This window comes from Arachis ipaensis, chromosome B3, assembly GCF_059453495.1.
Source record: "Arachis ipaensis isolate K30076 ecotype BB chromosome B3, ASM5945349v1, whole genome shotgun sequence".
Lineage (NCBI taxonomy): Eukaryota > Viridiplantae > Streptophyta > Magnoliopsida > Fabales > Fabaceae > Arachis > Arachis ipaensis.
The window spans coordinates 4504396-4639435 of record NC_142438.1 but is presented as its reverse complement, the minus strand read 5'-3'; the positions used below and the strand labels follow the sequence as shown (position 1 = coordinate 4639435).

At 33.1% G+C, this 135040-nt stretch overlaps 19 protein-coding genes across 31 annotated transcripts; 10 read left to right on the top strand and 9 right to left on the bottom strand.

The window, feature by feature from the left end:
• Positions 1-8060: 8060 nt before the first annotated feature.
• On the bottom strand, positions 8061-11405 carry LOC107629108 (putative E3 ubiquitin-protein ligase XBAT31). The gene is made up of 8 exons (XM_016331808.3): positions 10889-11405; positions 10722-10781; positions 10511-10582; positions 10297-10418; positions 10041-10181; positions 9824-9931; positions 9311-9566; positions 8061-8825 (listed from the first exon to the last, which is right to left on the bottom strand). The coding sequence occupies exons 1-8, from the start codon at positions 11069-11071 to the stop codon at positions 8412-8414; spliced, it is 1356 nt and encodes a 451-aa protein (XP_016187294.1). The 5' UTR covers positions 11072-11405; the 3' UTR covers positions 8061-8411.
• A 6358-nt stretch (positions 11406-17763) lies between these two features.
• On the top strand, positions 17764-20866 carry LOC107629109 (U-box domain-containing protein 13). Its single transcript, XM_088510160.1, has 4 exons — positions 17764-18177; positions 18273-18389; positions 18486-18941; positions 19543-20866. Exons 1-4 carry the CDS (start codon positions 17899-17901, stop codon positions 20656-20658), a joined length of 1968 nt encoding a protein of 655 aa, XP_088366286.1. The 5' UTR covers positions 17764-17898; the 3' UTR covers positions 20659-20866.
• Positions 20867-25681: 4815 nt separating this feature from the next.
• On the bottom strand, positions 25682-27555 carry LOC107629110 (dof zinc finger protein DOF3.6). The gene is made up of 2 exons (XM_016331810.3): positions 27251-27555; positions 25682-26987 (listed from the first exon to the last, which is right to left on the bottom strand). Exons 1-2 carry the CDS (start codon positions 27299-27301, stop codon positions 26007-26009), a joined length of 1032 nt encoding a protein of 343 aa, XP_016187296.1. The 5' UTR covers positions 27302-27555; the 3' UTR covers positions 25682-26006.
• A 13667-nt stretch (positions 27556-41222) lies between these two features.
• Positions 41223-42731, bottom strand: LOC107629111 (uncharacterized). The gene has a single exon (XM_016331812.3). It carries the CDS (start codon positions 42452-42454, stop codon positions 41504-41506), a length of 951 nt encoding a protein of 316 aa, XP_016187298.1. The 5' UTR covers positions 42455-42731; the 3' UTR covers positions 41223-41503.
• Positions 42732-49286: 6555 nt separating this feature from the next.
• Positions 49287-50322, bottom strand: WOX2 (WUSCHEL related homeobox 2). 2 transcript variants are annotated; one of them, XM_016337682.3, is made up of 2 exons: positions 49938-50322; positions 49287-49854 (listed from the first exon to the last, which is right to left on the bottom strand). In XM_016337682.3, exons 1-2 carry the CDS (start codon positions 50203-50205, stop codon positions 49508-49510), a joined length of 615 nt encoding a protein of 204 aa, XP_016193168.1. In that variant the 5' UTR covers positions 50206-50322; the 3' UTR covers positions 49287-49507. The 2 variants fall into 2 exon arrangements, with proteins under 2 accessions (XP_016193168.1, XP_016193169.1); XM_016337683.3 differs by having other exon boundaries at positions 49287-49827.
• A 5462-nt stretch (positions 50323-55784) lies between these two features.
• On the bottom strand, positions 55785-58831 carry LOC107629112 (heat shock cognate 70 kDa protein 2). The gene is made up of 2 exons (XM_016331813.3): positions 58317-58831; positions 55785-57700 (listed from the first exon to the last, which is right to left on the bottom strand). The coding sequence occupies exons 1-2, from the start codon at positions 58528-58530 to the stop codon at positions 55965-55967; spliced, it is 1950 nt and encodes a 649-aa protein (XP_016187299.1). The 5' UTR covers positions 58531-58831; the 3' UTR covers positions 55785-55964.
• Positions 58832-61414: 2583 nt separating this feature from the next.
• Positions 61415-66732, top strand: ALB3 (63 kDa inner membrane family protein). Of its 2 annotated transcripts, XR_015907474.1 has the most exons (13): positions 61415-61903; positions 62528-62638; positions 62891-62965; positions 63097-63157; positions 63410-63483; positions 63590-63694; positions 63981-64088; positions 64172-64275; positions 64615-64764; positions 64892-65015; positions 65752-65864; positions 66050-66200; positions 66358-66732. XR_015907474.1 is itself a non-coding variant. In XM_016331814.3 (11 exons), the coding sequence occupies exons 1-11, from the start codon at positions 61571-61573 to the stop codon at positions 65848-65850; spliced, it is 1344 nt and encodes a 447-aa protein (XP_016187300.2). In that variant the 5' UTR covers positions 61438-61570; the 3' UTR covers positions 65851-66128. The 2 variants fall into 2 exon arrangements, 1 of the variants encoding a protein (XP_016187300.2); XM_016331814.3 differs by lacking the exon at positions 66358-66732 and having other exon boundaries at positions 61438-61903; positions 65752-66128.
• A 38-nt stretch (positions 66733-66770) lies between these two features.
• On the bottom strand, positions 66771-67314 carry LOC107629115 (CLAVATA 3/ESR (CLE)-like protein). The gene is made up of 3 exons (XM_088509310.1): positions 67162-67314; positions 66999-67057; positions 66771-66909 (listed from the first exon to the last, which is right to left on the bottom strand). The coding sequence occupies exons 1-3, from the start codon at positions 67268-67270 to the stop codon at positions 66829-66831; spliced, it is 249 nt and encodes an 82-aa protein (XP_088365436.1). The 5' UTR covers positions 67271-67314; the 3' UTR covers positions 66771-66828.
• Positions 67315-70375: 3061 nt separating this feature from the next.
• Positions 70376-71395, top strand: LOC107629116 (Pathogenesis-related thaumatin superfamily protein). Its single transcript, XM_016331815.3, has one exon. It carries the CDS (start codon positions 70471-70473, stop codon positions 71236-71238), a length of 768 nt encoding a protein of 255 aa, XP_016187301.1. The 5' UTR covers positions 70376-70470; the 3' UTR covers positions 71239-71395.
• Positions 71396-78670: 7275 nt separating this feature from the next.
• On the top strand, positions 78671-82200 carry UBC7 (ubiquitin-conjugating enzyme E2). Its single transcript, XM_016331816.3, has 6 exons — positions 78671-78874; positions 79015-79117; positions 79642-79739; positions 79809-79909; positions 81037-81114; positions 81704-82200. Exons 1-6 carry the CDS (start codon positions 78832-78834, stop codon positions 81779-81781), a joined length of 501 nt encoding a protein of 166 aa, XP_016187302.1. The 5' UTR covers positions 78671-78831; the 3' UTR covers positions 81782-82200.
• Positions 82201-82566: 366 nt separating this feature from the next.
• DSI-1VOC (dessication-induced 1VOC superfamily protein) lies at positions 82567-83415 on the bottom strand. The gene is made up of 3 exons (XM_016337684.3): positions 83219-83415; positions 82972-83134; positions 82567-82838 (listed from the first exon to the last, which is right to left on the bottom strand). The coding sequence occupies exons 1-3, from the start codon at positions 83341-83343 to the stop codon at positions 82701-82703; spliced, it is 426 nt and encodes a 141-aa protein (XP_016193170.1). The 5' UTR covers positions 83344-83415; the 3' UTR covers positions 82567-82700.
• A 167-nt stretch (positions 83416-83582) lies between these two features.
• LOC107629118 (uncharacterized) lies at positions 83583-87875 on the top strand. Of its 2 annotated transcripts, none has more exons than XM_088508300.1 (7): positions 83583-83949; positions 84571-84934; positions 85385-85536; positions 85958-86053; positions 86561-86817; positions 86964-87184; positions 87328-87875. In XM_088508300.1, exons 2-7 carry the CDS (start codon positions 84596-84598, stop codon positions 87694-87696), a joined length of 1434 nt encoding a protein of 477 aa, XP_088364426.1. In that variant the 5' UTR covers positions 83583-83949; positions 84571-84595; the 3' UTR covers positions 87697-87875. The 2 variants fall into 2 exon arrangements, with proteins under 2 accessions (XP_088364426.1, XP_088364427.1); XM_088508301.1 differs by lacking the exon at positions 83583-83949 and adding an exon at positions 84018-84215.
• A 5531-nt stretch (positions 87876-93406) lies between these two features.
• LOC148569682 (uncharacterized) lies at positions 93407-93853 on the top strand. The gene has a single exon (XM_088506584.1). It carries the CDS (start codon positions 93407-93409, stop codon positions 93851-93853), a length of 447 nt encoding a protein of 148 aa, XP_088362710.1.
• Positions 93854-95686: 1833 nt separating this feature from the next.
• LOC148569681 (serine/threonine-protein phosphatase 7 long form homolog) lies at positions 95687-98548 on the bottom strand. Its single transcript, XM_088506583.1, has 4 exons — positions 98471-98548; positions 96368-97107; positions 96227-96317; positions 95687-96139 (listed from the first exon to the last, which is right to left on the bottom strand). Exons 1-4 carry the CDS (start codon positions 98546-98548, stop codon positions 95687-95689), a joined length of 1362 nt encoding a protein of 453 aa, XP_088362709.1.
• Positions 98549-106344: 7796 nt separating this feature from the next.
• Positions 106345-109763, top strand: LOC107629119 (uncharacterized). Its single transcript, XM_016331820.3, has 3 exons — positions 106345-106999; positions 107262-107423; positions 107950-109763. Exons 1-3 carry the CDS (start codon positions 106457-106459, stop codon positions 109705-109707), a joined length of 2463 nt encoding a protein of 820 aa, XP_016187306.1. The 5' UTR covers positions 106345-106456; the 3' UTR covers positions 109708-109763.
• A 432-nt stretch (positions 109764-110195) lies between these two features.
• On the top strand, positions 110196-114183 carry LOC107629120 (UDP-glucuronic acid decarboxylase 6). 8 transcript variants are annotated; one of them, XM_088508197.1, is made up of 14 exons: positions 110196-110451; positions 110864-110915; positions 111085-111187; positions 111680-111766; positions 111884-111971; positions 112081-112172; positions 112304-112368; positions 112454-112542; positions 112731-112808; positions 112922-113015; positions 113189-113255; positions 113354-113417; positions 113498-113538; positions 113809-114183. In XM_088508197.1, exons 3-14 carry the CDS (start codon positions 111110-111112, stop codon positions 113992-113994), a joined length of 1029 nt encoding a protein of 342 aa, XP_088364323.1. In that variant the 5' UTR covers positions 110196-110451; positions 110864-110915; positions 111085-111109; the 3' UTR covers positions 113995-114183. The 8 variants fall into 8 exon arrangements, with proteins under 8 accessions (XP_088364323.1, XP_088364328.1, XP_088364326.1 ...); XM_088508202.1 differs by having other exon boundaries at positions 111680-111770; positions 111891-111971; XM_088508200.1 differs by having other exon boundaries at positions 110213-110451; positions 110851-110915.
• Positions 114184-116148: 1965 nt separating this feature from the next.
• On the top strand, positions 116149-119459 carry LOC107634110 (UDP-glucuronic acid decarboxylase 5-like). 3 transcript variants are annotated; one of them, XM_021117834.2, is made up of 14 exons: positions 116177-116284; positions 116534-116586; positions 116702-116813; positions 117205-117291; positions 117373-117460; positions 117596-117687; positions 117798-117862; positions 117942-118030; positions 118123-118200; positions 118291-118384; positions 118583-118649; positions 118740-118803; positions 118890-118930; positions 119036-119459. In XM_021117834.2, exons 3-14 carry the CDS (start codon positions 116727-116729, stop codon positions 119219-119221), a joined length of 1038 nt encoding a protein of 345 aa, XP_020973493.1. In that variant the 5' UTR covers positions 116177-116284; positions 116534-116586; positions 116702-116726; the 3' UTR covers positions 119222-119459. The 3 variants fall into 3 exon arrangements, with proteins under 3 accessions (XP_016193171.1, XP_020973493.1, XP_020973492.1); XM_016337685.3 differs by lacking the exon at positions 116534-116586 and having other exon boundaries at positions 116149-116284; XM_021117833.2 differs by lacking the exon at positions 116177-116284 and having other exon boundaries at positions 116401-116586.
• Positions 119460-128101: 8642 nt separating this feature from the next.
• LOC107629121 (uncharacterized) lies at positions 128102-133285 on the top strand. The gene is made up of 11 exons (XM_016331822.3): positions 128102-128681; positions 128845-128929; positions 129736-129932; positions 131446-131528; positions 131708-131753; positions 131871-131927; positions 132038-132092; positions 132169-132269; positions 132394-132457; positions 132548-132681; positions 132785-133285. Exons 1-11 carry the CDS (start codon positions 128598-128600, stop codon positions 132956-132958), a joined length of 1080 nt encoding a protein of 359 aa, XP_016187308.1. The 5' UTR covers positions 128102-128597; the 3' UTR covers positions 132959-133285.
• Positions 133286-134326: 1041 nt separating this feature from the next.
• LOC148569680 (uncharacterized) lies at positions 134327-134770 on the bottom strand. Its single transcript, XM_088506582.1, has one exon. The coding sequence runs from the start codon at positions 134768-134770 to the stop codon at positions 134456-134458; it is 315 nt and encodes a 104-aa protein (XP_088362708.1). The 3' UTR covers positions 134327-134455.
• Between the last annotated feature and the right edge of the window lie 270 nt (positions 134771-135040).

The following is a 135040-nucleotide window of genomic DNA, read 5'->3' as shown; positions in this document are numbered from 1 at the left end:
ATGTAATCAGAGAAGCATATTCTTCAGTTAATCCATGAAGAATAGTATTTACATGATCGCTTTCACGAACAGGTTCTCCCACTGACGCTAGCGCATCTATCGTACTCTTGATTGCTAGTACATAGTCACTTACGGAGGATCCAATTTGAATATTGCTCAATCTATTTCTCAATTGCATCACCTTAGCCTTTATCTATGATGTGAAATAATTCTCGAGTCTCTGCCATACTTCATGAGTAAACACACATCCAACCATCCTTGTGGTGAACAGTTTTGACATAGACGTAAGGAGCCATGACTTCAATAATGCATCCTGCTTTTTCCACGTCTTGTACTCAGGATTTATTGATCTTGTAGCTGCATCCGCTGTTGTGAAGTATTTTTTTCGAAAAATTTTCACCCATAAGTTGATTCAGCAAATCATTGCCTTCAATGGTTGATTCAGCTTGATCCTTGTATTGTAGATCATTCTCATCGTCAAGTTTCATTGAGATTGGAGTAGACATGAAGCTTGATTGCATTTGAGCTGCAAAACCTAGATCATTGAACCAAAGCTCTGATAGCATGAAAGGTATCAGATCCAGGTTCTAATTAAAGAAGAAGAAAGGAACTAGGAGAAGAAGAGAACGAAAAATGAATGAGAGTAGAAAGAGAGATTTGAAGGCATTGTATTCATCATTGTCAAAATCACACCCTACATGAGCTTCTTTTATGCTATTTATAGACCTTACTAACATGCCATATCACACTCTCTAACAAAAATGTGCTAACCCATGTGCTAACCCACTTGCAACTAACTTCTCTGCCGACTCAACTCAGCTCCTCTAGAACTTGATGGTCTTCTGGATTTTTCTGATGATCTTTTGGACTCTTCTCACATAATATACCAGCCACACTATAAATAGCTACACTATCAGTCACTACATACATAAACTTTTTCCAATATATTACATGCCTATAGCATGTGTAGCTATGGTGTGTTCTATTAATTCTCAACATACCATGATATATTTGAAAGGTTTTTTCATGCTTCTTCTATGGACAAGGACACCCTATATCCATCGCTAATTAACTAATTAGTCTCATAATAATAAGTAATAAGAATAATACTATACATCCAAGTCCAACTAAATTAAACAATAAGATTTAGAATAATGATAGCTGTAACTGATTTTTGTTATGCTATATCAATTTGGTTGGACTTGATTAACAAAAAGACTTAGATATATAGTATTATTCAATTAAAAAATATCAGGAAGTCGTCACTTTTAATAAAAAAAAAATTAGTAAGTGTTAACTTAAATGTGAGAAAAAATATTAATTATCTAACATTTGTGATGATAATATCTTAAATAATCATCAATTTTGCTATTCCATTTTTTTAAAATGCTAAAAGTAAATAGGGTGTAGGTCTAAATTACTATGGCCATTTTGAAAAAAAAAAAAACGTTTTTTTTTTCTTTTTGTGTTCCTCTATCAGAGGTTGATCATTTTTCTTTTAATTACTATCTTTTTATGTAGTATCATTTGAGATCTTATATTCCCTCAATATTCAACATTACATTGATGCACCCAAATTTTTAAAGTTAGTAAAAATAAATATTAAATAGCAACATTAAATTTCAATACTATCCTTCTGAAAGAAATGTACAATAAGGGTATCCAAAAATTGTAAGATTCAATAAAAAAATAAATTAATAAATTTATTCGACCCAAAATGTAAAGATAGTACTGTACTAATTAAAAGAAAAAATTCTATACATCTTGGTATAAACTCTACTTTTCATTCTCGATCCAAACATATTGATGTGAGGTATTATTGGATACGTGATGTTTTGGATGCTGAATTGTTGAAACTTAAAAAGGTTCATAATGATAAGAATAGTTCTGATATGATGACTAAGGCATTACCAAGATGGAAGTTTGAAGTTTGTTGCTTAATCGCCAGATTGGCGGTTACCTCCACATAGTCGTGAGGGGAAGATTTGTTGGGTTTTTTTTTGGCTCCCTTCCTATGTGGAGAAAAAGTCCAAATATTAGTATCCAATCCCATGAATAGTTGAAGTGGCTGAGGTGAGTTAGGGTTGAGTTAGAGAGGTCTCATTTTGCAAGAAGAACACCAAACAATAGAGAGAAGAGAGAAAGTCATTTTTGCACCTATACAAATCTATCTCTGTAAATTGGTCGCTGCAAATTCGTTAACCGTTGGATCGATCTCAAATTTAGATAGTGTGTTCTACACACCTGATTCTTTGTTTTTACTGTTCGGATCTTCAGTTAGATGTCTGTAATTGGAGATATTGACCACGCACAACAACTCTATTTTGTGGTATTTTTCATCTTTTTGTTCTTGTTTTGTAAGTTTTGAAGCTTGGATTATTTGGCTTGTTGTATGCACGTTTTGTGCAGTAATTTGTGACTCTCTTGTACCCTATTTTCATCATAGTGAAGCTATTTTCTGATCTTGGTGACTCGTGATTTTTACTTCTCTCATTGAGAAAATTTTCCACGTTAAAAATATTGGTGTGTTAACTTGACTCTAATTTCTGGTTTATGTGATTTTTTCGTTGCTATTGGGTATTATTGTGCTGGTGTTAATACTTGTTGTGAGTGGATATTGTTGCTCCTCTAATTCTTGCAAGTAGAAAATTGTGTATTTTATTCCTATCAATTGGTATCAGAGCTCAGTTTTGGGTATTTGGTTATAACTTATTTGAAAGATGGAGACAAATAATTCTACTAGGATGATAAGTTTGAATAGCACTAATTATCATCTATGGAAGGGCAAAATGAAAGATTTGTTGTTTGTCAAAAATTTACATTTACTTGTATTTTCTACACAAAAATTAGAATCTAAAACAGATGAAGAATGAGAATTTAAACACCAACAAATTTGTGGTTTTATTAGGCAATGAATGGATGATAATGTTTACAATCACATTGCTAATGAGACTCACGCTAGGGCTTTGTGGAATCAAATTGAATCCTTGTATACTTTCAAGTCTAACAATAATAAATTGTACTTGTTGAATATGTTGATGAATTTGAGATACAAGAAGGGGTCACAAGTATTAGATCACTTGAATGAATTTTAAGGGGTTCTGGATCAGTTGTTAAGCATGGGAATCAAGTTTGAAGATGAGGTTCAAAGATTGTGGTTGCTAAATACTCTACCAAATTTTTGGAAGACATTTCGTATCTCTCTTACTAATTCTGCTCCGAATGGTAAAGTGAGCATGCAACTTGTCAAAGGTGGCATTTTAAATGAAGAGATGAGAAGAAAGATGTAAAATTCTTCGTCACACTCTGAAATGTTAGTCATTGAAAACAGGAGAAAAAATCATAACAGAGTTCAAAAGAATAGAGGTAAAAGCAGGAGTAAATCCAAGTCAAGAAACAAGAATGTTGAGTGTCATTATTGTCACATAATAGGTCACAAAGGTTAAGGGCTTTTTTATTGAAATAAATAATCAAAAAACATTATTTCCCTAAATACGCATCCCTGAAAATTATTATCTAAATACGCAGCACCACCTCTTGATCATCAGCCACAAAATGGGTTTAGCCTCCATTTCATAAATGCCATCCACGAAATGAAACCAAGACTCACATGAGAAGCATTGACCACCATCTCAATTCTGTCACCCACGAAATGGAGAACTGCACATCATTGGAGGCAGCAGCGAAATGGCGACATCAAGGGCGGCGCATGCGAAATGGAGCATCGAAATGGCGACATCAAGGGCGGCGCATGCGAAATGGAGCATCCCGCTCCTGACATACTCGAGTTGGTGTAGTTCTACCATTACCGTAGCATATTATATCATTTTAGGAAAATGCTAATTGTAGAACAAAATTTAGTGTTTGGTCAGTCTTTAATATTATTTAATTAAAACATATTCCTATTTTTTAGGATACACATTTATAATTAAAATTAATTTAAATTTTAAAAATTAAAATTTCTCTAACTTCTTACCTACTTCATAATTAGTTATTATTTTCTTTTTTTACGTTTTTTCTTTCGTCTGTTCTGCTACAATATTCTAATTTGTATCTGCAGAAAAAAAGAATTCAAAGTCAGTGCATTTAGAAAAAAAATTAATCCCTTACTTATTGTACCTTTGATAAAATGCAGGATCTGTTTTACGATTTTGTAGTGATGAATGATCGAATACAATTATTTATACAAACTAAAATATTTTCAATTGTAATTTTTTTTTAATTGTAACACATCTAAAATTATTAAATTATACAAAAAATATTTTTAAAACACATCCAAAATCATAAATCTAAAATTATGAAGTTATATAGAAATTATTTTTAAAACACATCCAAAATCATAAATCTAAAATTTAAACTTAAACATTAAAAAATAATTGTAACACATCTAAAATTATAAAGTTATACAAAAAATATTTTTGAAACACTTCCAAAATATAGAAATTACACAGTAAATTTAAAATTTCAGTTTTAAATCTGAAATAGAAATTTAAAATTTAAATTTTAAATTTCAGTTTTATTTAGTTTGTATTTTGAATGTGTATTAATTTTAAAAAGATAGTAAATCTATTCATAATTTTTCGATGTGTTTATTTTAATTTTTTTAATTATTGTAATAAAAGGCTGAATATTGTGTCATTTTTAAAGGATACCTAGTTGAAAAAACATATTATTTTTTAAAAAAATATCTATTAACAAAAGTTTTATTTTTCTTCATTAAATTTTGCTTACTAAAATACTTCTTAATAAATTATCCTTTTATTGATTAAATTATATTTTTAAAAAAATTTAATAATTATATTATTTTTTTTCTAAAATATCCTTCTATAATGTTTTAATTATTAAATTATAATTTTACTAAAATACCCTTTAAAATTTTTTTTATATTTTACTATTAACTTTTGATATCTATATATATTATTTTAACATTAAATAAAAAATTTTAATAAGATTATTTTTTAATATCAATATATATTAATTGTTATACATATTAATAATAATAAAAAAACTTTTATTTAATGTTAAAATAATATATATTGATATCGAAAATTAATAGTAAAATATAAAAATAATTATTAACAAAAATTTTAGTAAAATCATAATTTAATAATTAAAAAATTATTAAAAAATAGGTATTTTAAAAAAAATAATTTAATTATTAATTTTTTAAAAATATTTTATTATGAAGTCTGGTGATAAAAATATTTATGTGCAAGGGGGTAAAATGGTGAAACTAAATGGAATGGGAGTGAAAAAATAATTGTGTGGTGGGAGAAAAAGGACACTTGGCTCATGTCAGCTTTGGCTCCATTTCGCGGGTTGCAGGATTGAGATGGTGGTCAACACTTCTTATATCAGTTTTGGCTCCATTTCGTGGGTGGCATATATGAAATAGAGACTAAATTCATTTCGTGGGTGGTGACCAAGAAATGGTAGTGCTTATTTAAGTAATAATTTTCAGAGGTGCGTATTTAGAGAAATAATATTTTTTGTTTATTTATTTCAATAAAAAAGCCAAGGTTAAGCATGCAACATACCATGATATATTTCAAAGGGTTTTTCATGCTTCTTTTATGGACAAGGACAACCTATATAACCGTCGCTAATTAACTGATTAGTCTCATATATAATAGTAATTAAAAAGAATAATACTACACATCTAAGTCCAACAAAGTTAAACAATAAAATTTAGAATAATATTAGTTGTAACTGAATTTTGTTATGTTATATCAATTTAATTGGACTTGATTAAAAACAAAAAAAAACTTAAATATATAGTATTATTCAATTAAAAAATATCAGGAAGTTGACACTTTTAATAAAAAAAAAATAGTAAGTATTAACTTAAATACGAAGTGAAAATATTAATTATCTAACATTTGTGATGATAATATCTTAAATAATCATCGGTTTTGCTACTCCAACTTTTTTAAAAGCTAAAAGTAAATATAGTTTAAATCTAAATTACTATGACCATCTTGAAAAGAAAAAGATTTTTTTTTTCTATTAGAAATTGATCTTATTTTTTAATTATTATCTTTTTAGGTAGTATCACTTAAGATCTTATATTCTCTCAATATTTAACATTACATTGATGCACTCAAATTTTTTAAGTTAGTAAAATAAATATTAAATAATAACATTAAATTTGGAAACTATCTTTCTGAAAGAAATGTATAATAAGAGTATTCAGAAATTTTAAGATTCAGTAAAGAAAATAAATTAATAAATTTATTCGACCTAAAATGTAAAGATAGTACTGTACTAATCAAAAGGAAAAAAAAAATGATGCTGCGTGACAATTATAATACAGGCATTGACATTTTATTGTGTACTACTCCTACCAGTCCACTATTCATTCTCAAAATGTCACCATGCATGATAAACTAAGAAGCATGGGCAGCGACACAGACTTAATTTTTTATAAAACAAGAAGACAAAGCATATATATATAATATAAAATATTTTTTAAATAAATTATAATAATATTTAATATTTTTTAATTATATAAAATATCTAAAATAATTTTATGTATTAATAAATAATAATATATATGATCTTTAAATTAATTTCAAAAATATAGATTACCAATAAAATTAGACACAACAATTAATTTATAATAGTATTTAAATATGGTCAAACATATTTTAAAAAATATTTTGTATTTTTTATTAAGATCAGTTGAACACAAAAAATATAAATATTAGATAAATAATGAATAAATATTGTGTTTAAAATATATTAGATACATGCCAATGAGTTATAACTCAAATGACATAGTCTCTCCATACTCAATTAAGAGGTTGCGAGTTTGAATCTCCTATCTTTGGTAAAAAAAAATATATATATATATTAGATACACAGATATAATAATTCAACAAAGTATTGGTGTTTCATATACGGTAAAGCTTGTAATATTTAAAAAATAAAAAACAAAAATAAAAATTTACAGTATGGGAAGCAGATAAATAAATAAATAGTACTGTTGTACTATGTATAAATAAATAAAGTAACCTGATCTCATGTGTTGGCTAGTGTGACGCTCGCTTACTCAAAATTTTCCAAATCTGTGAAAGTTGAAAACGTCAATGTTCAGGGACAAGAGAAAACGATGCTTTTATTTTTCAGACCCTTTTTTCTTTTTCTTTTTTTTATCTTGTAAAATTTCGAGAAAAAGAAATTGATTGATTTGATGGATATTCATATCCACTGACTTCTGAATTCGTTTAATCATCATACATACATATATACATACAAAGATACACGTATGCACCTTTTTTCTTTTCTTTTTAGTGTTTAGCATTATTGCATTATATCGTACATTGTACGCTCCTACTTTGATTTTTGAATATACAACCACTTTGATTTGGATTCTAATGGCTAGATTACCAAATTCTTAATTATTTCATCTGTGACAAGGTCCCATGTGTGACCCACTTATCTAGATATTTTTGCATCTTACTAGTAATATATCTTGATTTGAGTGTGCAAATTCATTCATATTTTATGTATGCAGCAGACACATAGACAAAGACCAATGCAACTAAGTAAAACCCATTTTATATTATATTGATTGATGTTGGTTTGAACTGAAAACTGAAAACTGAAAAGTACTAGTAGAATATTAGTTATTCTCTCAGCTTCAATTTATTGGTTAATTAGACATTAACTTTTGATATTTTGAGTGAGAAAAAGAAAAGTGTGATCTTGAATAGGCAAGGCCCTGGATGACAGAAGTGAGTATGTATTATCCTTTTCAGTTTTCAGATTATTGATGTCTGATAGGAACAGTGTCACTTGGCATTCAACCCAAAATTATTATTGATCCTATTCTGTATTCTGTTCATTCATTCATTCATTCATTCATTCAGTATTGACAGTTATGGGATCAATGATGCTAGTTGTGCATGTATATCAACATGCATGTTAGATCAGATGACTTTTTCTCTGCCACCTGACACATTAACTTGTCCTCATTCTTTCTCTGTTAATTCAATTCATCACATCACACCCAGCCCCTTTTCTGCTTTTCCTCTCAAAATTGTATTGAAGGAAAACAATAAAACAATTGCCACGTGATATTATTGAATATTTTGATACACAGAAACAAATAAGAAGCAAATACAATACATTTTCATATGATCTTAGACTTTCTGGCTACTTTGCCGAGAAAAAGAATTTCTCACTTCACTTGAATACTTAATTATACACAATATCCATTTGATTTGATCATGCCCAAAATCATCGATGCAGTTGATGCTTCTTCATTCTCAAGTAACTTTGCTTACTTCCCAATATATTACATTATACAGTATATCATTCTTTCCATGCTTTTCATTTTTTCTTCTTCATCAAGCAACTTGTTACTTCAACATTTATCAATTTGGTGAAATATTGATATCAACAATGCATCACTGTTGCTTGTTATCAACCCACTCGTTTTCAGCAACAACCCTTCCGGAGCTTCGGCTGCCCACCTTTCCGAATGAACCGACTGCAGCAGCAGGTAATCCCTTGTTGAAGCTGCTGCTACTGCACTCATTGAAGTTCCAGGACTTCCTTGACTTGCTGTGCTTGGAACAACTGATTTCGACACTGTCTGGATCAAAGTCGTCGTAGCAATCTATCTTGATAACTGCCAGCCTGGCTATGGTGCTTCGGCAGAAGGGACAAACTGGCGCGGTAAGGGAAGCCGTGACAGGGTTCGGCTTATTGTGGCAGCAGAGTGCTAGTGTGCATTGTGCACACATTTGGTGGCAACAATCTTGGACTTCAATTGTGCAAACTTGCTCAAAGCAGATGCAGCACAATTCTGTCTCACTCATCTGAAAAACATTACAATATCCCACAAGAGTGGTTCAAACCAAAAGCTATAACAAGTTTCTCTCTCACTAGAGTGTAAAAAATGATTGTTGCTGTTAGAAAAGTGTGTCGACTTGGTATACGAGGTAAAATGCATACACAAAAACATTTGCTTTATTTGAATTTCATAATTGGGACATTAAATAGGACATCTAAGTGTAGATGCAGAGTATAATGGTGTGGGACAGCACAAAACACAATGTCTAGAAAGGCTTTGATTTTTCTAAGGTGTCTCCTTTGGTTTGTTTTTATGGTCAAAAAGCAAATCTCACATTGAAAATCCCCCATAATGGCCTTATGCATGATTGAACAACTTAGTAAAGAAATAAAACTTAAACCTTAAATATTTGGTGTATTTGCAAACTATCCATATCATTAGCTACCTGGTTTGACTCAATTCAAATGAATATCTAAGAACTTGACATAGATTTAAAGGGTGTAAAGTTACCTCTGAGATATTATCATCTGCTCCATCAGAGTCCGAAGGAGATGGAAGAGAGTACTCACTTCCCTTCAAGATGTTTTTCTCCCTTTCTCTGTTTGCATCCATCAGTGCCTGCTCTAATAGCGCTTTGGCCTCCGGATTAAGCTCACTTATTACCTTCAAGGGTGATGGCCAAACTAGAGGCTCTGCAGATGCAGGGTTTAACAATGCTGCACATGCACCATGTTTGTGTTTCAGAGCAACCACATGAGGTATTCGCCTGCATCAACATGCCGTACCGCATGAAAATATGAAGGCAATTCTATTCACTTTGAGAAGAACTAAAACTTATAAGAACATGGACCGTTAGATTATGAATCCATTCTAGTAGTCTATTTATGAATGCCAACATTTTTTAAATGAAAGTATAAGTTTAATTGGGCAAACCCGTCAAAATAAACAACATTCGCTTTGACGAGACATTTTCACACACACATCTCTAATAGTAACATTTATGTTAAAGAAATGAAAAAGTACCCAGATGCATCGCGCTGAAGACGATCTGCACCCCATGCCAAGAGTTTCCGGACACAATCAAGGGACCCTGCTCTAGCTGCCAGATGAAGAGGAGTGCTACCAGGACAGCTGCAAGTATAGCAAACGCCAATTCATCATCGATTTCTTGCGAAACAAGCGAATTGATCGAATTCAAGCCAATAATCACAAAAAAAACTTTGTGAACACCAAGTCATACCTATATCTTCCAGTTGCAGCACAAACAAGAGCTCCACTATTCAATAGAATATGTACACATTCAGCTCGTCTTTGACGTGCTGCTAAGTGCAATGGTGTTGCACCTCTACCATCTCTAATATTCACAAACCGTGCAAACCCCCTACAAAGTTAAATGAAATTAGTGTCAACTTTTCGATTTCAAATTCTTTGAAGCATCATGAGAAGTTCCCAATTGAGGAAGAAATTGATGCCTAATAGAGGAAAAAGAGACCAACCAAGATGCAGCCACTGGACTTGTTTGAGCAGCAGAAAGAATTGCCTTGAGGCAAGAAGAATGACCATAGTAAGCAGCATAGTGCAAGCATGTTCTGCCATAATGAGTATCAAACAATAACACCTGAAATTCAAAAATTACCATTTAGTTTTTTCCTTTTCATCATAATTAAAAAAAAAATCAAAATCAAGAGAAATTTGGGAAATTTCACACACATTAGCACCAGCTTCAAGGAGCTTTTCCACACAGGCGATCTTGCCGTGCATCGCTGCCAACATAAGTGGAGTCTGAAGCGGAGTTCAAATGCACAATGCAACAAAAAACAAGTAAGACAACATTAAAAAAAAAAAAAGAAAAACCTACATGATGAGAGAACCAAAAATAAATAAATAAATAAAATTGAGAATAGCATTTATAGAAAGGTACCTGCTTTTGGCGATTCAACACATCTGGATTCACAGATCCATCTAAAAGCCTAGACAAAATCTGAAACTCAAAAACAGAAACGAAACATTGTGAGCAGAAACTTAGAAAAGGAGGAATTTTGAGAGAGAGGCAGAAAAGAAGATCGAAAAGGGTAGGTGAATCTAGACCTGAAAGTGGCCATTGGCAGCAGCAATGTGAAGGGGAGAGTGGCGGTCATAGACAGTGGTGTGGTGCATGAGAGTAGGGTGTGTTTGAAGCAGAGAAGAAACGGTTCCAATGTCACCATGCTGAACTGCACGGAAGAGACCATGTTCATTGCCACTAGCTCTGCAACTCATCCCCTGACCCATGGCAGAGAAGAGAAGGTGGTGGGTGGGTGGTGGAGTTGGGTTTAAATCTAAGAGGTGGAAGAAAGTTTTCACATTTATGGAGGTTGGGGGTTGTGAGTGAGTTTGAGTTTGAGTTAGAGTTGGAGACAAGAGAGAGAGAAAGAGGGGTAAGTGTGTCAGAGCAGTGAGTTGGCTTTGGAGATCCCTCAGAAATTATTACATCCTCGTAGCTCTTAGCTCACTCATAGGGTAAGCTCTTTCTTCCTATCTCAAAATATCACTACTAACTTACCACTCCGATCATTGCCCAATCAAACTCATCATATTTTTCTACTCTCTTCAAATATTATTTTACAATCAATTATTCTCAGTAGAAATTTAAATATAGTTGCCAATGAATTATAGTTCAAATAATATAGTCTTTTTATATTCATTTAAGAAATTATAGGTTCGCCAATGAATAATAACTCAAATGATATAGTCTCACCATATTCAATTAAGAGATTGCGGATTCGAGTCTCCTATCTTTAGTAAATAAAAAAAAATGATGGGTTCAAGTCTCCCTATCTTTAATAAAAAAAATTTAAATACACTTATCTTCACCTGAATTTCTATAAGATAATTTGATATATTAATAAATTTTAACTATTAATTTTAATAAAAATAATTAAAGCATACTTAATAAGACTTTTGTATACTTTGTTTTTTTTTTTGAATTTGTTGTTTTTAAATTTAAGTTTTATATATATGAAAAAAATAAAAGTAATGTTAAGAGGATTAATTTTTAAAATTGGCTGTACCTCAATTTTTATCTAAATTTATTAATAAATAATTTTTTATACACTTAATTTTGACGTTAAAAAGAGGGGTTATGGTTAATTAGAGTATGTAATAAGATCTGAGTTATAATAATCAAGTAGAAGGTTAATCAAGTACTTATAAAAATAGATAGAAAATGACATAAGCATTATTATGTAATAGATTAAAAGGGTGAAACATAAAGCAAGTGAACATGTAAAAAAGGAGACCCAAAAATGGGGTTTGAACTTAAAATTCAAAATACGCGTCTTTCATTTAGTTATTTTGAATGGGTCTTGGTATTTCTTTCAATTTGTAATAGTCTTGGAAAATTCTTGAGTATCCATTCAAGTTGTAGTCAAAACAGCAACCTTCGTTGATGGATCACATCATATTACGAATGTCTTCCGTAGACCATTGAATTCAATTATACTATTAATCCCTTTCTTGGATATATAAATAGAAAATGAAAAAATAATTCATTCATTTTATAATAATTCTACCAGCCATTAGCCACTTGAAGTGTTCAATTGAGCCCATATTCATTAGTTTTAGTGTTCTGTACGATGTTACATGTCGCATACACATCAAATTATGCAAATTTCTTAATAATAATAATACAAAAAAAAAAAAAGACTTTTGTTCAGCTTTTTAGTTAACCTAAAGCGTTACTATATCAAACAATAATTAGTTTATATTGTATACTAACTATAATTACAATGAGTAATGCTATAGGTACACTAAAATCAGTTACCAAAATCAGCCATCAGTATAAAATATATGTTAAAATATAAATACACATTAAAAATAAATTAAATCACACATATATTTATACATAAATATATTGATGACTGATTTTAGTGACTAATTTAATATACAAATAGTATTTTTGTTACAATAATATAACATTATTATTTCTGAACTGAGATTTCAACTTTATGTCAAAGTTATTGCTTCAAGGTACAAATTAAGTGCCCTTGAAATCAATTATCTTCTTGAAGAAAGCTTATTAGCTAGTTAATTACTCACCCTACTATCACCTCATGAGAGAAATCATTTTTATGCTTCAAGAAACAGTAGTTTGCTTGATAATAGATCAGATCATCGAATAACTAAAAAAGAGAAAAGGATAAATAGGTGCTTGACTTTTTGTCTTGTGGACATTTTTGTCTTTGACCATTGAAAAATACTTTTAAGTCTCTGACCTTCATAAAATTTGGACGGATCAGTCCCTTCGTCTAAGTGCCTCCGTCAGGGACTGATCCGTCCAAATGTCTCCGTCAGGAACTGATCTGTCCAAATTTTGTGAAGGTTAGGAATTTAAAAGTATTTTTCAATGATTAAAGATAAAAAAGTCCGCAGAACAAAAGGTCATAAACCTATTTATCCTTTTCTCAAAAAACAATTAACTAATAGGCTTAAAATGTAATATATTTAAGCTATGAATTTCTTTCGATCCATCCAATATAACCGACCCCACTCTCTCATTCGATCGATCGACAAAGCTACTATCTCTAATTCTCTATATGTCTTTAACTTTCTTTTCCTTTTTCTCTTTGTATGTGTATGTTTTCTATCTATCATATTCATATGCTTGCGTTCCATAACTTTCACTGTTGTATAACAAGAGGCAACTGTGGATAATGGAACACAAAGATGTGCAAGCAATGTCATTCATGTTTCTATGCTTCGCAATCCATTACAACAGTTCTAATGCTTCATTGGTTGGTCAAATTTATAATTGCTTCATCACTGAGCTGTCTACGTTGGGAAAACAGAATGTTCTAAACACATATACATACAGGCATATCCACATTATTGTTTCTTAATAATTTTAGTTCAACCGGTTTGGTTTAGTGATCCGTCCGGTTCAATTGTGGAACCGAACAAGTAGCACAAGTTAGGCACCAACATTTAAGATTACACACTTTTTCCTAACCGGCTATATTTTCGGATATTCCAACTTGTATCTTTATCTTTGCAGAAAATCAAGCTGCTTACCGCTCGTCCAACATCTTATTGGTATTAAGGCTTGGTACAAAGTTGGTTAGTTGGATTCCAATAATATATATTTCTCTTAACTAATAATTAATTTCAGTTATTATTATTGTTTAGTTGAAAAATACAATGCACATATATGGAGTGTGTTCTGAAATATTTCTATAAATTCAATGCTAAAAACGGTTCGAGTCTGAAATTTTTTATGGAGTGTGTTCCAAAGAGTATACTAACTCCTCATAACTCATTCTAATGCTTAATAACTCAATTTTATGAGATTAATTATTATATTGTAACTGTCATTCTACTATTAACAGAAAATGTTATAATATTTACTATATATACTAAGAGCCATCATATGAGAAGAAATTACAATAAAGCATCAAGCATGATAAAGAAATAAATGATAAACAAGAAGATAAGAATTCAAACTTAATAAAAAAATTATTTGAATTCTCTAAATTTTAAATTTTACTTTAAAAAGTAAAGTGTGATCTCTCACCATCTATTTTATAAGTGGGACCAAGAGTAAATATGAGAGAAAAATTATTCAATGGTAGAAGATTACACTTTACCATCTAAAGTAAAAATTCACAATTTAAAGGATCCAAATTCTAAAAAAATACATTAAAATTGAAATAAAAACAAAAAGGATAAGTTGAAATTAATATAAAGAGAATCACTCTACTTTCTATCTAATCTCTTAACGCACCAAGAAATGGACTCTTCAACCTAACTTATCGACGCCATAGTTTGGGAATTGAATCGAAGGGACTCCTCAACCTTCTACTCAATTCCCCAATGCAATGAGAGAGGGACTCCTCAACCTCAATTGTACGCATCATGGTTTCATCACGAAACCAAAAAAGGGGTTTTCAAAACTTCTAAATAATTCTATGCTACAACTACAATAACTAAGGAGGTATTTATAACCTCTTATTAGGTTAAAACAAAGAAAACCCTAAAGCACATACACATAAGGCCCAATCTAGTAATTAAATAAACAAAATCAAAATACATTAAATTAAAACATTCTAAAAATGTAAACTAATATCTTCTAAATAACATTTGAACTTTTCATATCACGAACATTTGAAGCGTGTATCATTCTCCTCCTCTTTAAAAAATATTCGTCCTCGAATCTTGTAGGTAAATAAAATAATATATAAAAAGGACAATAATTACAAAGAAGATAATTTTTTATTTTTTTTTGTTTTTTTTTCTTTTTTTGTAAATTTTTTTTTTTTTTTTTGCATTTTATGCTTTTTTTTTTATTTTTTTAAACAATAATGGAATGCAAACAAAAAATAAGAACACAATAACTTAAAGAAGGACTAGACAAATATTGGACTCTTTTTTTATGATAAAAAAAGAACAAATATAGATTAATAAAAATTAAGCTAATACTTGAACTCTGATACCAAATGATAAAGAAATAAATGATAAATAAGAAGATAAGGATTCAAACTTAATAAAAAATACATTAAAATTGAAATAAAAATAAAAAAGGATAAGTTGAAATTGAGTACAAAGAGAATCACTCTACTTTCTACTCAATTCCCCAATGCAATAAGAGAGTGACTCCTCAACCTCAATTGTACGCATCATGGTTTCATCACGAAACCAAAAAAGGGGTTTTCAAAACCTTTAAATAATTCTATGCTACAACTACAATAACTAAGGAGGTATTTATAACCTCTTATTAGGTTAAAACAAAGAAAACCCTAAAGCACATACACATAAGACCCAATCTAGTAATTAAATAAACAAAATCAAAATACATTAAATTAAAACATTCTAAAAATGTAAACTAATATCTTCTAAATAACACTTGAACTTTTCATATCACGAACATTTTAAGCGTGTATCATTCTCCTCATCTTCAAAAAATATTCGTCCTCGAATCTTGTAGGTAAAAAAAATAATATATAAAAAGGACAATAATTACAAAGAAGATAATTTTTTGTTTTTTTTGTTTTTTTTTTTTGTATTTTTTTCTTTTTCTTTTTTTTTGTATTTTATACTTTTTTTTTTTTAATTTTTTTAAACAATAATGGAATGCAAACAAAAAATAAGAACACAATAACTTAAAGAAGGACTAGACAAATATTGGACTCTTTTTTTATGATAAAAAAAGAACAAATATAGATTAATAAAAATTAAGCTAACACTTGAGCTCTAATACCAAATGATAAAGAAATAAATGATAAACAAGAAGATAAGGATTTAAACTTAATAAAAAAATACATTAAAATTGAAATAAAAATAAAAAAGGATAAGTTGAAATTGAGTACAAAGAGAATCACTCTACTTTCTACCCAATATCTTGACGCACCAAGAAAGGGACTCCTCAACCTAACTTATCAACACCATAGTTTGGGAATTGAATCGAAGGGACTTCTCAACCTTCTACCCAATTCCCCGATGCAACAAGAGAGGGACTCCTCAACCTCAATTGTCCACATCATGGTTTCATCACGAAACCAAAAAAAGGGTTTTTAAATCTCTAAATCATTCTATACTACGACTACAATAATTAATGAGGTATTTATAACCTTTTATTAGGTTAAAACAAAGAAAATCCTAAAGCACATACACATAAGGCCCAATCTAGTAATTAAATAAATAAAATTAAAATATATTAAATTAAAACATTCTAAAAATGTAAACTAATATATTTTAAATAATACTTAAATTCTTCCTATCACGAACATTTGAAACGCGTGTCAAAGCATCTTATAGTAAAAGTAGCTTATGAAAAGAGCAACGCACGTAGGAAAAACTTGCAATATCATCACCTCATAATATATACACTGTTTTAAATACGTGCACCTAGGTATGATTTCTATCAAAGTTTCTCTTGCAACTCATGCTAACTTGAGCGTTAAAGTCCTTGCAGGTATACCTCGTTATTGGAAATGATGAATTCGGGACATTAAAAACTTGAAATAGGAGAATGACAGCAATATAGCAACATCGTATTTCTAATTTATTCTCTGAAATTTTGTTCAAGTAACTTCTAAACTTGAACGAGCAAAAATATTCTTGAATCGAATGGCAGTACTTAACTATTTATGTTCTTTTTATTTTCTTTCTTTTTTTGGCTGTTACCTGCTAAGGATTTTTGTTACAAGCCCAATGGGATAATCCACAATGAATTTCAAAAAACGTCTTATTTATCCTGGTTCCTAGAAATATCTATTTTTGTTTCAGCCCAATAGTAATCCAGAACCCAAGAGTGAATTCAAAGTTCAAAATTAAAACATTTGATGATTTCACTTATTGCAATACCCCAAAAATAAGATCATAGGCCCGAAGTTAAGTTTCATACGAGTTGTCCGATTCCAAGACAGAAGGAAGAAAAAGAAAATTTGTGGAGACCTAAAACAGAAAAGAAAAAGAAAAATTGTTGATACAAATTAGTTGTGGATGAGGATGAGGCATAGTGTTAAAACTTGAAAGTTTTCAACTTTTCATATCCTATGGAATATTTTGAATTAAATATTTCAATTGCATTAGTAGTGCAAAAGAGGTTTTAACCAAAAAGTTATATGCTACTATTTCATTAAGCATATACTACTCATGATAGTGTGTGTTGTGTGGATGTGTGAAACATGGATGTACTGCTTAAGATTGGACTGTCTAATCCGCTTGACAAAAAAAAAAAAAAAAGCCATTTCCACAGGCTTCACTAAGCAGCGATGAATGAAAAACGGTGGAGGGTGGTTTCACATGGAGACTAAATGAGTGTGGTTCAGTCTCCTCTTTTACATTTGCAATTAGTGCGGGCCCCACAAACTTGCTTGGTCTATTTCTGTCCTACTAAACTACTTTCACTACTACTCATCTCAATGCCTTATTGTTTGTTATTATTAGGCACACTATGTGGAATTTCACATTTCTTCCATTATTAAAGATAACAAATAAATTAATATTTTATTCTTTTAATAATTTGGAAAAAGTCATTGAGCATGTTTTGTTTTTCCTTTTCCAATTTGCACTAATTCTTATTATTAAGCAAACTTAATCATCATCATCATCATCAGAACGCCATGGGGGAGGGGCAGCAAGACGATGGAGTAGTCGACAGCTTGATTGACTTGGTCAACGAGATTCGTTCCATCTCTGATTTCAGGCCTATGCTCAAGAAGCACTTGTGCAACTTAGCCAGAAGGCTCAATCTTCTCACCCCTTTCTTCCAAGAAATCAGGGACTTCAACCCTGCTCTTCTCCCTCCCAACACTTTCAAAGCCATGCTTAGCTTAAGGGACGCTCTTCAAGCCGCCAGGGATTTCCTCACCTTCGCTGCTCATTGCAGTAAGATTTTCATGGTTTGTTATTCTCATCTCCCCTTTTATTCAATTCTTTATTTTTATTTTTTTCCAATAATCCAGCAATTTTGAGAAAAAGGTTTAATCTTTTGCAGGTTCTTGAGAGGGACCAAATTATGACTAAGTTCTATGAGGTCTCGGCTAGGTTGGAGCAGTCTTTGGCGGCGGTTTCATGTGATCAACTCGACATTTCAGATGAAGTTAAGGAGCAGGTTTGTTTATATTTGCATCATACTGATCTTACTCATTATTCAACTCAATCAATGCCACTTTTTGCTCATGTTGTTTAATTCTACCTATGAATCAAGGTTGAGCTAGTTCTTGCTCAGTTCAGAAGAGCAAAAGGGAGGGTTGATGAACCTGATACCAAGTTGTATGAGGATGTGTTGTCCCTCTATAACAATAACACTGATGTAGCTACCAATCCAGATGTTTTTCGGCAGTTAGCAGAGAAGTTGGAATTGATGGGAATAACTGATCTCACACAAGAGTCACTTGCGCTGCACGAGATGGTGGCCGCAAGTGGTGGCGATCCGGCCGGACGCATTGAGAAGATGTCCATGCTATTGAAGAAGATAAAAGATTTTGTTCAAACTGAAAATCTAGTTGTGTATGATACTGTAGGAGGAAAGGACCATTCTTCAAAAACCAGCAAACAAGTCACAAATGAAAGGAATCATCAGACGCCTGTTATCCCTGATGATTTTCGATGTCCTGTTTCTCTTGAATTGATGAAGGATCCTGTCATTGTTTCAACAGGACAGGTATGTCTGTATTCTATCATTCTCTGTAGGGATATTTATAGTTTGTTTCTGAAATCTGAACTGTGCCTATGATGTGCTTTATTGTTAGATACACAATGCCAGCTTGGTCCCTAAAAGATCAAAATGATGAGAAATTAGTTTTTATAAGATATTTTTTTTCCAGCTTGTGGTACCTAAATGATGAATTCTATACTTGCCACTGAGATCTTGTAGTGTTAACAAAAGATGTATTAGGAACTAATCTGTCAGTGCAATGATTATTGGGATATCTTAAGAGAATATAATATCTTTTGGAGGCTTGTTACCATTTTAATCTTTCGGGAATCAAATTGGTGGTTTTCTTGTAAAGCTTATTGGGATTCGTAGTTATTTGCAGATGAGGATACTCTTGTTTTACTCAGTACTCACTACCATTTGAGCATCATGTTATCAGCAAAATTGTTGGATATTACCTTGCTTCCTTTGTTTTCTAAAATCAAATGCTATTGAGCTTCATATGTTTTGAAGTTTGCAAGTTATGCATAATGGATTTCTGTAATTTTGAATACTTTAGAAACCAGTCCTTAATGCAATACAATTGGCATTTTATGATTGTGTGCAGACTTATGACCGTTCTTCTATTGAGAAGTGGTTAGAAGCAGGGCATGGTACATGCCCAAAAACACAGCAGAGCCTCACTAGTACCGTCCTCACACCCAACTATGTCTTGCGAAGCCTCATAGAACAATGGTGCGAAGCAAATGGCATGGAACCACCGAGACGACCAAGCAATTCCGAACCTAGTAAATCAGTGTCGGCTTATGCCCCGGCCGAGCGAAGCAAGATTGAAACTCTTCTCCAAAGGCTGACTTGTGGCAGTCCAGAAGAGCGAAGAACAGCTGCAGGGGAGATCCGGCTTCTTGCAAAGCGCAATGCAGATAACCGTGTAGCCATTGCAGAAGCCGGTGCAATACCTCTCCTTGTTGGTCTCCTCTCTGTGCCTGATTCCCGCACTCAAGAGAATGCTGTTACCGCACTTCTGAATCTTTCCATATATGAAAACAACAAAGGAAGCATTGTATCTTCAGGGGCAATTCCAGGCATAGTTCATGTGCTCAAGAAGGGAAGCATGGAAGCTCGAGAAAATGCAGCAGCAACACTTTTCAGCCTATCAGTTATTGATGAAAACAAGGTTACAATTGGTGCTTCAGGAGCCATACCTCCATTAGTAACACTTCTAAGTGAGGGTACTCAGAGGGGTAAGAAAGATGCTGCAACAGCACTCTTTAATCTATGCATTTATCAAGGGAACAAGGGAAAGGCAATCAGGGCCGGTGCCATTCCCACATTGATGAAACTTGTAACAGAACCCAATGGAAGCATGGTGGATGAAGCGTTGGCCATTTTGGCAATATTGTCTAGCCATCCAGATGGAAAAGCTGCCATTGGTGCTGCAGAGGCAGTGCCCTTTTTGGTACAGTTTATTGCAAATGGTTCACCCAGGAACAAAGAAAATGCGGCTGCTGTCTTGGTTCATCTTTCTTCTGGAGATCAACAATATCTGGCTCAGGCCCGAGAGCTCGGTGTGATGGATCCTTTGTTGGATTTGGCTCAAAATGGCACAGATAGAGGAAAAAGGAAGGCAGCACAATTGCTAGAACGCATGAGCAGGTTCCTTGAGCAGCAGACTCAAACTGAACTGCACCATGTTGCACATACCAGCATTGATAATACCTGATATGTTTTTGTTCTATGCTTTTTGATCATTTGACATTTTGTCCCCTTTCTTTTTAAGTGTTAGAGGAAAGGGTGGAAGATCACCAAGCTACTCCATTAATTCATTTGTTTTGTGTAATATAATACCGAAAATAACAATGGCAACAACTCTGAAAAGGGAGAAGAAACATATATACAAGAAATGGACCAGGTGTGCCTGACCTATAAGAGTGTCAAATTATAACATATATTATCCTCATCATCCTCAATGTTCATGTAAATAGGCCTTTGAACTTGCAATCAGATTTATGGATGCTTTTAATTAGAAGCAACGCCATATTAAAAAATAAAATAAAAAGTGGTCAAACATTGACCACTTTTAAATATTGTTGAGTATGAACAAGTATAGTCTTTTTATATACCTGGATTTTATTATAGCTGCTCCAATTGACTTCTGGTTCCCATATGATTTATCTAAATCTAAAAGATGTGACACTTCAATTTGGTGTTACACATAAAAATGTGTTTCCTATCAAAACACCCAAATCGGCTTTCTTGAGTTTTATGTTTTAACCTACTTGTCGTTTTCCTATAACTGACATTTATAGTCCTTTCTAATTTTGAGGTGTTTGGCCTGCATCATTCATGGTGGTTGTTTCTCCCAAATGGTGATGTATGCTATTCTAATATAATTAACTTTCATATCTTTGTAGCTTACAAGTGTTTATATTGTAGAACTCCCATATTTGATATTATACAGCTCAAGATCTCCATCATGCATTAAGAATGTATAGTATTAATCTTGATTAATTAGTCTTGTCATCCTTGTAGACAATTATTTTTACTAATCTTATTCCATATATTGTAAAATGAAACCACAAATTAAATAATTTACTTCAGATATTTTTTCTTTAATTTTGGTACATATAACTCTACTAGGAACTTTTTTTTTTTTTTTTGGTTGCTCACGGTATCCTTCAGCCCGACAGACTAAGGACTAATCCGTTGCGGATCGGAGCTCCATTTAAGGGTCTGCCCCTGGCCAATGGGTTGCTGCTTGCACAAAGCGAGATTCGAACCCCCGACACTTATTTAAGCGGACGAGTGAGCTGATCACTCGGCCAACCCAAGTTGGTTCTCTACTGGGAACTTTATTAGAAGAAGTACATTCATATATATTTGCATGCATGTACCTTATTATTGTTGGTAACGGCCTGCGCCATTGACGGGTGGATTAGGTCCCCAACCTACTATGGAAAAAGAAAAAGAACAAGAACATGCATGCAAATAAAAGAGGGCAGCGAAGAAGGGTAAAGCAAAATATATAAGACAAACCAAGCATATTACTGTGTGTGTTACAAGATTGAAAAATCTAATATTTATTTTATGTTTGTTGTAATAACTTTTATTAACAAATACTAAGAGTAGTAATAACCAATGTCTTTGAAAATCCTTTTATATTTGGAGAATAAAAAAAAAAGAGAGACTAATGATTAGAGGCACTAATGTTTTGTGGATTAATCATGGTTGAAATCAGTGTCCAAATACAGACAGTCACAAAAGCGAAGTTCATGAAGCATGCATGAGTTTCTGAGCCCTCTTTCATTTCTTTCATTCATTCGTACCATGCCACTAGTAACTGCACATTTACTCATCACACTTTTCTTTTTCTGTACTCTATTTTCATTACTACAATCTAAATTAAATCTTATGCTTATTAGTCCTAACCTAACTAAATCAATTCCAAGTTTGTGAGGGTATGTCTTTTTAAACACAATTTTCTCATTATGAATCTAAAAAAATAAAATAAAAATAAGACGTCAATTAAAATTTGATTAGTTACTACGACTCTTAATCTTATCGTTGCATTTTATTTTTATTTATATAATTATTTTGAAAACTTTGAACAAACTATTAAAAAAATTAATTGTTTATTGTTTATATATATATATATGAAGTAATTTTTCACTCAACAAATTAAGAATTATTTTATCATGAATTTAAATTTTATTTAAAAATATCGTTAATCAATAAATTACAGTATACACAATATAAAATTCGAATTCTCAATCTTACTTAAGCGAATGAACAAATTTACCACTTATCAATTCACTATCAACTCAAGTTAGTTATCAAATCTTTGTTTTTTTTTTTTAAAACTAGTGTCTTGAATATTTGTTGTTTGAGACCCACAGGAACCGACATTTTAGGAATCTTGGTGCCCATTATAGTGCCTACGTCCAAAGACACAGAGAGAAAGAGCTTTATTCGTTCTTCAAAGGCAGCATTGGTCCTTACAAAAGTTATCATCTTCTCAATCATCACTATTCTTTTCCATGACATAATAAATTCATAATAATAATTCTTCAATTCCCCTACTGTACCTTTAGATTATTACAATGACTACTTAATAAAGTTTCTAATTATTATTGTAATTTAATATTTAATTTGAACGGCACTATCACTCGCTTCAACCTACAAATAATAGGCTAATAGAGATAATGAGAAATGACCACATGCATATATGTTTAAGAGAGAAAAAAAAAAACATAACAAAAGGTTGCTTATTTTGACCACTGAACCTTTTTCTTTCCCATTCAAAATTCAAGTGCGCAGTTAATAATATACATATGGTCCAAAAGGATTTATATTATATTATATTATATTAATTAAGTAATATTTTTTATTTGTTCTGCTGAATAACTTCTAGAAACACTTTCACACGCAGCAGTAGTTTTTGGTCCAACATAGAATTGCATGATTTCGAGTGGGATTTTGGCGTCTTCTTAGAATTGGTTACACTTTGTTTCTCCACTTTCATTCTCATATCCAACAAACACTAACGTCCCATCTTTTGAATCTAATATCATAATAATAATAATATAACTACAACATCGTAAGTTTGACCACTCTTGACTGATGATGTATGTCCAATATATTTATATATCAAAATCTCTCACCTTTATTTGTTGTCAAAATTTTGTTTGTGAAACATTTCTTTTCAAAGTATGTATAAACTTTTTAAGTAATGACAATTAAAATATATCCAACATGGATAATGTTCATATCCCTTGCATATTTTATACTAAAATAAATTGATTATTAAAATGTTCTTAATTTGGGGGTAATATAATTAAGAAGGAAATTATAGTAAATCACAATAATAGAAACTCACTTTAGGTCTTTATTTTCTTTAAAGTAATAACCAACTCTTTCTAGGTCTTTACCATATTTTTACCCTGCTGATGATTTAGAGATTCCAACAATTACCTTCTTCAGAATTTAAATCTTGTTACTTTTTTTTGGGACTACAACTCGCTTACCAATATTGCATCCAACTTTACATGGTCATATCATAGTCACTTTAATAATATTTTAGCAACTCTTTTTCTCATTAAAATTTGAAGCTACTAATTAGTAGTCAAAACCATGAATGCATGATATATTAAATGTCTCCCAAGAGTTTTGGATGGCGGAAACTCAATTGCAGATATAACTTTACGTGAAGTTGATAGGTGAGAGTCGTTAAATGATTTGACAAATTTAACTAAATTGTCGTCAAACAACTCTCAACTATCAACTTCACACGAATTAACTGAAGAATGAGTTTTTACCGTTTTGGACACTAGTTTGCAATATGTTATTATCATCACTATAAGTTCTTTTTATGGAAACTACGAATGTGTTGCGCTTGGTTATGGATTCCTGGGATGTTAGACCAATGTGTGAGGCAGTTTTTTTTAACTGCAATGTGAAGAACTCGGATCATGCGAGTTGTGTGTATAGAAAAGGTGATGATCAAGTCGGAAGGTCCGAGTTGTAAGTAGAGAAATTTTGAATCTTCGACAAAGTAAATCGGACCGTCCGTGTTTTATGTATAGTTAATTTTTTTTAGAAATCCGTGTTGTTGGAGCAAATCGGACCGTCCGACAAGGCCCCTCCCACTTGCACTGTCCGATTTCTCTTCTGCTGACACCACATGCATATAAAGTACACCTAAACTCCATAACGGAGTCCCACCCCATCCTCACCTCCATAATAAAATTAAAAAGTGCTAATATTCCTATGTAAAAGTACTATATATATGAGCCAATGAGTTATAACTCAAATGGCATAGTCTCTCCATACTCAATTAAGAGGTTGTGGGTTCGAGTCTCCGGTAAAAAAAAAAAAGTACTATATATATGAAATCAAGGAGCTTCCTTGGAATGCAAAATTTTCCAAACATTATTCAATTAAGTTTCCAAGAAATTGATGACATTATTATGGTAAAGAAAATAAAGGTTGGAGGCAAAGCTTATTTAACTCCAGCTTCTAGGTCTCAAAGCAAAGGCTGGTGAAAATTGAAGTACTCATCACAGTGACTGAAGTGAAAGAGAAAGATCCGCAGAAAAAGAAAAAGTACATGTATAATTATAGATAGAAGATAATAACGAAGAAGAAGATGGAAGGAGTGAGTTACAACAAGTTAAGGCTTCTTTGGCCTCCGAAAAATGTGTGTCAGATTTGTCACCTCCTTTACCTTCAAATTTGTCCAACTTGTGTATCATCCTATCGTACTAATAATTTATAACTGTCTATCATAGATTCATTATTAATTTAATTTTAATTATTTATTTATAATTAACAATAGCATTTGTATCACATGCAAACCAAATTCATGCCATGCATGCATTATAATAAGATGAAGTAATTTAAGAGGGTGTCACAAACTAATAAAATTAAGATGATTTAAACTTAATTAAAGTAGAGAAGCTAAGGTTGAGGTAGATCTATCTAAACAAAAAATGAAACATGTTATTTCCGACAAACACACTGGCTTGTTCAAAAGCTAACGTGGAGTGGCACATTCTTTAGTACCATATCAATGTCACTTTTCTTCTTTCCTAGTAACCCTGCTTTATCGTGTTATAGCAGAATCTCTTAATCTCATGTGAGCCAAAAAAAGAAAAAAAAAAAAAAACGGTGCAAGCAGTAGACAATAGTGTGATCTAGCTAGCATGAATTGAAGAAGATATATCATCAGAGTGTGAATGAAACTAAACTTAGAAATTAAGAAATGAGAGACAATAATATATATATATATAGCATACACACAAAATATTACATGCACACACACACACACAAACAGAGTTAATAATAATAATAATTATACAAAATAAAAACACATCAAGCCCCATATATATGTAGTACAGAAATTACTCGACTGAATTAAATTAAAAAGAGAAAAAAAAAAACATAAAATAAACAAAATGAATAATGCCCAGAATATGGAGTTCTACCATTTGTTTGCATTAATTTTCTTGGTTGATTCATCAGCATTTTGGCGAATTAAGGGTGAAGAGGTAGGTTTACATATGAAATCCAAAGTTATAAGAGATTATGAGGAGTGGAAGAAGAAGCAGCTAGAGCTGACATATCAGTGTTCCAAGAATAGTATTGATGATTTTGATGATGATGAGAGACATTCAAGTTGGTTGTTGTTGTTCTTGATGACAAATTCATGGCTCCGTTTTCTTCCATTTTCACTGGTGGTTGCATCTGATTATTATTAACCCTAGAATTTCCAGCTATGTCAACACCAACAACCAAGCCTGAAGAACCTACTGCTTCACCACCACCAATACCTTGATGATGATCATTTTCATGATGAAAAGTGTTAGGGTATGATATCGACGATGCTACTGCAGCTGAAGAAGAATTCGAATCAAAACCGTTTAAGAACGGAAACTGCTGCAGCCGCCACTGATCCACTACTCCTCCATTACCAACAAACCCCATGTGAGGATGATGATCCGTTAAGCTCAGACCCATGTTTGAAGCAACTCCTCCTCCCCCACCATAGCGGCTAAGATGATTCTGGAGAGAAGCCATGAAAGGAAGGTTTGGTGGTGGTTGATGAGATAACTGATGATGACCAATCAGCTCATGAGGAGGGATGTTGTTTGAAGGAATTGCACTCGATGATTGTTGCTTTTCATTGTTATTGTTTGGTGGAGATTTCGACCGGCTACTACTCCTCTTGTTCTTCTTGTTACGGCGGCAACCACCGCCCACCGGAACGTTCCTCAGAGTGCCACCTTTTGTCCAGTAGCGCCTACAGGCCTTGCAGAAGTGGCGGGGCTGAGACAGGCTGTAATTGTTGAAGTAACAGAACTTGGTGTTCGTGGAATCGCAACGAGGACACTTGAGGGCAGCCTCTGGAGGTGGTATCTTTGCTAGCCTGGCTCGATCAGCCATTGACCCAGGTCTGATCGAGCCAGCAATTGCGCCGCCTCCTCCCACAGGTCCTGCCTGAACCTGTGGGGGTAGCGGCGGAAGTAGGTGAGGGTTATCATTGACATTCCCTTGCTGAAAATCAATAAATCAAAGAGAAAAAAGAAAGGTGAAAAATAAAGAAGAAATTATCATTGAGTTATATATACATGATCTTGGTATATTCAAGAAGATATTACAAAGTTAGGAATAGGAATAATTTTTATCTTTTGCATAAAATTAAAGAAGGAAAAAAAAAAGGAAAAATTGCTTTATTTATCTTTAGGGTTGAGAAGCTGTGGCTGAAAATAGAGGAAAATAATAATAAAAATTAAAAAAAAAATGGTTGAATTACTTACCTGCTGCCAATTGGGAGGATCTACATAGACTGGAATAGAAGAGAAAACCATGGTGGTTGAAATCCTTTTTATGATATTTCTTTTTATAAAGTTTGATGGTGGAGAATCACACTAAGGGAATACCAGAGGCAAGAAAGAAAGAAAGGGAAAAAGGAGCATTGAATTGAAGAGAGAGGGAGAGAAGCTTAGGAGGAATGAAGAGATGAGGTCTTCTTTGCTTTAATTTCTTTTACTTTGTGCTTATATTCCCTTATTCATTCTCATCTCTTTTTGTTTTATTATATTTTTAGGGTTTTTGGGTGGACGAAGTTTCTTAACCTATAAGCTTCTTTATTTTATATATGCCTTCTTATAATTATTATTTAAATTTCATCCATCCATCCATCACCATATCATATATCATACCTAAGCTTGCTAGTGGCTCCCATGCATGGAATAATAATAATACACACAAAATTAAAATTAAAGCAGATTATGATTACACTGTATTTGTCTACCTACAATTACTAATTAATTATCACTGTCTATTCAAACATGTTGGTGGAATGAGCTCACGTAATCAAAAAGATTTATGCTTAACCATGTAGCTGATAGAATCACCTGCTTTGTAGGGTTACAAACGTACTTATATAGTATTTGGTTTTTATCCATACCTTCATAAATGCTTAATTAATTAATTAAAGTGTGTACCACCTCACATGTATATATGGGAGTGGGATAGAATAAAATGATCTCTTCTATTCTTATTCTTGTTTATGCTGTATTTTTGTTTTCTTACTTTCTCAATTTGACAAATTTTGGGTCTTTTGATTTGATTTTTTTTTTTTGATAATTATGTATGAACGTTTAACTTCTTAAATCAAATATTATATATATACATAGTGTTTAATTTATTTTTAATATGTATTTTATATTTTATATAAGAATAATTTATTTAGTAACTGATTTATAATATAAGCATAGTATAATTGTAAAAAAAATATTAAAAATTATATTGCCCTTAATGTAAGGTAAAGATATATACTTTAAAGCTAAATAAAATAAACGCACAAACCATCCAAATTTTTAAAGGTTTAATATTGTTAGTAATATAACTATTTATATACTTTTTTTATTAATTTAAATTTAAAAAAAAATCATAACATAATATTAGAATTTCTACGTCTAAAAGATCTAGACTCCAAAAGAAAAAAAATCAATATAAGACAAATAAAAAAAAAGTTAATACAAAAATTTAATTAAATCTAAAGGAAACTCTTGTTAGAGAAATAATTATTTACGCGTGTCTCTTTAATTTATATTAGTTTAAATTTTTGGAAGAATTAATTTTATGATAAAAATATAAAATAGTAAAATGATGATAACATATCTAAAAAATGGAACTAATTTGATTTTTAAGAAATTTTAATTGATTTTTAATTTCTAAAACTTTTATTGAAGACTACTAAACAGCATATAAATTATGTCTCTCAGGTAAATATTGACAATTATATAAAAAGTTATCCTTTTTTTAATCTTAAAAGAGAGCATAATTTATTTTCTAGTTGTCAGTTTATTTTCCTAAATTGCAAACATAATTATTTAAAAAAAGGACGAGGAAGGACCATTAATACTACTATTATTGACTAGAGACTACTGCTACTTGAGAAGGAAAAGATAAAGGTTAAAATTAATTACCCGACCCATTTAAGAAAAAAAAGCATAGGCAAAATGGAAATGCGTTCAAATTTTCAAGCACATGACACAAATGTTGGTCTTCTTCCAATTATTGAAACAATGTTGACAGTGTCTTTCAAACTTTGTAAGTTTATGCTTCCTGAACGTGAAATCCTTCTTTAACCTTTTCCATTTGTTTTTTCCTTCCAATTTTCCATTTACGTAGTCTATATGAAAAGCACCCAGGTAGTGGTCACCATGCAATAATTAAAAATAATAATAATTATTATTATACATAAGATTTATTTTGAAGAAAAAAAATTCTTCAAGGATGCGGCAAGTTGAGCCAGAAATTATAGAAAAGATCATGAGACAAGTAATCCAGGAGGAAAAACATTAAAGGGAAAAGGAAAGTTTGCAAAATTGTCATATATCATATGTATTATATATTAATAATAATAATTGGTACTATAGTCTTTAATTGCCTTACCTTTATTATTTTATTATTATTTATTATAGTGATGAAGACTAGTAAATATTGAAGGCCTAAAGTTATGGTCAGATCCTTTTTGGGCACAACACCATCACTTGTGACATGAGTGCATGAAATTGCTATGTTTATCTAACTTTATCATGAGTATCTTTTTAAGTAGCTAGACAAAATCTTCTAGTTGCCTCTTAACTTTAATGGCTCAATAATTAATATACTTCAACATTGAGGGCGCCATATTAAATAACTTGTTTCTTTTGTCTATTTTTGCTTTCCCTTTTTCTTTAAATGTGGTAGAGAGAAAAACAAATAATTAACACATATATTAACATTAAAATTAACATATTCTTTTTGTTAGTGGGTCGGAGTCACACTCAGGCTTCATTCTATTGGGGTGAGTAGTAAATGGAGGGAATGATATGATATAAGCTAAGCTAGCATCGTCATTTGATTGAGATCAATCTTCTCATTTCTTCATGGATAAGTAATTTTGGTCTTCTACATTATTATGTGCCACATCTATGCACTTTTTGTGTATATACATAATTAGCTTTGCAATGTTAGAAAACTCTTTCTTTTTTTGTGATTTCACTTCATCAACGTGTAAATTGTATTTATGTTTTCAAAGAGAACTGTTATATATATATATATATATATATATATATATATATATATATATATATATATATAAAAGATGAATGCTATTTTACCCTCTCTAAAGTAACATGTAAGTTATCTTCTCTGACGTGTCATATTTTAATTGGATGTTTATTTTAACCTGAGTTACTTTAATTTCATGAAAATTAATAATATATTGGAAGACGGTGACGGCCTGATAAAAGAAGAAAATTGAACACCCAATAAGACAGTGATACTTAGAAAGCACAAGACGACGACAAAGGAGTGGGGTGGAGTAAACGCAATTAGAGAGAGCTTGAGTACCTTTTCTAAAAGAATGATTTAAAAAGAGAAAACAAGACACCAATGAGACGGTGATGCTTGGGAGGCGTAATGACGACGAAGGAGTGAGGATGAGTAAATGCAATTAGAGAGAGTTGGAGTACATTTTCTAGAAGAATGATTTAGGAAGAGAAAACAAAATACCAATGAGACAGTGATGTTTGAGAGGCGCAACAACGACGAAAGAGCGGAGAAAGTAACTCATGTTAAAATAAATACCCAATTAAGATATGAGGATAACTTATATGTTACTTTAGAGAATGTAGGATAGCATTCACCATATTATAAACATGACTTATTTTTCTATATACATGTGTTTGATCTCAATGTCTCCTTAATCCTATTTTCAGAGTTACTTACGAAAAATAAAATTGAAATTAAAACAAAATACAGCATGTTATTTATTAGATATTGACGCATTTTTAATCGGTGATAAATTTTCTCCAAAAATTTCAAACGTTACCAACAAAATTATTGACAAATTTTCGTGTCCATCGATAAATTTCGTGAAAGTATATTTTCACTCCCATAGTATAGAATATAGTTTCTATTTTTTATTCAGATTTGCACTTTATTTTATGAGTTCAAAATGAGTATATAAAAAATAATGATCCTATCGCTACTCCATAACAAATAATTATTTTGAGACTCTGTGTCTGTAACTATTTATTACTTGCTTTTTGACTTAATTGCTTTTGTGTCTATTGTAAAGTAGGGAGTAAGATTTGATAAATAGAAACAGACAACATGGGGGGAGCTCCTGACATTATATATATATTAGTTTCTACTGCCAACGAAATTATTCTTCTCATTTTCATTTTTATATATTTGTCTTAAAGTAAGATAATTATTGTATGAATCTTTATTTATTAGTTTAAATTTTGAGATAAAAATAGTTTTATATAATATTGTAATTTTTATAATCTAAACTTCTAAAATTTAATTATTATTGGTTCTGGAAAAAAATCAGTGTAAAATAAATTAAAAGAGAAAAATAGTTATATAAAAAATTTTACATAAACCTTAAAAAAAATATTTGTATAAAAAAAATAGGTTAAAAATATAATTAATGTATAAAAAGTATATTTTGAAAATTTATATTTAAAAAAAGAAAGGTAAATATAGTATTATTATTTGGTGTCATTCCAATTTTATTTTGGACCCTCATCCAAACCAACAATTTCAAAACAAGTAGAATTTAATTAACAAAACAACGAAAACAAAAGAATCTAAACCTGGGAAAATGATGAGGATATATATAGGAAAAAACATCAGAAGTGGAGAATGGAGGAGCTGGTCATGATAATGATGCAGAGCAAATAGAAGCTTAGAAGTGTGGCCATCGACAAATTAAATTCATAAAATAAAGGAAGGGTTATGCTTCTTCTGCATGGGAGTGGAGTCGTGGGGCCCAAGTCAAACATTGTCATCTAATTAATGTACCTTAATATCTCACACTTATATATATATTACCCTTCAAAATTAAAATATGAATCTATTATTGATATGTTATGTTGGAGTCACAGATTTGTTTTTTATTTTGCTAATAACTCGTCTTAATTAAATTCGTGTCGTAGCTACGTGTAAGAAATATCGGGGTTAAAACAACTTATTATTGTTCCCCTTTCCTCAAAATTTAAATACATGAAAAAGCATCACTTATAAAAATTAAAAATGAGTTTGGTTAATTGCTTCTATAATAATTTTTTAAAAAACGAATCTTAAAAATAAAACTATATTTTATAATATTTTTCCTTAAATATCTTAATAAGTGTACTTAAAAAATTAGAAATTTTATGATTTTCGTATTTTTAAAATTAATGTATTTCTATTTTAAATTATGAATGAAAAAATCATTTTAATACATTATCACTATAAAATAAATTTATATATATATTTAGTTATGTAATGTCATGTTAATAAAATATAGTTAATAATTTTAATAGCTAATAAGTTATTATAACTCAAATGATATAATTTTTTTATGTTTATCTAAAAATTGTGAGTTTGAATTTTTCTATCTTAAAAAAACAATAATTAAAAAATTATATAAAATATTTTATATTATCAGTGTTTAAAATTAAATTCTTATAAATATACTAAAATTTTAACATTACAAATATTTTGAATAGAAAATATATTTTGCTCATTATTGAGAATACAAACTAAAAATATATATATATAAAAAACAATACTTTTAAAATATTATATTATTAATTAGTGTAGTCATAATGAAGAAATTTCAAATGAAGAAAGGAAGGAAAAAAAAAAAGGCATAGCTAGAGGGAGGGAATCAAAGGCAATGATTTTTGGGATGAGATGCTTGCGGTCGACAATGGAATCCTGGGTGCCAACTCACCACTTTGTGGGTCCCACGAATGCACCACTTTCCTTACATTTGCCTGCTTCGGAATATATGCCCTATTTTAGTGGATATCATGGAAATTTAAATTTTTTTTGGAAATAAAGATAACTATGCCATTGCTATATTGCTATTGCTACAAATCCAACACCAATTAATACTTCTCAATCCCCACTATCTCATCATTTCATTTCCATGCATCTTCCTTACATACTTCTCTCTATCTTCTTCCTCTTTTCTTTTCTTTCTTTCCCCATTCCTATCAAGTTTGTTCTATCATTTTCTAGCTTTTAAATTCCAAAATATTTTTTTTAAATCTAATTTTGATACACTAATAACATAAAATATTTTATACAATCATATAATTATAATTATCTTTTTAATAATTATTCATGCGGTTAATGTAAAAAATTATTATTATTGCTAATGTGAAATTATATAATTAGACTAATGGAGCAGAATTAATTTTTTTTAATTCTTATATTTTAACTTGATTATTATTAGGTAAAAAGGATGATATATATGGTTTTATTCGAAATAAGGGAACCGGGGAAGTACATAAAATGAGGACTAGTTATTATATGGAAAATGAAAATAAATATATAAATAAATGGGCCAACTTTTGTTCTTTTCAAGAAAAATCCGTTCATGTCCTTTTTTCTTTCTTTAGTTCCGTTGATATAAGTTATTTTTTAGCAGTGAATAAATATTAAAAAGAGCGTATAAATTAATTTTTAATTAGTTAATATTAATTAATTTTTTCTTAGAAAATTTAACATTTACGATTATAATTTAAAATAAAAAATTAATTAAAATGACCGAATTGAACTCAATATTAAAATATTTCGGATTATGGTATGTCATCCAATCCGTAGAGTTTGCTTGGTTTATTGGTATCTATTGTAGAAAAATCCGTAAACGTACTGTTTTTTTTTTTTTTTTTTTGCATGAAGTTTACTTGAATCACGAGTCTCTTTCAAATCAAAATGTCTTAAAGTGGTTTAAAAATATTGCGACTAAAAGAGAATTAAACTATAGCATAGGATACCCTTACAAATATTATTACTCGCGTATATATCAAGATATACTATAGTTACAAATACACGTTATTTTTCTTTAATTTATTCCTATGCTATTTTTTATCAATAAAAATTGAACTTTAATTATATTTTTTTATCATAAAAATTATGATACTAACTCATAATAAGATTTTTCTTAATAAAAACTTTAAGTTAATAGAAAAAAATATATAAATAATTATGTTTATAAATTACACATTTAAAATAACATTATTATGCGTATTGTTTAACTTTTAGTAATAAACTCTACTGATCGAATTTTGTTACCGGAACTATGAGCAAGGGAAAAAAAGATTAGAAAATAAAATCCAAACCCTAGTAGAATGGATAATATTGCTATAATAATTATAAAATTCAATCGTGCAATAATCACTTTAGACGCAACTCATCACTGATTAGAAATTCCGTCCACTCAATTTCTCCCCTAAAATGTCAAGTAGACGTAATTACGTAAAGCATTTAAATTGTCATTCTTTTGCAAAGGTAGTGTGCTTAATTATAATAACTTTTGTGCAAAACAAACTCTTACATCATTATTTAAAAATTATGAAATCGATATATGTTGACCATGCATGAATATCTATCTATGTATAATTAAAATTGTTATTTATATATTAAAATCAGTTATCGTAAATTCGTGTATGAATATATATATTATCTAATTTATTTTTAGTATATATTTTATATTTTAATATATATTTTATACCCATAATATAATTGATATATAATTGAAGATGCAACTCCACCCCACGATTAATTTGAAAACAAAAGCTAACAATATTTTCCCGGGCAATATATATATGCACACACCTACACACAACACACGATGGAAATTCGTTCACATAAAATTAAGGAAATATATTGATCAGTTAATAATCCTAAAAATAAAAAAATAAAAAGAAAAAGGAGAAGAAGAAAGAAATCAGCTAATAATTGCTTGAAATGAGCCTTCTAAGGGAGCAAAAAAAAAAAAAACGCTACACCGATCGAGGCATCTAATATATTTTCTCGTTAATATAATTATTCAATTCGTTAGTTTGTTAAACATATATATTATATAATTTTTAATTAATATTGTCACGTCTCAAAATTATTTAGCATTCTCAATATCTCTTCATGTATACAGCTTAAATTTATTAGTCATTTCTCATTTGATCCTAAATTAGGTTTAGACAGGGTGGACACGTTTAATTTGTGATGTGTTAGGCCTAATGGTGTAGTGTAAACATCACTTAAGAGTTAAATGTAGATATTAAATAAGAGTAGGTGCCACTAATTACGTTCAAAATTTTAGTAGTTCAAATAGAAAGATATTTCTATTATCTTTCTATTTTGAGTGCAGATTTTTGTCAATAAAATGTTTGTCTTTTGAAAAAAAAAGACAGTCTTAATAAGTTAGACCTATATTTCGAGTTATTTTATGCTACAAATAAATTCTAACACTTAAGAAATTTGTAGGACATAACAGATTTACACTTCTTACAACTGACAAATCCTTTGTTTTTTGGGTAGAAGTTATTTGTTTAGTTTTACACCCATCCCAAAATATCATTTATAATATTCAAGTAATTCGATTAAGTAAGTATTGAGAGATTGAAATTTTACTTTCTGCATACATTAATCTATTGGCTAACAACAGGCCGATAATTTTTTAAATGAAACTCCGATAATTATTGACTTGTTAAGTTGAGAAATACAATAGAAATAAAATTTAAAAAATATATATGTGATATAAGTTTTAGTTTTGGCCACACATTTTATTATGAATTGATTTAGTAGATAAAAAAAGGATTATCTCACCAAAAGTGGAAGTGTATGCAACTTTTATTAACGGTTGAAGAAGAAGATTGGGTGAGAGAGGGGTTGGTGGTGTTGGAATCTAATTCCCTATCTGTTTTTGACAGGTTCCTGCTTTTTTGCTCATTTTTCCTGGAAGAAAAAGAGAAAAAGCTTACCACTTATTAATTAATTTAGCGAAATTATAGTTGTAAAGCCACCAAAATTGCAGCCTTAATCCTGAGTCCATTTGTCCTCTCTCAGTCTCTTGCAATTTAGAAGTGTAAGAGAGAAATGGAAAGTTAGAAACTAGAAAGAGAGCCATGCACGTGCATGAGATATACAGATCAGAGTGTATGGGACCAACCTCTCTTCTCTACTTGCATCAACCAAAGTGGGGGCGTCAAAAAGCATTCCCCTACCTACTTTATTTTTGTCTCCTCCCTTAATTATATTAGTGTTAATTATTCCCATCATTTGTGTAATGTCACATTTATATAGTATAAATTACACACTTTTGTGCTTACTACATTCCAAGCCATCTAATTATTTGAGTTGGATTACAATTATTTATTTTTGACGTTAATAATTCTTTTTCAATAGTATTTTTCAGTTGCTAACTATAAATAGAATTTAAACCCCTAACCCTTCATTATTTAAACAAAAGAATAAGTTGAATATTCGATCAATTTAAATTTATTTTTAAAAAAAAATTATATTTTAATTTTAAGACTCAATTTAAAATTTTATTTTTAAAATATATATATAAAATGAATTAAATTTGAAGTTATGTATTAAATATTTGTCATAAATTAAAACTATTTAATCCAAAAGTTTAAAAAGATAAATAAAGGGGCCATGTATATGAACGCTTTTTAATTTGATTATGGAGGTAAAGATGGTGCTGGACTTGGATATGGGGAGGAGTGGTGCTTAACATTGGTGTGGTGTCAGGTACAACTTGCACCCAGCGACTTTTTGAACTTAATTCAAAAAGCAAATTAACAGAGAAAACGGACCATCCGATTTCATATAAATTGTCAAAAAAAATTTTGATCATGGAAAAATCGCAGAGTCCGATTTACTTTATGTAAATTTCAGATCCTCCCTCCATACAAAACGGACCCTCCGATTTACTTCCAAAAACTTAAAAACAATGAACTCGGAGGGTCTGATTTCTTAACACCAAATCTGAACAAAAAATTGTCCCACAAATTAGTATAGCACCTCCATCATCCATAACCCGGCACAACACCTTCACCTCTTCCATAACAAAAAAAATCAACCGTATATGAATGGCCCCTCAATATTTTTGAATTTGTCGTGTGAATTCTATATATAGATAATTTTTTTATGTTGTAATTTTTGTTTTTCTGCCAAGATAAAAAGATGGAATTCTAAATTTTTGATTACTTAATCTACAAATTTAAATCAATACATAAAAATACATAAATATATCTTTAAGAATATTGTAAGGATAATATATAAGTGGATTACTTTCCGAGACGGAGACTGAAAAATGGAAAAGGGGTATTACGTAGCAGTGTTCCATGAATTGAATTTGCCACAATATGTGGCCTCATGGGCTGCAATCACTTGAATTGTATATCTAATTAAATATAATAAATAATGCAGCAATCACACATCCACCACACTCCACTCTCCATTCTCAACCATACATACATATTTCATATTTCCTTCCCATACCTCTCCACCACCGTATGTATAATTGCACATTATTCATATTTCACGTTAATATAATTAGATTCCCTTATATCTATCTATCTATCACTACCTTCAACCTTTATTTTTTCAAAAAGAATATTCATGATGTATACAACGTAACACTTAGCTTATAGAGGAGAAGTTGAACAACTTTCTTCGGTTTCTGAGTTCATTTTGGATGAGCATAATAATTCTCTCTCTAATCAAGTCTTAACTTCATAAAATACAAGAAGACAAGTCAACCAGTCACGTTGTGTAGAGCCCAAATTGGGCCCAAGATTTATATTTTTAAAATTCAACGATGATGAAAGGCTAACCAACACGTATTTACAAGCAGGTCCGGGTCGTTCTGTCTTATCAAGCGTGAATATATGGGCCACCAATCCAACATCTGAGCCCATTTTAAAAGAAAGCAATTGGACAGGCCCATACATGTACTTACCGAGGGATCAAATCAAAATAAAAATAAAACAGTGCCCGACCAAAAAAATAAAAAATAAAAAATAAAACAGTGCTGCTATACACGATTGATTTAGGAACAGAATCATATGTATTTCCATTGGCGTGACATGATCATTTTGCTTTGAAATCATGCAAGATATCATCATCACATGCGTGCTTACTTCATTATATATATATATATATTTGTGGAATAGCACGTAAGATATATAGTTACATACACCTCAAGTGTCATCAAGAGAGCATGAAATGCATGCGTTTAGTGACTTGTTTGTGTTTTCTAATTAATAGATAAAGAGTTGAGAAGTTATAGGTTGTTGGGAATTTAATAATCCCGAAAAGGGGTAGTGGCAATGTGTAGTAGGGCAAGAGAATATTAATGAGGATGCAGAGTAAGGTGCATGGAATGGGAATGGAGGTTGAGAGTAGGTATTATTAATGATGAAACTATATATCCTGCAAGCAATGCAAGAAGTTGAATAGATGAACAACTAACACATATTGATGCATGGTAGTAGACATTAAATTTAGCTGCTACTCATAGTTAGTAGTTACTAGTTAGTATCAAGGAAGAGCCTGACATCATGCACATGCCTACTTTATAGTCTATGCAAAAGAGACCTCTAAATAATTAAGTATCCCAACCTATTCAAAGTAAGTCTTAACTATATATAGTTGATAGAACCGAACCGATAATTAAATCGGTTAGATTATTAGTTTATTAATTTATTAATTCAATCGGTAAATTACTAGTTGAATTATTTAAATAATATATAATTAATAAATATAAATTTAAAAAAATATAATATAATTGATATATTATATATTTTTAAAAAAATAACAAACGCAATGAAAAGCAACTTGATCTAGTGGTAGTCGCACATGATGCAAGAGCATCCAAGTTTGAATATAAAGAAGGGCTTTCTTTCGTTAATTGTTGATATGCAATTCTAATCAATTCTATCCCATTTTAATTCTTTTTTATTTGAATGGTCAAAATATTAGACTGAATCGATTTATAGTTCAAATTATTGATTTTCCAGTTAAACCGGTCAGTCTAATCAATTTTAACAACTATGGCTCTAGCATTCTTCTTTTCTTTCCCCTTTGACACATGCAAGTTTAATAAGACTGAGATGTAGCAACATTTTTAAATTAAACCTATTATCATGATATCCTTATTTTATCAATTTTCAATCATTAATTCACACCCGAAATAATCTCCCAAAAAAATAATAAATGAATCAATTTGGATTTTAAAAGATACATAGTGAATTATATATATTGGTCCTTTTTGTCATTTCGAACGTTACTGATAAAAAAAGTTGTTAATAGGGATTATCATGCATCAAATTGACTCACAAGTTACATTGTCAATAACGTTATGTGTATACCATAAAGTGTTCATTAACAAATTACATTAGTATATATACACAAATTATTTGTTAAGTAGAAAAGTTAAAAAAGAATATTTTTGTTACATCTATAAATATTTTGAAAATTTGTTTACCGTTTATACTTTCTCGAATTATTTTTATCAGTAACGTGAACTTTTAGATACCATTTTATGGTTTACTCAATCGAAATTAATACATTATATGTAAAATTTTTATACAAAGCAATTCAGTGTAATATTTATGTGGATGAACATTAGAACGGATAACACGGAACATGTAAAATATATAATAAGACAAGATTGAAGTGGACCATTCTACATTTCTACTAGCTATTAGTTATTACATCTCAAAAGTACAACATGTGGGGAAACAAAGAATAAATGGGAAAATTACAAGAGAATAACATACAACAAAATACCTGGCCCAGCAAATTTGTTATTTCTAATGTCGTTTGGTTTTTGTGGTTCCTTGAACCCAAAATAGCCAGTTTGAATCCCAAGCCAAGTTAATACAGTGGACCCAATAAAAATTGACTCCAATATACAGGACCACATGGAATCATGCTCAATTTCTCAATTTAGTGCTATCTTTAATTTGTTTTTGTTGAAAATCTTAAGAACGTTATGCTAGCACTCACTTAGAAAATCAACTTCATTTTTTACCTACGTGTAAGGTTGTAATGCAATGACAATTGTGGATTCGGTAACCTTGCATTTTGTTTTTCTTTCAAGTTTGAAAAGGTGGAGCTATACTTTGTAGATCTAATCTTATAACTTTCCGCCAAATCGCGTGATTAACAACGACATAACTTGTTTGTGGGGGGTAGAAAGTTCACTTGCTCCACGCGCCGTTTTCTACTTTGTCACTTATATGCTTCATTAATCATTAAGTGATTATTCTAACTTGAATGCTTTCACACATTAGATGAAGGTTTAATTTATTCATCTATTCAAGTAAATATGTAACAATTCATTAACTATCCGATAAATTTTACAATAGAATATAGATTTATAACACATTAGTCCTTGACATGTTAGATTAGAAAAATAATACGAAAAAAGTTATGATGCATAGACACAGACACTGACACGAACACGTCGACACGCAAATTTTAAAATCTTGCATGATACGAGAACACGCATACATATAAAATATAAACTATTTTTTAGATAAATTGTAATGATATTTTGATATTTTATTGATATTAAAATATAAATTAAAATTTTTAATTATTTTTAATATCTTATTTTAATTATATCAAGTATTTAAAATATTTTTTTGTTTTAATAAATAATAATATATACTATATCTAAATTTATTTTAAGAATATATGTTAAGAATAAGACTGGATACGCTGACACGTGATGGTATTTAGGTGTGTCCAGGTGTGGTCGGAGAAGAATTTTTTATTTTTTATTAAGACACGGTTGAACATAACAAACACGCGTGTCGGACGAGTGTCGGTGAGTATCGAGTCCGAAATGTGTCTGATACGCGGATACGACAACTCAGCATAGTAAAAAAAAGAAAGGGCTACAACTTTGAGGTAAAGAAAAAGGTGAAATTCTTTGCAAAAAAGTCTTGGCAGAGCCAGAAATTTCGAGATTCTACAAGAAATTCCAAAGTACTTATCTGTACACCACTTTGCTGTTTGCTAATATAAGCAATGGCGTTTAAAAGTCTTAGGTACATAATAAGTACATAAGACAAGTTCAATATTACAACTGTCATTTGAAATTTGGACATGGTTTGATATTTGCACATGAACATTTAAATTTGAAAGGAAACTGTTCGAAATTGGTGTCCAATAATTAATGGAGATGCTCAATTTTTAGCCTTGGGAAAAAAAAAAAAAAAAAACAAAGGGCCACAGTTAGGTTCAGATGAGCAGTGTGTGCATATCAAGAGTAGTAATTACTAATTAGTATATCCTATCCTTAAATATGCATAAATAAATGCATCGATCAAACCACCATCATTCACATGAATCATTAACTGTTTTAACAGCATGCTAATTTGCACATTTTGCAGCACATTGTTGTCCATCACAATCATTTCAAAAGTACACAAATTATTAGAGAACAGAAAAAGAGAGAAGCATAATTACCACACTGTCAATTAAGACAATTAACTTAACATATGGAGGGAAATTAAAATTAAAATTAAAAAAATTAAAACTAAAGACTAGTAGTATTTTTACCAAGGGTGTTGGTGAAATAATAACAGCACACTACAACCCTAGAGAGAATTCAAGTTCAGAATATTAATTAGTCTAAACTACACTCTAAAATGGATTAATCACATTCTTGAAAAAATCCCGGGAAAAAAAAAAGACTAGTATTTGGAGATCTAATAATGTACCATGGATGGCTTGTGAACTGGTGTGAGTGTTGTAGGAGAAGATTCCAATGGAAGAATCTGTGATGAACTTGAAGGGAAGTGTGGTAGATTCTTCTGATGAAGCTGTTTCTGTTCTCTTTCTCTGTTGTTGTTAATGACACTAAGCATTGTTGTTGAATTAGGGGAATCTTTAACTTTAACCTCAGTAGTTTCAGCTACAAGATTCTGATTCTGATTCTGTTGTGCCTTCCTCTGAGCTTCTTCCATCAATCTTCTGTACAACTTCTCCTCAGCATCTCTTAAGAACTTGAACTTTGGAGGAGGTGATGATGAAGGCCTAATAAACCTGTTATTGAACTCTGAAGAAGATGGTGGTGAAGATGATTCAAAGAGAGGGTTGTTGAATCCTTCAAGGTTCTCCAAAGAGTTCCTCAATGGTGAAGAAACCATTGAATTAAGAAAAGGTGTGTCAATTGCAACCATCAAATCACTCAAACTCCTTGTTCTTGAACCTCTTCTGCTCCTACCATCACCACCACACCTTGATTTCCCATCTTCAGATTCCAAATCTTCCTTTGTTTCCTCCTTGATTGTGAACAAGAATCTTGGTGGACCAGCCAGATTGTGAAGCCTCATCAACTCAAGTTCCACACTTTCTTCCACCCCATTATTACTAACACCATTGTTCTTCAAAACCACATCTTTGGTCTCCAAATCCAAATCAGCTTCACCCTTGTTGTTCCCTTCTTCTTCAGATGCAACAACAACACTCAGAGAATTGTTGTTGCTGCAACACACACCATAAAGCACACCCTTTTCAAGCTCTTCAACCTCAGTATTCTCCTTCTCCTTCTTCTTCTTCTTCTTCCAAAGCAGCAAGTAGCAGAGTTCAGCAACCAGAGCCAACAAGAGGAAACCAAACACAACGCTTAAAGCAACACCTAACCCAATAAAAGACATGATGATACCCTTCTTCTTCTTCTTCTTTTTTCTTCACATCCTTTTAACAAAAGGCATATACTTTCTCTCTATTTATGAAACTCACGGTTATGTGAAAGAGAGAGTGTAATTTATAGTATAGCCTCAACCACACACATAAGATAGTTCAAGTAGTGGAACACAACACAACACTGCTTTGGGTAAAGTCTTACCTTCTAAGCTCAACATAACACAAAACAGCTTAGCTTATATTGTCTAAGGAACTATAATGGAATTTGTGTTTGGATTTCAACTTTTGAACAATGAGGTTTGGAAAACGATGTCAAACCTGTTTTTATACTCTTAAATTTTTTTTGATATTATAATTTTAGTTTAATTACTTTGTTTGTTAGTCTCTATAGTTTTGCAAAATTTTTAATTAGGTTCCTATACTTTTTTTTCTTTTAATTAGGTACCTGCACTAATTTTTTTTTCAATTGAGTTCCTACACTATTTTTTTCTTTTATTTAAGTCACTGTACCAATTTTTTTTTTAGTTGGCTATACAATTAAGCTAATTACTACCAAGAGGGACCTAATTGAAAAAAAATTTGGTACAAGGGCCAATTAAAAGAAAAAAAAGTATAGAGACTTAATTAAAAATTTTATGAAACTATAAGGACCAACAGAGTATTTAAACCTGTAATTTTTTATAATTTAATCAATTCTAAAAATTTTACTAGATCAAAACGTTTTTACAATTCAAATCTTGTTATTATTCTACATGCTAAATTTATTCTTTTAATTTTATGTAAAATCTCAATTTAATCAGAAATATGATGTGGTTTATATGGTGCTAATAAAACAATTTACTCATAATGGAACCTGTTTTTATACTCTTGAATATTTTTTATAGGATAATCTTTAATGATTTAATCAAATCTAAAAAAATTTAACTAGATTGAATGTTTTTACAATTTAAATCTTGTTATTAATCCACGTGCTAAATTTATTCTTCTAATTTTACATAAAATCTCAATTTTTATTACAATGAATATGGTGCCAATAAAACACCTTTGTCATGTTATAAATATCAGGAATGAATAATATGTTGTGGAAATTTCACTATCACTAATTAAAAATAAGATCCCAAAATATCTAACTAAGGAAAACAATTTACCATAATAAAATTATGTAAGATTTGGACATAATTTTCATATATTGTCAGAGATATTCAATTAGATATTGTAAAATCAGTAAAATAACTAATTTTGAGGGGTAATGCTAGGTAGACAAAAAAAAACAGCCAGAATTTTGTCTTATTTAGCATTAATTAATTGTCGCAACAATTAATGAATGCTAAATAAAGCAAGTTATGGCTGTTTTTGACTGATTTTCTTTGGTTACCAAACATTTCCGAATTTTGAGATAGGAAGATTATTTATGGCAAATATCTTGATGTATTTTTGTGGGTAAAGTGTGTGTGAGAATGGTTGGAAAGCACCTCACATGGGTGTCATATGTTACTATGATTTATCATCAAAGCCAAAAACATAAACAACAATTTCACTTGACCAATCCGGAAAGAAGATTTGGAAGGAAACAAATAAAAGAAAATAAAATAGATGCTTGATTTATGGGACGGGTTAAAGGGAAGAGTTATTTTATACCAAATTCAATTAATGGGGTCACCAGAGCACACGCAATCTGATGTGGTTAGAACTTAGAACATAATAAAAACAGCCGTCATCCACAAAGATTTAGCTGGTTAAAGCATCTAACTTTTCATTTTTAAAAGATATGTTGTATTCTTTTTTTTTTAAAGAAATAATAATTAAATTTGATTAAAAATTGTTTGTGATTTGTGATAAGAGTTTCATTGCTTAATCGCGTGATTCGCGTCTTATTTGATCAATATCCAAATCTATAAGATCTCGTTTACTTGATTCTCCAATAAATTGAATTTAGCCTATACATGAGAAGTTGAACATTTTTGCATTTAATGTGGGTTATATTGCTATCTTAAATGTCTCTTTTTTTATTATGTATAATTATTAAATTTTATTAAAATTAAATAATTAAAAGAAAATAAAAATAATAGCATTTTAATATTATTTTATCTCTCTATTAATTTCATATTTTATAACTTTAATTTTCGTTGTCACTGTTACAACTTTCAAGTAGTGTAACATTTCTTTTTTTGTATATAATTTATCTGGATAGTTTTTTTTTTTTTTTTTTTTTTCTTTTACACATCAGACACCTACACACTCACACACACCATTATTGCTATGGGTTTCATTATTTCGCGAGCTTACTCAAAATTTGAACCCTTGTCCAATTCTTTTTGAGACGTAGATTCTACCAATGGTTCTAAGATTTGGCCATATTTGAGTAGTATTAAAAATACCTGGATAAATTTGTTTTTAAGAGATTATTTATTTTTTAAATTTTGGTTATTAAATTTTTTAAATAAATTCATTTTTTTAGATATTTTAAATTAGTCAAATTAGTTTTTCTATTATTATTCACGTTTTTCATGCCATCAGAATTTACTTATATGACACCTTAAGTTATACTACATTACATATTTAACAATTTTAATTGAAAACTAACATGATAAGTTTATAAAATTATATCAACTTAATTCTAAATTGAAAAATTTTAATACCTGGAAGTCTTTTAATTTGATATAATTTCATAAACTTATGACATTATCAATTAATTAGGACTATTAGGTGTGTACTGTAGTCAGTGTTGTGTCAATATTAGTAATTTTTGACACCGTAAATAACGGAAGTGATAAAATGACTAATTTGATCAATTTAAAATATTTGAAAAACGAATTTGATTAAAAAAAATTTTGAAACAATTTTTTAGAGACGAATTTGATCATCTATTTAATTCTTTTTATCTTCACGGTATTCTCCAATTCAGTAGGCCAAAACTTAATCCACAACGTAGATTGAAACTCTATTTAAGAGTTTGTCACTAGTTAATAAATTATTATATCACATATGACATATATACACAAAATTAAATTCAAACCATTTATTCAATTCCTAATATCTATAATAAAGCCCAAAATCTTATCTTAAAGCCCAACCTTAGAGCTTGAATAGGGGCCCACATGGGAGCACTCAGCTGTCAGCTTGTGTGTCGAACACAAAATGGCACTGGGCTGAAACAGTAAATATCATTTAAAATATGTCTATTTTTGGATTGAGAAATATTTAAATCAAGTGCAATCAAAGGAACATGAATGACCCGTTTGGTACGATAAATGGGCCCCTTATTGTGACGTTTAACCTCTGATGTGTATCCTTAGATCCATCACTGCTCAATTGGTTATCATTGCCCAATTGAACTTAATCACTTAGCATTTGTTTTATTATTGTTTTATAAAAAAAATTGCACAAACGACTAATTGTATATTGTCAGTAAATATAACTAACTTTTAATTTTATTACGTCAAAAACCATCTAAATGATTAGATGACCTAAATTTTTTTTACATGTTATTTGTACATCAAAATATAACATAGTAATATCAGAATATGTTTTAGTGAAAGTGATACTATTGAAATGTGACTAGGAAGCAGGAACTACCAGTGAAGATAAATACTAGATATAATGGATCATTAATTGCAATGTATTTGGTTACTTTGGTTTGACTTTAGAAAACTTCTTTTGGCATTTGAATCAAACTAATTAATTCAACTAATATTGTCGCAAATAGAAATTCTGAACTATTTTTCCCACTTTAAGTTTAATTATCCAACCAAATATAATTAAGTCATGAGTAACAACCACTAAGAAATAATGGGTTGAAAAGATAAATATCACTTAAATATGTATGGAGAAAAAATTGTGATTAAATTACAAAAGTTTAAGAGCAATCAAAAGCTTAAACATAAAATTTCACATACAGTTTATCTATATATATATAAGAGCTATTTTCCCTTTTAATCCACAACTAAATATACCAAAAATCAACTATCAAACCAATTTAATTTGGTGGAACACCATTAATCCGTTTATTTTATTTTTAAAGAAATACAAATATTGAAGAGTGTTTAAAGTTTAAACCAATTTTATTTGCTTCAAAAAACAAAATTCCAGAGGTTGTAGGATAGGGTACTGTTGAAAGTTGAAGCTATTCTGAGCACCCTGACAAAAAGAGAGCATTATATTAGAGCAATACTAGGGAGCAAGATAAGTTCGAGGAGTTACTTGTTTTGTAAGAGAAGCCCCGTTAAACCTTTTTTTTTTTTTTTTTAAAGATATAGCATAGCTATCAATCATATATATGCAATTGTAAAGAAAGAAAAGGTTTGGAATGGGATTGGACAAAATAAAGGAATCGATCACCATCCAATATATAGAATTATATATTTAGATATGTTGTGTATAGTTAGGGGGATATACATGACACCTCAGCATTTGTCCATGGATATATAGGGTTAGGAGTTTGGAGTTTAGAACGATGTGGGGCTTTGCAATTGTTCGACCTCAAATTAGGGGTTGCTTTTGTTTTTATTCTTTTTGCTAGAAAATTTTTGGGTTGAGAACTGGATTTTTTGGACACAAGATCAAAAGCAAGATTGAAGTAACTTTAAGCGGATTAATAGCAACAACATGGCAAGTCACCTGTGTAGTCACTATCATTGGGCTAATTAAATTCATAAACTAATATATATAGTTGGAAAAAGTTTGGAATGTACTTTATAACGATGCTTATGATGAAGTTCTTTTAGTAGAAAAACCTAATTAGCCATATAATTGTAAAATCCCCCTAGCATTATTCAACACGCTTTATATGACTATGAGTATGATTAACTCTCAACATACATCTTTCCACCGCGTACTTCCTTGGCTTAAAATTTTGCAACTTAAGTAAAAGTGGGCAATTTTAAGAAAATAAAAAGTTTTCAGCAGACAAGATAAGTGTAGCTAAGGCAGAGATGCTATGAGTGATTTTATTTTTGAGAAAGGATATGGAATTAATTTTTTGTTAATTAATATTATATTAGTTAATTTTTATTTTCAAATTTTTATTTTTTTAAAAGATTGAGATTAAGATTTATAATTTAGAATTTATAATAAATGGTTAATAATTTACTGTTTAAAATTTAAGATATATAAAATAATTTTAAAAAATTAATTCACGTCGGTTAACAAAAAATTTATTTTTTTTAACATTATTCTTAAATATTATTTTAATTTTTGTATTCTATTTTTATTTTTAAAAATATTAGACAACTAATTTTTTTTTAATCAAGCTTAACCAAATCAAATTTATGTATGTGCTTTTTACGGTTTTTTTTTTCATTTTTTTCTTCCTCATACCCCTTTTTTTTTTCTTCTTCATTTTTTTTTCCTTCTCCTCATAATCACCTCATCATTTATCATCATATTCTTCTTTTTAATTTAATATCATACAATTAATTTAACGTTAATAAAAGTGGCACATGAATTTTTAATTAATGACACAAGAAATTTATTGAAAATAACACCAAAATATCTGATAAATGACAAAAAAAAATTTAAAAAATCACAAATCTAAAATGTTAACTCACTCAACCAACAAATATATTTTGAAACAAAAAAAAATATATCAATTTATTATAAATGACATAAAAATAGTTAGACCACTTATATATGAGGTTTAATACCATTCAATTAGTTCAATTAATAATAAAACCAAATCATTCAATTGGAAATGACAAAAGAAATTTTGTGAATGACACAATAAAATTTTAAAAGATCACAAATTAAGAAATTTTTTATAACTTCTAATTGGTTAAGAGGTTTTTTATGTTAGGGTTAAAAAATTTTGATGTGAAACTTAAGAAATTTAATGTGTCATAATTAAAAAATAATTAAGAAACTTAACTAATGTGTCATGATTAAAAAATTTTGATACTATTTTTTTATATAATTCAAAAAAATTTTTCTTCGTCTTCTTAACAAGAACTTGTATGACAGTTAAAATTTTTCAATGTCAAATTTAAGAAATATTTTATTTTACCATTAAAAAATTTTGGTATTATTTTTCTAGTAAATTATGTACCATTTAAATTCTTTCTCCTCCTCTTCCTCTTTTTCATCATCGTCTTATTCTTCTTCTTTTTTTGTTATCTTCTCCTTTTTGCTGCATCTTTTCATAATTTTTATTGTTTCACTTTCTTATAAAAGATAAAACTAAGAAAAAAGAGGAAAAAAATTACATAAAAAAAAAATAAAAAATACTACGATAACTAATAAAAGGAGAAGAATAAAAAAATATAACAACAACAATAATAAAAAAAATGTGAATAAGGAGAAAATACGCAAAAGAAGAGAAGCTAAAACAATGTGAAAAAGAAGTGTGATTCATCATGTGCAATCGTGTAAGTGATTTTTGTTGTGTTTAGAAAAAAAGTTGTTTAAATTTATAATAAGACCGTTTTTTTTTTGTTTGTAAATACTTTATCTTATATATTTCCAATGTGTTGATTTATGTACTTTTTAAAAAATTAAGAAAAATATATAAAATTTATTTGTGTCATTATTATTATCAATAAAAGTAATTGTGCAAAAAATTTAAATTAACGAAAAAAATAATTAACTAATTCTTTACATAAAAGTTTATTTTGAGCTTGAAGTATATGATTGTAAATTTTTTATATAGTCCATCTTATACTGAATTCTTTTTTTTGCGAATAACAAAAAAGAAAAGTTTAAGCATAGAGGTGGAAGCATGTTTATATTTTAAAATTATAGATGATAAAATAATAAAATATTGTAAGATTTGATGGTTGCTGAAGCTATAAATCACGAATAAAATAAAGTAATAGTAGGTAGTAATATAAGAACATAGATGGTGTCATGGAATTCCTCATCTAAAATTCCTCGCCCTTCTTTTCCAACAAGCTAAGGTGATAGCTAGCTCACAAAATGTTATGATCAATCTCATCAGTTTTCAATGAATAATGGATGCGATATGCATAACACCGACCAACTTAAAATATATATATAAAAGTGTTAATAATTAAAAACTACATTAATTATTATACACGACATTGCATGCATGTTAGTTTGTTTGACTAATAAGATTAGGATCCTTGTCCATGTCCAGAAGTGACGAAGAAATCAAAGAAGGGTAGTTGTTGTTGTTGTTGGTGCCTATAGCCATGTCCATCATCAGTGGAAAGTGATGACGATGATGAAGAAGAAGGCGCCATGAAAGAGCACATCATGGTCATCATGTTGTTGTTGTTGTTGTTATCTTGTGTTTCCTTCTTCCCTTCCAAGATGCCAGTTGGGTGAAGAGGGAAAAGATCCAACGTTCTATCTTGTTGCTTATCATCATCATCATAATCAAACATTGTTTCTTCTTCACTATGATTATTATCGGGGATTCTCCTCATCATACCTACCATGCAATACGGACCACACATAACTGAAAAAATAAAGCTATTCAATTTGTTTTATTTATATATCAAATAATTAAGAATGAAGAAGAAGGAGAAGGTGAGTAGTGACCTGCAGGTTGATGATGATGATGATGGAGAAAAGAGCGATTGAAGTAAGCAAGAGTGTGTTGCTTCTGCTTCTGCCTCTGTCTGGCTTTGTGATTCTGAAACCAGTAGAAGACGTTCTTGCCTTCGATGTGACCATAGGCTCTCAACCTGGCTGTTATTTGCTGAATCTCTTCAGCGCTTGGGGTTCTTATTCCCTGCTTATAAAGATTCTCCAACATGCTTATCTGCTCCTTCGTAGGGTTCCACCTTGAACTCCCTCCGTCCTCCATTATAATCTGAATGTGATGGATGTTGTCTTTTAATTTATACTAGTAGAGTTTTGAAAGAGAGGATTAACATGCGTATTGTTTTTGGTGCACAACATCTCTGAAAACATGGCTTGTATTATAGGGTTTCGTCTTCTTTCAATTATTATTTGTGTTTCCCATAAGGCCCCCCCGGTTGCTGCAACATAATCTCGGGAATGAGAGTGAAGGAAGGGCACAAGAGTCATTGAGAAAAGACAGGCGGTTGGGTTGTAAGGTTATATAGTATAGGTAGTGAGGGCTATGCTTTGGGAATTGAAGTCATAACACAGCTATATATACAAGATGGAAAGGAAAGAGGAGTCAATCGAATATTTGTGCAATGTTTACAATGAAAGTTTATGAAGTATTAGAGATATAATTATTAGTGTTATTTTTTTCATCAGTTAAAGATTTTGTAATGAGTGGTATTATGACATAGTATTAAAGCTCTAGATCCAAAAGCTCAAGAGTTCAATTTTTGGTGAATCCAAAATCAATTTAAACTTTTAGGAGGATGTTTATTATCCCTACTACTTTTGGGAGGATGTTTATATATAATGTGCACGGTTTCTATGATGATGATCATGATCACGTTCACTACCTTGGTGAATACAGCTCATTATTTAATTCAGGGGAATAGTAGAATGTGTGGCAAGTGCCAAGATTAGAGAAACATGTTGGATGGACTGTGTGTTGGTGGCTTCATTGTTTGTTACAGCGAGCTATGATGAGGACCACCCTCGCTCCTTCCTGGACAACCACTTGTGGTCCTATGTATTATTCCTCAATGTCTTCAATTGATATGACTCAATCAAAAAACATATCTCATGCATGCTTTTTGTGTATACCACATTACTTATTCAAATTGGAATAGTTCCCTGCGTGATCATTTTTTGTCATCTTCCATGCATGCATTATGCATACTCCTCCAACAAATAAATACAAACCAAAAAACATATCATATTAGTAATGGTCAATTTAGTCACTCAATTTTAAAATTATCAACCGATTTTAGTTTTCCATTAACATGATCAATTAACGGAAGAATTAATATGGTTGATAGTTTAAAATGAAGAGATCAATTTAATCACTTTAAAAATTGAAAGTTCATTTTAAATATGAGAAAGTCTAGGCGGCCAGCAACTTTTGTGTTTTGTGACCAGCATTTAACCATCAAAAGAAAAGTGAGTGATTTTCCACCATTGAATGTAATCTCACATCATTAAAAATATTATTGATGACTAATTAATGGTTACAAAACACAAAAGTTGCTGACCCAGCACTCCTCTTTAATTATTGCATGAAAACTAAGATACCATACAATTAGTAACTATTACATATGTAATATCATTTATGTACGTGCCTTCTCTTATTAGCTTTAAAAAAAGAGCCACTCAAATAAAGATGCATAGAACGTCTTTTTTTAAAGATTTTTTTCAGTAATTAAAATTTAACATATATAATCGATTAAATCATGTTATTTTTGTCAAAATTAGACTAGACAAATTGATTTAATCGAAAAAATGGTGAATCAAATCTTGAACTAGTCTAAATTAATATTATTTTTTATAAAAAATGACTACAATATCCTTATTATAGAGAATGATTAAAATACTCTTATATCATAATTTATATATATAACCAAAAAATATAAAATTTAATTTTTATTAGATTTAAAAAAATAGTTTAAGACAAATTAAAAAGAGAAAGAAATTTTATAAAAAAATTTAAGTAAATTCAAAAGAGATTTTATTTAATAAAATGTGTTAAAAATATAATTATGCATATATTTTTTTTATCAACTTAATTTTTTTTTTAAAAAAAAATAGCATTATTATGACAATATCTATATATCTGTATACAACAAGTTATTGCTTAATTAGCTGATTAGCTGATAATGAATATTTATTTTTCTAATTTCAATTAATCAACATTCAGAGACGTCTAAAGTGATTATAGTGATTTACTGTTTAGTGAATTGCTTTTTGCCTTTGCAACAATATTCACTTCCCAAGAAATATTACAATATATAATTCAAAATAGTTTTATATGTTCATTGAAAGATAGTAACTAGTCCAAGGAGGTCCGGACAGCATGAAAAGCATCACCATAAGTCTAGTGAATTACGAAACATCCTGCGGATTATATCGTAGAATTCTTAATCATGTCAACCTGTAATCTTTATTAGGTTAAAAGTTCTTGAAGAAAAAAAAAATAGAGTAAACATGGAACAAAGAAACAAAAGCTAAAGTTCTTTTTTTAATTTAAAAATGTTTAGATGGGAGGTATAACTAAAGTTTTGACTTGCCTTCAATTTCAATAATTAGTTGCGAGTTATTTATCAACGGAGCCCTCATAATATTCTTAAAAATATAAAATAACGAAAGATATGTATTTACTCAAATAAAAAAATCGCACAACATACTCTCTAAAAAAAAAGGTGTATACCTAGGAAAAAGGTTACTCGCTAAGATTTGATTTTATATAGTTGGCGGAATGTTCTCTTTGTAAGTTAAGTAGGTAGGGTGAAAAGCTGAAAGGCCCATCCTTAAAAGAAGGAAAACAAGAAAAGGAGAACCATGGCTACAGATAGAGTACAGACACAATGCACAACGTAACATACATACAGGATCAGAGAAGATCAAACATATGATACTACACAAAAATTGAAGCCGTAGGAGAGAACCCTACAAGTAACCAGTTACATAAAGGCTGCTTAATTAGCTTCAAACTTCAATACTTGAAAGAATGCTGCAATTCATTATCAATTAAGATGATAGGAACGCCAGATAGGGATCAGAAAGTAAATACACAAGGTTAGTAGAAATGTTTTTTTCCCTTCACCTAAAAATAATTTTTTTAACAATTTTTATAGTAGTGTTTTTTAATACTAAACAATCAATAAAAATATAATATATATCAAAGTTTAACACACACACACACAATATATATATATACATTAAAATTATCAATTAAAAATTTAACTAATATATATGTACAGTTAATTGATTGATACGAGGGAGCCAGTGAAATATTTGTATAGGAGGAATGTTAGGGAATTAGTAACTTTTGTGATTTATAGCCATCAAATAGTCATTAATAATGGTTTTAATTGTGTGAGATTGGTATGAGATTTTATCCAATGACTCACTTTTCTTTGTCATGCTGGTCAGAATTTAACAAAATTGCTGGTTCTCTAGACTTTGTATAATGTGTACAATTGAGGTTTAGAAAGTATTAGAGATATAACCATTAGTGTTACCTTTTTTCATTAGCTGAAATTTTTTGAATGAGTGGTATCATGACATGGTATTAGAGCTCTAAATCCGAAAGGTCAAGAATTCGATCCTTAGTGAACCCAAAAATCCTTGGGAAGATGTTTATTATCCCTAGTACTCGGATGTACAAATAGTTTATTGACTCCCTAGCAGGACTATTTTGTATATAACCAATTTAGATTGATTAATAATAAATTGAAAAATATAAGTAAATAAATGATAATTAATTAATATAAAATATAATTTAAAAATATTTATTAACTTATTATTGGTGCGAGCAGATATGAATATCGAAGTTGGTTGTTGGCGGTGACAGACGGTCAACGTGGTTGACCCCGGATATGAATGCGGAAGAAGGGGCTTTAAGCGCTGCCGTTTTGTTTTGTTGTTAATGGAAATTAATGGAGTGCATGTTAGTAGTAGTATTGAAGTGGCGCCGCCTCGGGAAACAAAGAAGAAGCAGAGAGGGGCAGAGTGAGTGAATGGTTTTGGAGATGGACCAATCCCTTCGCCGTTTTCTTCTGCTACTGCGTGCTTTTCTTTTGCCTACGGAACTCGATGCATAGATTGGAAAAACCATGCATCTCTTCCTCCCTACACGACAAACCCATCCCCATGCATGCTCCTTATATTTTGCTTTCTAGTCATGTAACAAAAATCATATTTTGACTATTATATTATTTCTCTTTATGTTCATAGTCACAACTAAACTGTTTAGCTTAATCCATGATGAGAAATTAAGTTCTTGGCAAGAACTGAGTCCTAATTTAAAAAGGTTCCCTTCGCGGGCGAGTCGATCGTGTAGTCAAATAGTCGTTACACGTCCAGAACTGTTGATATAGTGACTACTAACATGAGCATTATTACACTTTTATCTCTTGTCTCAGAAAAAATGAAAAAGATAAAGGTAATTCGCTGATCAAGAAACGGCAAACCAGGATATAATGATTAATCAATAAAGAAAAGTTTCGTACATTAAATCTTAAAATAGAGCTTGTTGGATCCCCGCAGAGACATTTGGATCCAACAGTAAGATAAAGTGAAAGAGAAACCAACAAGGGCTATATAAAATAATAATAATAAAATATATACCTTTAATCTTTGATGCTGAAATTTATCAAATATTTTAATTTACATCGAAAATACTCCTTACAATTAATTTTAAAAAAAATTAACAATTTCACAAAACTTTTTAACGCAAGCAAATAAAACATTGACATAACTGTCATGCATTATGAAATTAGTCTTAAACCTTCTAAAAATTTAACTATTAAAAATATATTTAACACAAATCGAAAATTTTTAAAATAAAATTGTTCCGAAACTTACCTAGAACCGGATGGTTGGACTTGGATGAGAGGCCCAAATGCCAAAAGAAGGTGGTCTCCGACTTGCTTTACGTCTGAAAATCGCCATCCGAGTTGGGTATATGAAAGAATGAGAAATGGTACCTGCAAAGACACTCCGATACCTAAGTTAGCAAGCGAGTAAGCAAGTTTTAAATATATTAGAACTTAGTTTTACCTAAGTATGTCAGTGTATTTGTAGATGATGAACCACTAACCATCATTGAAGTAGTTTTACTTTTGATGGTAGATAACAATCCCTTTATTTTAATGTTGTTGAAATATCTCTTCTAAAAGTAGGTGAAAGATTTTAAGAGGCAGTTATTCACTTAGATAAATGTTGGCTACAATCTGGCGTTGACTCCGACCTCTTTAAGGAGCTCTGAACAATGAAGGTTAACTTTTTGGATTGGGCCTCTTAACTTAGTTTGGGCTTAACTTATTACTTGAACCAGAATATGAACAAAAATAAAATTTAAATGTGTTCTTAGAATTTTTAAAAAATTTTAAGAAAAAAAACAAGACCTTAGTCCACAAATAAAGAACAACCAATCAACCAAAATCACAAAGGGCCGAGTCCAACCTCAATCAACAGTCCAGCGCTAGCTTTCTTCAATGAAGGACATGCAAATATTTTGGCACCAAATGGGAAAATGGTATAGCCTAATTTAAACCCAGATTCTTGATGTATGATATGACCAAAAACCAAAAGCCCTAAATTTTTTGGTTGACCAGAAACTACTGTATTCCTAATGGCATCTTTATTCAAAACAGTTGCCATCGTATTAAGACCCAAAATACACGTTAGATTCGTATTTGAAGCATCGTATACTTGTTCGAAATGTCATACATAACTGTCACCAAAAGTCCATGAAATATACGTTCATACGTCTTTGCCCAATTTGGAGAAAATTGTGAAAACCGAAACATCACGGACATATTCGGATAAACCGAAAAACACTATATTATATTCATCAAATAAAAAAGTAAATAGTACACTACTAGACTTCAGAAAAGTAAGTCTCAAATTTTTAAAACACAAACATAAACATCAATGTAATAAACACCAAAAAAGTCTTTTGACAAAATCCAGGACCACCATGGCAGTGTTTGTTGCTTAATCGACTTCCTCAATTTTGGGGCCTGCGCCGCTTCCGCTGCCCGCGGCAGGACCATCCTCATCCATAGAACCACCAGGTTCACCTCCGGCACCTTGGTACATCCTAGCAATGATGGGGTTGCAAAGGTTCTCCAACTCCTTCATCTTGTCCTCAAACTCATCAGCCTCAGCAAGTTGGTTTCCTTCGAGCCACTGGATAGCTTCCTCAACTGCATCTTCAATTTTCTTCTTGTCATCAGCAGAAAGCTTGGAAGCAATCTTGTCATCTTTGATAGTGTTCCTCATGTTGTAGGCATAATTCTCTAGCGCATTCTTGGCCTCCACTTTCTTCTTGTGTTCCTCATCCTCTGCCTTGTACTTCTCTGCTTCCTGCACCATCTTCTCAATCTCTTCCTTGGATAGCCTACCCTTGTCATTTGTAATTGTGATCTTATTCTTCTGCCCGGTAGTCTTGTCCTCCGCAGACACATTCAGAATGCCATTGGCATCGATGTCAAAGCAGACGTTAATCTGTGGGACACCCCTAGGAGCAGGAGGTATACCAGACAACTCAAACTTGCCAAGCAAATTGTTATCACGGGTCCTTGTTCTTTCACCCTCGTAAACCTGAATCAGAACACCAGGTTGGTTATCAGAGTAAGTTGAGAACACCTGTTCCTTCTTGGTGGGAATGGTGGTGTTCCTGGGAATTAACACCGTCATGACACCTCCTGCAGTCTCTAAACCAAGGGAGAGAGGGGTGACATCCAACAACAAGAGATCCTGCACTTTCTCGTTGCCTTCGCCACTGAGAATGGCAGCCTGAACGGCAGCACCATATGCAACGGCCTCATCTGGGTTGATGCTCTTGCAAAGCTCCTTCCCGTTGAAGAAGTCCTGCAACAATTGCTGAACTTTCGGAATTCTAGTAGAGCCACCCACAAGAACAACATCATGGACGCTACTCTTATCCATCTTAGCATCCCTCAGACACTTCTCAACAGGTTCCATGCACTTCCTGAAGAGATCCATGTTCAGCTCCTCAAACCTAGCACGGGTGATGGTGGTGTAAAAATCAATACCCTCGTACAAAGAATCAATCTCAATGGTAGTTTGGGCAGTGGAAGAAAGTGTCCTCTTTGCCCTCTCACAAGCAGTTCTCAATCTCCTAAGAGCCCTGGCATTCCCACTAATGTCTTTCTTGTTCTTTCTCTTGAACTCTTGGACAAAATGGTTCACCATCCTGTTATCAAAATCCTCACCACCCAAGTGAGTATCTCCAGCTGTAGCCTTAACCTCAAAAATACCCTCTTCAATTGTAAGCAACGAAACATCAAAAGTACCGCCACCAAGATCAAAGATTAAAACATTCTTCTCGCCGCTGCTTCCAGCTTTCTTGTCGAGGCCATAAGCAATGGCGGCAGCAGTAGGCTCATTGATGATACGCATGACATTGAGGCCAGAGATGACGCCGGCATCTTTTGTAGCTTGACGTTGGGAGTCATTGAAGTAAGCAGGGACAGTGACCACGGCATTCTTGATGGTGGAGCCTAGGTAAGCTTCTGCAATCTCCTTCATCTTCATGAGAACCATGGAGGAGATTTCCTCAGCTGAGAATTGCTTTTCCTCTCCCTTGTAGTTCACCACGATCATGGGCTTGTCGCCTGGACCTGGAATCACCTTGAACGGCCACAGTTTCATGTCGCTCTGCACCGATGCATCGCTAAATCTTCTTCCAATCAAACGCTTCGCATCTGCACCCGTGGCAAATCCAAATCAGCAAATACAATTTTCCATTAAGAAGGTGACTAACTTAATTGCATGAATCATGATAAAGATTTTTGTGAGAGAATTGTGAGAAGGGAGAGCAGAGAGAAAAGAAATTGGAATGGTGACTCAGTTCCTGAGAAATGGCAAGAATTGTTGTCATACATGCACACTGGCTAATAACTAACTCTGAGATAACCAACTAACTGATAACTAACTAATAGCAAACTCTAACGACTTAACTGCACGTGTGGAAATAACTTAGCTCAACAATACTCTACTCAAGCCAGGTGATAATAATACTAAGATCCTATTTCTCGCGCATATTAGTAAAAATTCCTCTATCATTATATATATCTATGCGCGCGCACAAAAATTCTATAGCTGAAAACAAATCACCAATTTTCTTCTGTCTCGTACCTTGATAAACAATAAGTTACCAGCTCCTCTCAAAATTAACAACTACTAGCACAAACACAGCACTAACCAAATATTGATTTTAAAAAATCAAATTATGAACGCTACAAATCGCAAAATCACTGTAACAGAGCAAAACTAGATGGAATCAAGATGAAAGAAAGAACTGAAAAGAAGAATACTCACCGAAGACGGTGTTGGTAGGGTTCATGGCCACCTGGTTCTTGGCGGCATCTCCAATCAACCGCTCCGTGTCAGTGAAAGCCACATAGGAAGGTGTTGTCCTGTTACCCTGATCGTTGGCTATGATCTCAACACGATCATGCTGCCAAACACCGACGCATGAGTACGTCGTTCCCAGATCGATTCCAATCGCCGGACCTTCGCCTTTTCCAGCCATAATCTCACACAATATAGATTCCAAACGCCGAACGCTAAACACAAACGAGAATTACAGTTAAAATTTTTTTTTTTTCGTGTGTTTTGAAGCTAAACTGAGAAACAGAGAGGGAAGAGGGTCTTCGTTATAAAGAAAAGAATTCGAATTCTCGAAGGTTCGGACCTTTAAGTGTGAACCGTTGGATCTAAAAATTTGACCGCCCGATGTGGAGGAGTTGGGTGTGGGGTTTCAACAAAAATATTTTACTTTTTCCTTTTTTGGGGTTTACTGGATGATTCTTCAGAAGTCTAGGTGATTCGAGAATTTTCGGTTCACGAATCAACGGTTTCGGAGCGTGCGTTTGATCTCCACGCGCTAAAGGTAAAGCATTAGTGACCGTTGATGTATAGCGGTTCTTTAATTCTTTTTAGTTAGTGTTGGCGGTTTCGATCCCGCGCGGCCGCGCCCCATTGGCCACTGGATTTATGGATTAGACGAGCTTCAACGACGTCGTTGGCGCGTTTATATAACTAACCAATTTCTAAGCGAGTTCGCGCTTCTTTCTTAGTCTTTTCCTTTTCTTTTACCAGCTTTTTTATCCAGCAAATGAAACGTGATTTAGCCGCAGAAATGAAATATCATTAGTTAGTTTAATTAACCAATTAAAATTTGTCCTTTTAATTTTGCGTATTACTTAATCTACAAGACCTGGTCTCAGTCAGGGGGGAAGGAATAAAAAATAGGAAGAATGCTAGGGGTCAGTAATTTTTGTGATTTATAGTCATCAAATAGCCATCAATGATAGTTTTAATGGTGTGAAATTGATGTGAAATTTCATTCAATAGCTCACTTTTCTTTGCTGGTTACATACTGGTTAGAATTGAACAAAGTTGCTGCCCCCTAGACTTTTCCTAAAAAATAGTAGTATATACTCTATACTATATATGTCCATGATTTTTCCTATTCATTCAGTTTGTTCTTGAAAAAGTAGAATGTTATTCTCTTTGGAAAGTTTGTACTATTTTTTACTAGATATTATGTAGACCTATTTATCATCAACCATTAAATAGTTTGTTGATATACACTATTGGGGATGAATAATGATATATGAATTGAAACAACATTTCAATACAAGAAAGCTTAATACAAGATCCCCCGCTCAAATATATATAAAAAAATGTCTACATACGTACTATAATGTGACATTGTCTGAATAGTGAATATATCCTTGATATTTTTAATGTAGTTAACTGAATTCGATTACATATACTCTAGGTCTAAACTAATCCAAAAAATTTGTGTGCTTTTGTTAATAAATTTTAGGGTAAAAAACTAAATTAAACCAAATGAAAGAAGATTTTATATGATTCTACCCATGCTAAAAATGTGATATGATCACTCAAAAATATACTTTAATATAATTTGAATTAAGTTAATTTGAACTAGTAAAAGTAAGAGTAATTCGAATCATCTAAATTTGAACAAGCTTATTTACCTTTATTCGTTCACGAAAACGTGGGAACCCTTACTCATTTAACACTATATTCGGATACCGATGCAGCGGCTCTTACTCATTTGACACCGTATTCGAGCTTTACAATGCGTTGTTTCCGGACAACGACCTAATTTTAGCGCAATAATGTCTTTGATTCATGTTATGGAGATTCGACTATGTTTTTATGTTAGTATATAAATATATGTATTATTTAATATATTTATATATAAATATATGTATTTTTTTAATATATGTGTATCTTTTATTTCAATATGTATACATGTAGTTATTTTCTATGTACATATAATACGATTAATCTTTAAAATATCTAATTTACAAATTAAAACACTAAAATAATAATTTAAATAATAACACATAAATCAAAATTTTACTATTTAGATTTTATATCTTAAAAAAATTGAGTAATATTTTTTTTAACAATACAATCGAAATATCTCTCTTTTTATATAGAATAATACTACACATTTAAATTTTTTTGTTAAACAAAGTCAACCAAATCAATCTAAAATAACAAAAATCAGTTATGACTAGCATTATTCTAAGTCTTATTATTTAACTTAATTAGACTTAGTTCATAAAAAAATTTAAATATATAGTATTACTCTTTTAGAGATATATATATATATATATATAAATTTACTTTTCATACAATTAGAAGCTAATTCTTATTGAGATTTATAGTTAAAAAAATTCTTTTAATTTATAAAGTTGTAACAAAAAAATTAAAATTAATATAAAAAAAGATAAATAATATTTTTCGAGTCGATTTCTAAAAAAAAAATAAATTTTATTTAAATTGAGAATTAATCATTTTAATGACATCTAATATAAAAATTTTAAATTGATTATAAAATTCAAAAAATTAAATAAAAAATTAGTGTGGATCAAATTTAATAATTTAATAAAAATAAATAAATATTATTATTATATATTACCCAAAAAAATTTTAAATTATAGGGAAAACATTTGCCTCCACAAGCACACACACGTACATCCGTTCCTGGATCCAGTGATTATTTATTGATTGTATTTAAATAAAAAAATATATGCTAGTCGGTTTAAATTTGTGTATTTGACGTGTCTTGAGCAAATATATGAACATATTTCTTATCAAAATTACAAATATATTAAAATATATTAAAATTTTGATAACAAACATTATATTGATACCTTTTCAATAAAAATATTAAAAACTTAAGATTTAAATCCGTAGGAAAATCTAAGGAAAACTACCATTAGTTGACGTATCTACCAACCCTTAATGATAGTACGTGTCATTCACTGGCTGGCCCAATTACAAAAAGAAAATCAATCACTACCCATTGCGATTTCTGCTGATCTGCTGGTGCGTATTTCATTTCGCATTTTCGCTCGCACAATAAAGAATAAAATAATTATTATTTATTTATTTTTTAAAAAAATACGGATAATTGGGAAATATTCTTTCATCTCAATATTTCTCTTCATCTCAAATCGGAGTCTATCATGAGAAGCTGAGAAAGTAGTGTCTCTCAGAAGCTCAAAGCTTCTCATCAATAATCCTCCATGGCTAAGACACTCATCTCCTCTCCCTCCTTCATCGGAACTCCACTCCCCTCCCTCCACCGCCACCGCTTCCCCCACCGCCCTGCCAGACTCAAAGTCAACTTCAGCCTCCACCAGATTCCACCAATCCACTCCCTCACCCACTCTTTCCACTTCGATGAAGTCGTCGCCAGAGCCGAAGGCCTTCTCTACACGCTCGCCGACGCTGCTGTCGCCACCGCCGACTCTGCTGCCACCGCCACCGGGACTTCCACCGATGCCGCCGCCGACACCGTGCAGAAGAACGGAGGCTGGTTCGGATTCATCTCCGAAGCCATGGAGTTTGTTCTCAAGGTAATATAATAATGTTCACTACTCTGTTAGAAAGAAAGTTGGTTAGTTAGTTAGTTAGTTAGTTATTCAGTTAGAGTTGGTTAAGAATCAGAGCTGAGTTAATTATTCAGTTAGAGTTGATTAAGTGTTTATTAGTATGCCTGTTATGCTTGTTTAGTGTTTAATGTAACTTTTCAGCTTCGAATTCGATTGGAAATTTTAAAGATTATGTAGGACTATTTACCGATTAATATTGACTATTCTATATCCGATTCCAAAGCTTGGTCACTCTATGACGATCCTTGAACCTTGGTTTTATGCTATATGGAAAGTGTTGCTGTGTTGGGAAGCTATAATTGGAGTTCAAAAGAGGAGTGCTCCTGCGCTCTGTAGTGGCTCCTTGTTCGCCAATTGCACAATGCGCTTGGTCCTCTGTGGTTTTGTTACACGGTTGAAATGTAAGAGGAGATTTTTTAAGGGAGGAGTAGAACTCAAACCAAGTGATGAATGGAAGCACATTTGTTCCATGTTATTTCTTCGTATCTTTCTGTCGAGTGAAAATTTCTTTGGACTTAGCAGCTTATAATTGGAAATGTACGTGTTTATTATTGTTCCAGATTTCATGCCATCATTTTTAAATTTCAGGTGTTAAAGGATGGTCTTTCTGCTGTGCATGTACCTTATGCATATGGATTTGCTATCATATTGCTCACAGTTGTGGTTAAGGCTGCTACACTTCCCTTGACAAAGCAACAGGTTGGGCAAGTTATAACAGTCTATAGTGGTTATTGAATGCAAATTTTTTGAAACCATTCAATTATGTGATTTCCCTAAAGGAAACTAAAATAGTATAACAGTTTGCTTCCTTCATGCTGAAGTAATTGTAATATTTTGTTATTCAAGGCTAGAGTAAGATACTTGTTATTCAAAACATTATAAACAAACTATGAATGAATTTGAGCTTTCAATTATATAAAATCAATTATTGATTTTATTTGATATTATTAGGTTGAATCAACACTAGCTATGCAAAATCTTCAACCAAAAATTAAGGCCATTCAAGAAAGATATGCCGGCAATCAGGTGAGGGATGTTTTTGGTTCTTACTTATTAATCATCTGAGATGATCCGGTAAATGTTGCTTTATTTTACCTTAAAATCATAATGTCACTGTTTTTCTAAACGATTTCCTTTTTCGTTTTTCTTCTTTTAAGGAAAGAATACAACTTGAGACATCAAGGCTATATAGACAGGCTGGGGTTAACCCATTGGCAGGTGCTTTTTGTCTTCCTCTTGCTTCTCTTTTTCTTGGTTCTGATGGTATGATGCCTTGACATGTGAAATGAATAGTACTTACTTTATCATGAATCAGTTGCACCACCATATGATGGCCAAATATTCAAATAATATAATTTTAAAAGAGAGATAGTTATACTGACAACAATGTTTTCACATGATTCATAAATTTTCTATATGCATACTGACATACAGTTCTTGCTTCAATTGCAATTTCACCATCTTGTGTAGGTTGTTTACCAACATTGGCTACAATTCCAGTATGGATTGGTCTTTACCAAGCTTTATCAAATGTTGCAAATGAGGTAATTAACGTTATAAACCTTTGTAAATTGAGTAGAAAATTTTATAGACAAATTATCCACATAACATGTGATTTTTGCTAATTATGGAAAATCCTTTGATTTGAAGGGATTGTTAACAGAAGGTTTCTTTTGGATCCCATCTCTTGGAGGTCCTACTACCATAGCTGCTAGACAAAGTGGAGCTGGAATTTCTTGGCTTTTCCCTTTTGTGGTAAGAAATCTATCTTGCACTTCAAAGGTGAAATGATAGCTTGCATTTGTTTATTTTTTTTGACATTATGGTTTGACAGTGGCACAAATTTCCGTCCTTACAGCCATTGTAGTCCTAGTTGTATATGACTGTAATACATATTTTGATAAAAGCTATTGTAGTAATTTGGAATTCATCATGTTTTTGGGTTTTCAGCGTTCTCCACATCATGTGCCAAGGATCATATCTTTTACATCCATTTGTTCCATTTTATTTCTTCCTATCATAATACACATTTGTTGTGCAGGATGGTCATCCACCATTGGGTTGGCAGGATACTGCAGCATATCTTGTTTTACCTATTCTTCTTGTTGTTTCTCAATACGTCTCCATGGAAGTCATGAAGCCACCTCAGGTAAACATATCAAATCTCCGTCATTTTTTTTTATTTTTTATTTTTTGGTTTGCAATGCATGCCTAGATGACTTCTTTTGACAGACGAATGATCCTACCCAAAAGAATACACTTCTTATTTTCAAGTTTCTTCCACTCATGATTGGTTACTTCTCTCTCTCTGTTCCATCCGGGCTAACAATTTACTGGTTAGTTTCTCACAAATATATGTTTGGAATTCTTTTTAGTTAATAATGTTAATTTTTCACGTATTTGCCATAAGTTAAACATTTTTTAGCTGTTATATAGCATGGAAGGCAACTGCATCATTTTTCTATGCAAGTCCAACTTGGTTAAAAGTCATAATCGTAATATGCTTGCTGCAATTCTTCTTTCTGTAGGGAATAATATATTCATCAAGTAAATGCTTTATCATGATCAGTTTGTGGGTTATATTTTTAGATGGTTCTGAGTTATGACAACATTTTTGTTGCACTAAGACAGAAGAAAATTTTTCATTACTGGTTCATTTTCTAATTCTTTATTAGGTTTACAAACAATGTCCTGAGCACAGCTCAACAAGTATGGTTGCGCAAATTAGGAGGTGCAAAACCTGTTGTAGATGAAAATGCTGGTGGAATTATCACAGCAGGACGTGCTAAAAGATCAGCTTCCCAGCCAGCTAAAGCTGGTGAAAGGTCAGAACCCCCCCCCCCTCCTCTCTCTCTCTCTCTCTCTCTTCTCTTTTTCGCTTTTTTGGTACAAGATGCAGCTTAAGTGTTTACTCCTATTGGAATTTTCTTGTGACGAGATCATACTTTGCAGATTTAGGCAGTTAAAAGAAGAGGACAAAAAGAAAAAGTCAAGCAAGGCACTACCAGTGGAAGAAGTTCAACCTTTGGCATCTACTACTGATTCTGATGATGGCTCAGATGAAGAGAGTAACAAGGTAAACATTCAACATTCAGTTTCTTGGTCACAAATTCATGCAGTTAAGTTATCTTTTGGAGAGGAACAAATGAAATAAAGTAAAAATATCATATTGATATGATTTTTACAGAAACCTTCATAATAAGCTGACTGGTATTATACACAAGAATTTAATTTTGATGCACTGTCAGTGTAAAGTAATTTTACACGTGTATCTAATTACGTAATGTTACATCAGTAAAAATAACTACTTTTTACATTGATTGTTTGAATGGTCATCCAAAAGAACGGATATGATTGCACGACTGTGTAAAATGTTTTACATTGTCAGTGCATCAAAATTAAACTCTATACACAAAACAACGCTATCCTTAATTTCACTCGTGTCTAAGATGAAATGAAGAATGTCGGTGTCGGTGTCTTGCTTTGCAACTAACAAAGGACCATGATGTTTACATCATAGACTTTAGCAAAAGTGTTGTTACTTCCAGGCGAATTGAGGCAGTCCTTGTTGTATGACATAGATAGTTATTAGGTGTAGCATGATGTAAATGAAGGGTTTGTCGGCCAAATCTTTGTAAAGTCCTTCATCTTCCTCCCCCTTTTCCCATATTTTTGCATTTTTTTATTGTATATTTTTTCCCTCACTGCCATAACTATTAATGCTGCTTTGGTTATAATCCATACGTGTTGATTGGAACCTTCATTTGTACTCATTTACTAAAATTATTCAATCCCATGATGCGTTTATGTAGGGATCAGAAGCTGCACAAGAAGAAGCATATGCTTCTACAGTTGGCAAAGATTCTAGGGAAAGAAGAAGCAAGCGCTCGAAACGGAAGCGGGCTGTATAAAAGGACCACATAAGGTTGTTTGTAGCTTATAGTTAGTCTTGTATATTCAATAGATTGCATTGCACCATTTTTGGATTGGCCATTCAATTGAATATGTAATTTTAATCCTGCAAAATATCTGTTTTGTTTAAGTGATGTTTCACATTTTAGCTAAAGCAAATGTAGCTAGCCTTTTGAGAATTTGAATATTATCTTGCAGACAAAAACCTTATTGTTGGAAACGTGGGAGCTTCAAAACTAATACGATGGGGCATAGGCTACTATAACAGCATTTCTCAGTGGACAAAATATTTGTGGCTTGCTTTTCTTGTACTGATTGTTTACATATCACTTTATTACCATAATATACCATCAGAGATTTTCAAGTGTACCGTCGTACCGGTATATCAGTGATTTTTAACCGTGGATCTTAATTATATATATTATATATATTTTTTATAATTAAGATCAACGGTTAAAAATCACTGATACACCGGTATGACAGTACACTTAAAAATTTTCCTATACCATCCTCCCTATGGTGATTGAGTGATAAGTATCCGATGGGTACAAGAAAAAGTCTTATGGGTACTCATCGTCCCATCAAATAAAATGTATTGAGCAGAATGCGTTTTCTATTTGCAGCTCTTCTTATTTGAAGGATGACCGTATTTTATTATAAATTTAACATGAAACTGATTGTATAGTTTAGAACTAGTGGACGAAAGGAGTCCTGCAGATAGAAAGATCAGAGCTGTAAAATCAGGTAGAATAGCTTAAGTCCAATCCCTACTAGTAGTGCCTGGTACAATGGTGCTAATGGCACTGCCTATTTCCCAACATACACTAGTGGATATTTTACAGGCACAATGTTTCTAAAAGAAATTTCCAGTGTACATAAATGTTTTGATCCCCTCTTAGTCGAAACTCGGAAGTAAGAGCGAGCATTGATGTCTCTACTGAAAACTGATTCCAAAGGAGTGGCTCCAATTTACATCTCTATGGTTTAGTCGGTGGGAGGTGATTCCCTACTGGGTTAGGCCCTGATGGGTGCTTTCTGTGAGTCCTCTTTTCTTCACCCTGTGATATTTTTAACATGATTGTTGAGTAAAACGCCAGGTGTAAAATTATAACACGAAAATTAGTGATTCATGATTTTAGTTACTAACCCATGAAGTTATATGTTCACTACGTGGGATAGTCTGTAGGGTTTTTAGCTTGAACTGAACTGTGTGAGTATAAACAAAGATCAATGTGATTAGGGGAAAAGAATATATAAACTTACATTGAGCAAAATAATTGAGACCAATTTGCTTTGAGAATGTGAAATACCTGGCTGAATATCCTGAGCATTAGCAGTAACATGATTCAGTGCAGAATCTGAAATCATCATGAGTGTAAAGAGAATAAGGACAACGATTTGTCTTCTCATCTTTGACATGCTTCTCCTTCTAGTTATTGAATCTGAGTTTATGAATACAAGGTTTTCCCTGTTAATGGGGTTGCAGTTACCTGCTACATTTATTGTTATATATAATGATGACCGAACTTGAATTTTTATGTGAGAATGTTTGTTACAACATGTCTTGGAATCCTATGCCATTGCCACCTTCATTCTAACTATCCTTATCATTATGGAATTGACTTCTTATTTGCTATCATTTCATTGTTATCATTGCTTCCATAATTTTACCATTGACAAAGTAGCTGCTATTATTTTTCCTTGAGTGTTTTCCCAATCTATGACCATCCTGAACCTATTTATTAATTGATCATTACAGGACTTCCTCTGACACTTTTTCTCCCCATAACCGAAGATTCCATGTTTCCAACATATAGCATGATAAACAGCCTGACTTACGCGAAACATGATGAGAATCTTCAAAGCTGGTATGATTGCTTAAATTTAAAATTTTAAATCAAATCACCGAAAGACTCTAATGCTGAACAAAACAAACGTGCCAAAATGCGTGTCTTCTAATTAAACGATCAACTACGCGGCTCGTAAAACTTAAGAACACCATCAAATTCATTGATCTTGTTGATTGTTGGATATCTTAGCCTTGTATATTTGCTATTAATAAACCAATTTATGCTTTTAACTTACAACGTTAGGCTTTAGAGGAGGCAGAGTAGTTAGTGGGGATTGGGGAACAATTATTACTTGGTTTGACTTACAATGATAAAGCTGAAACTAAGGAGAGCTTCTTAATTAAAAAAAAAAAACCTCTGGAGATATTCTCCAATACTCTTCAATTAATAACTCTTTTTCTATGCATAATAATGATGATGATGAATAGAAAAAAAAACAAATAATTTCATTGGTGATAAAATAATAAAGTTTTTTTTTTCTTGATGATAATCAAGTTTATTTTTAGTAGTAGTTTTTTTTTTTTTTGGGTCAAATGAAAATAGTCAAGCTGTTTTAGCGCAATCCAAAAACACAGCCAAGTAAATATTTAAGAAGTTGAGCTACTCAATTCATTGGGCATAGAAAAGCCCCGTAAAAACAACGAGAAGAACTCACTTCATTCACTTGTATATGACCCAAAATAAACCATGGATTATAAGGAAAAGACCCGATCTAATATCTTGCCCAGATACCAAAAACATTGATTTCTCCTTCACCAGAAGTTAACTTAAGAGTCTTAGATACAAGAACTTTTTTTTTTAATGAAGATCATGATAATTGTTTTGGATGGTCCAATTCAAGATTTAGTACACAAATATTTTAATAGTGTTTTTTTTTTTTTTTATTTTGGTGATATATGACAATAAAATGTGATCAATTTTCCTGAAAGTATGGTTAACATGTCCAAATTAAAAATTGGCCGACATGGACCTCGTAAACAGAGCTTCTTACCTCTTCCCCTCTTGGAATACTTGGCCAACGTTTTTGTCGTGGCCTATCACTTTCTATTTTCTATGTACTAAATAAGAGTAGTACTGTGGTAAATACAGTATTTAAGAAATTTGTGGTTTAAATTATTTATACATTTATTGGTTATCAAATTGCAGTAAATAATTATTAAAAATTAAAATGTGAAAATAATATAGGCTTGGTAATATAGAAAATGCCATAAAATGGAAAGTCTATGAAAAATATTCACATATAAATTTTTTTAGCCTAAAACAATTACTATGAGAATGTTCCACTTTTTTGTCGACAACTTAGAGATATTGAAAATTGAAAAAAAATTATAAAAATTTACAGAATAATTTTAGGGAGCCACTTAGATAAAGATGTCTAAAACGTCTTTTTTTAAAGATATTTTTTAAAAATTAAAATTTAACACATATAATCAATTAAATTGTATTATTTTTATTAAAATTAAACTGGACAAATCAGTTTAGCAAAAAAACTAATAAGTTAAATTTTAAATCGGTATAAATTAATATTTTTTATAAAAAATTACTACAATATTCCTATTATAAAACACAACTAAAATATTCCTATTATATATATATATATATATATATATATATATATATATATTAATTTTGAAAACTTTAAATTCTAACCCTATAATAATAGAGAAGAAAATGGCTAGAATTTAGAAATTTCAAAATTAATATATATAATAAGAGTATTTTAGTCATTTTATATAATAGGGATATTATAGTCATTTTTTATAAAAAATAATATTAATTTAGACAAATTCAAAATTTGATTTACTATTTTTTGATCAAATTAATTTGTCTGACCTAATTTTGACAAAAATAACATAATTTAAATAATTATACGTGTTAAATTTTAATTATTAAAAAATATCTTTAAAAAAAGATGTTTTCTGCATCGGGAGCATCCCTCGTAATTTTAACTTAAAATTAAACAAACTTTATTTAAGGGAGAAGTTGGTTTAGTTTATAAACAAATTTTCCAACTCTGCACTTAAATTATAAGATCAACTTGAATAATTGGGTCAGATATAAGTAATGCATTCACATAGTTTTTTGCATTTTACATGGGAATTTAATTTTAGTGCATTATTACTACTATAAATTGTTTTATAAATTAATTATATTATGATTGTTGAAGGGTTTAGGGCTACCCTCTGTTTGGGCTGATCACGACTGACGAGTCTTGTGTGTGGGTTTTGGCAGCCTTTGCAGAAGTTGCTTCAAACGGCAAATATTATTGTGCACAGAGAAAGCCATTCACTACAAGTTTAGAATATTGTTCAATTAAATTAAATTAATAAAAAGTACTTTCAAGGTGAGGATAGATAAATACAATAGGAATAAACAAATATATTCAAGAGAGGATTAATATTGCTCAATTATCAAGCACACAGACAACAAGAGTAGGAAAACACAACTTGTCAATGCCAACTCCCAGAAAAATTAGTGAGAATGTGAGTGTGAGTGACCGAGTGGTATTTTCAATTACAATAATGTAAAGAAGATAATAATTTAAAATTATTTTATTTAATATTATATATTTATTTTAAAAATAATTCATATAAAATAATAGATTAATTTAGGCTAATTTTTTAATTTCTTGCAAACATCTCTTTCATTTATTAAAGCTTCAAATTTTATAACATTGCACTGTGCCTATAAATACCTTCAACCAAACACACCACAAACACCATTCTCTGCTTTGTCTTCCTCACAACCACAAACAAACAAAAAGCAGCAATGGCTCCTTCTTCTTCTTCTTCAACTCATTACTCACTTCTCATAATAATGCTTGCCACCACCTTCCTCCTGACACCCGCCAACTCCCTCATCCTCACTCTCGTCAACAACTGCAACTACACCGTCTGGCCCGCCATCCAACCTAACTCCGGCCACCCCGTCCTCGCAGCCGGCGGCGGCTTCCCCCTCCACCACTTCACCCACACTTCCATCCCCTTCCCGGACACCCACTGGTCCGGCCGCGTCTGGGCCCGCACCGGCTGCACCTCCTACCCCGGTAACCGCCTAACCTGCGCCACCGGCGACTGCTCCGGCCGCCTCCAGTGCAACGGAGCCGGAGGGTCCGCTCCCGCCACCTTAGCCCAGTTCGAGGTCCACCACGGCGCCGGCGACTACTCGTCGTACGGCGTGAGCGTGGTGGACGGTTTCAACGTCCCTTTCACCATCACGCCTCACGAGGGAAAAGGCGTTTGCCCCGTGGTAGGTTGTCGGAGCGATCTGGTTGCCACGTGTCCCGTGACGTTGCAACACCGTGTGCCTTCTGGTCATGGCCCCGTGGTTGCTTGCAAGAGTGGGTGCGAGGCTTTTCACACGGACGAGTTGTGTTGCCGGAACCATTTCAACAACCCTCAAACTTGCAAGCCTTCGGTGTATTCCACCTTCTTCAAGCACGCGTGCCCTCAGTCTTTTACCTTCGCACACGACACACCTTCTCTCATGCATCAGTGTTCTTCTCCGCGTGAACTCAAGGTCATCTTCTGTCATTAGAATATTCTGTGTTTTTAAGTGTATTTCAGTTTCAAGTTTAGTGCTTTGTTTAGGGTGTGAAGTGTGAACAATGTTGGAGTCAAAAATGTTATGTATGGAGTTTGTGCCTGAGCTTCATGTGATGAACTGATCAAGGGTACAGTGGTTACTATTTCTAGTACTTTCTGTCAAATTTACTGCTTAGAATCGAGTTTCAAACGGACCAATGCTTTTTCATTGTTTGGCTCTTGTATCGAGAATTCGAAATATTTTGAATTTCAAAAAAAAAAAAAGTATAATTATCTGTTAATTTATTGCTAATAATAATTAATTATTATATTTTAAATATACATGTAAAGAGACACATTTAAAAATTATATTTATAAAGATACTTTTATTAAACATAATTATAAAAAAATTATTTTTATTAAATACGTTCACAAAGACATTTTCATTAAACACAGTTATAAATAAGAGTTAATAGAAGTTGGCAGAAATTTTGTTGATAAGTTAGCGGGATTTAAAAATATTATGTTATATCCATGTTTTTTACTGTTTTTTTTTACCCGTAAATAATATTTCAAATTAGTTTTTCTTTATAAGAGAACCTTAAAAAACAAAAATTTTTAATTAAAAATAGAAAATACTACGTGGACACAAAATTGCATTATTAATTGCTGCATGCAGCACTGCTGAGTGCTGAGACTGTCACGTGTTTGCTCATTTGGCTTTCTCCGCTTTTGATGTAAAAATCCAAAGAAAATTATAGTTCTAGTAACTTTTTTGAAAAGGACAAAAGGTTAATTGCTGTTTATTAATACAAGTGGCAAATGGCAATTTTTTTTCCTTATCTTCTTCTAAAGATAAAAAGAAAAGAGAGTTCAAAGTAGTAAAGCCCTAGCAGGATAATGAATGAGACCTACCTCCACCGTTTGATGAAACGATGAAAAGTAATAAGCTATATGGATGAATTCAGTGGTGTTATGTTATCTTCTTTTTGGGGAAATGAAAAGTCACGATAATCTTACACATAATGCAATGTGTCCAATTTATGTGTCTTTTAATACTCGTGTCATGAGTTAGCAAAACTTCCAATTATAATAAGAAAACGCTTTCTTAACAAGATTGAACTGAGTTACAATTTGAAGTGAATTTTTGGCTCTGACTTATCTAAAATTATATTATTATTTAAAAAAATATATTATTAATTATTTTTAAATTAAGATAGTAAAATTTATAAATATAAAAGAGTTGGTTTTAAAAGTTATATTATCAACAGAAAAGAAGTTAAAATTTTTTGACAAATGATTCCACACTTGAGAAGAATCTTTTTAAATGATTGATTTATACTTTAAAAATGCATATCAAATTAAAGATATCAATTCTGAAAATGTGGTTAAATTGATAAATGAGAAATATTTGAAACAATATCGGTGTATACAGAATCAAGATTAGGGATATGAATAAATATATAAGAGCACATGAAAAGTCTTTATACAAAGAAAATGTTTCAAGTAGGTGGAATAAGGGGTGCCAGAAATTCAGATCATTCGAAATAAAGTTGAATTCTCTCACTGTTCAAAGCGAAAAGTGCTTCGATTTGTTCATATTCTTTATTTTGAGCCTTGTCAAGTTGTTTATTGAGTTCTTTTAATTTACCTTTTGTAATGCAAAGTTCTTTGAAGATTGCTTGTTGCTTATATTGAACTGTGGTTAAAGGGATAGCTAAGTCAGCTTTTCTTTTTTGAATTTTAGCCAACTTTTGTTCGATTCGGGTTAATTATGCTTCAAGTTCTTCTTCTTGTTTGTCATAGTAGGCTTGAACATTGAAAGCTTGAGTGATCCTCAAATAATATTTTTCGCATGATGCTTTCATTGGTTAAAGAACCTTATCAATTTCTTCCGATTCACTCTTGAATTTTGCCACTTTTTTCTTGGCCTCTTGCAACTTGTCCAGGACAATGATACAGTCATTGGAAACTCTTATAAACTTTTTTACTATAGCAGAAAATTGGGGAGGAATTTGAAATTCGAGAAAAGAACTCAGAATATTAAAAATGAGAGAATTCAGATTTGATTGATTGGTCCATTCTGAGAGGGCATGTGTTAAAAGCCTCATAAGAGTGGTTAGTTGTTGGAGAGTGTGTCGGGTGAGTTCAGAAGGAAGGCTTGATGTTGAAGGGTCCTCAGGGGTTGAATTCAAAAGAGGCACTTCATCTTCCTAAACGATTTGTGTTAGAACTGCAACAAGTTCAACCAGATTAGCATCAGAAGATTCAGAGGTGATATCAGAAATCTCAGGTGATGGTTCAGGACCATGTGAAGAAGAAAGCTCAATGGTTCTGTCTGGGCTTAAGATTCTTCGAAGAGAGGGGACGTTCCCTGTATCTTGAGTAGGTAATTCGGGGCTCTGTGCAACAGGAGGGTTGTGAAGGGCATCAGTTTGAATTAGAGAAAAAGGATCTTCAATAGGTTGATCTTCTAATGGTAAGGATCGCTCTTGGGTGAAATCGACTAGAACTTATGTTTCAGGTAGGATGATTTGAATGGGTTCAGCAAAGATCACGGTTTAGGCAGAGGAGTGAGACTCTTGTTGTGTTTGTCTTGCTTAATCCCCTTGTGTTTCCGATTCAGGGTTAGATGAAGGAGCAGAAACAGACTGAGTAACTTTTTCGATCTGAAATAAGAAAGAAGTGTTTTATAAGTTATGGTTTTTTTTATGTGAAAATCTTGAAATTAACATAAAATTACCGGGATGGATTTTCTTCGAATGAGATGAGGGAATGCAACTTCTGAATAATTTTCCGAATCAGATTCTTGGGAATGAGCATAGATGTTTGGTTGTACTGGTTGCTCGCTTTCATCAGAGGAACTTTCACTTGATGATTGAATCTGATAATAATAAAAAGTTTAGAGTCGAGGTGCATTCGAATGAATATGATAAAGAAATGTTTAGAAAAGTTTGGTCGAAAATTTACCTTTTTAGAAGTTGTTGTTGGAATCTTTTGAATCTTCTTCTTTGGTTGTTGTTGCTGTGCTGTGACTTCGAGTTTTCTCAACAGTTAGAATGATTCTCAGTGATGGATTTTTTATCTGATCGAAAGTACGATCATACTGAGAATAGTACTTGTTCCACCACTCGGAGAAGGATTTAGTGATAAATGAGCTGCGTTTATAGAGAATATGGGTATAATTGTTTCGGTGCTGTCGGTTAATTACAAGGTAATGATCAATGTCATCTTTTGAAATGAATTCAATATGACATAGGGTGTGGTTATTCCAAGGAACAGGTACTGAAATGGCTTGAGAAAAATCTAGTTGTCTAGCAACGTAGTGAGGAGCATAGAAGGCCACTTTAAATTGTTCTTTCTTATATTGGGGCAATCCTATGGGGATTACTTGAACAACAAGAATATGTGCCCAGGTCGAGTTGATCATTTCATTCTCTCCGTCATCTGAAGGAAAGAGAAGGTGTTCGAACCATGCAGGGCCGCAGTTTCAACGCAGAAAAGGGGTAGAGTTTAAATTATTGCTGATGAAGTTGTTACAAGAAAGAAACAGAGAAAAAACAGTTCAAAAAAGGTCTTCAGCTGTCTTGGCATTTTCAAATTTTGGTTGGAGAGGGGTTAAACGAAATTATTTGATGTGCTGTTTTTCGAAAGTACTGTCTCCATCTTTTTGCATGTACTTCTCAAATACAATATTTAGTCAGAGTTAAAGGAGTCAAAGAGGACCTCCCACACTGGATGAAGAGTTAGTTTGAAGACAGGTGACTAGATGGCCAAGTTCCTCGAACAGGTGTCTTAAGATTAACTTGGCCAAATTCAATTAGTAGCCTTCATGTAACAAAGCCGCTAGAGGAACAATTTTTGCATCTGGACGCTTCTTTAACAAAAAACTATGGCATTTAGCTAGCAGTACAAAAAACTATGGCATTTAACTAGAGGAACAATTTTTGCATCTGGACGCTTCTTTAACAATTCATGGCCCATGTGATGATCGATGAAGTCACTATGAGAGGTTTTCATAGACATTTTGTATATTTGATCTGGTTGTATATTGGAAGGTGCTTCAGGGAGGTTTACTGGAAGGCCAGTGATAGCAGCTACATCGAGTAGTGTAGGCCCTACCATTCCATAAGGAAGGTGGAAGTTATTTGTGGTTTTGTTCCATAAGCATAATACGGCCCCGATCATCCAATTGTGAGTGGTAGGAGAGAAATGAGAAAGAAGAAGGAGATCATAGATACACACATCTTTCTAGACATCTTTCTTTACTGTTTCGAGGCGTTGATGCCAAGTTCGAAAATCCACTCCTCGAGAAGTGATTTTGGGGTTGTTCCTAAAAGATTTGTTGTGGTGAATAAAAGGAGCAATAAGGAGATCCCGTTTGATGAGTAAATCCTTTTCTCTGGCATTAGAAAAGAAGTCGAGCTTTTTATTGGCACATTCTAAGGTTTGAATGAGGCCAATAAAGCAACATGTTTCATCATCAATAGTGAAAGAAATCAGGATCCTTTATCATCCAGTAAAAGTTGTGGGTCTTCAATAATTTCATCATTTGATGGGTTTAAAACTCGTAAAATTGGTGGTACCTGAACCTAAGTTGTAGGACCTTTGCTTTTGTCTTGGACAGTAGGAGTGTTGTGAGATGAAGAAGTAGCCATTTTTGGGTAAAAATCAAGAAGTTGATGATGGTGAAGTATGGATGCAGGTAGGTTGAACGAGAGATTTGGAAGAGAAGAAGAAATTGGAGTTTTAGAGAACAAGGATGGAATGATGGTAAGAAAATTTAATTTTTTAAATAGAGTTGTTTTTAGCATTTTAGAAGAGGAAGTTCAAAATTTGAAAATGAAATAACTTTCTGGAGAAGGTGAAGTGGTGGAGAAAGAAATTGAAGGATTATGAGAATCGTGAAGGACAGATGTAAGTAAATGAAGGGAAAGTAAATTTCATTTATGGATAATTAATGCCTTGAGTTAATTGCATATTTAGGATTAAGTGTTTTTTGTCCTCAAAATGCTATCGAGAATAACACATTAATCCTATAGGGCAATTTGTTAGTCGAAAATGATCAATTTCGAGGAAGAGAGTTATTCGAAGATTAGTAAGTGGGTCCTTTGAAAGAACTTTACATCGAGAAGGTTTTTTGATGGCTGGAAATGATGAGTGAGAGTCCGATAAGTGTGACGGATCGATAAGTTAATTATTGAGGTAGATAAAAGACTCTGAGATTTGAGGATCGATCTTCAAATGTTACATGATTAAACTAAAGAAGCGGGAACGGTTACATATGTTTTCACGCACGTGGAGGTTACACTTTGATTCGATTGACTAGGAGCTGGCTATAAATAGAAGAAGGCTCGAAGATACAGAGGTTGAAACTTCGTTTCAGAAATTACTCACGCATATTCACATCCCAGTGACTTTTTGAGTCTGCTTCGAATCAATTTTCTGTAGGGTTCCTTTCACTTATTTTATTTTTCATTTATATTTTTTGCGAACTTTACTTTTCTTGCAAGTTTATCTTTCAAGCAACATTTACTTTTACTCGTTCAATCTTATGTTTTGAAACGGGTTAAGTACTGAAATCGTTCCTAAGGTTTGGGGTGAAAATCAAAATCGTCCCCGACCTTTTTTTGTTATTAAAATCATCCTCAACGTTACAAAACGTTATAAAATCGTCATTTTCTATTTTTTGACCAAATTACCCTTAACTATTAATAAAAATAATATTAAAAAAAAAAACCCCACCCCCACCTACACCCACACCCAGATCTCTTCGTCTCTCCCTCCACCCCAAACCCCCTCCCTCACTCCCTCACCCCCTCACCCCAAACCTCCCTCACTCCCTCACTCTCTTCATCAGATCCCACTCCTTCACCCCCTCACCCCCTCACTCTACTGCCGCCGCCCCTGCGTCCAACCCGCGCCGCCGCCACCCTTCGTTCTTCCTATTTTTGTTTTTTCTTTTTTTAATTTTTGGAGAACATATACATGATTGGTGATTATTGAACTTCTGCTTCTTCCTCTGCTTTGCTTGAACTTCTGCTTCTGAAATTGTAACTTGATGATTATTGAACTTTTAGATCTGAAAACTAAAATTGTAGTTGATGATTATTGAATTATTGTTTATTGAAATTGATGTGATTATTGAAATTGTTATGCTTCTTCTGCTTCTGATTTGCTGTTAATTTGTTTTGTGGGGTGATTGGGTGGATAGGGTGATAGGTGAGGGATGAGGGATGAGGGATGAGGGGTGAGGGTTGAGGGGTGTGGGGTGAGGGAGTGGGCTGAGGGAGGGGGGAGGGCGGAGGGGGGAGGGTCGAGGGGTGGGAGGGGAGGGGGGTTTGTTTTGATTTTTTAATATTATTTTTAATTATTTTTATTAATAATGAAGGGTAATATGGTAAAAAAAATAATATTGAAATGAAAAATGACGATTTTATAACGTTTTGTAACGTTGAGGATGATTTTAATAACAAAAAAAGGTTGGGGACGATTTTGATTTTCACCCCCAACCTTAGGGACGATTTCAATACTTAACCCTTTTGAAACCTTTATTTTCTATTTCAAAAGTCCTTCTATTCGATCGGAGGCATTTTATTGTCTCTCTTTAAATTCAATGCAATCTATTTTAATTTCAGTCAATTTATTTTCAAAGTCTTTATTTATGTCTTCAAATTTTCTCGAATCTTTTCTAATTAAAGGAATTTTAATGCACTTTTAGAAAACTGGTACTAGCAAAAAGGAGTAGATTTCACTCCCAAATTATTAAATATCAAATCACCATCAATTTGCTAAAAATCGATAAAATAAAGTGTTAATATATTTTAAAAATATTTAATAATAAAAAAATATTAGTTAAAAACTGCGAAAGTTACTATTTTTTATTTTATTTATGAAAGCTTATCTATGAATCATAACTAAAAATAAAAATATAAATAAAAAGGATCCTATGTATCACAATCATAGCTTCGAAAATAAAAAGAAATATACAAATGATATAGGTTCGTGAAGATATTATTGATTGCAAGGATCCACTTGATATAGTCTAAAAATCAAACACTATTTCCGATAACTATGATATGGCCGATTTTAAACCAATATTTTTAATTTTTAACCTTATTTTTTAAAATTTTATTTAAACATATATCTAATTGAATAATTATAAAAATTCTTCTAATTTAATTATATCAAATCCAAGTTCGAGATGAGCTAATGCCTAATAGAGATACTAAAATTTTTCAACGAATAATTTTTTTTCTTTTATGGGAACTAACCAGAATCTTAGAAACAAAAAGAGAAAAATAGCGGCCCGCTGGCATAGGAAGAGAAAGGGCCCTGAAACTGAAAAAAACAGTAATTATTTGAACCGTAAAACCCGAAAATCCGAACCCAAAATATCTTATCATATCGTTTTTGAGAAGAAAAGAAAGATATAAACTCAAAATAACAAGAACTCGCGTATTTTCTCTTCTAAATCCCACTTGTTCGCTCTCCTTATAAATATTCGTAAAGTGTCGGCTTTTCAAGTTCTCTGTTTTGTTTCGCAATCTCTCTCTCACTCCTTTCTTTGGCACCCTTCTCTCTCTCTCTCTAATCGTTTCTTTTGATGGCGTCTCAGGCTAGCCTTCTCCTTCAAAAACAGCTCAAAGGTTCAGAACCCTATCCACCCTTTTCTACAATCTTCGATTGTTTTGTGTGTATATATATAATTTTTAATTGATGCCGCGGTGGCTTTGTTATTGCGTGGTTTTTCCGCTATGTCTTGATTTGTTGTTCCTTTTGGTTGCAGATCTTTGCAAGAACCCTGTTGATGGGTTCTCCGCAGGTTTGGTCGATGAAAGCAACATCTTTGAATGGAGTGTAACCGTAATTGGACCTCCCGATACTCTCTAGTGAGCTCCTTTTAATCAAATTTAATGTTTTTATTTTGTTGTATGATTGTTGTAATCGATAATTGGATGCCCTGCTACTTTTGAAATATTTGTGATTTTCGATTGTAAGTTTGGGTTTTTTATTTTGGTTCTTGATGATTGGATTGCGAACTGTGTGTTTTCATGAGGGGTTTAGTCAAGGGCAGGGGTTTTTCCTTTTTTTTTTCTTTTGTTAAAGATCATGTATTCAATTTGATTGTTTTGGATTCTTCATTCATTCTTCTGGTTGATAAAGGTGTTTTATTTAACGAGCTTGTGTTTTGCCTGCCCTAGTTCTTAGACCCTTCCTTCATGATTGGGTTGTTTGATAGCACAACATTGTGCTTATCTTCATACCTCTCTTTTATTATTGGAATGATTGAAGATGCCCTTGATTGAAACCAATCTACTTTCCTTTCATTGCATGATTTGATTATTATTTGTTTTCTTTCTTTATTAGCATTGGGATTTTACTGACACTGCTGCTGTTTTGCATTGTTTGATAGTGAGGGGGGATTTTTCAATGCCATCATGAGCTTTCCATCCAATTACCCAAACAGCCCACCAACAGTGAAATTCACTTCCGAGATATGGCACCCCAATGGTTAGTTTTACTTGTGGTATCGTTTTGATTTGAACTACATGAGACTGAAGTTTGCTGTATAATTTGCAGTATATCCTGATGGTCGAGTTTGCATATCAATTCTTCACCCTCCCGGTGACGATCCAAATGGTTATGAGCTTGCAAGTGAGCGCTGGAATCCTGTTCATACGGTATGTGAGAATATAAACACCTCTTAGCTTAGTTGTTTTAATTTGCTTTGGCAAGAGTGGAGGATGTTCATTTTGAATTAATGGGAGTTCGAGCTTTCGTCATTAAAATTACAGCTTGGCTTTGATATGACCAATTAAATATCGTTTTAGATTTTTCTGGTTAAAACTTTAGTATCTCTCTTTCAAAAAAAAAAAAAAAAACTTGGTATCTCCCAACTCCTGCTTTTTCTTTTATCATATGAAGCAGTTGTCTTACTCATTTTTCTTCTTGTGGTTTGGCCCTATGCATGATATGCATACTATAAAGGGGTTTTGAATATCAATATTCTCGTGTAATATCTGCGTTTCATTTAAAGTTGGTTTAATAAGTTGTGGTAGTATGGAGATCTTTGCCGTTGTATCTTTCCTTCTCTTGTCCCTTTCCTTCTCTTGTCCCCGCTTCTCTTGTTACCCCCTTAAAAGAATAGGTAGATAATGTTCATATCTTACATTTCTTATCAAGAAAAGTGGAGCCTGAGATTGAAAATACAACAAGCATTGTAAAGCTCAATTTTTCCACAATGAGTAAACCTCATATAACACTATAACAGCTATAATATTGAAACCCAGCATTGTTTAACTTCAATAGCACTACACCACCACCTTGTGTTCTCCTAAAGAAGCTAATCTTATGCTGTGGTATTTTAGTTAGATTTACCTGTTTTTCTTCTCTATATTATATGTCATGTTGTGGATGTTTTGTTTGTTTGAATTTGCATTATCACCATTGCATTTGGGCTGATCAACTAGTAATGGAAAGATGGAGTTATTGATACTCTACACTGCTAAACAATAAGGGATATTGTCAAATTACTAGATTACAAATCCAGACTTTTCATGTTTTACAAGTGTAGTTAGTTTTTCAATGTGGGTAGATTGAAATGCAAGTTAGTAGTTCGATTTTGAGTTTGTGATGGATTTTAGAGCTTTAAAGTGAAAACATAGGTTGGTTTGCAATTCATAACTTTGATGGACTTCCTTGGAATTGTTATGCCACATCTTGTCTACAATCAATGATTTTATGTATTTGTGAAACTATCTGAAATCCCCACTTAAGAATAATTTTTTTTTTTTTTGTTATTTTGCAGGTAGAGAGTATAGTGCTGAGTATTATATCAATGCTTTCGAGCCCCAATGATGAATCTCCAGCAAACGTCGAAGCTGCCGTAAGTTTGACCGCTGTTGTTTTACCTTTTGCAGTGTTTTACTAATACCTTCTCCCTTCTCTCATTAGAGTTTTGTTTAATAAATATTGGATTGCCTTTGTAGTCTATTTTCTATGTTATAGAATGCAAGTCTTATGTTATTAGATGGTTTGGATCCTCTCCATATATGATCTGTTTGTTTTAGTAGTTATTTTCTCCTATTTAACAGTAGTGTTAGATTCTGCTGTATTGGATTTGCATCATGCAAAGGTTGTGTATGGCTACTAATTGAAGTGAAAGAGAAAGGGGGGGGGGGGGGTATTGAAAAAGAATGGTGGTTTGGCAGGTATTGGTGATTCCAACAAGCTACTAAACGGGCATAAAAATGAGGAAAATCAAGCATTTTAATGTTTTAACTACGAAGCATAAGAGTGACAAAATTGAGATTGTTACTTTATTGTATGGTTTAACATCCAATTCTGTAATTTTTCCAATCATGCATTCTTATATTGTCTTTATTAATGTTGGTTGGCCTCTTGTGCTGGTCATCCTTGATAATCTGAATGCCCTTTTTAGTCTGTTTTAAGTCATGTGATCTAATATTTTGCAGAAGGAATGGAGAGAGAGGAGAGATGATTTCAAGAAGAAGGTTAGTCGATGCGTAAGGAAGTCACAAGAAATGTTGTGATTGGTGGTGGCCTAAACCATGCCTCTTGCCTGCTTTTGTGAACCATGAAGGACATATAACTTAAAATGTGTAATGAATTGGCTTGGAAGTTATCAACATCCTTGTTTCTTCAGCTCCATGTCGTTCTTCACTACATGGCCCTTTGTTAGTCCTGACTTGGAAAACAAACTGTATTCTAAGTGTCTTGGCCGGTGTTTTGACTAGTTGATTGAAATTATACTTTGTTCAAGTCATAACCTTTTTATTTTTTGGATTAAAATTGGAGTTTAGGTGCCAAGTTTGGTCGTATACTCTTTTGAATATTACTATTATGATTGCGATTTCCAAGAGGTTGAGTTTTGCATTGGTTAAGAACATGGTCAATATGTGGTGCTGGCAATATTGAGTATTGAGAATCAGTTCTATTATCATTTGAAAAATTTTAAATGTGTAAATTTTTAACATATACAATTTTGGGTTAGCATACTGAATTCTCTGCACCAAAATTAAAACTGCAAAATAAGTGGCTTTATCTTTACTGATTTGATGCCATTTTATTTTTCATGTTAAGGTTGTCTCTCTATATATTAAACACATTGTCAGGTAGCAAATGTGCATTTAATCAAGTTTGCTATTCTTGCTAATTCGAGTATGAATGATTAAGTGAAAACTTGCGATTCTGCGGGTGCATTTGGTTCTAGTGATTGCATTGCAAGGCATCGATTTTTTATTACGAAGATGTGTTAATTACTGTGTCATTAAAGTTGGTTTTCTCTCTGGAGTCCTGACTACGAACACAAGTATACAAGCAAGTAGTAAATTCATTTATTATTGGCAGCTAATTAAGTTTAAGTGACGGTTGTATTTATGATCATACAATAGAGTCCTAAATGAAAAGCATATCATATATGGTGGGCATGGAGGTTGATGAATGATGTAATTAATCTTGTTTCGGTGGCTTGACATGACTACCCATTCTGATGACGATGCCGTCTCTGTCTCTGACGTACCCTACCTTCTGTCCCCATTCCTTCACCTCTGGCTTGCTCACCGCCTCCGCTCCGTTCTCCACCGCCCACTGCAACATCACTTCCATTATTTCCTAACTCTGTCTAAAGCTTTGTGTTCAATAAAATAGATTAACTACCATTCCTTATTGGAATAATAATAAATAAAATGAACATCACAATGCACGTAGTATATGTATGTACCTTGAAAGCGGCATCAACGTCAGAGTAAACAAAGCAAACCTCGAGAGGTGGCCTTTCATGGCCGGATCCAGAAGCATGGACGGATCCAGTCAAATCATCGGTCTCGTGTTGGTGCAGTGGCGTGAATGCTATTGTGGTGTTTCCACTCTCCAACTCTCCCCATCTAATTCAAAAAAGGTGTGTGTGGATCGCATGAACATGAACATGAAAATGAATAGAATACAACACTACAACACTCAACACATACCTGTGTGACTCGTCTAAGCGACGAACAGTGTAGCCGAATGCTTTCGAATAGAAGGCTACGGACTTTGCTACGTCTTTCACGTACAGAACCGTGTATGCGAACGCAGGACTCAGATTCGACGCCATTGATCGATCTTCTTGATCTTGATCTCCTCCTATTACACTAGATGCTTATGCTTACAACCGCTCCTTCCTCCTCTTCAACTTCGTCGCGGATTGCTCTCCATCAACGTGGCAATTCATCCTCTGCCCCCACCTGCCACGTGTTCTTCATGCAACCTTGTTGGCCTTTTTTGTTCACCAAAAACATATCAATTGGGCCACAAGCCCAACTGATAAATATACAGAATAATGACTTATTCGGAAGGAAACAAATTAAATGAGGAGTTCGGTAATTGTGTCATGTCATTAGTAGTAAGGGAAGGGTCCATGGGTGGGCCAAATCCAAGACTCGAAGATGAGTTGGATCCGTAAATAACAACGCTTGGATGCACGTTAACGTCTCAATCAAACGATCTCAACCGTCCACGTATCACGTTACGGTCCCTCCTCGCATTCCTCTTCCTCCTCCACCTCGTCCACCTCCTCCTCTTCCATTGTCAGTAACTAAAATGATCCGCGAATGTGATGTAACTTGGAAAGTTAACGAAACAAGCACCATTTTGTTTCCATCCCCCAACTACCACCAACAGCGATCCATTTCCAAGCTCATATCCACTTTTCACTTTTCAGGTCAATTTTTCCAGCTGATTCCGAATTCAGAATGTTTATTATTGTTTACTGTTTTCTCCCTTGTTTGCATCAACACCTTGCTCTTTTTTTTTTTGTCTTTTTCTTTCCAAATTTGTAACATTCTCATATCAATTTGGTGCCAGATTTAAAATCAGATGTTATAACTCAGCAATCGGCATCATACTGATTTTCTGCTTTTGTAGTTGCTTTTGTAGCTTACGAGTTGTGCCAGAATTGTCTTGTGTAGAGAAAATGATGGTTTATTGGTATTTTTCTATGTTCATTTTGATGTTCCTTATTGTAATTAAATAGAAAAAAAAATAGATGTTGAAGATGATGCACTTGCTAGTTGTTATATATATATATATTGCTAAATTGATGTGAAATTCATGCTTCTTGTCTCTTCGATTGTGCTTGAAACTGTTATTTATGTTTGTTTTATTTATTTGCTTCTTGGTTTTTGAAAATATTGAGCTGCTATTCCCAATTCATGGTTGCTTGATAGTAACAGATATCATTTTCAACTGTCAAGACATTTATTTGGATATATTTGATCTTAATCTTGTATATGATAGATAATCTTTTGCTTCTTTTTTTTTGTTGGGTTCTGCTGCTTTCCAGAGACATTGACTTGACATCGATTTACATGGGAGAGAGGGTGGAAGGTTCTAATTTGAGCGTGACTGCTAAACCGAACAATGCTACTTACAAAAAGCCTCTGGTGGCATCTCGCCCCAAAGATTTTGAACACAGAAATACTGAACACCTTCTTTCTTTGACCCGTGATGGATTTGGAAGCAGCCCTGTAGGCCGTCTCACATTTTTTCTAATCAAAGTTGCGGCACTAGAGGCCGTAAGAAGGGTATCCAAGAGTAGATGTCCATGTGTATGGCGAGGTTTACAGGGTCTACAAATCCTTGTCTATCCACCATTTAAATGGATTCAGAGATGGTCACCCTTCAAGGGTTTGGTCAGAAGTATGCAGGTTTGTAATTGACTCAATTCATCTATATTCGTGTGCTTCTAGGGAATCTTGTTTGAGATGCATTTCGTGAAATTTTTTCATATTTGTTTGATGCATTTCTCAAAAAATAATTCTTCCTTGTCTTATGAGCTTTGGTGCAATGTCGGTTTAAAATTGTTTTACATAGAAGGTGTATCAAAATTAAATTATTTTTGTTTTGTATAAAGAAAGATCAACATTGTTGTTTTGAGAAATCTATCCATGCTTATATTATTATTTCACCATTGGCAATCAGAGATATAGCATACAGTATTTCCTCGGGCCCCTTTGACTATTATGGTTAGCTTAGATGAAACTGATTTAGTATTTTCGATTTGCTTTTTCATGTGAAGTTGTCTTACCTCTTCCCTTAACTTACAAGTTTTACTATATTCACAAGAGTGAGTAGCTAATAAGTATCTCTGCAACCAGGTACTATCAAGACCATTATTAGTCCTTTCCATTGCAACTGTTTTTACAGACGAATCACAATGTAGTGATGGGACACCAGAGTATATTACTGATCCCCATGATTCAGAAGCATCTGCAGATCTGTCTTCAGTCCCAGCCAATTCAAGTATAGGGTATGATTTGGATCACTAATATGTATTTTATATTTAAGAATTGTGCTAATCGGTGCTATTTAACCCCGTTTCATGGCTGCATTGCTAATATATGTTTTTTCCATTTAAGAATTGTGGTGAGTGGATATATTTGCTCATTGACTTATTATTAACTATTTGGCTTATTCTTGCTAGAGGGTTATCAAACTTAGATGTTGGTATTTACTATTTACTTTGAAGATGTATGGTTCTCTGACATTAATCTGTCAGGGAATTGATAAATTGCAGTTTTTTTTGTACCTTCACAAATAAGTTATACAAAAACCAAACCAACTCTTGGAGGCACTTCTGATTCACCGGCTTTGCCATGCTACTTCTCTGTTCTTAATGTTATACATTTCGTTTCTTGAGCACTTAAGTTAGTTTTTTTATCGTTTTGCAGTCATAGCGAGAGCGATCCTGAAGTTTTAGAATATGAGAAATGGTTGACTCAGCTCAAGCAAGAGTTGGAAATTCAAGGGATTAGTTTGCCAGAAAGGTATTTGATGATTACTATGATGTGCGTAGTTCCAACAATATGTCAAGATGTTTCCATAATTCCATTTCAAACCTGGTTATTGGATGTTCATGCAGTTACAGTCATTCTGTGATTTATTGTGGCGGAGTAGATCTGCCCCTTTCTCCTGTCTTGGGGGAAAAGGAGCAGGACAAAGTATTAATTTATCAGCGGTTGCATTTTGTCTCTTTTCAAAGTGTTGAATATGTTAAAAAAAGTATAGAAAATTAAGTCTGGTGTACTCAGTTTTGATAGTCATCATTGACTTTTGAAGTTCATACTTCTACAATAGTGAAGTATTAGATATTCCATTTATATAGTTGGTAGCTTTAAGGCAATTGTTAGTTGTCATTTTGGTTTTAAATTGATTTTCTTGACACAAGTTCTGAAATCCTGGCTGGAGTTGCCTTAATAGCAATAGCATATTTACTTGCATATTTCTTGGTGTCTCATGTTGCAGCAGACCATGATTTAGTAGTGTTTATGCAGAATCGATGACGATGAGCTCCACAGATTTTACTCAGCTTGTAATAATGACGTTTCAAGCTTCTTTACAGCAATCAAGAAGACAATTCAATGGCGGGGGAGTTACAAAATTTTGTCAGAAGAAGAGCTAGAGAGTTGGTCAAGTTTGGTGTTCTGGCATGGGTTTGATGTGATGCAAAGACCTTGCCTTATTGTAAGGCTTGGCCTAGCTTGTAGATCATTGGTGTCTCGTGATAGACCTCAATTTGCTCAGGCAGTTAGTATGTTTTGATTGTTTTCTTTTTCCAAAAAATACCTTCTTCCTTCTTCTCTTACATTTGCGAATTCCTTCTGTATAACAAGTTTGGTTCTCTAGGTGTATTGCTTTCATGCTTCAGTTTAATGACTTGCAATGTCTTTATCTCAGTATCACAGGTTGAATATGGAGTCTTGCACTTGGTCAGTGCGGACAACCCTCAGATTACAGTATTGGTGGACTGTGAAGGGCTATCTCCGTTGAGAATTCCCATGAAAACCTTGAGATCTTGTTCTTCCCTTCTGCAAGATCACTTTCCTAATCGACTTGGTGGTTTGTTTGTCATACGACTACCATCTGTTGTTCGAGTCATTGCCCAGACATTTATTTCGGTAAACTGCCCTTACATTTCAACGAAAGATTGTTTGCTTGAGTACAATATTTTTAGCTCCAGAAATAGCCTCTGTAAATTCTCTTATGGTACATTTTGTATAATCATCTTTGTGAATTAGCTGATTTTCCTAAATGAATATAGGTTTTAAAGCCAACTACCAGGAAAAAGTTGAAAATAGGAGAGATTCATCAGAAATTTCTTCGTGATAATCTGCCGACACTACCAGCATACCTTGGAGGGTCCTGCACTTGCATTGTATGTTGTAGAATTGGCAAGAGGCATGTGCTCCAACCTGGTGCAACTGGAACCAGCAGCATACATAGGGAGATAAATATCAGTGACAATGAGGATTCTTCATCACTGCATTCATCATCTAATAGTGACTTGGATGAGCAGCAGAACAATAAATATGACCAGTGGTTGAAAACAGCCATCATAAGCATTCTAGTATTTTGGGTTTTGGTAGCTATTTCTGCTGGAATATACACTCCTGAAAATCGTTTGGTCTAAATTGCCTTCATTCATCTAGGTGAATAAAATCTTTAGAGAACCAAGTGTTTTTTGAAATAAAAGGTGGAGTCTTCAGATAGAAATATCTCCAATTAAGCTTGTACTATTTCCTTATAAAACACATTTTTGTGTTTTTTCTTTTAGAATAATATCAAAGGTTCCACGTTATAGTAGAAAAATGGATTCTTTGTTTTCATTGGTGAAAAGGATTTTGAATATACTAGATTGCATTAAGATGTTATTTCAATTTTGCATGGTATACTGTAGTTATCTTTAACCTGTACAGCCATTCCTTCATATCAATGGTATTCGGTATTGTTAGTAATTTAAAGGAGTATATATTAATGGATGATAAATAATTATTTCAACTGAAAAATTGTAAGACGCGTTTAAGATTCTTCCTTCCGCAAGAGGGTTTTGGATATCTTCTCATGATCTCAAATCTGAAAGTAATTTATTTTTATAACACATAATTGTTCTTCATTCTCTTTGGAGATTAAAACTCGTATGTTTGTATGCCTATATATATGAGACAACTCATCTTTGGTATAACAATACATTTTCCTCGCCTTATATTATATTAGAGTATTCATTAACATGTCGTTAATCTTTTACAAGAGTATACATAAGGTGACAAAATATGGACGAATGTTAATGTGCTTGGAAAAAAGTACAAGTGTAGGTTGTACAGCTTGTACTTTAAATTTTAAATTTTAAATTTTAAATCTCGATAATTGATATAAAATATAATAAATTGAGAATTAAGATTTGTTTAATTAACAAACAGTATAATATTCCTTACTTAACAAGTATTGTTCAAGGACGACCCTAAAATATGTTAGCACTTAGCACTATGTGATGTTCGATAGGCGCCGAGGTAGCATTCACTTTGCAGAAAAGAATGTTAGGTGCATGCTGCCAGTGCCACCTTTTGAAAACTAATTATAAGAAATTGAAACTGATCTAGAGCGGCGAAGCTAACCGAAAGATTAAAGATATAAGTAATATAACACACGAGTTGAAGAGTTGTAGTATTTTATGTAGTATACTACTTTCTTACGTAGGATCCCACAGCCTTTATGTGTTATTATTATTATTTCCAACATATTACACATATGGCCATATTGGAACACGAATGAATTCTTTAAATTTTTTATTAAGAGATGTTGTTAAAAGTGATTTTGTATTATATAATATTTTTATTATTCCACTTAAAAAAAATAAGATTAGAGACCACATATTACAATATTAATCATTAGAAAAAATTGAAGGATTCGGTTCGAATTCTTTGTTTCCAAAAAAAAAAAAAATTCAAAAACCTAATAAATCTCGTCAAATCTCGTCAATGTCAGCCATCTAACCCATAAAAGGCGATATTGGTGACTGCGTGGTGGCTGGGGCCTAGGTGGGTAGACGCATAGTATATCTACAAGTTTTTTAGTGGAGAGATCGTACCGCATGTATATCATCACAACAAATTTTCCAGTTAAATTCTAGAGACACAATGAAAAATCACAAATTTGACTTAATACAAGAAAAAAAAAAAGTAACAAATACTTCCTAAATTACTTAAATAAAAAAATTTACATAATTATTTTAAATAGTTAATCATCTCAAATCTTAATTTACCAAAACATTTCACTCAGACACTCTCTTCTCTCTAAACTGTTTGCCACTCTCTTACCTGTCGGACACCAACGACCTTGCGGCATCTAAAAAATTTGAGATAGATCTAAATCCAACAGACAACCATCTATATATAAATATATATAACTATTATCGTAAGAATTACAATAACTATCTGCTGAACATCCATCAATGGGCACGTAAGGGGAAGGCATAGGTGCGGCTGTGACTGCGGGTGGCGTCGGCACGGCTGGCGGAGGGGGGTGCAGTGGCAAAGGGAATTTATAGAGAGAGACCTTGCGTTTCTTATGAAATACAAAGCCAGAAAGATTGATGGCCATGGACTTCATTCCTAGATTTAAGATTGTGTATAAGTTGTCCACCATGCCAAGGTCAACATGATCATGATCATGAAAGCCAAAAAAGATGGTGGTGAAAACCTTGAATGCGAGCTTCCTCATCTCAATCAGGAACTCAAAGGGTCTGTCCTTACGCTCAACTCATGGAGAGTCTTGATAGAAATATCTTCTATGAGCCAATATACATGGACAAGGCGTCATGACCAGTCATCGGAGCAATGGTTAGACGGAGAAGCCGCTTGTACTCGACGCTTGTGATGAAGTCTGGACAGCGTCGGACCGGAGAACAAGAAAGTGAAGCAACGGCTGGACTCGCAGCGGCGAGTTTTGGGTTGCTATTCACGTTGCGACTTCAAGGACTACGGATGGGTAGCGACTTGCGGCCAGACAGTGACGGTATGGCGTGTGGGCGTCGGCACAGTCTCGGCCTCTCGGGGCTTAGGGGGCAGCGGCGAGTTGTGGAGAAAAAACAGAAGTTGGGGGATTATGGTAAAATTGGATGTAACCATACGTAATATGAATGTGCATAATTGCTAAACCTAATTTTTTAAATTTTAAATTCTAAAATTAAATAATTAATTAAAAATCTCATTTTTTATTTTATTTTTTTTAATTTATTATTCACATTGTTCACGCACATTATTATTTAGCTCATTTTTTTGGTTATGGAGGAGGGGCAGGTGTTGTGCCGGGATATGGAATGAGGGGGTGCTACACCGGAATGTGGGACAGGTTTTGGCTCAGATTTGGTAGGAAGAAATCGGACCCTCCGAGTTCTCTGTTTTGAAAATTTTGTAAGCAAATCGGAAGATCCGTTTTGCTTGTAACACATAGAAGAAATCGGACCGTGCGATATGACCATATCAAAACGGATGGTCCGTTTTCTTTGTTGGATTTGTTTTTTATTTCGTTATACTACTTGCTGGGTCCGATTTATGCTTGCCCAAATTTTTTTTTAATTTACAATAAAGGAAATCGGACCGTGAGTTTTCATTATTTTATAATTTTTTCGAATTAGGTTATACACAACTCGGTTGGTCCGAATTGTGTGTGTATATATATAGTTGCTAAGGTGTGCGAACCAAAGACAGCCGACCAGATCCAACTTTCTTCTTTTTGTTCGAGTTCTCTTCTTCTTTCTCTGGGTCTGGTGTGGGGTTATTTGGGTTGGAGAAAAAAGTTGATGGTGAAGTTGCTATTTTTGTTTAAGTGAGTGGGAAGAATAGATGATAGAGTTCTTTTGAAAGTGTATTATTTTGGTCAGATTTTGTTGCAGATACCTGAAGGAGTAAAATTTGTTTGTGAAGATCCATTAGATGTTGTTATTCCCTTCACAATTTTATTTGAAGAGCTTAAAAGCGTGATTTGTGAGAAGATAGATTCAGAGATGTCAAGAAAAATATCATGTATTTTATACAGATATTCTGTACCAGTATTTGGTGGATTCGTCCAATTTCAGACCAAATATGTAACGAACGAAGCAAGCATGCAAGAGATGTTTTCAATGTATATTGAAAGTCGTGCTCAAATTTCGTTCATCGAGTTGTACATTGAATTCGAACAATCTGAGGCCGACCGAAATATTTTATGAGAAGACTACAATAGTGACAGTGAGGAAGAGTTCGAAAGCAATTACGAAATCGTTGGTGAAGATGGAGATGTAGATCCACCCGACGGCAGTGTGGCTCCGAAGTGACAGATGTTGCAAATGCACTCGCGAACGAAGAGCCATTTGAGGAGCCATCTTTTATGCGAATTTTGGATTTGGAAGTCATGCATGCTCCGGAGTTTCCGGACTATATGAGTGCAAGTACTCGTTTAGCATTTGTAAAAAAATAGGTTATTTAGACAAGTTCAAAATAAAAAGACTGAGTTAATTAGTATTTAGGGTCCAGTATTCATTTAGTTAATATGTTAATTAGGCTTTATTAATAAGTATTTGTTAGAGTATTTACAAAGTTATTTAGGCGATTGTTACTTATTTTGAGTTATTTAGTTAATTTATATTTATTTATTATTTAGTTAATTATGGTTTATTTATTAGTTTATTTATTAATAAGTATTTATTATAGTCTTGATGAAGTTATGTAGGCGGTTAGTATTTATTTTTAGTTATTTAGTTACTTTGTATTTATTTAGCTAATTAGGATTTATTAATGAGCATTTGTTATAGTATTTATTTTTAGTTGTTTAGGTGATTAATAATTATTTTTAGTTATTTAGTTAATTTGTATTTATTTAGTTATTTAGTTAATTAGGATTTATAACTGATTGTTTATTATAGTATTTATGAAGTTATATGAAAGATTAGTATTTATTTTTAGTTATTGAGCATAATTTGTATTAATGTGTTTGTATTTTTATGTAATTGAGATTTAGATAATAACGTAATGTAAATCTTAGCTATATCATTATTGATGATGTGAGTGATGATTTAATATTTAATTTTGGTCATTAAACAATCATGTATTAAATACTTATGGTATGCCTGCCTTCCTGGCAGAAGTTCCTTTTGTCGCAGATGGTGAATTCGTCGTGGGGATGGAATTCAGTTTCAGGGAAGCTGTTATTAAGGCGATGAATGAGTATACCCTCCAAAGATCTGTAGACTACCGTGTGTATGAGTCGGAGCCGTTGACATTTTATGCGAAGTGTACACAGTACGGGTCAGGGTGTGATTGGCTTATCAGAGTTAGCATGATCAGCAGAAAGCACTGTTGGGTTATTAGGAGGTACAACGGTAGTCATACTTGTACCAGAGCAACCATTTCTCAGGATCATTCGAAGCTGGATTCAAATACGATTGCCGAAGCCATAAAGCCGTTGGTTGAAGCTGACCCCTCTTTAAAGGTAAAATCAGTTATTGCAGAAGTGCAGTCGAATTTCAACTACACCGTTAGCTATCGGAAAGCATGGTTGGCAAAACAGAAGTCCGTTGAGAAGATATTTGGAGGTTGGAAAGCATCCTACAAAGCGTTTCCCATATGGTTCGAGGCCATGTGTCATAAGGAGCCATCAGCTGTCGTACATTTTGAGACTATGCCTGCATATCAAGGAGATGACTTGGTAACTGATATCCGGGTATTGCATCGAGTCTTTTGGAGCTACTACCCGTGCATTAGAGCGTTCAGACACTGTAAGCCAGTTGTCCAGGTGGACGGGACTCACTTGTACGAAAAGTACATGGGTTGCTTGTTAGTGGCCGTTTCGCATGATGGTAACAACAATATCGTCCCGATTGCATTTGCTATTGTCGAGGGAGAGACCTCTGATGCTTGGCACTTTTTACTTAGTAACCTGCGTCAACATGTTGTGACTCGGGATGATGTGGGGCTTATATCGGACCGACATGAGTCCATAAATGCAGCTGTGGAACGTAGTCACGAAGCTTGGTCACCTCCTAGAACTTTTCACATGTTCTGCATCAGGCATATAGAATCAAACTTTCTGAGGAAATTCAAGGCACCCTACCTGCAAAAGCTTGTCGTCAATATAGGTAACATTGATTCCTTCAAAGTTTGTTATTAATGAAACTGTGAACAATCTATACATCCTGAAACTTATTTGTTGTTTGGTATATGATATTGTTTAGGATATTCGCAGACGGTTCGCAAGTATGAAGTGTGTTACCAGCATTTACGAGAGCGGGGCGAGGCGTACACTAATTGGTTAAACCATATTCCCTGTATGCGTTGGCCTTCGACGGTGGCTACCGATGGGGTCACATGACGACTAATCTAGTGGAATGCATCAACTCAGTCTTGAAGGGTGCACGCAATCTCCCCATCACTGCACTTGTGAAAGCAACGTTCTACAGACTTAATGAGTTGTTCACACGGAAAAGAGCAGAGGCGGAGGCAAGGATTAATGCAGGCCATGTTTTTACTGAGCATGTGACCTCCAAAATTCATGCAAATCAACTTGCATCAGGAAACATTCAGGTTAATTGCTTTGACAGGCAGAATGAGGTATTTGAAGTGCGTGAGATGCCAAGTGGAGTGGAGTATGCTGTTGACCTCCGTCATCAAAGATGTGACTGTGGTGAGTTCCAGGTGGACCAGATTCCTTGCCGGCATGTGTTTGCATGTTGTGCAAATCAACGACTAGATTGGCAGGTGTATGTGCATGAGGTTTATAAGATGGACCAGGTCAAACGCATTTATCGGGGCTAGGTTTAGGCCATTAGGGAATCCTACTACGTGGCCTTCTTACAATGGTCCCCGATTCGTACCAAACCCGTACCTGATACGCGTTTCCAAAGGTTGGCCTAGGATGACGTGCTTCTTGAATGAGATGGACACACGTATGTTACGCCGTCCGAGGCGATGTAGGCAATGTGGAGCTGAGGGACACAGTCGTAGTAGATGTCATCAGGGAGGTCCTCCAGGTACCGACAATAATGCCCAGTAGATGTTTATGATATTTGAAGCATTGTAACCTCTGTGAATGCCTTGTATGATAAATGAATCATTGCTACCTGTGTCATTGTACTTTATGGTAATTGAACCATCGTAACCTGTTTTAGTGTACTTTATGATAATTGAACCGGTGTAACATTTGTGAATGTACTTTATGGTGATCGAATCATTATAACCTGTGTCAGTGTACTTTATTATATCTGAACCATCGTACATAGTTGTCATAATCGAACCAGTGATCAAACCGGTCAGAATACCTGCATCACTGGATTTTCAACGGTTCATGCCTAGTTTTATGGGTTCGAATCGGTTTTCTTCCTTGCATGGTCCAAATGCCGGACCGGACCGATATAGGATCCGGTTCATCGGTTTTCCAGTCGAACTGGACCGGCCCGGTCTGATTTTCATAACACTGCCATCGTAACCTGCTTCATTGTACTTTAATGAACATAAGGAACATCAACTGAAACATACAATACAATACTTAGTTGGTACTTAGGAGACTTTAGTCATACATAAATAGTTAAAGTGTACATTAAGAAAGATAACTGATACATAGATAAAACTAACTACACCACAACTACTTTCTCACTGTCCACTTTCCAAAGTTCACAATGTTCTTGCATTTCTTCGCAGCCTTTTTGAACACAGACGGAGTGTATTGACTCGCGCTACGACGCGGTAGATCAATCCTGATATTGTAGCATTTGCCTGTCTCACCTGGAGTACAGGTGTCACCTGTATATACAACCATCAAACCAAGCAAGTATATAGTATAATCAACCGAAACCAACATACCATACATGAACATAATATTATCAATTGAGAAAGCAGGAATATAGTATAATAAACCTTACAAAAACATACCATACATAAACATACTATCATCGATTGACCAATCAGTTATATAGTAACATCAACCTTAACCAATGTACCATACATGAGCATAATATCATCAATTGACCAAACAGTTATATAGTTTAATCAACCCTACACAACACCCCATACAATACTATGATAACATCAATTGACGGGAAAAGCTTATATGATAATTGTACTTGCATCATTACGGGATTCTTCATCCTAGTCCATGTCCTCATCATCTTCCTCCTCCATGTCCTCATCCTCATCCTCTTCGTCTTCCTCGTCATATGGCTCATCCACTAAGTACTCAGCAGTCTCATGCTCAAAAGTCTTAGTATTTTCTTCAATCATAGTCATTGAAACACGGTTCGGGTTTTGACTATTAAGAACTCCTCGACCACCGTCACTCCTATTAGAATCACCAGATACAAACCCTCCAGAAGCACCCGAGTAGGTATAAAATGGAAACCTCGCGTCAAACGAATACCTTCCCGCCATGAAGTCGGCCTGGTGGCTATATTGTGCTTGGCCGGCATCTGAGGCCATGAACCCAAGCAACTGGCTAAAAGAACCTCCCTCTCCTGAGTCAAAATGTGGCTGATGTATCGGGAACGACGTAGGAAATTGTGTCTGAGGTACATACTGACTTGTGGAATGAGGTTGTTTTTCTGCCGCTGGAGGTGGAGGTGGAGGTGGAGTTGGAGGCGGTGGTGACTGTGGTTCCTACTCTTCATTATCATCATCCATAACCTGGTCACCCTCAACATCCTCTTGGACCACAAGATCTGACAAGTTCAGGTGATTACCATACTTTGAACGGTACCAGTACATATAAGTATCTAATGGCTGCTGCGGAGTCATGGGTTCCTCAGTAAGAACGTGATTATACCTGTTTGTCCACTGCATCACCCAAAATGAATGAGTCGTGGCTGTGGCCCAGTTCAGATTCTTAGGACCAGTTAACACTTCTCCGTGTGCACGGTCTAGATTCCGTTTCTGATGAGGAACTCCCTGAACGAAACCGAACTGACGTCTAAACCTGTCGGTAGCATGCCATTCAATACACTCAAAAGATACCAGTGGCACCGTTGCACTCCAAATCACCGAGTGCATGTAGATGTCAGCAGGAATTATGTCCGGATCAACACGATCACTATAATATGCAACCCACAAAAACTGGTAAAAGTAAAGCAAGCAAATAATTAAAATCCAAATAAGTAAATCACTAGACCTGACCCACATACAATGTCAATTCAAACACACCTGGCCTTCCTGAAGTTCATCCAAGGCCTTCCTAAAATGAGCAAGCTTAAGATATTTATAGACTCGGTCTCCACGCTCCCAGTTTCGCCACCTAATATAACGCATCTCATTAACACAATTGGTTTCTAAACATGAAGATACCAGGTAAATGTAAGATAGTCTAACCTATTTGCAAGCGGAAAACTGCGAGGTTCCCTAGGAACCGGTGCTAGATATGGTAGTCGCATCCATGCCCAACACAGTAGAAGTGTCAGCGGACCATCGATTTCCTTACAATCAAAATGTGAGGCCCTGCATAAACTCCTGTACAGGTGCGCTAGGCAGGCTGATCCCCAGCTATACTGTCCAATACTAGCAAAATCACTCAGCAGAGGCAGAAACTTCCAGTGGACAGATGCCCCAGACTTGTCTCCAAACAAGATCGTACCAATCAACAACATGATGTGGCACTTAATGTACACCTGTATACTATTCTCATCAGTCAACTGTGATCGTTCTTTTAAATCCCGTAGCCACGTCATTTTTATGCCACTTCCTCGACAATCCGACTTTCTCGGCGCCACCCCAAATTGATGCAGACATTCCGCCTCTAAGGCCTCAAAACTACTCAAAGTCATGCCAGTCACTGGAAGGCCTTCGGTCGGAAGACCAAATATCATAGCCACGTCTTCCAGTGACACGGCACATTCACCAACTGGAAGGTGGAAGGTATGTGTGTCCGGGTGCCACCTTTCCACTAAAGCATTTACCAGTGCTTTCTGACATTGAACTACTCCAATTTGACTAACATGGTAAAACCCAGTTGATCGTAAATGCTCCTCCACTCTCTCATCGTACTGATCCGGAGGGACAGGATGATCACATGTCATCATCCGTGAAGCCTACAAAAACATAGCAAAAGCACGATTCAAATTACACAACTATCATACATAATTTTAAAAAGCTAATTAAAAAATATAATTATATTGAATCCGATTTACTAAATAATAACATTTTCATCTCTAATTTTAATTAATGTACATAGAGCCTATATCCAAGTTGCTGCAGATAATAATTACTAATATATAGTTTCACTTTCTATGTAACTAATAATGTTCTAATGTAATAATAATAAAATCTCAACTAAAATAACATACTTCTATACATTAAAAGGCTAACAGGAAACAACTTGTTACTACCAAAACCGCAAATAAATTATACTTTACAGATCCTAATTTAATATTTAAAATTATCAACATTGTTCCAGAAAAATATACACCGAAAGTATCCTAAAATTATAATTTTTATAATTAATTATAACAGTTAACTAATTAATTATTAAATCTAAAACTATTATAAAAAATTATAAACAAGTCATTCTTAATACTAATCTATTATATTGAAAAAACGTCTAAACAACAATTACTTTTTTTTAAACACACATATTGCTAACCATTATTTAAATAAACATATAACCATAAATTCTTAAAATTAAACATAATAGTTAACTTCTTAACTCTAATTACAAAAATTTATAAACAAGTCCTATTTAATATTGAACTATTCATAACAAGTCCTATTTAATACCGAACTATTCATACGCTCAAAAAATTTCTAAATAAGAATTAATTATATTTAAACCCACTTATCTAACTATTATTTAAATACATATTTCTAAATTTTTGAATTTAATTACAACAGTTAACAACTATAATATCTAATATTATTACAAAAAAATTATAATATTAATTTTTTTATTTCTAATCTGTTATTAAAAAAGAATCTAAACAACAATTAACCACATTTAAACATATATATATTTCTAACTATTATTTAAACATATATTCCTAAATTTCTATAATTAATCATAACTTCTAAAATTATTCCAAAATTTTTTAAAAATTATTTTTTTATAATTTATTATATTACAAATTACTGTGAACAAGATGGAACTACTACACTTACATACACCTTATTTATTTAAACATTTATTTTTAAATTTCTATCAATAAATCTATACACTAATTCATATATATGTTCTTTAGATCAAATCCTAACAACCATAAACTGCTACACTTACACCTTATTTATTTAAACATTTATTTTTAAATTTCTATCAATAAATCTATACACTAATACATATATATGTCTTCATATCAACTCCTAACAACTGTAAATATCCTAACAACCAACCATAAATATAACTAAATTTAAAAAAAAATTACAAATCTGCAAAAAATAAAAAAGATTTAAAAAAAAACTTACATAATCAGAGTAGCTCAAGTATTTTACAATGTGAAGTTTCGGACAATCAACATTTCTAGGTTTTGATTTTTTCGACATTTTAACTTTTTTTTTCCTCACACAGCAGAAGCCCAGAACGTTGAGGGAGGAAGAAGATGGAGTTGTGTGTGTTGGGTGGGAAAGGAAAGGAAAGTGAACTCGGTTGATACGCATGCAAGGCTCGGTTGGGTTGTGTTAAAGGGGCACCGAATATGGGGAGCAAGCATCCAGCGACGCATGACTTGAACATACACAACTCGGATGGTCCACTTTTGCACACAGAAATCGGAGAGTCCGAGTTCCCCTCATCTACTCGCTGGGTCCGATTTCTTTTTCTACTGACACCACAGAAACGTAAAACTCCCCCCTTCTCTATGACTAAGCCCAACTCAACTTTACCCTCCATATAGAAATTAAAAAGCATTATTATTTTTCCATGCTTTCTCATTTCCATAATATACATTGCACAAGGAAAGTAATTTAACTTATTTATGTTTTAACCTTTAAGATATGAATATATGATATACTTTGCTCAATATTTTTGTCACTTAAAATGTTCAAAAGTTATTAATTACATACTACAAAAAGACTATTACACTCCGCATGTCAAATACATATATATGATTGAAATTAATTATAAGTTTGATGTATTTGCTATCTTGATACCCTATTGTTATGGCCAATCTTTAAAATTGGGTTAGGTCCATAAATAATCAATCTATTTAGAGATGTAGTCTTACATATGCTCAAATCAATAATACATTTTATGAATAAGGAGAAAATTAGATAGAGATTCTCTCTTCAGATCTTCAACCATCAAAGATTATATATTTTTTAATATATTTTTTCTAACCCTAATTTTTGTATTTCTTAGACTTTAAATTGAATTGATCGTCGAATTCTTACAGATACCTACTTCTGATCTCATTCGATTTTGAAGCAACGACTAACTGGTAGCTTTCTTTCATTCTCAATCCCCCTTAACACAATGAGTAATTGTAGACTAAAATATTAGCATGGTATATTGGAAAAAAATTACTCAGTTGAATTGAAGCCTTTCGAAATCCTCAACCGAAAGTATTAAGACGATCATAGCTGGAATCTCTATCAACCCCATGCCAAAACTCTTATGGGCAGGTAAAAACTGAAAACCCCCTCCATCGAAACCTTAGACAAAGAAGTAATCGATCAATCCGAAAGAGTATATAGACTAGAAGAATTACTTAAGGCAGTGCTGGAAAAGCAACAAAAGGAGGCCGAAAAAAACGGCCAGAAAGGATGGAAGAGAATGCTAGAAAGCAGGCACAAGTGCCGGCAGAGGCTGAGAAGAGAGAGAAAGAACGATAATGCACGGAGACAGAAAATAAAAGAGGTGGATTCTAAAGTGTCTTTCATTATGGTGCTTAAATTGTCTAACTTGCTTTTGCAAGTAAAAAATAAAATGTATAAAATAAAAATAAAATATTTAAAATTTATTAAATATTATTTTTTTACCTTTTTTAGTAAGTTAGACACTATATTTTAGGCACCATAGCATTTACCTATAAAAGAAATAAAGAAATAAGAATGCACCGAAAAAGATAAAGCGAAGACTAAACACTCTACCGCTAGACCGAAATGGACAACTAAAAATATTATTGCCGTCATAGCGGAATTGAGAGATTGCAAAACTCCAATTACAAGTCAGGCATGACCTAGTGCCCTTCAAAAACTACAAGGTTACATTTGTTTATAGATAAAAAAATTTGTTTTAATTTATTAATAAACAAAATATAAGAACAATTACTTTTATTTTTTATATTTTATTTTTAATGTCTTATTTTATTTTATTCTCATAATCAAGCGCATTCTAAGAGATTTCGCGAACGGAAAAGGACGAGACCATGGTTTAACATGACCGATCTTAACCTAATAAAACTTAAATGAGAGCACGGTTATGGCCTCTATTCGGTCAGCACAAAAAGCTTCTTAGTGTAATATAAGCAAAGACACCGCTTTTTGTTTTTTATATGGTAGTTCAGGTAATATTTTTTAATAATGTAAAAATGTTGTGTATTTTTTTATATAAACATCATAAATTTAAATATTAGATTTGTGATTAAAAAAAATTTAAAAATTTAAGGATCAGACTTATGTTTTAACATCAAAAATAAATATACAAATCGAATTTTTTAATTTACTTTACATTAAAAAAAATTTACCCACAAATTAAAATTTTTTTTACTACAAATGAGATTCTAAATTTTGTATTCCAAATAAATATGAGCCTTCGATTTGTGAATTTTAATTAAAAAAAATTATTTTTATATTCATAAAAAATACGCCACTTTTTTATAATTAGACATAACACATCGTGAATTTTTATAACTAAAAAAATTAGCCCAAAAGACACATCTTAGAATTTTATATCTTTTGCTGATAATTATGAAATGAATCTGTTAGGGAGTCAATGGAGTATTTGTACAATGTGTACAATAGATTATTTATTTGGTCCAATATGAGTTAAAAAATGAACATTCAGGATAAAATACTACTAATTTCTCAAACACAATACACTCATATTATCCAGAATAACCATCCAGGTAACAGAGATAATAAACATCTGATATCCTACTGAATTGAACATTCCTAAACCCCCATTATACACATTGTACAGATACTCCATGGCTCTCTATACTTTTTCTTATAAAATTGCACCCAAAAAAAGAAAAAGATTGTTTAAGACATATGGCAATGTAGGAGCACTGTATTTGATAAGTGCACTAAATGTTTGCGTCACCCTTCTTGACCCTTACTTTAAGTCTTCTCAAGGGAAACATTTCAGTACAAATGTTGAAGGAAGAAATTAAGTGGAGATCCAGGGAAATCCCACTTTTGATTCCATTATGAATTCTTTACCCTTAATTGCATTTTTTTAGGTTAAGGAAAACGAGAGGTTATCACATTTTTTTAAGGTTTGAGTCTATTATATATTATAGCTCTTAATTATCAAAGTGTCTATCCAAAAAATTAAATATATAAACTGTTTGGTCAAATTTGGCCAACTTGTTGAAGGTTTAACAAATAAGCTAAATTTGGTTAAACAATAAAATCTGTTCGTGTATATATATATTTTTTACCAAAGATATAGAGACTCGAACCCACAACCTCTAAATGAGTATGAAAAGACTATACCATTTAAGTTATAATACGTTAGCAAATCTTTTCGTATATTGCCCAATTATACTATTTCATTAAAAAGTTTTTTTGCTTCACTTTATTAGAGAAGTTATCCTTAATTAATAATCAGCAAGCCAATTTGTTTGCTCAGTTTCATTATTATTATTATTATTATTATTATTATTATTATTATTATTATTATTAAGACAGTGCTTGTTTATAAAAATTGAGAAATTTTGGTGTCTAAAGAGCAAAATGTTTTAGTTAAAATGTCATACATACCGCTAATAAGGCCTTAATGCTATGCAAAAGTAATTATACTTATAAAAATTAAAATGAGCAAAATGTTGAATATTACGAAACCAGTTATATGTACAAATTTATGTGCATGAATAGGGGTGTTAAAAATCTCCAGGAGGTGGGGATCCTCGCGGGGACCATTTCGAATAGGGCTCCAATGGTGGGAAATTTTTCTCGTGGGGATGGGGATGGGGAGCGAAATTCTCCCAAGACAGCGGGGACCCGAGCGGAGATCCCCGTTTCATCCCCGATAATTTTCTGAATTTTTGAACTTATTTAATAACTCTTACTTTATTTCTAATATAGGGATTCTTTTAGTAATTTCACTCATTGAAAAACCGTAACTCTATTGTTCAAGATTTTATTTTATGAACTATAATTTGTTATGTTATATTTCTGGACTTATAATCTTGGATAAAATATGTTTGTGTGTTTGTAATAATATTTTGTAATTTATTTTTTGGTATTTTTATATTTTTTTATTATAATTTCTATATGAATATTAAATATAGGGAGATGAGAAATGAACCCGCGAAAAATGTGAGGAACACGGAAAAGGGAGATGGGGACAATTATTCTCCTATGACGAGAAACGAAAATAGGGACGGAGATTAATTTTGGGGGAGGCATCCTCCGCCCCGCTCCGCCCCATTGACATTCCTACGCATGAAGCATCTAGATGTAGATTATATTTTGATATTCACTTTGTATTACCCCCACCCCCCGGGCGAACAAAAAATCTTAATAGGTAACAAATTAAAATGGGGTTTGATCTAAACGGCACCAATAACGCGCACAAGAACGCACTTTGAGGTTTATGTGAAACATTATATATTGTTGTGATTTGACTTAATTAGGTAAAGCTTAATAGTGTTCATATTTCATGGAATCCAAATATACGACAAGACAAATTAAAGGGTGGACTCAATAAAATAAATTAAAGTGTACTTGGTTTCAGTTTTAATAACAAACTACAACTTGTTATAGAGTAGTATATTATCTTAATTAGTTAACTAAAGTTAGATCATTCTTTTAATTTAATTAAAAACATTATTAAAGGTTGCCTTCTTATACTCTCTTATTACCCCGTATATGGGGTTATTTATCAACTATACTAGACATCCGAAATTAAAAGCAAGGTTACTTATCATTAGCTAAATTACCTAACCTAATCCAATAGTAAAAGTATTTGATGTGATTAATGATTGTAATTAATTGTTTGTGGTAATGAGAAAAAGAAATGTCACAAGCAATAATATATGCATGTGATGAAGAAGTTTCCAAATAAGTCATTTATGGTGTGTCGTGGCATTCTCCAAGGAACCTTTCAAATCGTTCACATCAGAAACACGAATATAATTGATTGCTGATGTAATTCCATTAACCCCAGTGTGTTTTCACACTCACACAGGGACTTCCATTGCAACATGCATGATGCGTCGATCTCAAAAATGTAAACAAAATTCTCGGTTGTGTATTTGCATGCAAATGCAAACAACATCCTCATTTAAATTGTTTTCTCAATGAATCTGTTTTCGGAGTTTACAGAAATTTTGTTTGATAAATCTTTTAAAGAGTGAAGAAATTAAAGAGAATAGTGGCAATTTGAATAACAATTTTAAATAAAGACCATAAAATCCTAATATGAACATGATTTGCATATTATATATATGTATACATATACACTAGTGTATTAATAGATACTAATATATTTATGTAATGAGTAAAATGAGCCCAAGACCCTAATTAGGAAAATTTCACTAGGAGTAAAATTTATTTTAAATATAATAGTTGTGATAGAGTCAAAAAATTATGAATTGAACGATTTATATCTTTTTTTCTTAAATTCTATTAATAAAAGTATTTTTTTTTCCTCTTGATTTTCTCTATTTTTTCTTTGATTGATTATTTTTTTTATTTTAAATTCGCATTGTTACCATTTATTAATATATTTTTTTAAAGTCAATAGAAAAGCAATTGAACATATTAGAGATGTACATAAATCGGATAATACTCGTATATCTGCAGTATTTATCTGCATCTAATTTGCATTTTGCGAATATTATTCGATCTGTAGAGTCATCGGATCGGATAGCAGATATTGTCATGATATCTATGGATCTATACCCATAATATAAATACTATAGTTAAGAAATGAAAACTCTAATTCCCTAACCCAGACTATCAAGTAAATGGCACTGCTCTTCCTCTCCCCTCTCACCCAGACCCAGTCCCATTCCCTGTCATCTATCACCGCCGTTCACCTCATCCATCACTGCTATTCACCTCCGTCACCGTGTCTCCATCGTCGTCATCTTAGTCTTCAATCACTGAGACCACGTCTACTTCTCCGTCTCCATTGTTGCGTCGTTGTCTCTTCCTTGCGCACGGTGGTCGTCTCCAACATCGGAACGGCTGTCATCTCGGTTCGTTGTCTCCACCATCGGCACAGTCTTCGACTCTGTTCGTCGTCTCAGCTCGCCGTTGTATCCTCCTCGTTTTGTAGTTATTTCTTTCTGCTTGTGCTTCTCCAATGTATATCTGTTTCTGCTCAATTAGGGTTTTAATATCTTTTTTTATTTTGTTGATCTTCGTATTTTGAAATGCATATCTGTTTATGCTTGATTCTTGATCTGATTTTATTTTTTGTTTCTATTGTTAGAACAAATGTAATTTTAATTTTTGAAATGTATACCTTTGTTATTGTTGTAGTGGCCATAATTTGTGTAAACATTGATACCAAATTAGGGATTTAGGGTTTCAATTTTTTTATTTTGTTAATTCTTTTAAAATTAAAATATTTGTTATTTTTGAAGATATATCCGAAATCTGATTTAATCACAAAAGGTATGGATATTGAATTCGATCTGATATGATAAAATAAGTACGGATCGAATTGAGATTTTGGTCATATTCGATTCGATCTGATCCGTGTGCAATCTTAAAAAACTAGAACAGATAGTGTCCGTTGAACTACAAGTATAAATAATATGATGAGTAATAAATTTAAAATTAGATAAGATACTAAACATATTATAGTAAAACTAAAAGATCATGGGTTGAATACTTAAATTAATAAAATAATTTTAATTAGATTATATAATATGTTTTTTTTTTAAATTATACACCACTTGTGTCCCATATATATTATACACCACTTGTGTCCCATATATATTTTCATCATCTATAGTGTAAAAAAAAAAAAAACAAAATCGTTATATCTATGTCCTATTATATTATACTCACTTCTATAATAAAATATATAACCTTTACATTTTAACACCATAAATAATTAGTTAATTATGAAATTAAATTTTGATTTTTTTTTAAATAATTATTAGTAATTTTGTTTCAAAAAGTGTGTGTGTGTGAATTGGTCATTTTATATTTGTGTATAAATGCACATAATATTTAGCATATTTGTAGTGTATATTTTATATTTTGATATATATTTTATATAGATTATTGATTTAGTTATTACTTTTTTATATATAAAATAGAGAAAATGATATTTTTTTCTCATATCAAAAGTCTAAATGACACTTTTTACTCTTATAAGAGTTAAATAACATATATTTTAATCTGTTTAATTAAAAAATAAAAATATAAAATATATATTTATTATTATTGTAATAGTTTTATTTATTTTTAATATTTTAACTTGTTACAAAAATATTTAATTAAAAAACTTTTATATATTTTATGATTAGTAAAAAAGATATTAAAATTAATTAAAATTTATTACATTAATAGTGATATATATATTTTATTATTAATATTGAAATATATAAAAAATTATAAATTAAATATTTGTAACAAGTTAAAATATTAAAAATAAATTGAATTTATTATATTAATAAAAGTATATGTTTTATATTATTATAAAAAAAATTGTACATTTTAAAAATAAAAGAGATGAAAGTGTTATTTAAATATCAAAGAAATATTATTTTTTCTATAAAATTATAAAAATATAAATTCGTAAAACTACTTTTCTAAAAAATAAAACCAATAGGAGGAAATAAAAAATATTATTTATACACTAAAATTAACTATTAAAATTAGTTACTAGTATATTTGTGTATAAATACATGTGTGATTTAGTTTATTTTCAAAATATATTTTTATTTCAACGTATATTTTATAATCGTGTCACTTTTAATGACTAATTTAGTGTATAATCCAAAGAAAATATAGTATCTTATTTTTCTCATAGTTGTGTTAGGAAAAGTTTAAGAGTCCATCAACTTTATTAAATTCTTACCGACATGTAATCAACAAAAAAAAATGAATAATTCTATATCATTAAATGAAATCTCACACTATTAAAAATATCATTAATAACTACTTAATAACTACAAATCATAAAAGTTACTGGTATTCCAGCATTATGCTGGTGCGGGTTCTTTTCTCACATTATATAAAACCCAAGCATGGCTCCAAACTCTCGCCATCACCATAGTCACTACTACTACATACACTATTATTATACTTAATTACCTTAGCTTCATGGCAGCAGCCACTAATGGAGGCAAATCCATGTGGCAAGCATGCCTAGCCTCAGCCTTCCGTACAGCTCTAGCCACCACCATAGTGGGCTGTGTAACTCTCTTGGGCCCCCATTCCCTAAAAAAGCTTATCGAGCTGCCTTCATTCTCGTATGTCACGGTGGGAATAATCATCCTCAACGATGCCACCTTCGGAGACTCCTTGAGAGGCTCGTGGTATGCTCTTTATGCAACAATTCAGAGCATGGGCCCAGCCATGCTCAGCTTCTGGATCATTGGGCCCAGCCGCTTTACTAAGGAGACGATAGCGGTGGCGGTGGCCCTGGCCGCCTTCGTTGTGGCGCTACCTGGAGAGATTACGCATTTCATAGCTAAGAGGATAGCGCTTGGTCAGATAGTTCTTCTCTATGTCACAGCTTACATCAATGGTGCTCGTACTCAGCCTCTCATGCACCCTCTCGGCGTGGTCGCTAGCACCGCCCTCGGAGTGGCGGCCTGCATTCTCGCCTTGTTGTTTCCCTCTCCGCGTCTTGCATGCCGTCAGGTAATATTCATCCACCAAACATGCTTTAAATATTATCTTAAAAATCTAATTAAATAAATTAGTTAAGTTGGTCAAGTGGTCAACTTATCCGTCGATTTAAATAAGTATCAGAAATTTAAATATTATATTTCATTAAACACCAGCAGACTTTTAAATAAAACTTAGATTTAAAATAGATTAATATTTGATCTGTGATAGAATGTATCATGAAAAAAAAAGGGTTAAGTATTGTATTTGTTAATATATTCTTCCAACGGTGCAGGTGAAAAAGAATTACAAGCTACTAACACAGAATACGATTAAGAGGGTGAAGCTTTTGATGAAGGCAATATGTGAAGATGACAAGGCCTCTGTATTGACGTCAGTTTCTCAAGCCAAGTGTTTCTCAACTACCAAGCTTCTCCAAATCATCACACACTACCAAGTATGCCTCACTAAATAACTCAATCCAAGAAAATTAACATTATTTAATATATTTATTAGAAATGGAGAATGATATATAAAATTAAATGTGGACACTATATATAAAGAGAGACATATAGATTTGGTATATATATCATCATTGGCCTCTATGTTATGTTTTGTATTGTTAGAAATGTGTGTTAGTTAGATAATTAAAAATGGTTAATTACTACTTAGCTTGTTGTTAGTTATATTTAGTATTCTATATTTTCTCTTGATTCTCATTTCTCTAATCGATCATCATGTCTCTCTGCAATATTCATCTTTTGTGTCATGATTTAGCGTCATTATTGTTTTAGAATTTAATTTTTATATATTATAAAAAAAATTATACAAACAATTAATTAATATATTATCATCACATCAATATTCATTACCTAAAAAATCATTTAAACATATAAATTTATTGAATGATGTTATAAAACTCTTGACAGTCCGTCAAAATTAAACTAATTATGTTAACACACTTTTTCTTTCTATTTGAACAGAAAGGCATGAGGTGGGAGAGACCTCAAACCAAAATCTTCAGATCCAATTGCTTATATGCTGTAGAGAAGCTTAAAGAAGTGGATACCACACTAAGAGGAATGGAACTGGCTCTAAGAAGCATCAATTCATTTCCAATAAGCATGATCAATGAAGACATGAAACATGGTCTTAATAGCCTCATGCAACAAATTAGCTTAACCATAAAAGAAACCAAACACAATTTGCATGGTGCTTCGCTAACTGTCCCTGAACCAAGTGAAAAAACCATAACCAATTTTCTCCATTCCCTTCAAACTATTCCAACAACCCTCCAAGATTTACCCTTTTATTTTTACTTGTTTTGCACTAAACTCCTTTACATGAAATCTTTAGCCGAACCTACTCCTACTCCACCTACTATTCAAGACCAACCTACTGAAAAAAATGGAAATCCAAATTTAAATTCTCCTGAGGGTAACAAAGAAAATTGGGCTAAGTCTTTGGTGACAACATTAACAAGCCCAAAACTCATGGCATCATACAAGTGCTCTCTCTCTTTGGGCCTTGCTGTTTACTTGGGCTTAGTATACAGCAAAAAGGATGGATTTTGGGCTGGGCTTCCTGTGGCTGTAACCTATGCATCTGACAGGGAAGCCACATTTAGGGAAACAAATCTCAAAGCCCAAGGAACAGTGTTGGGAACAGTGTATGGAGTTCTCATTAGCTTTGTCTTTGAGAGGTTCTTGGTGCTCAGATTCTTGTCTCTTTTTCCATGGTTCCTTTTCACAAGTTTCCTCCAAAGAAGTCAAATGTATGGGCCTGCTGGTGGAGTATCTGCAGCTATTGGGGCCCTTTTAATATTGGGTAGGGAAAATTTTGGCCCACCAAAAGAGTTTGCTATTACAAGAATTGTTGAAACGTTTATTGGGCTTTCTTGTTCAATTTTTGTGGATATTCTTTTCAGGCCCAAGAGGGCCTCAACATGTGCAAAAGTTGAGTTGTCCAATAGTATTGCCACACTAGTTGAGTCCATTGGATCCTTGTCCATGCTTCATGATTCATCAAAAACCAAGTTAGAACAAAACCAAAAGAAGCTAAAGGGTCATGTTAATAAGCTAAAGAAATTTGTTGTTGAAGCAGAAGCTGAGCCAAATTTTTGGTTCTTGCCATTTCATGGTGCTTGCTATAACAAACTCTTAGGATCTTTGTCAAGATTGGATGATGTATTGCAACTTGGTTCTCAAGCATTGAAGTTCCTCCAACAAGAGGTACAAAGATGTGAGGCATGTTGGAAAGAGCATGTGAATTTGATAGAAGGTGACATTGGACATTTGAAGGAACTCATTTGCAATTCAATGAAGAGTTTTGAGGAGATCTCTAAATTGAAATCTCTTGGGTTTCTTGAGAAGGAGCTTGAGAAGAAGAAGAAGAACACCACTAGTGATGTTGAAGTGGGAAAGTCAACACCGAAGTCAAGTATATGCATGGTTTCTGGCTTAGGAGAAGATGACCTTGAGAAAACTTTAGGATCTTATCTCCAACATTCAAGAAATGCTGTTGACCATTTATATGATGATGATGATGATGTTGATGATGAGAAAGAGTTGAAGAGCCAAGTTGTTTTGAGTTTGAGTGCTTTGGGGTTTTGTTTGAGTGCAATCATGAAAGAGACAATGAAAATTGAAGAAGCAATCAAGGAATTGGTTCAATGGGAAAATCCATCTAGTGTGATTAATTTGTATGAAATATCTTGCAAGCTACATTCCTTGCACAAATGAAATACTCAATGGTTAATTTCATAAATGGAAAAATTTAAAAGAAATTGAATAGTATATATGCATGTGTGATTTTTTTTTTTCTGTTGACTTGGAATAGTTAGTGTGTACTTGCATGTTTGATTTGTGGGTTACACTTTTCAAAATCTAAATAAATGGAAAAGTGTGATAATGAGTTTTATATATATCAAAATTAATAAATATCTTATACCAAAAATGCTCTTAACATATTAAAAATTAGTCACTAAATCAATTAATATTTGTGTATAAATATTATAATATTATAGATTATAGATACATACATGTATATCATTATATTATATTTATTGAGACAGATCTTATAGGAAATAAATGATTGCTAGACAAAATGCTGGAGAAAAACATTGAACGTTTTTAACTCAATAAAATCCAACAATCAATGGTGAAAAAAGAATGGTAAAATCATGAAACGGTGACGTGGAAACTACGGAATTGGAGCATAATGTTAATGTTAGTGCAGTGACAGCTCATCCTTGTTCAGTAGTCAGCGTGTTGTTTGTGACTTTTTGTGTTTATCAACAAAACATGCACCCAAAATCAAGCTCACATTACATCCCATAACTTCTTCCTTTCTTTCGCATTATTACTAATTAATTTCACTGATTTACAAATTCCAGATTTTACATCTCTGAAGCTCTGACATTCATTCATACCCTGAATATCACCGCTCCCTGAAAACGCCTGTTGCTGTGTTCCTCTATCCTACCGGTAGTTCACTATTCAGTAGTAATAAAAAGGTTCAATTTTGGTACTTGGGTCTGTTCTCTGTAGTTACCTCTTACAGTATTCAGTAGGTGATTAAAAAAAGATTAAATTTTGGTTTTTGGGTACTTTGTTTTTCTTATTTTTTTCCTTTTTTTAGTTTGGTATGATGCCAGCCTTTTCGGTTTCCATGTAGTTGCCTAGGAGCTTTCATGATTGTTATTCAACTTAACTTTCCGTGAGTTTGAAGGTTCCAAAAATTACTTTTTTTTTTCTTTCTTTCCTCACCTATTGCTATGTAATTAAGTAATTTAAAAAGAAAATTGTGGTTTAGTGTTTGGTAGTAGGAGAAACCTCAATTTCTGGATCTGCTCTTCTTACTATAAAACGGTGTTCTGATCATAGATCTTTGTGCCAGGCTTGTGATTTGGGGTTGTGGATTGATCTCTCTCTTTCTCTGCTTAAGTCAGGTCCATTTTCTCTTTCCCTCTCTCTTTCTCTTACTTAAGTGTCTGTCACTATCTCCTGGTCCATTTGATTGGTTTCAGTTTGATTTGGTTCATGAAGTTTTGATGTTTTCAACTAATTAATGTGTGCAAAGGCTCATAATATGTGTTGACCCTTTGGAAATTGGTTCAGGATTTGAACTTGAAAGATTTTGACAATGGCAGCCAATGCTTCTAATGGAGCAGCAAAGCAACCTCCTCAGCCATCTCCCTTGCGCTTCTCCAAGTTCTTTCAGGTCATCCCTCACATGGCATTCTGTTTTTCTGATTATGTTCTACTGTTTTTGTTGCTTTGGATCCAGTTATGTCAAGGAATTGGTAATCTACTATTGATGGTCTCTCATAGAGTCCTGTATTTGCATATACTCCCCTTCTCTTATAAATGAATCTTTGATTGTTGGATCTGGTAAATGTTACTACTTTGGTTTCAAAATAACTGTGAATGTGGATAATGTAACAAAGTGGTACATGAGAAAATTAAATTTTAGCACATGTGGGTCAGTTATACTACTTTCCCATGTCACTATCACATTAGCATGGTTTATATCACGTGGCAGATGTGTATGCAGAAGCAGAATCATATTACATCTCATGATTGAGAAGTGAGAACTCATTTATTACCTGGATAATGTTTTTGCCAGGAAACCTTTCTTTTTATTCATGGCCATTTCTTTTTCTCCCTCTTTACACAAATTATTGGTTCCCTAACTCTTTCTCATTGAAAACAGTCCAATATGAGAATTTTGGTTACTGGAGGAGCTGGATTTATTGGCTCTCACCTAGTTGACAGATTGATGGAAAATGAGAAGAATGAGGTCAGTGCAGTTGAGATCTTTCTGTACTGCTATGCATAGATCTGAAGTGTATTTGTGATTCAACAAGTGCTATATACAACTTCGGTACAGCATCTCACCGTGTGTTTGTCTAATCAGGTCATAGTCGTTGATAACTTCTTCACTGGATCTAAAGACAACCTTAGAAAGTGGATTGGTCATCCTAGATTTGAGTTAATTCGTCACGGTATAGTCTTCGCATTTTGTTTCTGTTGCAAGAAGCTTGGTAGTTAGATAAGATATGAAAATCACTTTTCTTTATTTCCATGTGCTTACTTCTCTTTTACTATTTGTAGATGTCACGGAGCAATTACTGGTGGAGGTTGATCAAATTTACCACCTTGCTTGCCCTGCTTCTCCGATTTTCTACAAATACAATCCTGTAAAGGTAGGATTTTTTAGAGTCTGATCTATTTCTTTACAAAAATCTTTCCATTTGTCACTGTCAATGGTAAATTGTTCTATCTGTTAAGTAAGTTTTTGTTAAACTATCTGATAGTTGATGGAATAACTTTGCAGACCATAAAGACAAATGTGATTGGAACACTGAACATGCTCGGACTTGCTAAGCGAGTGGGAGCAAGGTTGGGGATCTATGTTTATTGTTTATTTTATAATCTAAACTGCTTGTGGAAATTGCTTTTACTAATTTGTAATTTTGTTCAACAGGATTTTACTTACATCTACTTCAGAGGTATATGGAGATCCCCTTGTGCATCCACAACCAGAAACCTATTGGGGAAATGTTAACCCTATTGGTATGTAGTTAATCAAAGTTTTTTATCTATGGAAATCTTAAACAGGGCAATCCACTGTTTAGTTTTAGCATGTCACAGTGGTTTATCATATATGTTGTTTGAATTGTATCTTGACACTTGACATTCATATATATTCCAAAGCTTGTTATATTATAAGGTCATACTCTAAACATAAAATGTGGATGCAGGAGTTCGAAGTTGTTATGATGAGGGCAAGCGAGTTGCAGAAACTTTGATGTTTGATTATCATAGGCAACATGGAATTGGTAATTCCTTATCCTCTTTTCCTTGTGATGTCTTCTCATTGATAGAGGGTATGGCAGTACATGTTTTCTTCTGCTACTAACTCAATGTGATGTTTATTTCCATCTGTCCACAGAAATCCGAATTGCAAGAATCTTTAATACATATGGACCTCGAATGAACATTGATGACGGCCGTGTTGTCAGCAATTTCATTGCTCAAGCACTCCGGTAAGACGAATATGCCGATAAATATTCATGAATTGTTGATTGCTAGTATCTCATTTATTTGCTAGGCCTTCATGAAATGATTTAAATACCTCCATTGAGCTGATTAGTCTCGGATCCAATTCGAGCTGGATTCTTCAGTTGCTACTTCTCATGTAGTTTTTTGTATGTGACAGTGGTGAACCCCTAACGGTCCAACTTCCAGGAACTCAAACTCGCAGCTTCTGCTATGTCTCTGACATGGTATATATACGAGGCATTTCTCGTTCATGCTTTGTCATATTTTATTTTACATACTAAAATAGCTATCTCATTCTGCTTGTGTGTTTGCAATGTACCAGGTTGATGGCCTTATCCGTCTAATGGAAGGCGAAAACACAGGTCCAATCAACATTGGGAACCCAGGTTATAGTTTAAACTGAAACCTTTGTATAATGATCTTTCAGACAAGTACTAACTTTTAGTCCATGGCTTTATTCTTTCAGGCGAGTTTACTATGACTGAACTTGCTGAGACTGTGAAAGAGGTTAGTAATTTGCTTTCTTCTCTAACATTGACACAACAGTAGAGGAGACTCACATGCAGTTGTTTTCACGTGAAGTTTAGGGTTGAGAACCGTTAGATGAATTAACATATTTGACTAAATTGTCATGTAACGATTCTCAACTATCAACTTTACAAGAAAACAATTGCATGTGAGTTAGGGCATGTGTGTGTAATAGAATAGATCTACATTCATTAAGGAAGTAACTAATTTAATGTTGCTTATTGCATCAACTATGGTTTGTTTATGCAGCTTATTAATCCAGATGTGGAAATCAAGATGGTTGAGAACACACCAGATGATCCAAGACAGAGAAAACCAGACATAACAAAAGCAAAGGAATTGCTTGGTTGGGAACCAAAGGTCAAGTTGAGGGATGGCCTTCCTCTTATGGAAGAGGATTTCCGTTTGAGGCTTGGTGTTCCCAAAAAGAACTAAGATTGTTCTTCCTTTTTGTTGTTACACCTTTATCACTTCATGTCATTATGGATTTTTATTTTTCGAATCATGACTTTGTGTCAATGTTAGATATTTCATAATAATGGATATTTTGGCTTGGAAGTGGATAATATTAGAAAGGGCAATATGGATCTTGCCATGTTGAATTATATGAGATGTTCAGCTTAATTTGTTCTTTTCTTTTCTTAAAAAAAAAAAAAATTAAAATACAAATGAGTTAAAAGATGGTTAATGATCCGCTTGTTAATTTAATTTTGTTCACCATCCCGACAAGCTATGGGTTCAACTGTTGACGGAGAAATACCATTCTTCTAAAGATGATTGTTTTAGTCGGTCTCGAGGAAGGGGATCTTATGTTTGGAAGAGTATATGTCGAGCTTGAGATATCCTGAACGAAGGTTTTAGTTGGTGCATTGGGGATTTGGAACAGAACTTTTGATTTTTTAAATGGAGAAGAGAGGGGCGACTGTGTCAGGAGATGGATTATGTTCACATTTCTGATTCGGATCTCAGGATCTTGGACCTTTGGTCATCTGGACAGTGGAACCTTGAGAATATCTATTCTCCTCTGAATCAGTCTCTGCAGAGCAACATTAACTCTTACAATCCAGATATTCAAGCTGGTTCAGAGGTCGGTTGGTGTTGGACTGGTGCGACCTCAAAGGTTTATGATGCTCATAGTAGTTATTTGTGACTCAGTAAGAAGATGTTTAGTTGGGAGGATAGGGGTAATTGGCTTTGGCTTTGGCGTCAACATGTTCCGGAAAAGCACAAATTTTTGGCCTGGCTATGTCTTTGGGAGGCTCTTCCTACTGCTGCATTTCGTTTTAGGAGGGGCATTTCGCACACGGATAGCTGTCCACGATGTTTCTCAGGTCAGGAATCGGTTTTACATTGTATTCGGGATTGTCCAAAAGCCTAACTTGTTTGGCAAGTTTTAGGGATCTTCGATCAACCAGTGGATTTGATGAGTTGGTTCTTACATAATAGCAAACAGCGCCCTTTTAGATTCTTTTCTGGTCTCTGGTGGATTTGGTGTTCGAGAAATAACGAGATCTTTCATCCTCACGAATATTGGACCACAGACAAGGTGATTGGTATGGCTTTGTCCTTAGAAAAGGAGCTCCGAAATATTTTTGAGTTGCAACGACTATCTATCCCCTCAACCATTAGTGGCTCTTGGATTCCCCCCTCAGTGGGTACCTTTAAGATTAATTGTGATGCTAGCTATCCTGGCAGTGGTGCTCGAGTTGGTTTTGCTTGTGTTAGCAGAGATTGGAAGGGAAGGTGGCAACGAGGCTGTCTGGGAACAATTGAGGGTCGTAGCATTTTGTAAGGAGAGTTGTTTGCTATTTGGAGAGGTTTTCTTTTAGCATGGGACTCGGGACAAAGAGACATTATATGTGAGACAGACTGTGTGGAGGCTTTTACTATTGTCAATAATTTACAAGATTGCTCTAGGTTTATTGATCCTTTGGTGTTAAAAATCCGATATATCATGTCTTGCAAATGGCGTGCTGATCTTCGGTTGATCTTGAGAGATGCAAATACAGTAGCAGACATTATGACAAAGACTGCAATGAGGACTATTTCTCCCCAAATGGAGCTTCCATTGTCTTGGAATGAGTTTGACAGTAGTATTCAGCGGGACTGGACTGCCTTTCTTAAGCAGTTTTTTTTCTTAGTTTTTGTTTATTTTCTTTTAAGTCACCCAAAAAAAATTTGATATACATTTTATACATATATTTAATTATGAAATTATTGTCTAAAAAACAAATGTAATTGTGAATAAAATTAAATATTTTATCCTATCAATGTATTAAATTAAATTTATAAAAAATTCAGGTAAATAATACTCAAGAAATATGTAAAAAGTAAAAACCCAACAACTATATTAAATGCTTTAATTGCTCATCATGTTTATAACAAAAGGGTTGACTAAGGAAATTAAGATTTGAGATTGAGAATGTTAAGTGAGGGGAAAAAGACAACCTCAGAAGTCAGCAGTTAAGTGGGGAACATGACACGTGGCAGCAGATGTTGGTGCATGAAGTGTAACTCACAGCAGCATTTTCTGCATCTAACCGAACTTTTCTCGCCTCCTCTTAATCACAGAAAAAAGAGTGTGAACGTGTGATAGTTGTTGCATTTGCATCTATATTTGGATCCTTCACTCACCTTCTTCTTTCGGCACGATCCCATTTATTTCCATCATTTCTTCCTTCACTTCCAATCTCACGTCAAATACTCTTCCATTTACGTTCATTAGGTAGGCAAATTCAACTTGTCATATTCAATTATTTAAGATCATTACGCGTTCGGTGTGAATTCCATCACTATCTTCGTCACTTTGCTTTAAAAACAGCCTATTGAAAATTTGAATTTGGTTAATTGAAATTCTTTTTTAAAGTTTCCGTTTTTGTTCCAATTTTGAATGGTATAAATTTCAATCTCTTGATCTACTTCATCTTTCTCTCTCTCTCTCTGTGTATATATATAAACGGGTCTGTGATCATAGGTTACTTGGAATAGAAGCTAGTTTAGGATTGATCTTTGAAGCGCTTAGATCAGGTTTATTGCATGCTCTCTCAATTTCTGTCTCTCTGTTCTTTATTTGTTTGATGGATTTTAAGCCATATGATTTGCTCTATGAATTTTTTTTTACCTCCTTGATCTTGGTGTGTAGGAATTGAATTTTAGAGGACCTTGCAATGGCATCGAAATCTCCTAAGGATGATAACCAAGATGGAAAGCAACCTCCCTTGCCATCTCCATTGCGTTTTTCCAAGTTCTTCCAGGTGAATTTTGAGCTTAGCTTATCTATCTTGATTCGGAAATTTCTTGCTACATTGTTCTGCTTTCACTGGCTTCGTGTTAGATATGGTTTTTGCAATCTGTAAATTGTTTCATAGTTTCAAAATTAAGATCTTGTAGCTACTCTTTCTTATTGATTCTGCATTTGTTGGAGAATTCATTTAGGTCTTTTCCATTTAACTTCATCTTACATAGCTATGGTTCACATGTCTGTCTATTCAAATGTACATACATCTTATAATTGTTGAGTGAAGTTTGTGAATTCGTCATGTGATTATGAAGAGGACTTCTATTAGAAAGAAATCCGATAGTTCACGTGATATTTTTTGTGATGATACCTTGCTTAACCAACATTTCTTTCATTCTTAACTATAGCCCAACATGAGAATTTTGATCACGGGAGGAGCTGGATTCATTGGCTCACACCTCGTCGATAGACTCATGGAAAACGAAAAGAATGAGGTCAGTTTGTCATCCTTTCTTATAATATTGTGTTTTTTGTCACCTCCTATTTAATTCTACTAACTACCATCTTCTAATCAGGTCATTGTTGCTGATAACTACTTCACTGGATCCAAGGATAACATCAAACATTGGATCGGTCATCCAAGATTTGAGCTTATCCGTCATGGTACAGTCCATCTTTTTAACTAACCAACTGTCTTATATGCTGTATTATGTGCTTAGTATATTATGTTTTGCATTGCTTATAAATCTGCATAAATTAACTATGCTGATGCACATTATCACTCTTATCCCTTTCTAGATGTCACTGAAACTTTGCTGGTTGAGGTTGATCGGATTTACCATCTTGCTTGCCCTGCTTCTCCTATTTACTACAAATATAATCCTGTGAAGGTATTCTTGAGTTTTAATTTGTCTTCAATCATCTTCTTCTGTCATGCATCATTGGTTGAAAAATGAACCTTGAGAAACCAACTAATGTGCAAAGAAATAATATTCTTCAGACAATAAAGACAAATGTGATTGGCACACTGAACATGCTTGGGCTTGCAAAGCGAGTAGGAGCAAGGTTGGAAAACTTTCTATGTCAAGTAGTAACAATTTCAGCTTATACAATCAGTTGGTCTCAGTTCTTGTTTTATTTGCAGGATTTTGCTTACATCAACTTCAGAGGTGTATGGAGATCCTCTTGTGCATCCCCAACCTGAGACCTACTGGGGCAATGTCAACCCTAATGGTACATGCTTTTATATCAGTCTCAATCTGTGTATCTTGGCTTCTTGATGTAGTGTAAAACTGTATATGCACTGAATCATTGTGCTATAACAGGTGTGCGAAGTTGCTATGATGAGGGGAAGCGTGTGGCTGAGACTCTGATGTTTGATTATCATAGGCAACATGGCATAGGTAAAATGAATTTCTGCTCTTGTTTTCCTCAAACTTGGAAGCTTCTTTTCTTTGCAACTCAACTTTGTTGTTTACATGCTTTTAATGTAGAAATACGCGTTGCAAGAATCTTCAACACATATGGACCACGCATGAATATTGATGATGGCCGTGTTGTTAGCAACTTCATTGCTCAAGCAATTCGGTAACTGAACCTCTTTCTCTCCTTATCCGATGGTTTCGGCCATAATTACATGAATTCACCAATTAGCTGACATACTGTATACGAATTTACAATTTATCTGCATACCAGAACGTCATAAGTATACTTTCAACATAAAACATTTACATGTGACTAGCAATGATGCTTACAATTTCTCACATAATCATTGGTGTGTTGTAGTGGTGAGTCCTTGACAGTCCAATCCCCGGGATCACAAACCCGAAGCTTCTGCTATGTCTCTGATTTGGTATGCATGCATGCATATCCGTCTTTGCATCCTTGTTTCATTGAATTAGTATTTGTAAGCTGATTGATTGTGTTTATTGTGAAATCATAGGTTGATGGCCTGATCCGTCTCATGGAAGGATCAGACACTGGCCCAATCAACCTTGGAAACCCAGGTTAGACCTTATTCCAAACCTTGTAGTTGCTATCATTCCTTTCTTGCACTGTGCAAATTATATTGAATCACTCTTCTTTTTTGCAGGTGAATTTACAGTGCTTGAACTTGCACAGACAGTGAAGGAGGTTAGTTTAAGCTTCTACCCTTCTAAGTAGCATTAATCAGAAAACACCGAAAATGAAAACAGAAACCAATAAGATCCTAATAAAGTTTGTAATTTGTGTTTGCAGCTTATTAATCCAGCTGTGGAGATAAAGACAGTGGATAACACTCCTGATGATCCAAAACAGAGAAAACCAGACATTACAAAAGCAAAGGAAGTGCTTGGTTGGGAACCAAAGTTCGCATTGAAAGATGGTCTTCCTCTTATGGAAGATGATTTCCGAAAGAGGCTTGGTGTTGCCAAAGCCAAGTGATTTTATTCTCTCATTTTTTGATAACATGTCATGTTAAATTATAGATAATAAGCGAGGCCAAGCTAATAGTTTTCTTTTTCTTTATTCATCACTTTTTATAATTATAGTTATGATGTTAAAGAAGTTGTAGTGCCTCAAATTTTGCTTCCTCTACTATCACATCAAGAAATCAAAACTTTTGTTTGACAATGGAGTTGTTATTTAGTTGAAATAAGTGAAGTCCCTTCTTTCTGTTCTCTCTCCTCTTTTCTTCAGAATTAAGGCCGCACTGTCCTATTACATATCGATGATTTTTTATTCAATACTTGTTAAAATCAACGTTTAAACTGGTTTCTTTTATTTTAATCAACTGAGCATAAATTAGGATTTTAATGATTTAACAATTTTGATACTTGATTGTTAACCATTTTTTTCAGTAATTCTGAAAAAGACTTCACCACTGTGATCTAATTATAAAATATTTTTTTATATAATCATTTTATATATTTTAGCAATTTTATTAGATTTAGCAATTTTATTAGATAAAAATAACTTGTTCATACATTTTAAACATAACTACTTATTTAAAATAATTTTTCATTTAAAATATATAAATATAAATTAATTATTATAAATAAAATTATTAAAATAAATTTATATATATATTTAGTATTTTTAAGGATAAATATTCTATCCGGTCTTTAACTTTTTTTTCCCGTAAGACATAACGCTCCTTAATCATCATTAACCTTCGACTATACCATTGATGTGTCAGGTGGCAACTCCAAATAGTTACGGGGATTAAAATTTCCTTGTCTATCACCTCCTCTTCTTCCTTCTCCTCCTCCCCCTCTTCTTTTTTCTCTTCTTTAGACCCCTCATCATCACTACTCACCTCTACAGCCGTAAAATTTTTCTGCAAGAGGGTCATACCAGATTATGTCCCAAGTACTTCCTCTCAACCTACATTAAATTATGAGAATAGAGACAGTTTGATCAATTTTAGAGAAACTTGTCTCATGGCAGTTTGAGTCTTAGAATTTGACTCGAAACAATGAAGACCCAGTAGATTCGGGTGTTGTGGAGTGCGATTTCAAAAATCCTTCGACAAGGTTCGATCGTGGCTTCGATCAAAGGGGTGGTGCCACTGAGATGGGAGCCACGGAATGGGTTAGTGCGACGATAGAGAAACAGAACGAAAATACGGTTAACAGTGTGAATTTCATTCGCAAAAAGAGCTTTTTAGAGGACGATGATTCAATGTTGGTAGCGATGGAAGGTCTCTAGAACGTTTAGTAGTGTCAGAAGAAAGTAGGGGAGGACCATGTCCATGTGGTGGTGTTGGAGGAACCCGGATGGATGTCTGTGCAACCATTGATGATGGGTCTGAAAAAGAGGAGGAGGAGAAGGAAAAAAGAAGAGAAGAGGATAGAGAAGGAATTTTTAGTCCCCGCAATAATTTTTTTTTTTTTTGTGGAAAAGGGGGTAAAAGACCCAAAAAAATAGAAACTAACAAGAGCCTCTCAACCTTAGAGAACCATAACTATCTAACCAGAGAGAATTCCTAATGTCAGGAGACAGAGTATCAAACAGATGAAGATCAAGAGGAAGATGCTGTCCTTTCTTGGCAAAAGTGTCAGCTACAGTATTCGCTTCTCTCAGGGTATGCTTCCATTCAACCTTATGAATGCGGCTACTTAACAAGCTTATATCATCAAGGAGAGGTTTGCAAGGATGAGAATTAGTACAACCTTCTCTTATAAAATTAATAGCCATGGCCGAATCAGACTCAATGAGAACATGAGAGAATGCATTTGCTACCGCAATGTGCAGACTCTTTACAATGCCCCAGAGCTCAGCTTGTGTGATGGAGCAGCTACCTAAGTTGCAAGAGAAGCCAACAACAAATCTGCCAAGATGGTTACGAAACACTCCTGCACAAGCTGCATTGTTTTCTCGCTTGAAAAATGATCCATCCACGTTCAACTTCATGCAATTCTCTACAGGGGGATACCATTTTATCATGCTTATAGCTATAGTATGACTCCTTTTCAATTGAGAGCTTTTCCTCATAACGCTCAACATCTCTTTTCCACGGGATTTAATAACTTCAAAAGCTGTTGTTGGGTGCATCCTCTTACCTTCAAAAATATATTTATTACGGAAGAACCAGAGACATGAGCTTGCCACTCCAAAAATACATGACCAATCAGTTGCATTAGATAAATTGGCAAAAAGCCAATCTCTAATAGTCATGTCGAAGAAATCTGTAATAATGTTGTGAGCCTTGAAGAAGTTCCAAACCGCTTTGGCAAACGGACAATCTCTAAGCACGTGGAGAATATTTTCATCCGCTGCATTGCAAACCGGACATTGAGCAGAATTGGACATATGTCGTCTTCTCCGTTCTACATTTGTTAGAAGCACGTTGTGGGCCACTAACCAAAGAAATGATTTGATTCTTTCAGTTCCTTTCCATTTCCAAACCAATTTAAAGAGATCATCCGAGGGTGTTGCATCATCAATAATTGATTTGTATGCTGATTTGAGGGAGAAAGAACCATCTGATGTACCAGACCAAGAAATGCTATCCATTCCTTTCCATGGCGATGGAGGCGCCATTGCACTGATCCTCTTGATTACTGAGTCTGGGAGCCATTCACTGAGCTTCGTTAAGTCCCAGGACCCTGAAACAGTAAGGAAGTCCATCAAATTACAACAAGTATCTAAAGGACTGATTACCTGAGTTGCATGATGCTCAAGTTTTCCAAGTTCCGGCACCCAATTGTGCTTCCAAAAATTTATGTTTGTTCCCTCTTCAATATGCCAAATAGTATTTCTTTCCACCCCATTCCAGGTTGTGCATATGTCTTTCCACAAGTTGGAAGCCTTATTCTTCCTAGAGACCCTTGGGAACAAATCTTCTCCATAGTTATATTTAGATCTCAACACTCTGGCCCATAAAGAGTCCTTCTTTTCTATTAGACCCCATCCCATTTTCATCATGAACGCATGATTCAGATCCTTTGCATGTCTAATACCAAGGCCTCCTGATTCTTTGGGACTATTTATCTTCTTTCAACTAACAAGATGAACCTTTTTTGATTGATCAGTTTCACCCTAAAGGAAGGACCTGCATTTACGATCAATTATGTCACAAGTAGCAACTGGTAAAATAGCAGTTTGCATTGTATAACTAGGTAAAGAAGATAAAACAGATTTCACCAGTGTTGTCCTTCCGGCCAATGACAAAGATGAAGCCTTCCAATTGTTGAGCCTAGTATTCAGCTTATCAATAATCCCACTATAGGTATTCTTCGACAATCTAGAGTGAAGGCGAGGGACCCCTAAATATTTACCAAGATCATCAGTTCTTGAAAATTGGAGGGAGTTGCTGATTTCACTTCTGACATTATTACCCACATTAGCGGAAAAGAAGATATGAGTTTTCTCATTGCTGACTTTCTGTCCTGAGCTCGAGCAAAAAGCATCTAAGACTTTGTTAATAACCTCGGCCTGTTCGGCTGTTCCATGCTAGCTTCGGCAAAAAGAATGAGATCATCCGCAAAACATAGATGGAATAGCTTAGGACCATCTTTCTTGAGACAAATAGGCTTTCAAAACCCCAAATTCATTGCAGAGGTAATAAGCTGAGAAAGTCTTTCCATGCAAAGGACAAAAATATAGGGTGAGATGGGATCTCCTTGACAGATTCCTCTTGTAGGAGAGAATTCTTCTAAGGCTTCTCCATTCCATAGAATTCGCATCTTTAGAGTAGAAATACAGCAAACAACCAGATCAATGAAATTCTGAGGGAGACCAATATCTTGAAGAGTATCCTTGATAAAGCTCCATTTGAGTCTATCGTAAGCTTTTTCTAAATCAATCTTTATTGCCATCCAACCTTTAGAGCCCTTCTTGAGTCTCATGGAATGTATCACTTCTTGAGTAATGACAATGTTATCTGCGCTATGTCTTCCCGGGACAAAACTACACTGATTGGGTTGAACACGTTTTTCCATCACTTTTCTCAATCTGTTGGCAAGGATCTTTGTAACAGCTTTGTATGAGATATTACACAAACTAATTGGGCGCATTTGCTTCATGTGAGTAACCGGCTCCACCTTAGGAATAAGGGTAATAAGAGTTTCATTAATCTCCTTAATCTTGTGAGGATTAGAGAAGATATTCTGCACCAGCCGACATAAATCAGTTCCCACCACTTCCCATTGATGTTGGTAGAAGATGGCCTGAATGCCATCCTTACCTGGTGCTTTCAGGCTGCCCATTTGAAAGATGGAATCCTTAATTTCTTGATTAGTAACATTGCTGCCAAGAAGATTGATCTCATAATTATTCAGGGAAGGAAAAGCATGATTCAAAATAAAAGGATTTTTCGGAGTGTCATCCTGGTAAAGATTCACATAGAAGGTAGTAGCCATGACTTCAAGAGTGGAGTTGTCCGACACCCAATTCCCATTATCATCCATAAGGGAATTAATTTTATTTATGCGCCTTCTAGCCATAGTCGTGCCATGAAAATACTTAGTATTACGGTCTTCAAATTATATCCAATTGCATCTTGACTTTTGAAACCATAACAACTCTTCTTGAGAGAGGATCTGCTCATATTCTTCCCACAAATTTGCTTGCAAGTCTTCTAAAAAAGAGTTGCTATTCAAATTAAGACTGGTGGCAATACCATTTAATCTACGAAAGATCCTGTTCTTTTTGAAGAAGATATTCCCAAACACAGAAGAGTTCCAAATTCTAACAGCATCTTGAAAATTTGAAATACAATTAGACCAAGAATTTTGCCAACTCCAATTATTTTTAACATCACCGAAATCTTAATGAGTAAGCCATGCTGCAGTAAAACGAAAGGGTCTCCTTCTTCTGTTAAGGGGTTGAGGAAAAGCAAGCTGAAATAAGAGAGGAGTATGATCTAACTTCATCATAGCCAAGTGTTTGACTTTAACATCAGGGAAGGTAATCTGCCAGTCCAAGTTGCACAAGTCTCGATCAAGTCTCTCAAATAAATTTCCTCGCTTCCAAATAAACGGCCAGTCAGAAAAACCCAAATCCATCAACCCGTATTCAGACACGCAAGCTTGGAAATCAGTACAAGCTCCCTGAATCTGATTCAATGATCCTCCCTTCCTTTCATGAGCGTGGAGCATGGCATTAAAATTACCAACAATACACTATGGGGAAGAGATATTCTGACTAATAGAATTAAGACAACTCCATAACTCCTTTCTCTGACTTCTTTGAGGACTGCCATAGACAGCTGTAAAGAGCAAGAGAACAGAATTTTTACCAACAACCTGCATATGAACAAATTGAACATGGTAGTGGAGAACAATAACTTGCCAGAAATTAGTGTCCCAAAGACACCAAATACCTCCCGAGTGTCCTCTAAATTCCTCCACAAAGACGCCATCAAAACCCATATTTTTCTCGAATCTTATTGCCACGGTCCCCACTAACATGGGTTTCAAGAAGAAGTATGAAATTAGTTTCAAACTCTCTCCTCAAATCTCTAATCAGAGAATGAAAACCCTTTTCACCAACTCCACAACAATTCCATATAATAAAATTAATGAATAACATAAATGGAAGGAAAAAAAAGTCACCAGAGACCTAAACTTAGGACAGGGCAATGCCCTTCCTCTACGCAACTATTTAAAATTGACATTTGACACTATTATTTGATACAGACAGCCATTTGTCATTGGATAACAGGGATTAATATGTTCATTTTTTGGTTAAGTACAATTTTGGTCCCTAAAATATAGCTGAAAAATTTTTTTCGTCCCGAACCTTTTTTTGTATACAAAATCGTCTCTAAAATTTAACTTGGTTTTAAAATCATCCTTACCTTAGGGACCAAAACTGTACGGAGGTGGCGACGAAAGCGGAGGCAGAGGCGGATCATGGACAGCTTCTTCTTCTTCTTCTTCTTCTCTTCCCCTTTATTCTTCTTCTTCTTCCATAACAGAAACACTTTCTTTTTTTTATTTTGTAATTTTTTTATTACGAGTAATTTAGTCCAAAATGTTAATATTTAAATAAAAAAGACAATTTTAAAATTTGATTTTAAACATTAGGAACGATTTTGTATGCAAAAATTGGTTAGAAACAAAATTTTTTTTAGCATATACTTTAAAAACCAAAATAGTACTTAACCCTTTATTTTTCTTAATGAATAGAGGTCTGATTGAAATTTAAGAATAATTAGAGTGCATTATAACTCACAGAAAAAAAAGCTACGGACCAGATAAAATATTTATTATATTTTTAAATATATTCCAATAAAATAAAATAAAAATTTATAAAGAACTATTTTATATAAAATTAATAATTAAAAATTATTAAATAATTTAATTTAATATATTTAACTAAATTCAAATATTTAGTTTCTATCTTCTACCGTAAAGTGGACCTATCGCCACATCAGCTCCCTCCTTATTCTTTATCCAAACTTGTCGAAATTCCAAAATACCCCACCGTGCCACCGCGTCCATGGTCCAATAAACACACAATGCACAGAATGACAGAAAAACGAGAACATGCCACAGAAACTGAGAAACAAGACAACTGCAGAACTCAGAAGTTTGGGGTTTTTACTCTATTATGCACATCTTCATGACAATGAATTGGTACAAATTTTTTTAAAAGAATATTCTAAAATGAAAAAACAAATAAAATAAAGAAGTGAATAATTAAATATTATTGATTTTGTAATTTATATTGTATATTTGTATCTAAGTTTTATTAATTCAACTGTAATTGAATTTTTATTTTTTATTTTATTGTTTTTTATTTTATTTTAGAAGAATTTGATGTTACATTTTGCCTTATAACTTGTGCCATCGTATACATCAAACCGTACTAATTGATCACTTTTCATATAATTCAATAAATATAAAAAGAATTATAATAATTTAATAGTTAAAAAATACATAAAAAGAACCTCAAGGAATTTGGCTCGATTGTACACGCTAACTATTTTAAAAAATACGAGAGATGAAAAAAAAAATTAGAGAACCATTTAAATTTAAATAGAGTGAATACCCTATCCAATGAGGCCCTCAAGGAAAAAAAAAAAAAAAACACCAAATTCGGTTCCTGATATTTTTTTTTTGGGACTGATTAGCTCCTGTGCAAAAAAAAAATATTGATTTTTTTTTGCACAGGGACCTCGTTGTCCTTTCGAGGTAATTGTCAGGGACCGGATTTGAATTTTTTTTTGTCAAGGATCTTGTTGTCTTTCAAGATAATTGTCAGGGACTATTTTGGATTTCTCTCATTTAAATAACGATATCTAAAACATTTTTAAAAAAATATTTTTTAATAATTAAAATTTAATACATATAATTAATTAAATTGTGTTATTTTTATCAAAATTAGACTAAATAAATTAATTTAATTAAAAAATAGTAAATCAAATCTACAATTGATTTAAATTAATATTATTTTTTATAAAAAATAGCTATAATATCTTTATTATAGAATTAGTTAAAATATTTTTATTATATATATTAATTTTGAGAATTTTAAATTCTAACTCTTTACTTCTCTACCATAGGATTAGATTTAGAGTTTTTAATATATATATATATATATATATATATATATATATATATATATGAGTAATACCCCAAATAGGTCCCCAAAGAATTTACTGTCGGACAGATTTGTCCCTAACAAAATTTAATCCCTGACATTTTTAGTTATACATCATATACGTCCCATGGCAGTTTGACCCGGTCAGGACGTCCTACCTGGAGGTTAACGGGCTGACGTGTCAGGTTAACTGTCACGTGTCACCTTTAGGATAATTTGGCCCCATCTAAACTGGACAAATCGACGTCGTATTGGATCATGAGGCAAACGACGTCGTTTCGTGGAGGACAAATTCGTCCCACCATGGAAAACAGAGTTGCGAAACGACAACGTTTTAAATGGAGGACCTACCTGACCTGTTCGAAGGGACCTATGTGCCTGATGATTATGCTTCTGTAGGCACAAAATAGGTCCCTACAAAAGCATAATCATCAGGCAGATAGGTCCCTTCGAACAGGTCAGATAGGTCCCCCATTTAAAACGTTGTCGTTTCGTAACTCTGTCTTCCATGGTGGGACGAATTTGTCCTCCACGAAACGACGTCGTTTGCCTCATGATCCAATACGACGTCGTTTTGTCCAACTTGGATGGGGACCAAATTGTCCTGAAGGTGACACGTGACAGTTAACCTGACACGTCAACGCGTTAACCTTCACGTAGGACGTCCTGACCGCGTCAAACTGCCATGGGAACGTATTTGGTGTATAACTAAAAACGTCAGGGACAAGATTTTAGTTAAATTTTGTTGGGGACAAATCTGTCTGACGGTGAATTCTTGGGAACCTATTTGGGGTATGAGTATTTTAGTCATTTTCTATAATAGAGGTATTGTAATTATTTTTTATACAAAAAATATAAATTTAGACCGGTTCAATATTTAATTCATTATTTTTGGTCAAATTAATTTGTCTGGTCTAATTTTGACAAAAATAATACGATTAATCGATTATATATGTTAAATTTTAATTACTAAAAAATATATTTAAAAAAATATTTTAGACGTCTTTATCTAAATCTCTTCTAAAAATTAAATAAAAAAATTAAATAAAAGACACCAAGAAAAAGCAAAGCTGTTTTTCAAAGTACTTTACTTTCAACACTCACTGTAAATATACATGAAATAAAAACAGAATACAAAATAAAATACAGATGAAACAAGTCTAATAATTTTATTTGATGAAAAAATGTATTTGAGAGTCCTATTTAAAGATCTACAGTGAATACAAATAAGATTTGGCTAATAAATAACTGAACACATAAATGTATAGAAATAAGAATATCCAAAAGAAAATAGTTGATACATGATTGACACTTATATATGACACCTTTCTTTGTGTCTGTGTATGAAACGGCCACGCTTCACCTCAACGTCAATTCAACAAAGAACTAACACATCCTTTTCTTCCCTCTCTTCCACGTTATTCATTCATTTCATTAAGCTTCTCCATTCAACACTCCAATCTTCAACTGCATTATATATAGAACGAACCAACGATAACAAGGTAAAAAGAAAAGGGCAAATGTTGACACACCACAAACAAACCAAACTCTGTGTTACCAAATAAATCTGCGTTATTTCCGATTTTATTTTATTTTATTTTTTCTTCTTTTTTCTATTACTGTTGTTGCCGGAAGGAAGGAAGGAAAATGTTGATGCCGTGTTTGGATCGAAGATTAAATTAGGGATTTCTAGGGTTTTCTTTTTTGCGCGCTATTGCTTCCGCTCCAAGGTTGCTTTAACCAGTTTCAGATTCCGATTCCATCGGAGATGTCCGAAGCTCATTCCACGCAGAATCGAAGCTCCGCGTACCTCGACGCGCTCTCTCAAGCGATCCACAAGAAGCTCCAGCGGGTTCGGTTTTCCTATTCCATTTTTTTTTAACTTTTGGGGAAATTTGTTATTTTGAATGCCGGGAAAATGCTGTGAAATTGAAATTGGAGCTAGGAATCCTTGATATGCTTGCTGTGTTGCGTTGCTTTTTGTTTTGGCTGAAGAGAATTTTTATGTGGTGCAGGCGCTAGCTAATTCCTCGCAGAGGCGCAATTTGTTGCAGGAGCTGTTTGCAGACGTTGCTTTAGAAGTTGATGACCGAGCTAAAGGTGAATTGAGAGTCGAAACCATTGATTATCTTCAGAACATAGCCTTAATTTTCCTTTTGAAAAAGTTTGCAGTCTAATGTCTTTGATGGTGTTGCTACCGTTTGACATGGGGTTATTGTTTATGGTTCACTCTGTTTGCATGATCACGGTTTATGGATTTTTTATTTTATTTTTTTCTGGAAGAAGGTTCTTATGCTTAAAATGAAAGATTGCATGTAAGGTTGTCGTCTATCCTATGTCTGCCAAGAAAATTCTGTCTGAAAAACATGTGTTGTGTGACATAAAGCCAATTTTGTGGCATTGAATAGTCAAACGTATTAATGTGGGTAGTTTACAGTGGTGGGAAGCACGAGGTGATTTTTTTTTTTTTTTTGGTGGTAACACAAATTTTCTCATCCTAGCTATGCATATGTCCGGAGCTAAAGGAAAAGTGTTCTAGGAGGCAGTTGATGCAAAGTTTTATTTTCATGATTTTGAGGTTCTTCTAGACAGACATCTCCCAACAGCAACTTCTAAAGAACTATATGGTGTTTTTTGAGGTTCTTTCAATATAAGATTTTATCATCCTTTCCACATATTGAAGTCTTTTTTCTTGCTCTTGATTTATCAGAACTATATTATAGTTGTATGATACTTTTTGTAACTCTTACCTAGGATTCGTAGGACTATATTAGTATGCCCAGCTAACACTAAAAGTTGGTCTATTATGTTGCTGTACTAACACATGGATATTTGAATCTAAAACTGCCGAGAGCCCTTTTTCAAACAAGAATTACCAACTGCAATTTTCCCCCCTACAATAACAGAAGTAATTGTCAACAAGGAAGAAGATGCCATTGGTCCTGCAGAGGATGTCCTTGATGGTCCATTATGTTTCTATGATGTGCTTGCTGATTATTTTGTACGAGTACCTGGGAGTGGAAAGCCTATCCTTGACTTGATTGTCCAACTATGGAGTCAATCTTTTTCTTCGCATATCTTTGCCCTCCTTTTTCACAAATGGGTATGTGAGCTTGTGTATTTCACAATTCATGGTCTTGTTGCTTGCTTGAAAATATTTGAATATCGGATTAATTTTATCTGAAGTGAGCTTGTCTTAAAGTTCAAAAGTAAATGTATTAGTTCTTAGGCTAATAAAGTAGAGTGTACTTATAACCTAGTAAATTATATAAGCTAGCTATTTTAGAGATAAATTCACGTCCATAGAACGTTTACCGGAATTTATTGCACTTGATTTGAATGATTTCGAACATTACATCACATTCAAGAGAAAATCGAGCAAGATACTGAAGAAGCGTTATCAATTTCTATTCTGTTAAAGGTTATATATTTGAAGTGACTAGATTTGTTTCCGTCATGATTGCCATGCCTTTAACACACCTAGAAGCCAACTACGGAAACATTTTTTTAGTAATATTATGGTTAAAATACATGAAAATATCTCATATTATCCTAATCATATCTTAGAATACCAGTGTGTCCTACAAGAATATATGATATCATCATACGAATAATTTTCTATATTTCCCTTATATTTCATGATTTAATTCTCTAACTAATTTGTTTTCATTAGAAGTCTAGTATTATTATAAATAAATAGGAAATAATGTTTCATCTTATGGCATCACAAGGTATCCTATCAAATTGTCATTACTACTGGATTAATATTAATCTACCCTTTTATTAATTAAATGTGTAATAGTAACAAATGTCGGATTAGTCAACATTGTAAGTATGTTCTATTAGGGTATTTTAAAGAGAGGGAGGGAGGGAGAGAAAAGGAGGGGGGGGGGGGGGGATTAAAACCAAACCCCTCCCAATCACTATTTTATATCTACATGCTGTCCTACAAGAATCTCGGTTCGTTCTTATCATTATTCACTGTCCATATTCTCAACACTTAATTTGGGTGACATGATCATCAAAAGCTGAGGTTTTGTGATGTTCAGTCTTGTTTGTCTGAAAGTGTTGGCATACTGGTTCGCAATTCCCTTTTTAAGTTAGTTCTATACCATAAGGCGGTTCATACTATCTGATGTACTATGATTTATTCTCTGTTATCTTAATTTTTTAATAATTCGTCATTGGTTTCTAAAGTTAATGCAACGCCTGAATCAGTATCAAATTAATATATCAGTGAGCAGTTGATAGAAAGTTAGTAACTATTTTTCAAACCCCTAACATGAGCAGGTTTCCCCTTTGATGTTTAGGAACTTAATACATATCATGTCTAATATATGATGAATATTTATAGAGAATACCTGGAATGAGTTGTAGCTAATGACAATTCTGAGAAGCAAAACAACAAAATATGTAATGTGACAATAGAATATGATATAACTTGTAAACTATGTCAGAAGTATGAGGGATCCTAACTTTTACACACCATATATAATCCAAAACTAATTCATATTATTTGTTCTTGTTTATATCCTGAAAATCTTCTCTTTTTTGGGTCTCTATGTTTCCCTTTGGCTGCCTGTTGTGTTTCACTATAAGTTCAAACCTTTTTGCAGTTATTTGAAGCTCAAATTGATAAGCCAGAAGTGCTCCTCCGCTATTCATCTGCTCTAGTTCAAGGAGCCACAGATGTGTTCTGGTAAGAGTGCAATACAAGCTGTTAAACGGAAACAATTAACATTAGTTTATTGGCTATAACTGCAAAGTTTGAACATGGATTTGGATTGTTTGATATTGAAATTTTACATTGTTTGGAAATTGATGTTCCTTATCAAACCAAGATGATAATGAAATTATATTTGTTGGTGCTGTGTGCAGGATTGACATTCAAACAAATACAAGGCGTTTCCAGTCTCTATTTCTTGTAAGAGTCCCAAACGAGAATCTAATATTTGCATGATGTCTACTTTCTGATGGTGATGTCATTATTGCTTCTTTTTTCTAATTCCTTTGCCTGTTCTTTTTATTTCCCTCAAACCAGTACCTTCTGGAAGATGTTGCATTAGACCATAATCGATTGAATAAAATTCCTGTCCAGGTTAGATTAATCAGATTGAGTTTCTAATATTAGACAAGTTTTTATTGGATCCTTTAGTTTAGTTGCTAGTGATGGCATTTTTAAAACTGTAACTTTCATTTAACTCTCAGGCTCAGCGAGACATGTATCTTTTGCTCTCAAGGTTCATTTTATTTTACAATTCAGGTAGACATTTGGAGGAATGGATTAGCATATGAATTACATTGCACTAGAGTTTGAAATACATACATTTTCTTTGCAGCTGACAAAGTGGATAACTTCTTGAAACAATGTCCAAATTTTCCAACTGCTTTTCTAATTGGTGGTCCAGCGGATATATTTGTTACTGAACTTACTGATCAGGTACATTCGGATTAACTTTTCAACTTCAATAGTTAGGAGCCATATCATCTAATGCCATGCAAAGTAATATGAAGGAAAGAAGATGCTAGCCATAATATATTTTGAAAAACTTTTTTCTTGGCAGCTTCAAAAGTTGAAGGTGGAACCGGTGCTGTTGCATTACCTTTCAGAAATTAAGGTCCTCCAGGGTACTACATCAACCATATCCAGTATTTGGAGTATTCTTATCTCAACCTAACATAGCTATGCCATTTCATTTGTTTATGCTAATGGCACAGGTATGGAATTAAGAATGACTACAAGCACGAGATTGAAGACGTGTTTATATAGTTTTACATCTCCTGGTGGTCCAATGTATCCAACCAGAGCTGTTCGTCATGCTGCCTGGGAAGCATTAGATTTGCTCTTTCCAGTTAGTATTTTTATTTTGGTCTACAAGCTACTTCTTGTTCATGGCAAATCATTATAAATTGCAAGAACCTCCTCTTGTCTAACATTGTCATGTCATGTTACAGGTTGGAAGATACCCTCGGCATCTTATAAGTTTGTTCTTCAGGTTGCTCTATCCATGGTATTGGCCGTCCTCGTGTTGGAACTTCGTGATGGCATGTCTTCAGGCGTTATATTACTCATTAATAGGGTTTATATATTCTACGTGGGACAACTTTACTAAACCAAAATCGCAGTAGTTTCCCACTTCCCCTTGCCACTGCTCTGCGTGATTTCTACATGCGCAGAAGTTGCGCCATCGCTTTGAAAGCCGAGGGAAAAATTGTTATAGATGAATGCGTGGCACCACGATCCTGTGATTTTTGCTCGGGGTCAATGGGATAATAGGTGTAAAACAAGTGAACCTTTGTTAATGATATGTATGATTTGTTCACTGTAGATACAATAAGTTCACGGTACAAGGTCTTATAGCATCAGAAAATGATAAGACGGTTAAATTGATGAACTGCAATTCGTTTCACACAAATATGAACAAGGATTTGTTCACCACAGTACATTACATTAAACGCATAATGACTTGCCCTGTTGATAAAGATTCCTCATTGACTACAATACAACATTACTGCATCTAAAACAGAGTAACCCCAAATGTAGTAGTAGCTTGTGATGGATCGTTAGCCTCAACTGCAATACAATGACATAAAATTGTCTTGCAGTTGTACGGTCCAGTAGAAGAGATTAATTTTCATGCAGTAAAGGAATCGACCCCAAGAAGGCAATAAAGATTCCAAGTAGTGCAGATAGAAGGAAATTAAGGTCAACATGCATACCAAATTCACTGCACAAACAATAACCTGAATATAGCCAACCATATCTATAGAGTATCCCCAGCCTGAATATGTAGATAACGAAGATTACATCTTACTAGATCTAATGCAAAGTTACCACAAAATCAATAAAGAAGTACTCCCCTGAAACCATGAAAATTTCTGGTGAACAACCCTTGTACAAAACAAGACGACTTATGACAACTATGCGATCGCATGAACCTCTTGTTTTCCTTTTAATTCTTTGCCGGGGAGGGGAAAGAGGATAGTTGGAGCCGGAAAACCGCCTCAACCGAAGATTCCTCCGTAATGGTTTGACCAAAGCAAAAGCGACTATCGCTAAACTCTGCAGCTTCCCACATTATGCAGCCACAGAATATCGCCGTTGAAAAGCCATAATCCAAATTAGAAAATAAAGTAATGAACGAGAATTGATCAAATTCAAGGTGCCTTAGCAGTGGCTAGGGAGCGGCGCGGCTGATGGCACGGTTTCCGGATCCAGGCTTGTTGCTGATGATGTCATGAGAGCCATGTCGAGAACCGCGGACATGCTTTCGCGTTGAGATTTGAAAATTTCAAGGCGTCGACATCAAACTGAGAGTGCGAAATTAGCACTGAGCGGGAGTGCCAACGGCTTCTCAGAGAAAATATAGAGGGAGAAAAAGGAACAGGACGTGTTACTGATTAGCCATGCTTCATGCAGCGTGATTAAATTGAAGAAATCTTTAGAAATATGCAAGCAAGGTAGTTTCGGGATGTAAGGTCCCCGGTTCGAATCTTTCAAGGAATAGAATAAAACTTATTTCAATGTGTGCAATATAGATTAACAGCGAATAATTTTGGCAAACTACAAAGCATGACAAAATAAGTAATTACGAAAATGTCAAAATTGAATGAAATGAACATAGCCTATGACTCTGTCCAGGGTGCCAGTGCGCGAAGGAAGCAGGTAGAAGCAGCAACCACCAAAGCAGCAAACAACGTTGGCAAGAAGAAATCGATGTGGAAGCTGGTGGTGACAGCTTGCTGAGGCAAGTGCACCATATCTCTAGGAAAATCCAAAGGGATTGTGACGAAATGTGAAGATTGAGATATCGCTAACATGAAGGCCAAGGTTGGGGGTAAGGATGCAAGAACCACCGTAGCAATCAACAGAATCATCCATGTTGAGGCGTACAGTAACGTTGATACCACTCGCCGGGAACGAGTAGTAGGAAGAGGCATGACCAAATTAAATTAGTTTCAGGATTTCAGTAACAAGACTTGCATTCATTTGTGGAACTTATGATCAGCAGCTTTAATTTTTGTTTGCTGCTGAGTAAGAACCAAACGTGGAGGCACGTTTTTCTAACTTTTCAACATAGTGTTTATGATTACTTAAAAGTTTGAAAATTATTACCGATCGGATAAAAAATAATAATATTTTCTGATAATATAGTATTATTTTTTATATATATTTGGCTAATTTTTTATTATAAAAAATTTAACGATAAA

Bases quoted from the DNA above. Each gene is read 5' to 3' on its own strand.
- LOC107629108 (XM_016331808.3), bottom strand. From the start codon at position 11,071: ATGGGTCAGGGGATGAGTTGCAGAGCTAGTGGCAATGAACATGGTCTC. The intron at 10,782-10,888 runs GTCTAGATTCAC...TTTGAGTTTCAG, and splicing joins CTGCCAATGGCCACTTTCAG to ATTTTGTCTAGGCTTTTAGA. The intron at 9,567-9,823 runs GTACTTTTTCAT...ATGTTGATGCAG, and splicing joins CTTCAGCGCGATGCATCTGG to GCGAATACCTCATGTGGTTG.
- LOC107629121 (XM_016331822.3), top strand. From the start codon at position 128,598: ATGTCCGAAGCTCATTCCACGCAGAATCGAAGCTCCGCGTACCTCGAC. The intron at 129,933-131,445 runs GTATGTGAGCTT...ACCTTTTTGCAG, and splicing joins CCCTCCTTTTTCACAAATGG to TTATTTGAAGCTCAAATTGA. The intron at 132,270-132,393 runs GTACATTCGGAT...TTTTCTTGGCAG, and splicing joins TTACTGAACTTACTGATCAG to CTTCAAAAGTTGAAGGTGGA.
- LOC107629119 (XM_016331820.3), top strand. From the start codon at position 106,457: ATGGCAGCAGCCACTAATGGAGGCAAATCCATGTGGCAAGCATGCCTA. The intron at 107,000-107,261 runs GTAATATTCATC...CCAACGGTGCAG, and splicing joins CGCGTCTTGCATGCCGTCAG to GTGAAAAAGAATTACAAGCT. The intron at 107,424-107,949 runs GTATGCCTCACT...CTATTTGAACAG, and splicing joins AAATCATCACACACTACCAA to AAAGGCATGAGGTGGGAGAG.
- LOC107629115 (XM_088509310.1), bottom strand. From the start codon at position 67,270: ATGTCAAAGATGAGAAGACAAATCGTTGTCCTTATTCTCTTTACACTC. The intron at 67,058-67,161 runs GTATTTCACATT...ATACTCACACAG, and splicing joins TGCTCAGGATATTCAGCCAG to TTCAGTTCAAGCTAAAAACC. The intron at 66,910-66,998 runs GTTAGTAACTAA...AAAATATCACAG, and splicing joins GTGAACATATAACTTCATGG to GGTGAAGAAAAGAGGACTCA.
- LOC107629120 (XM_088508197.1), top strand. From the start codon at position 111,110: ATGGCAGCCAATGCTTCTAATGGAGCAGCAAAGCAACCTCCTCAGCCA. The intron at 112,173-112,303 runs GTAGGATTTTTT...ATAACTTTGCAG, and splicing joins ACAAATACAATCCTGTAAAG to ACCATAAAGACAAATGTGAT. The intron at 112,369-112,453 runs GTTGGGGATCTA...TTTGTTCAACAG, and splicing joins GCTAAGCGAGTGGGAGCAAG to GATTTTACTTACATCTACTT.
- LOC107634110 (XM_016337685.3), top strand. From the start codon at position 116,727: ATGGCATCGAAATCTCCTAAGGATGATAACCAAGATGGAAAGCAACCT. The intron at 118,201-118,290 runs GTAAAATGAATT...CTTTTAATGTAG, and splicing joins TCATAGGCAACATGGCATAG to AAATACGCGTTGCAAGAATC. The intron at 118,385-118,582 runs GTAACTGAACCT...GGTGTGTTGTAG, and splicing joins TTCATTGCTCAAGCAATTCG to TGGTGAGTCCTTGACAGTCC.
- WOX2 (XM_016337682.3), bottom strand. From the start codon at position 50,205: ATGGAGGACGGAGGGAGTTCAAGGTGGAACCCTACGAAGGAGCAGATA. The intron at 49,855-49,937 runs GTCACTACTCAC...TTATTTTTTCAG, and splicing joins TCATCATCATCAACCTGCAG to TTATGTGTGGTCCGTATTGC.
- LOC148569682 (XM_088506584.1), top strand. From the start codon at position 93,407: ATGACGACTAATCTAGTGGAATGCATCAACTCAGTCTTGAAGGGTGCA.
- LOC107629111 (XM_016331812.3), bottom strand. From the start codon at position 42,454: ATGTCTTTTATTGGGTTAGGTGTTGCTTTAAGCGTTGTGTTTGGTTTC.
- UBC7 (XM_016331816.3), top strand. From the start codon at position 78,832: ATGGCGTCTCAGGCTAGCCTTCTCCTTCAAAAACAGCTCAAAG. The intron at 78,875-79,014 runs GTTCAGAACCCT...TTTTGGTTGCAG, and splicing joins CCTTCAAAAACAGCTCAAAG to ATCTTTGCAAGAACCCTGTT. The intron at 81,115-81,703 runs GTAAGTTTGACC...AATATTTTGCAG, and splicing joins CAGCAAACGTCGAAGCTGCC to AAGGAATGGAGAGAGAGGAG.
- DSI-1VOC (XM_016337684.3), bottom strand. From the start codon at position 83,343: ATGGCGTCGAATCTGAGTCCTGCGTTCGCATACACGGTTCTGTACGTG. The intron at 83,135-83,218 runs GTATGTGTTGAG...TTTTTGAATTAG, and splicing joins CGCTTAGACGAGTCACACAG to ATGGGGAGAGTTGGAGAGTG. The intron at 82,839-82,971 runs GTACATACATAT...GTGATGTTGCAG, and splicing joins ACGTTGATGCCGCTTTCAAG to TGGGCGGTGGAGAACGGAGC.
- LOC107629118 (XM_088508300.1), top strand. From the start codon at position 84,596: ATGGGAGAGAGGGTGGAAGGTTCTAATTTGAGCGTGACTGCTAAACCG. The intron at 86,054-86,560 runs GTATTTGATGAT...GTGTTTATGCAG, and splicing joins GGGATTAGTTTGCCAGAAAG to AATCGATGACGATGAGCTCC. The intron at 86,818-86,963 runs GTATGTTTTGAT...TCTTTATCTCAG, and splicing joins TCAATTTGCTCAGGCAGTTA to TATCACAGGTTGAATATGGA.
- LOC107629110 (XM_016331810.3), bottom strand. From the start codon at position 27,301: ATGGTTTTCTCTTCTATTCCAGTCTATGTAGATCCTCCCAATTGGCAG. The intron at 26,988-27,250 runs GTAAGTAATTCA...ATTGATTTTCAG, and splicing joins ATCCTCCCAATTGGCAGCAG to CAAGGGAATGTCAATGATAA.
- LOC107629116 (XM_016331815.3), top strand. From the start codon at position 70,471: ATGGCTCCTTCTTCTTCTTCTTCAACTCATTACTCACTTCTCATAATA.
- ALB3 (XM_016331814.3), top strand. From the start codon at position 61,571: ATGGCTAAGACACTCATCTCCTCTCCCTCCTTCATCGGAACTCCACTC. The intron at 61,904-62,527 runs GTAATATAATAA...TTTAAATTTCAG, and splicing joins CCATGGAGTTTGTTCTCAAG to GTGTTAAAGGATGGTCTTTC. The intron at 63,484-63,589 runs GTAATTAACGTT...TTTGATTTGAAG, and splicing joins TATCAAATGTTGCAAATGAG to GGATTGTTAACAGAAGGTTT.
- LOC107629109 (XM_088510160.1), top strand. From the start codon at position 17,899: ATGGGGGAGGGGCAGCAAGACGATGGAGTAGTCGACAGCTTGATTGAC. The intron at 18,178-18,272 runs GTTTGTTATTCT...AATCTTTTGCAG, and splicing joins ATTGCAGTAAGATTTTCATG to GTTCTTGAGAGGGACCAAAT. The intron at 18,390-18,485 runs GTTTGTTTATAT...CTATGAATCAAG, and splicing joins CAGATGAAGTTAAGGAGCAG to GTTGAGCTAGTTCTTGCTCA.
- LOC107629112 (XM_016331813.3), bottom strand. From the start codon at position 58,530: ATGGCTGGAAAAGGCGAAGGTCCGGCGATTGGAATCGATCTGGGAACG. The intron at 57,701-58,316 runs GTGAGTATTCTT...CCACGGGTGCAG, and splicing joins CCCTACCAACACCGTCTTCG to ATGCGAAGCGTTTGATTGGA.
- LOC148569681 (XM_088506583.1), bottom strand. From the start codon at position 98,548: ATGTCGAAAAAATCAAAACCTAGAAATGTTGATTGTCCGAAACTTCAC. The intron at 97,108-98,470 runs GTAAGTTTTTTT...ATGTTTTTGTAG, and splicing joins ACTTGAGCTACTCTGATTAT to GCTTCACGGATGATGACATG. The intron at 96,140-96,226 runs GTGTGTTTGAAT...TACTTTTACCAG, and splicing joins ATGAACTTCAGGAAGGCCAG to TTTTTGTGGGTTGCATATTA.
- LOC148569680 (XM_088506582.1), bottom strand. From the start codon at position 134,770: ATGCCTCTTCCTACTACTCGTTCCCGGCGAGTGGTATCAACGTTACTG.